This window comes from Oncorhynchus mykiss, chromosome 16 (genome assembly GCF_057628025.1).
Source record: "Oncorhynchus mykiss isolate SJ-2025 chromosome 16, ASM5762802v1, whole genome shotgun sequence".
NCBI lineage: Eukaryota > Metazoa > Chordata > Actinopteri > Salmoniformes > Salmonidae > Oncorhynchus > Oncorhynchus mykiss.
Window position 1 is genome coordinate 36,345,339 of NC_143037.1, and position 120,920 is coordinate 36,466,258.

Sequence of the window (120,920 nt, forward strand, 5' to 3'; positions counted from 1 at the left end):
TGGGAACAGAATAAAAGGAGCAGATTTCTGGGCGTGGTAGAACAGAGTCAGGGTATAATGTACAGACAAGGGTATGGTGGGTTGTGAGTACAGTGGAGGTAAACCTAGGCGTTGCGTGACGATGTTTTGTCTCTGGTGGGACCAGATAAGCAAGGTGAGGTCTCTGCATGTGTGGGAGGTGGGACAAAAGAGCTAAGGCAAGGTGGGCAAGGTGGGTGGGACTGAGGGCTCTACAGTGAAATAAAACAATATGGACTAGCTGAAATAGCAGTAGACACGGCATATTAACATTAGAGTGAGGCATAAAGCAGTCACAGGTGTTGATCAGGAGAGCTAAGACAACGGGTAAATGGCGATGAATGGGCAGAGCGGGTCAGTTTGGTACATAGAGGACCTGAGTTCGAGGCTGGGGCTGACAGATAAACAAAATGAGGTACCGTGTTATTGAAACAGTCCAGGGGCCATCAGCTGTGTAGCCGGGTGATCATAGGGTCCAAAGAACAGCAATAGGTGAGTCAGGGAGCCGTTCAGTAGTCAGTACTACGCTAGGTGAGTGGGAGACACGGCGCTTAGAAAGCTAGCAGGCCAGGGCAAGAAGATGGGTCTTCAGCGGCATCGCAACAGAAAAGCCTGCTGTGACCACATTGGGCGACCACGTCGGCAGACCAGTTGTGATGGATCGGCGGGGCTCCGTATGGACAATAAAGAGTCCAGGCCAATTGTAGCCCTAGAATTAGCTGAAATATGGGCCTAGCTCGTTGCTAGCTCAAGGTGGTCTTAACGACCATTCCACCGGTGCATGTTCATTAATTTTTTATGGTTCATTGAACAAGCATGGGAAACAGTGTTTAAACCCTTTACAATTAAGATCTGTGAAGTTATTTGGATTTTTACAAATTATATTTTTAAAGACAGGGTCCTGAAAAAGGGGCATTTCTTATTTTGCTGAATTTATAACCCCACTGTCACCATGGGCCACTCTGTTCACAACATTGACATCAGCAAACCGCTCTCCCATACAACGCTTACACGTGGTCTGAGGTTGTGAGGCTGGTTGGATGTACTGCCAAATTCTCTAAAACGACATTGGTCTCCAAGGGCATAGAAAGGAACAAATTCTCTGCCAACAGCTCTGGTGGACATTCCTACATTCCTGCCAATTGCATGCTCATCAACTTGAAACATGGCATTGTATTGTGTGACAAAACTGCACATTTTTGAGTGGCCTTGTGTCATGCTCACGCTGTTTAAATCAGCTTCTTGACATGCCACACCTGTCAGGTGGATGGATAATCTTGGCAAAGTGGAAATGCTCACCAACATGGATGTAAGCACATTTGTGCACCAAATCTGAAAGAAATATGCTTTTTGTGCATATGGAACATTTCTGGGATCTGTCACTTTACATGTTGCGTTTATTTGGTCAGTATTGTAAAGGCTAATTAATAGTTATGAGCTGTCCTACATAACTGCACTGAAAACAAAAAAGGATATCTAAGAAAAGTTTTAAACGATTTATTAGGGATGAAATATGTTTGTCTGATATGTTTGTCGCCTATCCTATGTCAATTTTATTTGATTCTCATCTCGACTCACCAGATTAAATTAGCTGTAATTCTAGTTATCAAATGAATAGTTATGCATTGGTAGCGTAATTGTATCGGATGAAGCACTTCCACGTGAGACACTGACAATTGATCGAACCATAGGCTCCGCGCACTGTACAGTTTGGTGCGTTCATCTCTCCAATTCCCAGAGAAGCCAACCCGTGAACATTGAGCAACAGCATGCGTTACTTATGCGACTATTCTCCTTGTGTTGCCATGATGAATGTGGTTGATACATATTAATTTGAGAAACGACAAGCAGTCCAGGGAGATAAGAGGCTCAACGTTGATACCTGTGTGAGCTATGAGTGGAGAGGTATCGAGAAGGATTCGAAAAAGACATGGATTAAACAACTTCACGCAGAGATGGAGTGAGTAGATGACATTAATTTATTGGCTAAAACGTTTTAAACATGTTCGCATTGAGAATGAATGACTGATTGTATGACAAGGTTTGTAAAAATGTAAGTGTACATTTACTGAAAAAGTGTCTTCAATCAAGTCGCTACTCGCGTTCCGGCGGTGCCAACAGCAGGCAGGTTTCCATTGACCTGTTTATTCGACAAAAGCAACGTCGCAACAAACAAATATTTGCGCCTTGTGTAATTGAAACCGCAGGTGAGACATTTTCTTTTAAGATCGACAACAATGTATCTTGTCTAACTTGTCTTTGCGACAAAAATGGAAACGTTGTTTTTTTTATTGAAGCTTTATTTAAGTAATAATTTACGGTACACGTGGATGGTGATGTCAACGTAACTATGAAGCGCCACTCCACCCACATGTAGAACTAATTCGAAATGTCTGCCTGCTGAATGTATTTCAACTATAAAAAATATTATTTGCAGGATCCTTGTCCTGATATTTAACAATGGCGGAATTACTTTGCTTGTGTGATTGGTTGGAAGCAAGTTTCACCATCTAATTATTTCAGATCTACAGGAGTGCAAGTTTCATAATGGCACTGCCCGTGGCGATATGTTGGCACATGGGAATTAGAATGTCAAATGTTAGTCAATTCTAACATTTTATCCATGAAGGCTTTTGAGGGCTACCTGATATATAGGTGGAAGGGCATGCAGGCCTGTCTTCAGTGTATTAATGCGCAATTTACCTAACTGGGTAATGGTAACGCTTCAACCACATTTACATTTTGACACTAGGTTTTCTGAAAGTGTTTATTTCCTACGACCTCGTTCCATCCACCGTTTTTACATGAGTTAAGTCATACCAGGAAACGGGACGTTTCGCTACAATTTTACAAATGCAGACAATTTCTTCAACATGGGGGAATCTTTTTGTTAAATTGCTAGAAATGGCAGTGAAAACGCGTTTATGCGCAAATATTGATATAATTATCATATAGAAGTAAACGTGGAGTCACGCTGTTGATTCTTTTGACGTTAGGAAGTGGAGATGAAATACGACCAAAGGTATGGAGACACCTGCTTGTCGAACATCATTCACTGATGTTGGGCGATTAAGCCCTGTCACAGTGGGTGTTCCAATTCATCCCAAAGGTGTTCGATGGGGTTGAAGTCAGGGCTCTGTGCAGGCCAGTCAACTTCTTTCACACCGTTCAACAAATAATTTCGGTATGGACCTCGCTTTTTGCACAGGGGCATTGTCATTCTGAAACAGGAAAGGGCCTTCCCCAAACCGTTGCCACAAAGTTGGAAGCACAGAATCGTCTAGAATGTCATTGTATGATGTAGCACTGGAACTAAGGGCCAAGCCTGAACCATGAAAACAGCCCCAGACCATTATTCATCCTCCGAACTTTAGTTGGCACTATGCAGTCGGGCAGGTAGCGTTCTCCTAGCATCCACCAAACCCAGATTTGTCCATCGGACTGACAGATTGTGAAGCATGATTCATCATATCGGGGGTTCCCGAGTTGCGCAGCGGTCTAAGGCACTGCATCTTAGTGCATGAGGCATCACTACAGTCCCTGGTTAAAATCCAGGCTGTTTCACATCTGACCATGATTGGAAGTCCCATAGGGTGGCCAGTGTCATCCGGGTTTGGCTGGGGTAGGCCGTCATTGTAAATAAGAATTTGTTCTTAACCTTTTTTATTTAAGGAGGCAAGTCAGTTAAATAAAATCATTCCAGAGAATGCGTTTCCACTGCTCCAGAGTTACACCACCCCAGCTGACGCTTGGCATTGCGCATGCGCATGGTGATCTTAAGCTTGTGTGCGGCTGCTCGGCCATGGAAACCCATTTCATGAAGCTCCCAACGAACAGTTCTTATGCTGACGTTACTATAGTGTTGCTTCAGCAGTCTGTGGTTACACTCAAATCCAATTTGATTTGTCACACACATGGTTAGAAGATGTTAATGCGAGTGTAGCGAAATGCTTGTGCTTCTAGTTCCGACAATGCAGTAATACCCAACGAGTAATCTAACCTAACAATTCCACAACTACTACCTTATACTCATTTGAATCTGTCCATTTCCTTCCGTTCACCAGTCCATTTTGAACGTGTTAAAACTTGTCATTTGACAAGGAATTTAGCTTGTGTATCCCATCAGGTAGATGCAGAAGTAAATGCCTATAAAAGCGTATGTGCACTCAGCATGCGTGTGTGGAGGGAGTGGTCTGAACGCAATTAAGTAAGACATGAAGGGGAAAGGAAATGTAGGGAGCAGAACTGTGATGCTTGGTTTCTTTTTTGTTGTGTCCCAAATGGAACAGTGGAGTCAACGCACATCAACGTTTTCTTCAAGACATCAATTACGAACAAATGGTTTTATAGTATTTGAACAAAATGTGATCTCTGGTTAAAGAGAGAATTTTGACGTCCTTCTCGATTACTCATGCCCATCCCTAGTGGGGGAGAATTCTTGACAAACACGGGATACTTGAGCGTGAATCCCAGCAGCGTTGCGTTTCACACACTTAAACCAGTGCACCAGGTACTTTTCAAAGGCACTTCATATTTTGCCTTGCCCCCCAGAATGGCACATACAATGTCTCAATTGTCTCGAGGCTTAAAGTCTTTAACCTGTCTTTTCCACTGAAAGTGATTTTACAGGTTACATCAATAATGGATCATAGCATTCACCTGCTGAGTCTCATGGAAAGAGCAGGTGTTCCTGTTTTGTACACTCGGTGTACGTATTTACATGAATGCTATGTGAATTTAGGCTTGTAAATAATGATTAGGATTTTGCATACTAGTGCATCAAACAAACGAACAACCGTCAAACAAATGAGCCCTTTAATTTGAGCTTTTTGTGGCCAACTTATGTTCAAAGTTTTGGGCTTCAGAACATGTTCACTCTTGATGTATTTGATCTTCAAAGGCTGTAACAAGTTCCTGTTATAGGTCCTAGGCCCATAACTGCTATGATTTGATAGTAACGGACTAACATACAGTGCCTTCAGAAAGTATTCAAACCCCTTGACTTTTCACATTTAGTTGTTTTACAGCCTTAATAAAAAAAACATATTTACATTGCCTGCCACACACACACACACACACACACACACACAATACCCCATAATGTCAAAGCGGAATTGTTTTTTTGAAAATGTTACTTATTCTTTATAAATCTGAAATGCTTTTTAATCAATAAGTATTCAACCCCTTTTATGCCAAGCCTAAATAATTCAGGAGTCAAGATTTGCTTATCACATGGACTCACTGTGTGCAATAGTGTTTAACATGATTTTTGAATGACTACCTCCTCTCCGTACCCCACACATACAATTATCTGTAAGGTCCCTGAGTCGAGCAGTGAATTATCGACACAGATTTAACCACAAAGACCAGGGAGGCTTGGAAAGAAGGCCCACCTATTGGTAGAAGGGTAATAAAAAAAAGCAGACCTTGTATATCCCTTTGAGAATGGTGAAGTTATTAATTGCACTTTGGATGGTGTATCAATACAACCAGTGACTACAAAGAAACCGGTGTCCTTCCTAACTCAGTTGCCAGAGAGGAAGGAAACCACTGAGGATGGACCAACTTCGTAGTTACTCAACAATACTCACCTAATTGGCAGAGTGAAATGAAGGAAGCCAGTGCAGAATATACAATTCCAAAACATGCTTCCTGTTTGCAACAAGGCAGTAATGTAATACTGCAAAAAAATTTGGTAAAGTAATTTGCTTTTTGTCCTGAATAAAGTGTTATGTTTGCAGCAGATACAAGACATTACTCAGTACCACTCAGTATTTAAGCATAGTGGTGGCTGCATCATGTTATTGGTATGCTTGTCATTGTTAAGGGCTAGGGACTTTCAGGATAAAAAAGAAAGAGCAAAGCACAGGCAAGTTCACTGAATTCACTTTTCAGCAGAACCTAAACCACAAGGCCAAATCTACATTAGTACCAAGAGGACAGTGAATGTTCCTGAGTGACCGAGTTAGTTATGACTTATCTATTTGAAAATCTATGGTAAGACCTGAAAATAGTTGTCTAGCAATGATCAACCAATTTGACAGAGCGTGAAGAATTTTGAAAGGAATGTGTAAATGTTGGTGGAAGCTCTTAGACTTAAGGTGTCAGCATTAATCGGCAAAAGCATGTCCGTTTGGTTACGCAATGGGAGGGGTATAGACAGAGTAAATTTATCATACATACATTTGGAAGCTATGCTCACCATAAACATAATACTTAGCACCCTAACAACCACTCATTCGGATTAGAAACACAATATATTTACAGGTAGATGTCTTTCTTTGTTCTCTCTGAAACCACTCGATCCCGGCTACGGGAGGTGGTTTGACACAAGTCTCTGGTTGTCCACCAGAGGTCACATTGTCCTTAGTTGTAGGCTTCTGTCTGGGAGTGTTCTTTTAGAATTGATACTTCAGGTGTACCACAGTGGTGAGGAATCTGTTCTTCCCTCTCGTCTTTGGTCACATGTCCTAGACTAATTTACATACACAGCTGCAGACTGAATGTTTGGAGTATTTACCTTCTTCACTCATTGAGAGTTTGAGGGTCCTACCATTCTCAGCTTGGTAGTCACTGCTCCACGCTGTCTGGTCTTGTAGTTTTAAAAATTTCAACGTGTAGGCCACTGCACGTTCTCTGGTCTGTATTTAAATGTTTATTTGTTCTCTGGTCTGTATTTAAATTCTCAGTGAGTCCTTTTAAGCACTCTGGCCTGAAAGGTGGTCCATCATGTTGACACAAACTCTGACCTCATTAGGGGTGTGGCTTAGTGTACATTACATTTTTTCACATAGTTTCATATTTAATCATTCAAGTTTTACAACATTTAAATGTACGTCTGATATACCGTGTGAAAGCTCTTAAAAGTTAATGTTTCCATTTATAACATCTTTCAGATTTTTAATGACATCACAAAATATACATTAATTTCCCATATTCAATTTCTCATCATTACCAACATTCGGAGGATGAAATATGTTGTCCATTGTTTGATGTTAAAGTTCTTGGGCGGTAAACTCTTCATAAGTCACCCAAACTAGGCCACAAAGGGTATCGTCTGCTGCCTATGGTTTACAATGGGTGAACTGTCACAAAACCCCCACATCCATCCCTCTCCCCCTCTGCGGGGGAGGGAGTGCGCTGATCCACTAACATGATCCTTTGGATCGTCATAGGATAGTCATGACTAGGGATGCACGATATATCGGTGAACATATCGGAATCGGCCGATATTAGCTAAAAATGCCAAAATCGGTGTCGGTCCAATGTCCAGTTTAACGCCGATGTCAAAGCTACCGTGCATACCTATATAGCGTAGGCACATGACGTAATAATGGCACGTACAATTTTGTGCAACACAACATTCCTAACCTAGCCCGCACATGGTGTGCTGTGTGGCTTGAGCAGTCATTTTGAAACAGTAAGACATTTTCAGCGAGACAACTTAGACAAAATCCATTAAAGCTAAGTTAATAGAATCGATTGCCCTTGGCAATCAACCGTTCTGCCGTAGGTGATGTTGGCTTTTGCCAACTGGGCGAGCACCGGTACACACTACCAAGTGCACTATTTTTCAGATGTTGTCCTACTGGAGTTGCACAGTAATCGCGTCACTGCGTTTAGCTTCACGACATGCATACTATGGGATGCTGTTTGGGTCTCCGAGTGTGAAAAAATAACCAGTGGCACTGTCAAATCTGTACAAAAAAAGTCTGCAAAGGCCAGCCACGAACGATGTGTTTACAATACCATTTGCGGTTTGCCTTCAAAAAAGTGTCATTGATGCAAATGATAAAATAATATGCCATACTTTTATTCTGAAGGCTAACCGCAAAGTCCACTTGTGGCTAATCCTTATTGTTGCTAACTTTACCAATGGATTCGACCACAATTAATCAAACAAGAACTGTCTTATAAATTAAGGTTATTTTAGATGACACCTAGCTATATAGTTAACTATAGCTACTGAAACAGTGTCTTGTTACACGTCCAATAGTGTTATTTGACATGCATCTTTTTTGACACGCAAAGACCCAAACGGCTTTCCATAGAAATCCTGGTTGAGAATGAAACGACTGAACAACAAAACAGCACAGAATCGAAGTTGAAGAAATCATTTTTGATTGTTTTACTGGTAATGGGGACATGCGTAAATGCCAACAAAATAACCTTTTGGATAGTGTGGTATGTGACCTTTTTATATTAACTAGGCAAGTCAGTTAAGAACAAATTCTTATTTACAATGACGTCCCGGACGACGCTGTGTCAACTGTGCGCCGCCCTATGGGACTCCCAATCACGGCCGGATGTGATACAGCCTGGATTCAAACCAGGGACTGTAGTGACGCCTCTTGCACTGAGATGCAGTGCCTTAGACCGCTACGTGTGCAACTACTTAACTGTACTAGAATGCTTCAAAGGCTGCAAAAATATAAAATATCGGTCTATTTTCTTTTTGGCAAGGAAAATATTGGATATCGGTATCGGCTAAAAATGTAATCGGTTCATCACAGTGCATTTCTGAAACCGCAGAACCTAAACCATGAATCACTGACTTTAGCGGTCTATCATGGTCATATTTCAAGTGCAATAATACTTTAGTACATTACATACAGATAAAGGTTTAGGGAGGAAGAGAGAGTGAGCGAGAACCTTGCCAGAATGAGAAGCTACCAATCCCTAATTGGATTGAGTTTAGGCTTGCTGGCTGTCAAGAGAAGATGTTGTAACATGTTATGTAACCTGAAGGACAGGCAGCACACCCTGTGATGGAGAATTAATTCTTTACACCTACGACGCAGTATGTAAGCCTGACTGTTCTCATGTTCTTCTAGCGGCCCTGCTGCGCTACAGCCATTGGGCATTGACATCAGCTATCAGCCATTAAATGAATGCTTCGTTTGAAATTAAAGCTGCTTTGCTGCCCACGTCCAATGGCAGCATCCAAGCTCAAGAATTGCTGATGCTCAATTCTTGATGGCTGATGCGTGCATTAATTCCGTATTGTGAATTCAAATAATGATAATTTAAGTTGATTTGTTGCATATACACCACTCGTTATTTTACAAAAATGTATGAAGTCGAATAGCTACTAGCGAGCAGAAACTCTTGCTAGCTACATTTGACTATTTTCGCAATGTAAACAAAAGCAACTTGTGTATTAGAGGATCATTTAGGTCAACCACTAGCTGGAAAAAAAAGCTATTGTACTTAATCAACGAAAATGCTATAGTCGAGGAAATTAAAGATGCTCTTCCCCTCTGCACCTCTCCCCTCAAAGCAAAGCGACACGTATAGTGGCGCTGAAGTGTAATGCAGAGTTTCCCAACCTTCCACTTATTATATAGGAAATTTCAGAATTAGCACACCTGATTCAAATAATGAAGAGCTTGGTGATTACTTGACTTATTGAGTCAGGTGTGAGATTTAGTCTGTAAACTAAAGGCAGTATTGAACGAACACATCCTTGGTAGTCCAAGTGTAGTGCTTGTGAATTAGTGGTAAATAAATATGTAGAAAAAGGAAGCACATCCAGTTGCTGGACAGAAAAAAAGATGATAATAAGTAATGTCCCAACTGTTGTTTCTCAGTGGTTTTATATAGACCAACAGATATCCAACAATGTGTCTTTGTCAGGCCCAAATTATGTGTCCAGTAAATGTGTCTGCAGTGCAGCTAGCAAGGGAGTCTAACAGTGAGAAGAGGCGTAAATTGGCGAGAAACGATCAGTGCTCTGGTGAGAATAAGTTGAGTAGGTATGTGGTAATGATTAGGTGACATTTAATCTCTTTTCAAACATTTTTGCTTTTGTGAACTCCATTTTACACACAGACAACACAATATAACCCAGGGATTGGCAACTTTGATGGGGGCCACAAAAAAAAAAACAGAAATCATCATGAGGGGCCGCAGTGGTCTTCATACCCACATCCACACATCCATTTAGCGGCCCCCCTCTTGACAGGGGAGAGAAGAAAAATACGTTATAATTTACTGCAGTTCTACATTTTAAACAGGGCGTGGAGAAAATATTGCAGGTTTGCTAGCTAATTTCCAGCAATTCTACACATTTTGCCGGAAATTAGCAGTTTTATAGCTAATTTCAAGAAATTCTACACATTTTGCCATAGGGAGGGGATAATTGTTTGCAGGTCGATACCAGAGTGAGAGTAACTAACAAAATCAATGGGGCCCCCCTAGTTGGTAATTCAACCATGATTACTAAAAGTTTAGACAACTGAATAAAGAGTCCAGGTATTCATTTGGTGGTTCTGTTGGAAAAGTAGCCTGAGTCGCTGACTAGGCAAATGCATAACTGGAGCTCTTTAGGTAGTTATATAGCTGAAATGAGGTATGGCATAACTCAGTTCTTGACTATTTTCACAACTTTTGGGGGATTTGAAAAGTATATGGACACCCCTTCAAATGAGTGGATTCGGTTATTTCAGCCACACCCATTGCTGACAGATGTATAGAGTTGAACACACAGCCATGCAATCGCCATAGACAAACTTTGGTAGTATAATGGCCTTACCGAAGAGCTCAGTGACTTTCAAAGTGGCACCCTCATAGGATGCCATCTTTCAAACAAGTCAGTTCGTCAAATTTCTGTCTTGCTAGAGGTGCCCTAGTCAACAGTAAGTGCTGTTATTGTGAAGTGGAAACATTTTGGAGCAACAACGGCTCAGCTGCGAAGTTGTAGGCCACACAAGCTCACAGAACAGGAGCACGTAGAGTGTCCTCAGTTGCAACACCCATTACTGAGTTCCAAACTGCCTCTGGAAGCAACGTCAGCACAAGAACTGTTCGTCGGGACCTTCATGAAATGGGTTCCCATGGCCGAGCAGCCGCACTCAAGCCTAAGACCACCATGCGCAATGCCAAGCGTCAGCTGGAGAGGTGTAAAGCTCTGGACTCTGGACTCTGGAGGGATAGCAGGGATTATAGAAAATTAACACAGGTCTCATAAACAATCTCTCAAACACAAGCCCACGTGCTAGTGAGTATCCAGCTAATATTTTTTATTTCAAGCTTAGCCAACTTGGATCTTATTTGCTAGCTAACAGAGCACATCAGTTGAATTATTATGAACACCATTCTGTCCGTCTCCAACTGTTTGAACAGCATGCTAGCCTGTCCACTTTGTTCAGATGTTGAAATCAAGGGCCCTACATTAGTTGAGAATTCTTTGTAACTGTTTTATGCTTTTGAATGTTTTATACTAGCTGTTTAGTATTTTATAATCTTTATTTAACAAAAATGCTGCTAGCGCTATGTGGTACCGCAGTGTGCGAGCGACAAACTGGACAGTACTTTTCCTGAATGAATGTTCATTGATACATCAATTTTTTTTTGTGGTGTTTGCTCTGCTAGAAATTGAACATGATTTTACTGTAATAATGTGTTTCGGTGTCCATATGACCTATTTATTTTTTTATTTATTCTGTTGGACCAAACCTCAAATGCAAATTGCGAGTTGAAACCGCTTGTCAGAGACTGAAGTGATCTCATGGCACGTGTGTTTCTGCTTCTGAGGAGATGGGAGAGGCAGGACTTGCACAGCGTTCACCGTCACAAATAGAACTGACTTCTATTTTAGCGCTTGGTAACGCAGACGCTTGTTGGAGCACGTGAGCCGTGTGGGTGCAATGATTGAATAACATTGCATGTGTAAATTTAATATGTGGATGCAAGCATTGTATGAGCATCTTGTCATTATATACTGATCTCTGGTGTAACTGGGAAGGTGCACAGCACAGGAAGAGCAAACGAGATGAAAAAGACATGAGAACAATCGGACAAACGCTCATCAAAATGAAAAATCCCCAAAACCTTGATTCTGCGTTACAGACATTTGGAATATAGTGCAAAAAAATATATTGAAATGAATCAAAATCGATATATTTCCCAGCCCTAGCTGAACTGTGCATGTTTTGTCCTTTTGTTTCCACAGTGCTGGTCTGTAAACCGTAATAGTGAGCATGGAAATAAAATTGGACACATGTTCAGTCATTTTGGTTGACTGCAACACTGTAGTGTCTGTTAATGGTTGAACTGTTACACACACACTAGGTAATGTCATTGGTGGACAATTTATCAACTGGCAAACCATGTGGTCATTTTGTCCATAAGCCAGCCTATGTATTGCTCTGGACAGTTTTGTTGGTTCAGTATGTTTCAATAAGGTGGAACCTCTGGCATTATGGGAACATTATGACAAACCAGTTTCACAGAATGACTTTCCCCTGAACAGGTGAGCAACCTCAAGGTGCTGCCAATGGGAAAGAGAAAGACGCCCCATCATGTGATCTCAGTGAGTAGTTACAGTAGGCCTTATTGGGCACAGTACACATTTTTCACTTTGACTCTACCTTTAGCTCTAGGAGTGTGTTCCATGGCTTTGTTTGGTCCAGGCGGCTTGTAACCATAAAAGCATACTGTTAACCAAATAAAGGTATCAAAAGTTTAAAGGGAAAATACACACATTAGAGATGTAATGATAACGCTCCACAGGTGCCTCCAGTGTTTTCTTGTTTGAGCGTAGATTAGTTTGCTGATGACTAACCTATGAGCAAGGTCAGAGCACAGAATTGCAATATTCTACTTAAGCTGTTTCCATTGTTGTACATTTTATGATTTCACATTGTTTGAAGTGGTCCATATTTTAGCACATCAGTCACAGGGTTCTTGTTTTACTCTGGTCAATCTGAAGGCAGATGAATGTGAGGTTTAGGTGCCAAAGCTCCAGTAACAGGGTAACGCATTGGTCATGTTCAATAGGGCACTCCAAATATAAATATATATATTTTTTTTACGTTTTGCAACAGAAAAATAAGTGTTTCTTATTAGACAAGTCCACCTAGTCCCTCCCGGTTTCAGTTAATTTTGTTCCGTTTGGTAACATGACCCTTGTGTAGGAGTTACTAATCATCTGTTGGTCCGGTGGTCCCTTCTAGGCACTGTCCAGCCTAGTGAGGATGAGGAGGTTGAGAGAGGTGCCCTCAAGAGGCTCAGCACAATGTGGTCTTCATTCCGGGCCAAGCTCAACAGAGATCGTGAGTATAAGGCCTTAAAACGCTCCATGGAAACGTCTCGTTACATTAAAAAACGTATTGTTTTCTATTAAGTACTTCCTATTTCTCACACACACACAATACTTTTCTGCGCAGCCAGAACCATGATTTGGTCAGTATCCTAATGATTCCTGTGATGCATGTGTCTGCCCAGGCCCTAGGCCCATTGCGGTGGGGCCTGCAGCTGTGATGAGTGAGCCACTCTCTCCCCTGATGTGCGCTCCGAAAAAAAAAGGCTTCTATAGTATAACGTTTCAAAATCCAATTGCGGCTAAAACACAGCTTTTGGAAGCAACTGTTGTTGAAACGACTTTCTGTGGGTATCTTTTGTTTTCCTCAACTCTTAATATTAAGTTCAATAGCAATTATCTTACAACATAAATATTTGATATGGCTTTGAGATACGACATGGGCATCAGCCACTGTGAGTGCATAGGGTAGTAGGCTACAACAAAACATTTTCAGGACATTCAATTTACTGTTAGATTAATACATAACTTTTTCAGTTGATGGAACCAGCACATGATTTGGTTGCGCAAATGTTTTGCCGCTGTACAGCAATAATGACCTGACCTGTGTCCCATAATGTACCTGTATTCCAAACAGAACCAGGCTAATAATGACTAGCCATCTTTTAAATTAGCAAGCCCTTGCAGAGCTTGACATTCAGGTAAATTTGCCAGTGGCACACCAGGCCAGTGCCAACAGAAAGCTACTGGCCCAGGAAAACAGGCAAATTATGTCTTTAATTTGTGAGCTGAACAAGTAGAGTATAATATATAACCTGGAATATAATATAGCTTATAGCCTACCATACACAAGTAATTACATTTTAAGTTGACAATATCGTATTTACATTGATTGAACGAATCTGCACAATCTCAAAGGTGTTATTGTTCGTGATTGTAAACATGTTGTGTTTTCAGGTTTTCACTCTCAAAATAACACTTAAAAAATACAAAAACCTCATGCTAAAACCACATTGAAGGAGATCCAGTTTGAGGTCTGGGAACAACAACAAGAAACAAGAAAGTTGCCCTTTACTTCAATTGCACTCTTAGCAAGAGATTGTTGTTTGGCTAGCAGTGTTTTTGTGCTGTGCAATGTACAGTAGGCTACATGTGATGGCAGAGTTTGCTAAATAAATGCCTTTGCGATTGATGCAAATCATGATATCATTACTACTTGGCAGTCAATATATAATTGGGAAGATTTTTGGGGGAAAGCCTTCAGAAATGTTAATTCAAACAGTGCATGATGACTGAATTGCGCATTGCAATGATTCAACCAAGACTTCGTACTAAACTTTTTGAATAAATAGTTTGCATACCCATTGTTGCATACCCATGGATGTTTGAATAAATCTTTTTTTTATTTTTTAAATGGCAGAAAGAATATGAACAGCTACATTTTTTTTCACTGGCACCCTAGTGACCAATTAAAATGGGTGTTTCACTGCCAAGTCAAAGGGTCATGCATACCATCCGGATGTGTGATCATGTTCTCTGTAGCCGACGTGAGGAAGACCTTTAAACAGGTCAACATTCAAGGCCAGACGGATTACCAGGATGTGTGCTCCGGGCATGTGCTGACCAACTGGCAGGTGTCTTCACTGACATTTTCAACATATCCCTGACTTGAGTCTGTAATGCCAACATGGTTCAAGCAGACCACCATAGTCCCTGTGCCCAAGAACCATAAGGTAACCTGCCTAAATGACTACCTACCCGTAGCACTCACATCTGTAGCCTTGAAGTGCTTTGAAAAGCTGGTCATGGGTCACATCACCATTATCCCAGAAACACTAGACCCACTCCAATTTGCATACTGCCCCAACAGATCCACAGATAATGCAATCTCTATTGCTCTCCACACTGTCCTTTCCCACCTGGACTAAAGGAACACCTACTTGAGAATGCTATTCATTCACTACAGCTCAGCGTTCAACACCATAGTGCCCCCAAAGCTCATCACTAAGCTAAGGATCCTGGGACTAAGCACCTCCCTCTGCAACTGGATCCTGGACATCCTGACGTCCCCCGCCAGGTGGTGAGGGTAGGTAGCAACACATCTGCCACGCTGATCCATGGCCAGGCACGACTCCAACACCATCATTAAGTTTGCTGACGACACAACAGTGGTGGGCCTGATCACTAACAACGACGAGACAGCCTATAAGGAGGAGGTCAGAGACAGGTCTGCAACCATCGGCACACCTCGCTGTCCCTGACATCTTCAGCCTCTCCAAAGAACACAGATTTAGATTTTTTTTGTGGCCTCCTTATGGATGCGGTAGGTACTGTAGCAAGTCCTTTGCATTACTGTGTAGCACCCACTTGGGAGATGCCACGGCAGCCGCTGGCGCCAGAATGCCTACCACACATCGGTAATCATCAAAGTAGTCCTGATATCTCCGCAATCCTCTCACTGCACTTCTCCACTGCCGTTGAAGCCGATGTCCGCATTCTAACCAAAACAGCTCCCAGTTCCAGCAAGCTAGCATACACTTTTCAACATCGCAGTGTTATAAAACCTGGACAGATCAGATTATTAATCAATTCTTATTTAACTATCAAAAACAAAGTGGATAAAGACACAACTAAATGTTATGTTACTATATAGTAAGCGTCTGCTTACACAACACAATGTTGTCGCTGCAGAGGTGAAGGAGCCATGTCAGGAGTCTCTGGATTCAGCCCCAGTGGGCACCACAGCCCGGGAGCAGCGCTACATGAGCGGGCACTACTTCTTTGAGTACCTGGTGGTGGTCAGCCTCAAGAAGTCCAAAGAGGGGGCCTACGAGCCGCAGATCACCTACCAGTTCCCCAAGGTGAGTCCGCTAGTTGGACACACTGCATGTCTCCTGAAAGGGATATGAAGGAAAAATGTGAAGAAATTAAAAGTGCATTGGAAGTCCTTGAAGATTAAAAGGGAGGTAGGATAAAATAGTTCAGGTAGGCCTTCAGCAAGGAAAGTAGGAGGGTTGCTAAACATCAGACAGGCATCCAGTAGTGGACTAAGTTGTGATTAAACGGCAGAGCACTCACAATAACACAGGCAGAGATCTAGTTGATCTTAGAATGCTCATTAGAGTGCATTCGGAAAGTATTCAGACCCCTTGACCATTTATACATTTTGTTACGTCACAGCCTTATTCTAAAATGGATTAAATCGTTCCCCCCCTAATCAATCTACACACAATACCCCATAATGACAAAGCAAAAACAGGTTTTGAGATGTATTAAATAGGTAAATGTATCACATTTACCTAAGTATTCAGACCCTTTACTCAGTCCTTTGTTGAAACACCTTTGGCAGCAATTACAGCATCAAGTCTTCTTGGGTATGACGCTACAAGCTTGGCATATGTATTTGGGGAGTTTCTCCCGTTCTTCACTGCAGAACCTCTCAAGCTTTGTCTGGTTTGGTGGGGATTGTCACTGCACAGCTATTTTCAGATATCTCCACAGGTGTTAGATCGGGTTCAAGTCCGGGCTCTGGCTGGGCCACTCAAGGACATTCGGAGACTTGTCCAGAAGCCACTCCTGTGTTGTCTTGGCTGTGTGCATAGGGTCGTTGTCCTGTTGGAAGGTGAGCCTTTGCCCCAGTCTGAGGTCCTGAGCAGTCTGGAACAGGTTTTCATCAAGGGTCTCTCTGTACTTTGCTCAGTCCATCTTTCCCTCTCCTGACGTGTCTCCCAGCCACTGAAAACTATCCCCACAGGATAATGCTGCCACCACCATGCTTCACCATAGGGATGGTGCCAGGTTTCCTCCAGACGTGACGCTTGGCATTCAGGCCAAAGAGTTCACTCTTGGTTTCATCAGACCAGAGAATTTGTTTTCCTTTAGGTGCCTTTCCATCTGGCCACTTGAACATAAATGCCTGATTTGGTGGTGTGCTGCAGAGATTGTTGTCCTTCTGGCAGGTTCTCCCATCTCCACAGAGGAATTCTGGAGCTCTGTCAGAGTGACTATCGGGTTCTTGGGCACCTCCCTGACAAAGGCCTTTCTCCCCCAATTTCTTAATTTGGCCAGTTCTTGGTGGTTCCAAACTTCTTCCATTTAAGAATGATGGTCACTGTGTTCTTGGAGACCTTTAATGCTGCAGACATTTTTTGGTACCCTTCCCCAGTTCTGTGGGAACTTAGACCGGTGTGTGCCTTTCCAAAAAAAGTCAAATTAATTGAATTTACCACAGGTGGACTCCAATCAAGTTGTAGAAACATCTCAAGGATGATCAATGGCAACAGGATTCACCTGAGCTCAATTTCTAGTCATAATAAAGGGTCTGAATACTTATGGAAATAAGGTAGTTAAAATAAAATAGATTTGTGAAAAATTCATTGTTTTCGCTTTTTCATTATGGAGTGTTGTGTGTAGATTGAGGAAAAGGCTGTAACACAGTGGAAAAAGGGAAGGGGTCTGAATACTTTCCAACTCTCGGTCGCTCTTTCTCTCACTCTCACTCAGAGGGATGGGATGGTGAGATTCCAAAGAGAGGAGGAAGAAAAGACCCTGAAGGCCATCACGCTCTTCTGTTTCCCTGAGGGGATCAGCTGGGCCCCCCTAACAGAGTACCACAGGTAACGCTGCACCTGATATGAATGTCCAGAATTTTTCCTAGTGGGAAAGCTGGGTGTGTTATTGATAATCAAATATAAATGCTTTCACACATTTCTCTAGTGAGACATTCTCCTTTGTCTTGACTGAGATCGATGGCAGTAGAAGGAATGGATACTGCAGAAGGTTACTGGTAAGTTTCACTTTGGTTTTTCACTTCAGATGCTCTACCTTAAGATTTATTATAGTGTGACAAATGTCTCCTTATTCCTCTGTCTGTTTCTCCATTGTTCTCGCCTAGCCCCACGGCAAGGGAGCGCGCCCCCCTGAGGCCTTCTGCATCATTAGCAGGCTGGCTTGTTTCGGACTCTTCTCCAAGGTAACCCGCTCAGGTTATTGGCTTTCGGCTGTCAACAATGAGTGTTTTGCACAGAGACTGCAGCATGGATGAGTTGAACTGGCAGAAACCTAGGTGTAACGATGGTTACTCAGATTTCACCATTAAAGAGATATAGGCCACTTTTTTTGTGTTTTTGAACTGATACAATCAATTTCCATACACTGCTACATGCTCCAAAAATGCTAGCCAGGAGATTCTGGTAAATAACCAACGAACAAACTTAAAAGCAGTTTGGACAAGATGACAACACTGTAGGTAAGTCTGTAAAATAAGTTAACTTAAAAAAAAAAGTTAACTATCCCTTTAAAGCTACTAAGACCAAGGTAATTCTCACCTTATCACAGTTCTGTGGAAATCCCTTGGAAATGCCAACAGCACCTAACCTCCCCTATCGGAAAAAATAAAAAGGTACGCTCTTCCACTTAAGTAGAACTGGATGTGATGGGCACCTCTCGCAATTCTGACAACTGTTCATACCTTTATTCAGTCGTGTGTGAAATTGGACTGCGTTTCTGTGTTTATGTAAAGATGTGTTATGGTACGAGAAAATTACTTTGATGTATGAGCCTATTAGACTGGTATGGGGGTTTTGAGATGTCCTAGTTTGTACGGTTCATATGTTCTCCCTCTTTGTGGCACTTTATCATTAGCCCCTGTCTGTGGTCAAAGTTGAAGTAGCTGATTTTTATAAATCATAATTCACTGCTTTTCAGTGGTGCCCCAAATCATTTGACATGAATATTGACACACACCACCGCTACACTATCACTTAGGCTAGTGGGAATACTAAGCCCCACAGTTTACTTCCTCGTATTCTGCTGCACCATTTCATTGCGGTTTCTGTTGGTTTTGTGAAGGGCTTGAAAGTTCACCCACTGAAATGTGTGTGTGTGTGTGTGTGGTAATTGTTATTATTCCAGTGGTGCACAATGACGATGTCTGAGTTGGAATATTCCTGTCGGTCTTCTGGTGCAGATCTTTGACGAGGTGGAGAAGCGACACCAGATTTCCATGGCGATGATTTACCCGTTCATGCAGAGCCTTAGGGAGGCAGCGTTCCCCGCCCCAGGCAACACTGTCAAGATCAAGAGCTTCGTTCCCGACAAGGGCACCGAGGTTAGCACCCTGACTTAGCCACATTACTAAGTTAGTATAGCACAAGACAATTTCGACACCCACCATCTCAGATTGTGTTGAAATAATTTCTTTAGTTAGAAACCGATGATTAGCATTCCTGAAACATTAGTTTGTTGAAATGTCATTTGATCTCTAGCATCCGATTCGGACCATAATTATTTCTAACAATGAGTATGAGGAATCCAATGATATGCTCAAAAGCCACCGGCGGAGCACCTACACGCCAATCCCACCCCAACAACCAGCCAGTATGCAGTATCATTTCCCTGTCTGAACATGGAGCTGAGGCTTGAACTATTGCTTCTTTATACTATGTAATGTTATTCCCTTTGAAAGTGAGGATTTCTTTTCATCTGATTCGCTTTCATTAGTTACCATAAATTAGTGTGAAAGTACCAGATTTTACCCGCTACATGTCGCTCTTCCTGCTACTGTCAAGGCCATTTATCAATTATTCTGGTCTCTTTATTCATTTTAATCACAACATTTTCTTTGCAACCTTGGGTAGAAAACCAATAGCTTTTGCTGATTATGAAAATAAATGTTTTGGTCATTCTCAAGCCAGTCCTCCATGAAAGCTATTCAGTTTGTCCTTCTCTTAGGTTTAATCTGTGTCCAGGAAACGGACACCCTGTGTGGTTTATTGTCTTCAAAAAAGGTCTGGATTAGTTAGACCATTCCTCGTTTAAAGCAAACCATTAGGCCACAGCAGTTCTAATGGCTTCAATGGTAAACATCCCGAACACACTGTCTGGTGTTGGGTTTAATGGTAAATATCACTAATCATACTACATATAAAGATGTTTTCTAGTAATTGTATTGAAAAGCATATGACTGCCATGCAATGGTTTAGAATTGTATTTTATTGTCACAACATTTTAGTCATAGCCCATTTCTCCATCAAAGTTTTGGGCATGTAGGAAAAGTCTTCATATGAGAATTGCACCATAGGGATAGCCCTCAGAGAGCTGCCATTTGTTGGACAATTCAAGTAGAGTTGGGTTGAAGCATTAGGTTTCTAAGAGAAGGACTTGCTTTTAGGATAATGTATAAAAGGGTGTGGCAGGAACAGCAGCATCTAGTGGGCAAAACCTGGGGGCGTATTCATTACACCGATTCTGTTGCAAAATGTTTCTTAAACGGAACAGGGAGGGACCTACCTGAATTTGTCCAATATTGTTGTTTTGCTCTGTTTACTTCCGTTTGGTTCTTAAACGGTGAACGTGTCCATAATGGATACACCCCTGGTACTTTCACACTAATTTATGGTAAATAATGCAAATGACATCAATGGCTAATTTCTCTGAACAGGGGAAAAAACACATCAGAATCACAGGGAATACATTGAATGGGTGAGTAAGCAAAACTCCAAGCCGCAGCCCCATACTACGTCTCGGATATAGAGAACGGATACTGGTTGTTGGGGTGGGATTGGCGTGGGGTTTAGGAGGTCCATGTGTGACTGACTATTTTATTGGATTCATCATGTCTACCCAATGGTAGGATGATGTTAGGTCCAAATTGTATGTTGTGTACTATATTTGTTGAATATTGTGAGAGTCCTATAAAAGGGCCAAATTGGGTGCAATCGATTTAGTTTCAAATGTTAATTTCAACAAAATGTTTTATGGCTTGCTGACATGGGACGACTCCATGGTCTTCCTTGAGACTTGGGTGGTATTCATTAGGGCACATCATAACAAAACATTAGGATGATGGGAATAATTGGTTGTAATGAAAACCAGAAACACAGTTCCAAAAGTTGAGAAATGTCCACATTGATTGGTGATGAGCAATATGGTGGAAACATACTCCGGCCCCGTCACCAATCTGATCATCCAGGCCAGGAGAAAAGAGATTCTGGATGAGGGGTACTCCTCTTCCAAGCTACAGGAAGTCAAACTAAAGCACACAGCTAGAGATCTAGGAGACACACTGCTAACAAGATGCACAAAGGCAGTTGGACGGACACACACACACAGCTAGTGAAAAAGGAGACCATGCCAGCAGGTGGAGATGCATTGACTGAAAAGAAAAGGAAATCCATTTAGCCTGGGATAATGCTGATAAGAAAAGAGATGCACTAGGGCAGAGGTGACACACACAGCCAACATGAAAATAGGAACGTCAATGCCTGCAAGAATAGTAGACATTTGTGTACACACATTCCACAGTGTGTATGTTTAGTCATTTGCATTCATTTTGGATAACCCCAAGTTACTGCTCTGGCACCATTGGGTAAAGTGTGGTGTATATGACTGGTTAAACATAACATCTGTGTGTCTACACACACACAGCACTATGTGTGTGTGTGGTGCTGTGTCTGAACTTGCCCTCTTACTCAATGTTTCCCCCAGGGCTAAAATCCCAGTAACACCAATCCCATCCTGCAACATTCCTTCTTTCAGGTCCTTTTTTCCACAATTAACCCCCACACACACTCTAGTTGTTGCTGTATTGTATCTGTACGTTTAGGTGTGATTACTTTAGTAAACTGCTATATATTTCAGCAAGTACACTCATTATGAAAAATTTAGGCTGAACTATGCCTCTGAAAAATCAACTGTGCCGCAGATGTGGCTGGGACATGCTTTCAATGGGACTATTGTAGTTAATTAGGAGGGTACCCCGACTAGGATTCAAACCCTGTCCCCGGTGACTGCCATTCCAAAATTTTTGCCATTATACCAAGAGTTAAGCCATGCTTATCAAGAGGCTGAACTATCTTGAGGTAAAGTTGTTCCCCGCTTGCTCGCATTACAAAAAAATAAAAATAAATCCACTTTTTTTAAAAATTGACTTTATTACCTTACTGTATGTAACATGTTGGTGACGGTGGGGACATTTACTGTATATAACAATAGGAATTGACTGTCTACAGATCATCAGTCTGACGCGTCCGTTGGACTCGTGGCTGGAGCATGTGGACTTCCGCACGCTCTTCCGTTGCTTGACCAATGAGGAGGTGGTGCTGGTGTTCGCTGCCGCCGCTATGGAGCGACGCATTGTCTTCATAGCCGTGGAGCTCAGGTACTGCGCACACACACACACCATTATTTTAGTCGTCTCAGACACGCATACATCAACTTCATCAATTGAGAGCTTAACTACTTCACACAGTGACACACACACACTGAATAAGTCTGACCCCTCCACAGCACCCTGTCCCAGGTGATCCACGCTGTGGCCGCCCTCCTCTATCCATTCACCTGGCAACACACCTTCATCTCCATAGTCCCTGAGATCCTCATCGACGTTGTTATGGCCCCCACCCCCTACCTGCTGGGAGTGCAGAAGCGGCTAATGGATCAGGTCACGGACCAGACCGACGTGAGTCCCCCTCCCCATTAGCCTCGGACACCCTGATCATGTACATTCCGAAAGCCATGGGAACCTGTCGGCAGGAAGACTCTAAACAGGGGTAAAGTACGGTAGAGACTTTGAATAATAGAAGGATGGCCCCCTGAGACTACAGCAGTGTTAGCACCAGAGAAACGTTAAGGATTAGAGCTGCTAATGTGGGCCTTTCAGAAGCAACCCATTACCCCTAAGCCCTTGGATAGGTATAAGCAATATGGCAAAGTCTGCTAGCCTCTCTGTTAAAGCTCAGGAACTTCCAAGGAGGTAGGGGCTAAGGGGTTGTTCCTGGATCAGAGCCACGGTCTATCTCAATTCATCTTTCCTTGCCACCTCAACGAATTGGAGGAGGTCAAAGGTCCCTCCCCTCAGGCCTTCTCCTCCAATGCATTCTGATGAGGTGAAGATGCGAAGAATCAAGGATAGATGATTTGAGAGATCCCCCTGAATGACTGGATGGAAAGTTTGGGAGTCTAGTTGTAATGGTGATGTATTGGTGTTGAAATAGTCATTCTAGGCTCTGTTCTCCCTAACACAGCTCCTTGTGGTGGACTTGTCAGAGGATCGGAAGGACACTTTCCTAGTTCAAGTAAGTGTCTGAAATACCTGTCCTGTGTTGTCTGAAGAGTGGAACGAATGGCCTACGTTTACAGACACAATTAAGTATCACATTTACTTGAACGCCTGCTTTTGAATTGAAATTCTTTGTTTCACTGTTTTGCACTTACATATGCACTATGCAAAAATCGCTCCACCATTTCCTGGTTGCTAAAATTCTAATAGTTTGCCTAATTTCAGTTTGACAAGACAAGCAAGTATAGTGTAGAGCAGGAATGGGCAACTGGCGGGGCCCCTCTTTTGAAGGCCCTCATATACAGTACCAGTCAAAAGTTTGACACCTACTCATTCCAGAGTTTCTTTATTTTTACTTTTTTCTACATTGTAGAATAATAGTGAAGACATCAAAACTATGAAATAACAAATGGAATCTTGTAGTAACCAAAAATGTGTTAAACAAATCCAAATATATTTTATATTTGAGATTCTTCAAAGGAGCCACCCTTTGACTTGATGACAGCTTTGCACACTCTTGGCATTCTCTCAACCAGCTTCATGAGGTAGTCACCTAGAATGTGTGTAATTTCTTCTTAGGGCTGCAATCCCGTTAACGGGATCAATATGACAACAGCCAGTGAAAGTACAGGGCGCCAAATCTCATAATTAAAATTCCTCAAACATACATCTTATACCGTTTTTAAAGGTAATCTTGTTGTTAATCCCACCACAGTGTCCGATTTCAAATAGGCTTTACAGCGAAAGCACCACAAACGATTGTTAGGTGACCAACTCGCAGAAAAACCCAGTCATTTTTCCAGCCAAAGAGAGGAGTCAAAAAAAGCACAAATAGAGATACAATTAATCACTAACCTTTGATGATCTTCATCAGATGACACTCATAGGACTTCATGTTACACAATACATGTATGGTTTGTTCAATAAAGTGCATATTTATATAAAAAAAACTCAGTTTACATTGGCGCTTTACGTTCACTAGTTCCAAAAACATCCGGTGATATTGCAGAGAGCCACATCATTTCACAGAAATACTTATTATAAATGTCGATGAAAATACAATTCTTAGACATGGAAATATAGATATACCTCTCCTTAATACAACCGCTGTGTCAGATTTCAAAAGAACTTTACGGAAAAAGCAAACCATGCAATAATCTGAGACGGTGCTCAGAAAAAAAAATATCCGCCGTGTTGATCAGAAATCACATTATAAATATTCCCTTACCTTTGATGATCTTCATCAGAATGCACTCCCAGGAATCGCGGTTCCACAATAAATGCTTATTTGTGCGATAATGTCCATTATTTATGTCCAAGTAGCTACTTTAGTTTAGTACACAAATCCAAACGCTTGTGCAGGTCCATCCGAACATCGGACAAAAACTTTTTGAAGTTATATTACAGGTCGAAGAAACTTGTCAAACTAAGTATAGAATTTATCTTTAGGATGTTATCATAAATCTTCAATAAAGTTCCAACCGGAGAATTCCTATGTCTGTCTGTAGGAAATCCATGGAACGCATGTCGCTATCATGTGAAATGCGCGTGACCAGGACCTGGCCAGACCAGGACCAGACCACTGACTCAAAGAGCTCCCATCCGGCTCCACTTTATTTGATTTTATTTTTTATTTCACCTTTATTTAACCAGGTAGGCTAGTTGAGAAGAAGTTCTCATTTGCAACTGCGACCTGGCCAAGATAAAGCATAGCAGTGTGAACAGACAACACAGAGTTACACATGGAGTAAACAATTAACAAGTCAATAACACAGTAGAAAAAAAGAGTCTATATACATTGTGTGCAAAAGGCATGAGGAGGTAGGCGAATAATTACAATTTTGCAGATTAACACACTAGAAGCCTCATTCAAGTTTCTAAAGACGGTTGACATCTAGTGGAAGCCCTAGGAAGTGCAACTTTATCCATATCCCACTGTGTATTTAATAGGGGCTGGGTTGAAAATCGACCAACCTCCGATTTCTCACTTCCTGTTTGGATTTCTTCTCAGGTTTTTGCCTGCCATATGAGTTCTGTTATACTCACAGACATCATTTAAACAGTTTTAGAAACGTCTAACTTCTAAACTTCTAGTGTTTACTCTGGGCACCTTTCATCCAAGCTACTCAATACTGCCCCTGCAGCCATAAGAAGTTAATGCGTTTGAGCCAGTCAGTTGTTGTGTTGTGACAAGGTAGGGGTATTAGCCCCATTTGGTAAAAGATCAAGTTCATATTATGGCAAGAATAATCAGAGAAATGACAGTCTGTTACCTTTTACATGAAGGTCAGTCAATCTGGAAAATTAAGAACTTTGAAAGTTTCAAGTGCAGTTGCAAAAACCATTAAGTGCAATGATGAAACTGGCTCTCATGAGGACTGCCACGGGAGAGGATAAGTTCATTAGAGTTACCATCCTCAGAATGGATGGTAAGTTCAAGTAACAGACATCTCAACATCAACTGTTCTGAGGAGACTGCATGAATCAGGCCTTCATGGTCGAATTGCAGCAAAGAAACCACCACTAAAGGACACCAATAAGAAGAAGATATTTGCTTGGGCCAAGAAACTCGAGCAATGGACCTTAGACCGGTGGAAATCTGTCCTTTGGTCGGAGTCTCATTTTGAGATATTTGGTTCCAACCGCCGTGTCTTTTTGAGATGTAGAGTAGATAAGCGGATCTCTGCATGTGTGGTTCCCACCATAAAGCATGGAGGGGGAGGTGTGATGGGGTGCTTTAATGGTGACACTGTCTGTGATTTATTTACAATTCAAGGCACACTTAACCAGCATTGTTACCACAGCATTTTGCAGCGATACACCATCCCATCTGGTTTTCAATTAGTCCCACTATCATTTCATTTTCAACAGGACAATGACACAAAACACACCTCCAGGCTGTGTAAGGGCTATTTGACCAAGTAGGAGAGTGATGGAATGCTGCATCAGATGACATGGCCTCCACAATCACCCAACTTCAACCCAAATTAGATGGTTTGGGATGAGTTGAGCCTACAAGTGCTCAGCATATGTGGGAACTCCAAGACTGTTGAAAAATCATTCCAGGTGAAGCTGGTTGAGAATGCCAAGAGTGTGCAAAGGGTTGCTACTTTGAAGAATCTCAAATTTAAAATGTATTTTGATTTAATAAATGTTTGATTAATACATGATTCCATGTGTTATTTCATAGTTTTGATGTCTTCACTATTATTTTACAATGTAGAAATAGTGAAAGAAGAACCTACTCATTCAAGGGTTTGAGTCAACACTTTACTGGTACTGTATATATATATATATTTTTTTAACTTGGTGGGGTCTTGACTGACTGTTGCAAGTTAGAATAGAATACACAGGGTGCAATTTTGAAACTTGGTTGTGCATCAGCAGTTTTTCACTTATGTCAGTCAGTCACTCAATTAGCCCATGTCAGCTAACATTGTTTTAATTGGCCTCTAGACTAACTTAACAATTATCTAAACTTAGTAATTTTGGTTGAATTACCGGCCGGGGGGTCCCCATTTGTTTTTGTTAGACAGTCTTACTCAGATTTCATATTCAAAACTGCAAACATTTCTCTCTACCCTTGGCAAAATGTGTTCAATGGTAGGAAATTTGCTGTAAAACAGCAAATTTTCTTCTCCGCCCCATGGCAAAATGTATAGAATTGTTGCAAACGTGCTTAGAAACTGTAACATTTTCTTTATGCCCCATGGCAAAATGTGTAGAATTGCATGATATTAACTCTAAAGCAAAAATAAATTATCCGCTTTCGAATATATTTTCAATGACCGAAAATATTGTATGTTCAGCTGTTTGAAGCTGGTGTACAAAACCGACAAGTAAAAGACACAAACAAAACTTAAGAACGGGAAGCATAGAAATAACACACACAGAACCGATTTACAGCTTCCTAGACTCCCTTTCAATGAGCGACAGATCTATATTTGGTCTGGTCGCCTAAAAAGTTACATACTGCAGCTTTAAAACTATGGGGAGGTCATGTATTTTTTGCTTTGACATACCATTGAATACGGTTCCTCTGTTTCATAGATCGGGGATGAGAAGTCTATTCTGCCCCCTAAGCTTCAAGATGAAATACTGCAGGCACTAAGAAACAGGAAAGAAAAATCCAGTGAGTAGTTTCATATATAAAAAAGCTGATTATCCAAAATGATGTGTTGCATGGGGTATTCTTTCACGAAGTGTCCAGAGATTATCACACTTTTGCACCTGCAGTACCACATCAGGTGTTCAGATAGACATACTTTGGCACAATTCAAATGTGATATGAATACATGCCTTTTATTAACTGTAACCTCTGAAAATACAGGTGCCTGACAAAATAAATGAAGAACTTGAGTAAATGAGGGATACAAAGTATATTGAAAGTAGGTGCTTCCACACAGGTGTGGTTCCTGAGTTATTTAAGCAATTAAAACATTCCATCATGCTTAGGGGTCATGTATAAAAATGTCCAGTTGCCCATCTGACTTTTTGAGAGGTCTCAAAGGAGCATAGGGGGTTTAAAGTTGGTTCCAGTCACTAGATCTCAACCCAATTGAACGCTTGTGGGAGATTCTAGAGTGGCGCCTGAGATGGCGTTTTCCACCACCATCAACAAAACATTAAATTCTGGAATTTCTCATGGACGAATGGAGTTCCAGACACGTGCAGAATCTATGCCAAGGTGCATTGAAGCTTTTCTGGTGGCTCGTGGTGCCCCAACGCCCTATTAAGACACTTTGTCTTTACGTTGGTATATCCTTTATTTTGGCAGTTGCCTTTAGATTGCTTTATGCTTTCTTTGATCTTTTCGAAGTAATGAGAGGTTAAGGAAAATTAGCATGTGTCATCATAGTAACACAAACTGGTGGAAGGTCAATGTGATGCCTTACTGTGGTACTGGAGAGCCAGAGTGTTATGGCTCATGAGCACTCCCAAATGACACCCCTCTGAGGAACCACCTGGACCGTGTGTGTACCATTTCCCCCTCAGCTGTGGAGGAGCTGAACAGCGTGGTCTTGGAAGCCTTCCTGCCCTTCTTCGTGAAGACTGTTGGCCATTTTGATTTGTACGTGACGCGGAACAGCAGGGGCCAGCCGGGGGTGTTCCAGAGCAGAGCCTTCTACAAGGCCATCAAGTCCAAGACCACGCGGCACTTTGTCAAGAAGTTCCTCCAGACCCAGATGTTTGACCTGTTTATCCAGGAGGTGGAGCAGCAGCCAGCGAGCCCCCAGCAAGGTGCGTGTGCGAGGGAGAGTTTATTTAAATTATACATACTTACATAACCGAACAGTATTTGAAAGATGCTACTTATGTGTTAGAAACCATTTCTGAAGTTGTTTACCATGGTAATGAAGCCAGCTTGTTCCTGGGGTATATGTTTGCTTATCATAAAGGAGTAAATTAATCATCTACTCCTTTTTTTTTTTTTTCAGGAATTTTCCACAAAAAGATTGTTGAATACCAGGAACAGAAGAAAAAAGAGAAGGCGAAGAAGAGACACTAAGTATGAATACACTGTAAACGAGGCCATGATATTACATTTACATGTGTCATTTAGCAGACGCTATTATCCAGAGCGACTTAGTTTGTGCATTCATCTTAAGATATATGTGGTTGTCCCACCTAGCCATCTCTGTCATAGTAAGTGCATTATAGTTGCCATCAGCCAAGTCAGTGGTAGTATGGGGGTGGGGGATCTTTGACTGGGCTTAAAAGGGAGGTGGTAGATAGGGGTGCTCGGGTTGGGGTGTAGGGTAGAGCATAGCCTAGTGGTAGGGAGGGGCAGTTCCTCTTGTTGCTCCATAGGCAAGTACCATGGTCTTGTAGTGGAGGCAAACTTCAACTGGAAGCCAGTGGCGTGTGCAGGGTGACATGGGTGAACTTGGGAAGGTTGTATATCATGCAGCGTTCGGGATAGGTTGCAGGTGTTTGATGCGGGGAACACAGCCCACAGTGCGTTGCAGTAGTCCAGACAGGAGATGACAAGTGCCTGGATTAGCACCTGCCCCCCTTCCTGCGTGAGGTAGGGTCGCACTCTACGGATGTCGAGTACGACCGAGACACTGCTTGGATGTTTGCAGAGAATGACAGGGTGTTGTCCAGGGTCACGCCAAGATTCTTTGCACTCCGGGCGGGGGACACCGTGGAGTTGTCAACCATGAAAGGAGAGGTCTTGGAGCGGGAAGGCCTTCCCTGGTAGGAAGAGTAGCTCTGTCTTGTTGAGGTTGAGCTCGAGGTGATTGTGTGTGTATATAAGGGATTTACTGTAGATGTGTGATAATATCTAGATTTTTAGATGTAGATGTAAATATTGGAAGTGAATAGTGTAGTTTATTGTATATAAAAAATACATGTTTTACTATTGTATTTTGTTTTTCCTATTTTTCTCACAAATTTCAATCTTCTCTCATCGATGCAACTTCAACGGGCTTGAGAGAGGCAAAGGTGGAGTCATGCGTCCTCTTAAACATGACCCGCCTAACCGCGCTCCTTAACACCCGCCAGCTTAACCCGGAAGCCAGCCGCAACAGGAGGAAACACCGCCCATCTGGCGACCGGGATCAGTCTGCTGGCACCCGGCCCGCCACAAGAAGTCACTAGAGCGCGATGGGCCAAGTAAAGCCCCCCCTGCCAAACCCTCCCCTAAACCTGACGACGCTGGGCCAATTGTGAGCCATCCTATGGGACTCTCGGCCACGGCCAGTTGTGGCACAGCCCCTCGGGAGGCCCAGTTTGATTTATTTATCTGTATGTGAGCAAGAGTTTGTGTGAGAGGGGTTGGGGTAACAGTGGGTATTTTTAATGTGCTGCTACTGTATAAAATGATACACTGAACAAAAATATAAACATAACATGTAAATTGTTGGTCCCATGTTTCATGAGCTGAAATAAATAAACCCTAGGAATGTTCCATACACACACAAAGTGTATTTCTGTCAAGTTTTGTGCACAAATATGTTTACATCCCTTTTAGTGAGCATTTCTCCTTTGCTAAGAAAATCCATCCACCTGACAGGTGTGGCATTTCAAGATGCTGTTTAAATATTTATTTTTATATGAACTGTAACTCAGTAAAATCTTTAGAAATTGTTTTATATTTTTGTTCAATATAGATGGTTGACAAGACTAGATTCAGAATTAGTGTTCGCTTCAGTCAGTTACCATCTGAACCTGCTACGATCAATTAGATGAAGCAAAATCAAGTTTTTTTATGACCCTTTACTACTGCTTTCCAGTTTTTCAGTTCTGTTCAAGAAATATGTTGCCAAGTAAAATATCAACAGGTTAACTGTGTGTGTGTGTGTGTACAAAAAAATCCCTCTGATTTATTTGTGGAAAAGTACAACAGCAGAAATTTGGTAGCATCAAAACTGTACATTACAGATATAAAAAAGGCAAACTGGACTTAAAAAGAAATAATGTTTTTACCACCAAATGGAAGAATACTGACTGAAGCAGGGACAGACTACCTGGACTGGTCCAATAAGGAAAAACAAATGTTACATTGCAGAGGGACATCTGGGAATGCTGTCTTTATTTTTACAGAAACGTGGCTGAAGGACAATACTCAACTGTGCTATTCAACCGTTCAATCCATTTTCCATTATGAATCGAACGGCGGCTTATGGTGAGAGTAAGGTAGAAGTGTATGCTTCCAGATCAACATTTCCTGGTGTACCGAAGTTGAAAACATCTCTAGCTCCTGTTCACATGACCTGGAGTTTCTGATGCTAAAATGTCTCCCTCTCAGATGAGCTTAACACATTCTATGCTTGCTTCGAGGCAGACAATGCCAAGCCTGTCCCAGGCTGTCGTCCCCACTTGCTTCAAGGAGACCACCATCATCCCAGTGCCCAAGAAAACCAAGGTGAGATGCCCAAATGACTATCCTGTCGTCGCACTCACCCCGGTCATCATGAAGTGCTTTGAGAGACTGGTCATGGCCCACAAGGCCAGCATGCCAGGCACACTGGAACCACTCGAATTTGACTACCACTCCAAAAGATCCATGGAAGATGCCATTTCCATCGCTATTCACACGGACCTAACTAGGGCTTTTGCAGTGACTGCATTACCGCCACACCGGCAGTCATGAGTCATGACCCGTTGAGCCACGGTAATCTCCTTTTATGCACGCTGGACATGTTAGTAGTACCCAACTCACTAATGATCATCAGGTCGCTAATGGCCTATTACTCGGGGCTCTATTGTCCCTCTAACCACTCTGACATAAATGTAAATGCATTTGAAAATCACATCAAAAACTTGTCATCAAAACATTGTGCTTTTAAAACTCACTGTGATTGATCAATTTGAAAAAGTTCAACACAGGGTTGAAACCGAGTGGTTAACATTGTGGATGTTGTTTCAAAGCTTAACACAAAGAAATGGATAGTGCCTTCTAAAGTGATGATTCATTCAAAACACCCATATGCATATTAGAACACACAGGCCGATATATTACCCCCCCCCCCCCCCTCCACAAAAATAAACAATTAAAATAATGATCTGCTTTTATACAATACATTGCCTACCGGCATGGCATATTACAGAAGGCAGAAAAATAAAAAGGATTTAATTGAGTTAGCCTACAGAACATTATAGTGAATTTGTATTTTGAAAAGCCTAGTAATAGGGCATTCTTTATATTTTCATAATTAATAGACTGACACATTAACTTTGGCTACAGAATATCTCACCACCGTGCGTATCTATCTCCTCCCCTCTTGCCTTCATTGCTTTCTACAGCGTGTCGAGAGAGGCTGTCAACAGTTTAATGAAAGATGTTTTGTTGATGTTCCCGAACAGATTTCACTGTTTCCCAAATTAAACACTGGGTAACTGCAGGAACAGGGCTGGAGAGCCCATGGCATACATAGTTTGGGGGGAATGTCACTTGTGCATGGCGAAATAACCTGAGTAGGAGGTGGGAAAGTGGCCTCCATTCCTATAGAGGGCCTATGGATGACATGTCTCTTGCCCCTGTTCCCGCCCATTATGGGCCATTCTAAATCTAAACAAAATGTACATATTAGTAAAGACGAGATTAAATTGAGAATATTCTGATGTGTGAAATAATGATCGCTGGAGAAAACCGAGCACAAGCTTATTTTGCAACTTTCTCAAATAATTGATAGCTTATAGTTGCATCAAGCAGCCCATAAGTATTTTGATTTCTAAGGTTTGTATCATGCACAACTAAAGTTGCCAAATAACAAAAAAAATAGCATATAGGACTTGTTTCAAATGCGAACTTTTTCGCTCAACAGCCAATTCATATGCGCACCAATGGCATTTTGAGCCCCACCTGTTTAGCTAAAAAATAAATATACAGTTCAAGTCGGAAGTTTACATACACCTTACAGGCTGACCACCGCTCGCTTGCGCTCGCATTGCAAAAATAAATGTTGATATCCATGTTATTCAATTATTGGACACACTGCTCGCGCGCGTCAACGAGCGTCTGCGTTGCCACGGCAAAATAGAAGTCATTCCTATTTCTGACACAGACCGCGCTGCAAGTCCTGCTTCTCCCATCTCCTCATTTGTTTATAGAAGCAGGTTCCCACGTGGCATCTCCTCATTGGTTATACCCAAGTGGGAAAGACTAAATGTTTTGCCGGTCATCGTGGTAATACTATGAAAGTTTAGATGCCAATCATCATATAAGTTCAAAGATGAAAAAGCCTGGGAGGAGGAGAGATGACTAGAAACGATGTGGTTGACCGTTTTATGTGTGGATTAATTGTCGGAGTAGAAGTCCTTGTGCATTTCCGGTAAAATAACTTGATGTTTATATCCCAGGACAAATTAGCTAGCAACAGCACGCTAGCTAAATAGAACAAATTAGCTAGCAAGTGCAAGCTAACTAGCTAAATTGCCTTAATATTTAATGCTTTTCGACCTGTCCCCAAATTAATGTAATTGGTTCAGAGTTAGTATTGATATTTTAACCTGTGTGTCGTGATCGCGTTTGGTGTAGGGGGACAAAATATATTTATGCACGATGGCGCGCGCAGACAGTTTGGGTTCCGTGTCAGCCAACTACATTTAAACTCAGTTTTTCACAATTCCTGACATTTAATCCTAGTAAAAATTACCTGTCTTAGGTCAGTTAGGATCACCACTTTATTTTAAGAATGTGAAATGTCAGAATAATAGCAGTGATTTATTTAAGCTTTTATTTCTTTAATCACATTCCCAGTGGGTAAGACGTTTACATATGCTCAATTAGTATTTGGTAGCATTGCCAATAATTGTTTAACTTGGGTCAAACTTTTCAGGTAGCCTTCCACAAGCTTCCCACAATAAGTTGGGTGAATTTTCATCCTTTTGTGATGGCCACTCCAATACCTTGACATTGTTGTCCTTAAGCCATTTTGCCACAACTTTGGAAGTATGCTTGGGGTCATTGTCCATTTGGAAGACCCATTTGCAACCAAGCTTTAACTTCCTGACGGATGTCTTGAGATGTTGCTTCTATGTATCCACATAATTTTCCCTACCTCATGATGCCATCTACAGTGCCTTGCGAAAGTTTTCGGCCCCCTTGAACTTTGCGACCTTTTGCCACATTTCAGGCTTCAAACATAAAGATATAAAACTGTATTTTTTTGTGAAGAATCAACAACAAGTGGGACACAATCATGAAGTGGAACGACATTTATTGGATATTTCAAACTTTTTTAACAAATCAAAAACTGAAAAATTGGGCGTGCAAAATTATTCAGCCCCTTTACTTTTAGTGCAGCAAACTCTCTCCAGAAGTTCAGTGAGGATCTCTGAATGATCCAATGTTGACCTAAATGACTAATGATGATAAATACAATCCACCTGTGTGTAATCAAGTCTCCGTATAAATGCACCTGCACTGTGATAGTCTCAGAGGTCCGTTAAAAGCGCAGAGAGCATCATGAAGAACAAGGAACACACCAGGCAGTTCCGAGATACTGTTGTGAAGAAGTTTAAAGCCGGATTTGGATACAAAAAGATTTCCCAAGCTTTAAACATCCCAAGGAGCACTGTACAAGCGATAATATTGAAATGGAAGGAGTATCAGGCCACCGCAAATCTACCAAGACCTGGCCGTCCCTCTAAACCTTCAGCTCATACAAGGAGAAGACTGATCAGAGATGCAGCCAAGAGGCCCATGATCACTCTGGATGAACTGCAGAGATCTACAGCTGAGGTGGGAGACTCTGTCCATAGGACAACAATCAGTTGTATAATGCACAAATCTGGCCTTTATGGAAGAGTGGCAAGAAGAAAGCCATTTCTTAAAGATATCCATAAAAAGTGTTGTTTAAAGTGTGCCACAAGCCACCTGGGAGACACACCAAACATGTGGAAGAAGGTGCTCTGGTCAGATGAAACCAAAATTGAACTTTTTGGCAACAATGCAAAATGTTATGTTTGGCGTAAAAGCAACACAGCTGAACACACCATCCCCACTGTCAAACATGGTGGTGGCAGCATCATGGTTTGGGTCTGCTTTTCTTCAGCAGGGACAGGGAAGATGGTTAAAATTGATGGGAAGATGGATGGAGCCAAATACAGGACCATTCTGGAAGAAAACCTGATGGAGTCTGCAAAAGACCTGAGACTGGGACGGAGATTTGTCTTCCAACAAGACAATGATCCAAAACATAAAGCAAAATCTACAATGGAATGGTTCAAAAATAAACATATCCAGGTGTTAGAATGGCCAAGTCAAAGTCCAGACCTGAATCCAATCGAGAATCTGTGGAAAGAACTGAAAACTGCTGTTCACAAATGCTCTCCATCCAACCTCACTGAGCTCGAGCTGTTTTGCAAGGAGGAATGGGAAAAAATGTCAGTCTCTCGATGTGCAAAACTGATAGAGACATACCCCAAGCGACTTACAGCTGTAATCGCAGCAAAAGGTGGCGCTACAAAGTATTAACTTAAGGGGGCTGAATAATTTTGCACGCCCAATTTTTCAGTTTTTGATTTGTTAAAAAAGTTTGAAATATCCAATAAATGTCGTTCCACTTCATGATTGAGTCCCACTTGTTGTTGATTCTTCACAAAAAAATACAGTTTTATATCTTTATGTTTGAAGCCTGAAATGTGGCAAAAGGTCGCAAAATTCAAGGGGGCCGAATACTTTTGTGAAGTGCACCAGTCCCTCCTGCAGCAAAGCACCCCCACAACATGATGCTGCCACCCCCGTGCTTCATGGTTTGGATGGTGTTCTTCAGGCTTGCATGCCTCCCCCTACGATCATTGTCCCCATGTGCAGTTGCAAACCGTAGTCTTGCTTTTTATGGCGGTTTTGGAGCAGTGGCTTCTTCCTTGCTGAGCGGCCTTTCAGGTTTTCGATATTGGACTCGTTTTACAGATACTTTTGTACCTGTTTCTTCCAGCATCTTCACAAGGTCCTTTGCTGCTGTTCTGGGATTGATTTTCACTTTTCACACCAAAGTACGTTCATCTCTAGGAGACAGAACGTGTCTCCTTACTGAGCGGTATGCCGGCTGCGTGGTCCCATGGTGTTTATACAGGGAGAGCTAGAAAGTTCAAGCGCCTTGGGTGCTGCCATAGATTTACAATAGAAGTGCCCATATAAGAAGGCTCAAGGTCATTGGCCGCAGATAAAATAACTTCAAATCACGTTATATCTACCTTAGTTTTGGACTGATCATGTCAACATCATACTTTCAAAATCTTAGCTAGAAAGCTATTATAGATAAAACGTATCAGTGTTCATCAGCCATTGGACATAAACATAACACAAAAAAATTGGGTGGTTTGGAAAGAGAATACGTATTCATTGACTACAGCTCAGCACCATAGTGTCCACAAAAATCATCACGAAGCTAAGGACCCTGGGACTTTACACCTCCCTCTGCAACTGGATCCTGGACTTCCTGATGGGCCGCCCACAGGTGGTAAGGGTAGGCAACAAAACATCTGCCATGCAGATGCCATCCTCAACATTGGGGCCACTCAGGGGTGCGTGCTGAGTCCTCAACATTGGGGCCGCTCAGGGGTGCGTGCTGAGTCCCCTCCATGTTCACCCACGACTGTGTGGCCAAGCATGACTTCAACACCAAGTTTGCTGATGACACAACCATGGTAGGCCTGATCACCGACAACGATGAGACTATAGGGAGGAGGTCAGAGACCTGGCAGTGTGGTTCCAGGACAACAACGTCTCTCTCAATGTGAGCAAGACAAAGGAGCTGATCTTGGACTATAGGAAAAGAAGGGCCGACCAGGCCCCCATTAACATCAACGGGACTGAAGTGGAAATGAGACTGAAAAGATTTGGCATGGGTCCCGAGAGCCTCAAAAGGTTCTACAGCTGCACCATCGAGAGCATCCTGACTGGTTCTATCAACGCCTGGTATGGCAACTGCTCTTGCATCTGACCGTAAGGCGCTACAGAGGGTAGTGCGTACGACCTAGTACATCACTGGGCCAAGTTTCCTGACATGACATCTAGGACCTATGTACTAGGTGGTGTTAGAGGAAGTCCCCAAAAATTGTCAAAGACTCCAGTCACCCAAGTCATAGACTGTTCTCTCTGCTACCGCAAGGCAAGCGGTACCGGAGCACCAAGACTTCGTCTCGGGCCGCCAAACCATGCCAATATATCCAATATAACTTATTTGAATAATGAGTGACATTTTCATAAAAAACGTTATTTTGATAAATATGTATATACTATTTCATCCTTCCACAAGATAGTCCCGAAACAAATCTAGGGTTGCTACCCAAGCCAGGTGGTCGTTCGTTCTATTGGTTCGGTTGCCAGAGACGCGACCCAGCCGTTCAATCTTTTTGTTCTGTTTCTATGGACGCGACCCAGTCATTGTCATACTGGCTGGCAACGTTCTTATCCCTTGTTGCTAGCTAGCCAACTACAGCTAACTTACAGTCACGTCAAACAGTGCAGACAGAATAACAAAAGTAGCTGCATTTGTTTAAGCTGTTTTCTAGTGACATTTATTTGGACACATCCATAACAATGCGCTAATGAGACATGATTTCCCCTGGCATAGAAAATGTGCTCTCTCTTCAGGACACTGTTGGTCAGAGGAGCTGGCCAACAACACAGCTAACACAATCCCTTCAAACTGAAGCTGGAAAGACTGCCAACTAGCTGCAATTCATTTAATTTGACCTTTTTTTTCAATCAACATTTCTTTGTATATATCCATAAAAATGATGCCAGCTGATTCATGATTTCAACTGGCTGAGAAACACTGCCTGCCTGTCTGTCTCGTCCTGACTCCCGACCCGTTCATCACCATGTGACAGCTGGAGATCGAATTTGAATATTGTTGCAAATGTCAGAGAGACAGACAGTAAGGTTTATACAAATCTCCGCTGTTGAAAACTAAATGTTAGTCTAAAAGAAATGTAAGATAATGTCTAGATGCTTTTTATAGTGGAGATCAAGTTCATAACTTCTCTGCCTGGGCTGATGAGACAGTGGTTTGGCAGGAAATAGGCATTTTAACGTCAAAGATTCATAGAGCCGGTGGTAACTTTAACCAATCAGAATTCAGGATTAGACCCACCCATTGTATAAAGCCATTTATAAACTGGGTGGTTTGAGCCCTGAATGCTGATTGGCTGACGGGTATGACGAAACATTTAACTGCTCTAATTACGGTGGTAACCAGTTTATAATAGCAATAAGGCACTGCGGGGGTTTGTGGTATATGGCCAATATACCACGGCTAAGGGCTGTGTCCAGGAGAGAGCACATTTTGTGTCCAGGCACTCCGCGTCAATACCCCATAATGATGAAGTGAAAACAGGTTTTCAGCAAATGTATTAAAAATTTAAACAAAAGTACCTTATTTACGTAGGTATTCAGACCCTTTGCCATGAGACTTGAAATTGAGCTCAGGTATATCCCGTTTCCATTGATCATCCTTTAGATGTTTCTACAACTTGAATTTTCCACAGGTGGACTCCAATCAATTGATTGGACATGATTTGGAAAGGCACACTCCGGTCTATATAAGGTCCGACATTTGACAGTGCATGTCAGAGACAAAACCAAGCCATGAGGTCGAAAGAATTGTCCGTAGTGCTCCGAGACAGAATTGTGTCGAGGCACAGATGTGGGGAAGGCTACCAAAAAATGTATTCAGCATTGAAGGTCCCCAAGACCACAGTGGCTTCCATCATTCTTAAATGGAAGAAATTTGGAACCACCAAGACTCTTCCTAGAGCTGGCCGCCCGGGCCAAACTGAGCAATCGGGGGAGAAGGGCCTTGGCCAGGGAGGTGACCAAGAACCCAATGGTTACTCCTTCCAGAAGGACAACCATTTCTGCAGCACTCCACCAATCAGGCCTTTATGGTAGAGTGTTTAGACGGAAGCCACTCCTCGGCAAAAGGCACATGACAGCCCGCTTGGAGTTTGCCAAAAGGCACCTAATGGACTCTGACCATGAGAAACAAGATTCTCTGGTCTGATGAAACCAAGATTAAACTCTTTGGCATGAATGCTAAGCATCACATCTGGGGGAAACCTGGCAACATTCCTACGGTGAAGCATGGTGGTGGCAGCATGATGCTGTGGGGATGTTTTTAAAGCGGCAGGGACTGGGAGACTAGTCAGGATCGAGGGAAAGATGAACGGAGCAAAGTACAGAGAGATCCTTGATTAAAACCTGCTCCAGAGCACTCGACCTCAGAATGGGGGCAAAAGTTCACCTTCAAACAGGACAACGACCCTAAGCACACGGCCAAGACGACGCAGGAGTGGATTTGGGACAAGTCTCTGAATGTCCTTGAGTGGCCCATCCAGAGCCGGACTTGAACCCAATCGAACATCTCTGGAGTGACCTGAAAATAACTGAGCAGCAACGCTCCCCATTCAACCTGACAGAGCTTGATAGGTTCTGCAGAGAAGAATGGGAGCAACTCTCCAAAAAAGGCTGTAATCGCTGCCAAAGGTGCTTCAACAAAGTACTAAATAAAGGTTCTGAATACTTATGTAAATGTAGTAGTGGAAAAAGTACCCGATTTTGTCATTCTTGAGTAAAAGTAATGATAACTTTTAATAAAAGATGACTCAAGAAAAAGTGAAAGTCACAGTAAAATACTACTTGAGTAAAAGTCTAAAAGTATTTGGTTCCAATTATACTTAAGTATCAAAAGTAAATGTAAATGTATGAATCATTTAAAATTTCTTATATTAAGCAAACCAGATGGCACCATTTTCTTTTTTTTTAACTAATTTACGGAAAGCCAGGGGCTATCTCCTAGACTCTGACATTATTTACAAATTAAGCTTGTGTGTTTTTGTGAGTCCGCCAGATCGGAGGCAGTAGGGTGGTTTTTTACACCACTGTATAAATGTGATATTTCAGTTGTTTTTTTATACATTTGCAAATATTTCTAAAAACCTGTTTTTGCTTTGTCATTAGGGGGTATGTTGTGTAGATTGATGGGGGGGGTGGGGGGGCGCGACGACGATGACGATGATTTAATCTATTTTAGAATAAGGCTATGATGTAACAAAATGTATAAATAATCAGGGGGTCTGAGAACTTTCCGAATGCACTCTAATGAGCATTCTAAGATCAACTAGATCTCTGCCTGTGTTGTTGTGAGTGCTCTGCTGTTTTATCACAACTTAGTCCACTACCAGATGCTTTTATTTTTTGGATGCCTGTCTTCAATGTTTAGCAGATTTAAAGTAGATTTTAAAACCAAATACTTTTAGACTTTTACTCAAGTAGTATTTTACTGGGTGTCATTTTTTGTTAAGATGCTGTATCTTTACTTCTATGACAATTTGGTACTTTTTCCACCACTGTTTCAATGTATATGTTCCAAAGGCGCACATCAGTAGCTTGTTCATGTTAATTAACGTCAATTACCGTGAGACCTGCAGTCTTTCGCATGACAATAACCAGCTAACAAAATGTAATGACAGCCTTAACCCTAACACATCTGGACAAGAGGAACTCCTATGTGAGAAGGCTGTTCATTGACTACAGTTCAGCATTCAACACTATTTATACCCTCCAAGCTCGACACCAAGCTTAGAGCCCTGGGTCTGAACATCACCCTCTGCAACTGGATCCTGGACTTCCTGACGGGCCAGGAGTAATTTAATTTGAGCCTGAGAAACTGTCCCTACAGGCAAGGAAAGTAAAATGTTTTTACATTCCTTGCCTACAAGTGGTACACGTGTTTCCAAAATGCAATGCTTTTCCATGGTCATTTAACAGATCCATTCAGTTCCCACTCTTGTGTCCCCTTCTAATGTGTCAATGTCTGCAGCTTCCCTGTGTGCGTGTGCATGTGTGTTTGTGAGCCCGCGCCTCCAGGATGTCCCGGCCCGTGGTACGACACCCCAATTTCAACCAGGATGTAGAGCGCCCTGCAGGTATACTGTCATGGTGGTGGTTTTCTGTGAAAGAGCAGAACAACACATCCATACCTGACCCAAGCTGTCACACATTCCAGATGGAAGAAATGGTATTTGCCTTGAGGTGAGAAAAAATAATAGGGAGCTGCAGCACCCCTACTTCGTGTGTGTGTGTGTGTGTGTGTTTCAAGTGACTCTTTCATGTCATATGACTAACAAAAGTACCCCCTGTAACTTAACTGTAGAGAAACAATGAAGCCACATAGATCATCAAACTAATTGCTCCCCAATCCCTGCTAGGTCTAACTGAACCAAACACATTCTACTGGGCACGCACATCAATTCAACTTCTAATCCACGTTAGTTCAACATATTTTTATTGAAATGGCGTGGAAACAACATTGATTCAACCAGTGTGCCCAGCGGGATACTTTTTGCTTCGTAAATAACATCCATGACACTAGATTTGTACTTCGCAGAGTAATTTCCTTGGCTGACATTCAAAGCCACACTCCACCATGACGAAGTTTTCAACCGGGAATAGAATCAAGTCTGTGTTCAAGCAGTGTGTTGAACTAGGTCACAGACTAAACAAACTATCAGTCCTGCAAACTGTCACCCACTTTAACACCACACTTCAGGCACTAAATTCTAGTAGTCTGATTGGGAGTATAGACCGCTTCATACTTTTAGTAAGACCACTCAATTATTATAACTGATATGGAGTGTGTGTGTGCCTGCTGCATGCGTGCGCCAGTTTTGTATTTTCTAAAAAGGAAGATATGCTCAGCAGTGTTTCCTGTTGTGTACTCAAATAACACTAAGCGTTTAACCACAGCCTTCTTAAATCTGTAGAAAGACCACTCGTGCTTGAGTGGAAAGCATTGAGATTACTGCATCTTGAAATGACTGCATATTACGGGTAGCAATTATGGTGCCTGTATAGCCTATTTAAAACAAGATGTTTTAGAATTTGATTCAAGTTATTTGCTCTCTTTTTAGGCTTTATCAGTTATGAATGTGGGGGCGGCAGGTAGCCTAGTGGTTAGAGCGTTGGGCCAGTATCCGAAAGGTGCTAGATCGAATCCCCGAGCTGACAAGGTAAAAATCTGTAGTTCTGCCCCTGAACAAGGTAGTTAACCCAATGTTCCCGTAATTGTAAATAAGAATTTGTTCTTAAAACTGACTTGCTTAGTTAAATAAAGGTGAAAAAAACATGTCTTGCTTATTGACAACATTTGGCATGTTCAGTCATAATGCAATTAAGAGCAGGCCTTGCCCCTATATCAGTGTGAATGATACACTACCTGACAAAAAGTATGTGGACACCTGCTCGTCGAACATCTCATTCCAAAATCATGGTCATTAACATGGAGTTGGACCCCCCATTTGCTGCTATAACAACCTTCACTGTTCTGGGAAGACTTTCCACTAGATGTTGGAACATTGCTGAGGGGACTTGCTTCCATTCAGCCACAATAGCATTAGTGAGGTTGGGCACTGATATTGGGCGATTAGGCCTGGCTCGTAGTTGGTGTTCCAATTCATCCCAAAGGAGTTTGTTGGTACTATGCATTGGGGCATGTAGCGTTTTCCTGGCATCTGCTAACTCCAGATTCCCAGACTGCCAGATGGTGAAGCGTGATTCATCATTCCAGAGAATTAATTTCCACTTATCCAGAGTCCAATTGTGGCGAGATTTACACCACTCCAGCTGACGATTGGCATTGCGCATGGTTAGCTGGAAACCCATTTTATGAAGCTCCCGACAAACAGTTACTGTGCTGACGTTGCTTCCAGAGACAGTTTGGAACTCAGTCGTGAGTGTTGCAACCGAGGAGAGATGATTTTTATGCGCTTCAGCACTAGGTGGTCCCGTTCTGTGAACTTGTGTGGCCTGCCACTTTGTTTCTGAGCCATTGTTGCTCCTAAACGTTTCCATTTCACAATAACAGCACTTACAGTTGACCCGGGACAGCTCTAGCAGGGTAGAACTTTGACTAGCTGACTTGTTGGAAAGGTGGCATCCTATGACGGTGCCTCATTGAAAGTCACTGACCTCTTCAGTAAGGCCATTCTACGGCCAATGTTTGTCACACGGCTATGGCACATAGCACACGGCTATGCTCGATTTTATACCCCAGTCAGGAACAGGTGTACCTGAAATAGCCGAATCCACTAAATTGAAGGAGTGTCCACATACTTTTGTATATATAGTATATGTGTGTATATATACTGAACAAAAATATAAACGCAACATGCAACAATTTCAACGGTTTTACTAAGTTACGGTTCATATATGGAAATCAGTCAATTTAAATATTTTCACTAGGCCCTAATCTATGGATTTCACAGCACTGGGCAGGGGCGCAGCCATGGGTGGGCCTCGGAGGGCATAGGCCTACCCACTTGGGACCTAGGCCCACCCACTGGGGAGGCAGGACCAGATTGAGTTTTTCCCCACAGAAGGGCTTTATTACAGACAGAAATACTTCTGAGTTTCATCAGCTGTCCGGGTGGGTGGTCTCAGATGATCCTGCAGGTGAAGAAGCCGGATATGGAGGTCCTGGGCTTGCGAGGTTACACAAGATCTGCTGTTGTGAGGCTGGTTGGACGTACTACCAAATTCTATAAAACAACGTTGGAGGCAGCTTATGGTAGAGAAATGAACATCAAATTATCTGGCAACAGCTCTGGTAGACATTCCTGCAGTCAGCATTCCAATTGTACGCTCCCTCAACTTGAGACATCTGTGGCTTTGTGTTGTGTGACAAAACTTCACATTTTAGTGGCCTTTTATTGTCCCCGGCACAAGGTGCACCTGTGTAATGATCATGCTGTTTAATACGCTTCATGATATGCCACCTGAGAGAAGCCCTGTTTATACAGTGCCTTGCGAAAGTATTCGGCCCCCTTGAACTTTGCGACCTTTTGCCACATTTCAGGCTTCAAACATAAAGATATAAAACTGTATTTTTTTGTGAAGAATCAACAACAAGTGGGACACAATCATGAAGTGGAACGACATTTATTGGATATTTCAAACTTTTTTAACAAATCAAAAACTGAAAGATTGGGCGTGCAAAATTATTCAGCCCCTTGACTTTCAGTGCAGCAAACTCTCTCCAGAAGTTCAGTGAGGATCTCTGAATGATCCAATGTTGACCTAATGACTAATGATGATAAATACAATCCACCTGTGTGTAATCAAGTCTCCATATAAATGCACCTGCACTGTGATAGTCTCAGAGGTCCGTTAAAAGCGCAGAGAGCATCACGAAGAACAAGGAACACACCAGGCAGGTCCGAGATACTGTTGTGAATAAGTTTAAAGCCAGATTTGGATACAAAAAGATTTCCCAAGCTTTAAACATCCCAAGGAGCACTGTGCAAGCGATAATATTGAAATGGAAGGAGTATCAGACCACTGCAAATCTACCAAGACCTGGCCGTCCCTCTAAACTTTCAGCTCATACAAGGAGAAGACTGATCAGAGATGCAGCTAAGAGGCCCATGATCACTCTGGATGAACTGCAGAGATCTACAGCTGAGGTGGGAGACTCTGTCCATAGGACAAAAATCAGTCGTATATTGCACAAATCTGGCCTTTATGGAAGAGTGGCAAGAAGAAAGCCATTTCTTAAAGATATCCATAAAAAGTGTTGTTTAAAGTGTGCCACAAGCCACCTGGGAGACACACCAAACATGTGGAAGAAGGTGCTCTGGTCAGATGAAACCAAAATTGAACTTTTTGGCAACAATGCAAAACGTTATGTTTGGCGTAAAAGCAACACAGCTGAACACACCATCCCCACTGTCAAACATGGTGGTGGCAGCATCATGGTTTGGGCCTGCTTTTCTTCAGCAGGGACAGGGAAGATGGTTAAAATTGATGGGAAGATGGATGGAGCCAAATACAGGACCATTCTGGAAGAAAACCTGATGGAGTCTGCAAAAGACCTGAGACTGGGACGGAGATTTGTCTTCCAACAAGACAATGATCCAAAACATAAAGCAAAATCTACAATGGAATGGTTCAAAAATAAACATATCCAGGTGTTAGAATGGCCAAGTCAAAGTCCAGACCTGAATCCAATCGAGAATCTGTGGAAAGAACTGAAAACTGCTGTTCACAAATGCTCTCCATCCAACCTCACTGAGCTCGAGCTGTTTTGCAAGGAGGAATGGGAAAAAATTTCAGTCTCTCGATGTGCAAAACTGATAGAGACATACCCCAAGCGACTTACAGCTGTAATCGCAGCAAAAGGTGGCGCTACAAAGTATTAACTTAAGGGGTCTGAATAATTTTGCACGCCCAATTTTTCAGTTTTTGATTTGTTAAAAAAGTTTTAAATATCCAATAAATGTCGTTCCACTTCATGATTGTGTCCCACTTGTTGTTGATTCTTCACAAAAAAATACAGTTTTATATCTTTATGTTTGAAGCCTGAAATGTGGCAAAAGGTCGCAAAGTTCAAGGGGGCCGAATACTTTCGCAAGGCACTGTACCTGGTTCTAACATGTCCTTTGTCCTGATCTTGTCCACATTCTTAGATGGGTGTGTAGACAAGACTCATTGTGATCCAATCTTAAAAATACGAACGGACATCAGGACAATATCCGCACGAAGGATGCATGTTAGAACTAGGAAAAATGGGGCTAGAGTGAACGTGTGTGTTTGTCCCTCTGAAACATCATTCTCTCCCCACTCTTGAGTTTTTTTTCTCCAATTATGCGGTCTTCCAATAGACTCTAGATCTTTTATAAATATAGCAAATCTTTATTTTACATAAGCTTGTTTATTCAAAAATGTATTTTCTTTGACAAAGTAACAATTTTGACCAAACAAAAAAAAAATGACAGAAGCATTTTTTTTTTAACGGCCAACGACTGATTCATCCTTCGCATTTTATTTTCAAAATCTCTGCATCAGAAATGACAAACAATCCAAGGGGGGGGAAAAAAATGTACGTTTGAATGGATGTTTCGATTGGTTGAACCCCATCAGTTACAGAGATATTGGCTGTGACCACTACAGTGGGTTGTAATGCCCATCCCATGCATATGATACACACGAGAACAATGACAAGTTCTACTCTTGTTATGAGACATTAGCTGCAGACATTTGAATACTCTGTGTGTCACTGTTTGATATAAGGTAAGAGGCATTCCTTAACTTTTGCAGAAAAAAAAAACATTCCTTATGTTTGAACATGGACGGGTACTGCGTCCATCCGTACGGATATAGTTCTAACGTTTAATACTTGGTTAATGACGAGACCTCAGAATGCAGTACACAGAACTACACCTTGAACAGAGGACTAATGTTTTCTCTGGAGTGGAACAAGTAGTTGTATGTAGAGGAGCTAAACTAGTACCAATACTGAAAGAACAGAGACATTTAAATTCAGTCCTACTGCTCTGACACATTAATAAACTGTAGGTGTTTTTCCTGTAGATAAATATAATATTATAATATTACTTGGTTAGGTATAACCTGCTCCTTCCCATGGATAACATTTATTTCAGTTTAAAAAATAGCTAATACACAGATAGTGGCAGCACGGTTATAGTAAGCAACATTAACCCCTATCCATAAAGTTTGGTTAGACAACTAATTCTCAATTAGTTTGTTACCAAATAACGGGGTGCTCTTTTACGACAAACTAACAAAACCCCTTTCTCTTCGGTTATGAACCTTTAACACCAAAACAACATCGGCAAAAACTGAGCATTATTGCACAACAAATAGATTGAAATAAATTATTTCCACCACCCTCAATGTATTCATAATTTCATTGGCTAATACATTCGTAGAGAGACCGCCTCCAATTTGTCTCATCCAATGGGAATCCTGTGGTGACAAGGGGGAGGCGGTAGAGGTACACCCACCAACTTCATCTCCGTACGGACAGTGTCACCAGACCAGGGACACAAGTGTCACCACACATCTTTGCCTGACTGGGAGGCAGCAACGGGCCGCAGGTTGGGGGGTTTGATCTTGAACACAAAGATGTGCAGGTGAGAGGCGATCTGGTTGCATACGCTGACGCAGTAGCGCACCAGGTCAAAGATGGACAGGAACTGGAGAGAAACAAGACAGAGGGTGGATGTCAAATAGTCAATTTAAGGCTCCCTATATACAAAACTGGTTGTGTTTATTATATGGTCAATCATCTTTTGAATAAATTCCCCTTGAAAAGGTATTTGATTAGGATCCCATTAGCTGCTGCCAAGGCAGGCGCTACTTCTCCTGGGGTCCAAAAAAAAATGGCACAAATCTAAGCTAGGCATCTACATTGTACTGCAAAATAAGTTAAAAGGGGAAATCCTAACTTTCAATTGGCTTGGTATGTGTACATGGATGAACCGATTGAGGTGTAGCCTTACTAGTGCCACCCAGAGGACCAAGTACTCGTCTATGATGCTGTTAAAATACTGGTCCAAGAAGAGCAGCCCTGGCCCCAGGTAAGCCAAGTCATGGAGAGACATCTCACTTTTGGTCATATGAGCCACCTGTAAAACAAATATATATAAATAAGATTGGGCAGTGTTAAGTTAAACAAGGAAAAACAAGACTAGAGTTGGTATGCTGAATAAGGAATCCCAGATTTGAGCTTTAACCCTAAGTTAACACAACTAAAACAGGGCACATTAGGCCAAAGTTCCAACATCCACACCAACATACTATTTAGAATGAAGCAAAAGATTGGACATGTATTCCAAGTGGTATACTAGTGTGGATTTGGAAAGTAACCAGGCCCTTTCAGTGTTTAATGTTTCAGACCATCTGCTTCCTCACCACTAGCTTGTTGGTGATCTTGGCCGACACAAACCCAAAGGCCAGGACGTACAGACAGGGGTGCTTCTCAAACAGCTGGGACGCAGACTTCTTGTAGATCATAATAGCCAGAGTGATAACTGACCCTATGTGGAAGAACGGTGACAGGACACTCGTTCCCTGAGGAAGACGACGGGACATGGATGTCACAATCACTGTACCTAGCTGAAAATTCCACCATTCTTGTCCTTCTCTAAAGTGATCAATAAACTGCACGGTAAAGGTCTGCAGAGCAGTCAGTGGCTTGGCTGAAACAAATGAAAAAAGTCCAGGCATGATAGGCATCCACTGTCACCATTTTATGGAGGCAAAGAAATGAAAAATGGTATTTAAAGAGCGACTGCCACTAGAAAGCTGGGTGGCAGGTAGCCTAGTGGTTAGAGCATTGGACTAGTAACTGGAAGGTTGCAAGATCGAATCCCCGCGCTGACGTAAAAATCTGTTGTTCTGCCCCTGAACAAGTTAACCCACTGTTCCTAGGCCGGCATTGAAAATAAGAATTTGTTCTTAACTGACTTGCCTAGTTAAATGAAAGGTAAAATCAAATAAAGCAACATCTTGTTTTGAAAATGCCCTATGCTGCATCGATATGAGTCAGACAAATGTATTCTAGTGTTAAAAATGACTACAAAAGTGTAAATAGAATAATTTTGATATAAGTCAATCATCCAAAATGATTTTTTATTTAGTATTTATTAGGATTCCCAAATACTCTTCCTGGGGTCCAAACAGGAAACAAAAAAATGTAAATACATAATATACACAGCGTGTACAAAACATTAGGAACACCTCTTTCCATGACAGACTGACCAGCTAAATCCAGGTGAAAGCTATTATCCCTTATTGATGTCACCAGTTAAATCCACACCAATATCCTGTTATTATTTGAGATATTCATATCATATCCCATTTACAACAACCGAAAAGGCTTGTATCCCAGTTATAAGAAACCCAGGTAAGATGCCTGGGATATGCTGATCTAAAATGGGATACTGTGGCATGTTAACATCTTATGCTGTTTACTGTTGTTTTTGCGGTCTGCGCAGGCAGTTGCTCATATCATGGGTGGTGTGTTTTCATACGATTGTCAAACAAATCCCTTCAAAAAGTATGCTACCTGCTCAGTTCGATACACCATAATACTTTATCTACGTAATCTCCTGTTTCTGCCTCACACTTTAGAAACAGGAGATGGCTCCTCACCTATGAGCCATTCTTGTCAGGCCACTTACTTACATAACACAATATGTCTGTCTCTTCACAGTCCCCGTTGTGGCATAAGGTGTTATTTCATCTGGTTTTTGAATCTGTTTTTATTGCTAGCTTGAGTTACCTGGAGTGGCAGCGAGTTCCATGTAGTCATGGCTCTGTCATGGAATGAAGGGAACCGTAATAGTTTTCCTTGGGTTGGGTTTATTTTAATCATATCCACATGCCCACAGCTGGCATCACCCAAGTAATCATCAATTAGGAACATAGCTGCAAGCAACCTGATCGTTATGCCCATGGTCAATTTGGTGTGACATTAGATATCCCAATGGGGCTAGTTAGGGACAATCAATAATGTACATGGGACAATATTTTAAAATGTCATTAGCTCAACATTTCAATGGCTTAACCTCAAAACTATGAAATGTATATACAAATATTGAAATAATTTAAATGTGCAACATGAAAACAATTTGTTTCATTTACATTGTGTAATTTATTTATGTTCCCCACGATCCCCAACCTTTCCATGGTCGCACACTAGTCAGCTAAAGCTAATTGGCGAAATCATTTGGCTAACTCTTCCCACCTGCGAACACACACACACACACACACACACACACACACACACACGACACCCACATCAAACCACACCCAGAAACCAACTCGCGTTTGAATTCAGCCATGGCCGCTAGCGTTTCTTTAAAAAACTAATCTAAAACGACGCCAAATCAGGAAGTGCAGTCGCCTTTTAAACATTAGAAAAGACTGGCTACAAAAAAAACTAATGCTGTTGATGTTTTTTTTAAATTAAGCCACTGTACGATATACACTACAGTTCAAAAGTTTGGAGTCACTTAGAAATGTCCTTGTTTTTGAAAGAAAAGCACAGATTTGGCCATTAAAATAACATCAAATTGATCAGAAATACAGTGTAGACATTGTTAATGTTGTAAGTGACTATTGTAGCTGGAAACGACTGATTTTTTAAATGGAATATCTACATAGGCGTACAGAGGCCTATTATCAGCAACCATTATTCCTGTGTTCCAATGGCACATTGTGTTAGCTAATCCAAGTTTATCATTTTAAAAGGCTAATTGATCATTAGGAAACTCTTTCCTTAGCACAGTTGAAAACTGTTGTTCTTATTAAAGAAGCAATACAACTGGCCTTCTTTAGACTAGTTGAGTATCTGGAGCATCAGCATTTGTGGGTTCGATTACAGGCTCAAAATGGCCAGAAACAAAGAACTTTCTCCTGAAACTCGTCAGTCTATTATTTTTCTGAGAAATGAAGGCTATTCCATACGAGAAATTGCCAAGAAACTGAAGATCTCGTACAACGCTGTGTACTACTCCCTTCACAGAACATTACTAACTGGCTCTAACCAGAATAGAAAAAGGAGTGGGAGGCCCCGGTGCACAACTGAGCAAAAGGACAAGTACATTAGAGTGTCTGGATTGAGAAACAGATGCCTCACAAGTCCTCAACTGGCAGCTTAATTAAATAGTACCCGCGAAACACCAGTCTCAATATCAACAGTGAAGAGGTGACTCCGGGATGCTGGCCTTCTAGGCAGAGTTGCAAAGAAAAAGCCATATCTCAGACTGGCCAATAAAAAGAAAAGATTAAGATGGGCAAAAGATGAAGATTGGAAAAAACTTATGGACAAAACTTATGGACCTCAGTTTGAGGTGTTCGGATCACAAAGACCATTCGTGAGACGCAGAAAAAATGAAAAGATGCTGGGGGAGTGCTTGATGTCATTTGTCAAGCATGTTGGAGGCAATGTGATAGTCTGGGGGTGCTTTGGTGGTGGTAAAGTGGGAGATTTGTACAGGGTAAATGGGATCTTAAAGAAGGAAGTCTATCACTCCATTTTGCAACGCCATACCCTGTGGACGGCGCTTGATTGGAGTCAAATTCCTCCTACAAGACAATGACCCAAAGCACAGCTCCAAACAATGCAATAACTATTTAGGGAAGAAGCAGCCAGCTGGTATTCTGTCTATAATGGAGTGGCCGGCACAGTCACCGGATCTCAACCCTATTGAGCTGTTGTGGGAGCGTAAGAAGTTCCCATGAAGCCAATCCATGGGCACATTTGGTGTGGGGGGGGGGGGGGGCCTTGCTCAAGGGTACAATAGTAGGCAATAACATCTAGGATTTGATACGTGCAACCCTCCATTTGCCAGCTCACTACCCACCAGATTTTTCCCATCAGACCTGGGATTTGCCTCTACCCGCTAGGCTACCTGCCGCCACAGGAGGCTGCCAAGGGGAGGATGGCTCATAAGAATGGCTGGAACCAAGCAAATGAAATGGCATCAAACACGTGTTTGATACCATTCCACATCTTCTGCTCCAGCCATTACAATGAGCCATGTCCTCCCAATTAAGGTACCACCAACCTTCTGTGAGTGTCACCCATATCATACCTGTTGAAATAACCAATACAATGAGCAGCAGGACTGTAAACCTTCCTTCCTAGACTGTAACTCAGCCATACAATTCAACTGGATCCTCATCAGCAAGGATGGATCACGTCTTACTTACCGCTATGGTGGATCCGTTCTTTCCTACACCTCCCGTGAATATGACCCGGAAGTAGTTGGTGCAGGAAAAGATGGCTCCTGCCACAGTGAGGATGGCTGGAATGATCTTAATCTGGATGTTCACCCCAGGGATCTGTGTGTGTTAGGGAGATTAGTAAGAGCCCTGTTCCAATACTTTTGAAATGCATCCTTCCTACCATCCTTTAAGTAAAGACAGATCAGAATGTGTTGGATTGGTGAAAGTAATAGGGTGGTAACCTGGCTTTCACCTATCCAATCACTTATTAGATGTGTGCTTACCTCCAGGAAAGAAGGAAAGGATGCATTTCTGAAGTATTCACACAATCATGAACCAGGACGTGAGTCTGAACACTTCAACCAACATGCCAGATCAAATGCATCAAACTACAATGCATGTAAATATTAGCATTTTAGCATTTTTCAAATCCAAGCAGTAGAAACAGGCCATAATTTGCTGAATCAAATGGGTTAAATGCATTACCAAGAACTGCCAAAAAGCTGATCCTCCGATGGCAGCCAGTAAATACATGATTATAATGAAGAACTGCACTTCAGTCACATCAATGCTGAACGGGCAGAGAGACAGAGGAATCATGAGCAACCATTAGTGATTTCACATGTCACTCATGAAAAACAACATGCACATAGCACCCCCTAGCAGGTCCTGCACAAACTGTACCCATTCCTCTTGGTTGTGAATTAGAGGTCAACCGATAATGATTTTTCAACGCCGATACCGATTATTGGAGTACCAAAAAAGCCGATACCGATTAATCGGCCGATTTTTACATTTGTAATAATGACAATTACAACGATACTGAATTAACACTTATTTTATCAATAAAAATCAATTTAGCCTCAAGTAAATAATGAAACATGTTCAATTTCGTTTAAATAATGCAAAAACAAAGTGCTGGAGAAGAAAGTAAAAGTGCAATATGTGCCATGTAAAAAAGCTAAAGTTTAAGTTCCTTGCTCAGAACATGAGAACATATGAAAGTTGGTGGTTCCTTTTAACATGAGACTTCTAAATTCCAAGGTAAGAGGTTTTAGGTTGTAGTTAATATAGTATTTATAGGACTATTTCTCTCTATACCATTTGTATTTCATATACCTTTGACTATTGGATGTTCTTATAGGCACTATAGTATTGCCAGTGTAACAGTATAGCTTCCGTCCCCCTCCTCGCCCCTACCTGGGCTCGAACCAGGAACACATCGACAACAGCCACACCCGAAGCATCATTACACATCACTTCACATAAGCCGCGGCCCTTGCAGAGCAAGGGGAATAACTACTCCAAGTCTCAGAGCGAGTGACATTTGAAACATTATTAGCACACACCCAGCTAACTAGCTAACCATTTCACATTGGTTACACCAGCTGATAGGCTTGAAGTCATAAACAGCGCTGTGCTTGCGAAGAGCTGCTGGCAAAACGCACGAAAGTGCTGTTTGAATGAATGATTACGGGCCTGCTGCTGCTCAGTCAGACTTAATTATAACATAATAACACACAGAAATACGAGCCTTTGGTCATTTAATATGATCGAATCCGGAAACTATCATTTCGAAAACAAAACGTTTATTATTTCAGTGAAATACGGAACCGTTCGGTATTTTATCCAACGGGTGGTATCCCTAAGTCTAAATATTCTTGTTACATTGCACAACCTTAAATGTATGTCATAATTACGTAAAATTCTGGCAAATTAGTTCGGAATGAGCCAGGCAGCCCAAACTGTTGCATATAACCCTGACTCTGCGTGCAATGAACGCAAGAGAAATGACACAATTTCACCTGGTTAATATTGCCTGCTAAACTGGATTAGTAGTTATAACTAGTGATTATGATTGATTGTTTTTTTATAAGATAAGTTTAATGCTAGTTAGCAATTTACCTTGGCTTCTACTGCATTCGCGTAACAGGCAGGCTACTCGTGGAGTGCAATGGTTAGAGCGTTGGACTAGTTAACTGTGCGGTTGCAAAATTGGAACCCCTGACAAGGTGAAAATCTGTCGTTCTGCCCCTGAACAAGGCAGTTAACCCACAGTTCCTAGGCAGGTATTGAAAATAAGAATGTGTTCTTAACTGACTTGCCTAGATAAATAAAAGGTATAAAAAATATATATATATTTTTAAATAATCGGAAATCGGCGCCCAACAATACCGATTTCCGATTGTTATGAAAACTTGAAATCGCCCCTAATTAATCGGCCATTCCGATTAATCGGTCGACCTCTATTGTGAATGTGTGTGTGTGTAGAGTGTGGAGAACATTTCCCTTGAAAGGCTGAGAGGAACCTGATCTGTTAAAGTTTTTTTTAGTTGTTCTGTCTGACAACCTACTTAGCGCTTACTTACTCTGTGAAGGGCTTACATCATATAAAATCAACCATACTCCAAGGACATTCATCGCTTGTCCTTGTGGTTGTTCCCGAAAGCCAATCGGATTAGCCAATGTTGATATGTGACGTTCCATCAAAATCTAAATCAGCTGCTAATGTCCTGGTGTCTACGTCAACACGGCTGCTGGTGCAGAAATGTACTGGGTGAACAAGCTGTCATGACAGACCTATCATTGTTAAAAACAATCAGAATAAACATGTTTAGTTTGAGGTCGAAATATAGCCATTGATCTTAAAGCTTTGCACCAATGGTGGTGGTGGTGGGCCCAAAATTTGTCGTAAATTATAAATCTTATAATTCAGGTTATGTGAATTCCATCATCTCTCTGCTTCCTAACATTATTCCAGTGGTCAACAGAGATTAACGTAATCTAGGATAGCTCACATCTAATCAAATTTAGCCACCTCTATCAAATACCAAATGACAGTATCAAAGCGATGTGAGAACGAATGAAACAGGGTCTATAAGAAAGTTGTCCAGGAATGGTTGGTGTTGGCGATGGGGGCAGTCTGTGCAGGAAGTGGGGCCTGATTGGACACAAAGGTTATCTTCAACAGGGAAGTCACACGGATTATGCTCTCGTTTTACCGTTAAGTTCCAGAACCCGGGCCCAAACGTGGCTGTGCACGTCTAACATAGCTACACGATCAGATACTCTGACATCAAATCTGCCCACCAGGAAAAAGACAAGGTAGCTCTGTGACATGGCTAGATAGCCAGGTTTTAAGCCCAGTGTCTATGAAAAACATCTCCCATCTCCCTACATGTAGGCCTATGACAAAACAGCATGTGGTTACTAAATGTTCCCATGGTTGCATACATACTAGACAAATATTAAAGAGTGCAATGACATAGCCATTTTATTCAAACTTTTCAGGACCCGTGTTCATAAAGCGTCTCAGAGTACTGATATAGGATCAGTTTTGCCTTTTTGTTCAGAAAGAATAAGAAGGGGGACCTGATCCTAGATCAACACTCCTACGCTGAGACGCTTTATGAACACGGCACCCTGGAACATCAGGCATGATGCTCTTGTCCTCCTGCCTTGTTTTTGCCTCCCCCACTCACTCACATGCCAAAGCGCAGGGTGCCTGATACGTAGGTCTGCCAGTGGGCACAGTAGAACATGAACATGCCGGCAAAGCAGCAGAAGAACATCCAGTCGGGGTTAGTGCCAAGCTGGACGGCGATACAGGTACCCAGGACCACAAACACTGAGGGAGGGGCAGAGAAGGAAGTCCGAGAGAGAAAATGAGTGAGTGACAGAAAAATTCCAAAGAGGCAGGTATCCTCCAGCCTGAGTGTCTGTTTGTGCCATCATGCCAACTCCTTCTCACTCATTGTAATGGCACAAGTTTGGCTTGACAATGACAGCAATCAATGGGGTTGGCAAGAGCACAAATATATCTGGCACCAGGCTATTATCCTTACTGTGCTTAATTGCGTGTGGAAATGAACATGGGTAAGAAAAATGTATTTTACTGTGGGTCAAGTACCAGTGACATCAATGGATGCAGAGAGGGAAAGAGAGAGTGACAGAGAGAGAGAAGTTCAATTACACAAGAAAAATATATAATACTACACTGAACAAAAATATAAATGCAGCATGTAGTGTTGGTCCCATGTTTCATGAGCTGAAATTTAAGATCCCAGAAATTTTGCAGATGCAAGGAAGTGTATTCTCTATAATTTTGTACACACATTTGTTTACATCCCTGTTTGTGAGCATTTCTTCTTTGCCAAGATAAATCATACACCTAATAGGTGTGGCATATCAAGAAGCTGATTAAACAGCATGATCATTACACAGGTGCACCTTATGCTGGGGACAATAAAAGTCCACTAAAATGTGCAGTTGTGTCACACAACACAATGCCACAGATGTCAGTCAAGTTGAGGGAGTGTGCAATTGGCATGCTGACTGCAGGAATGTCCACCACAGCTGTTGCCAGATAATTGAATGTTAATTTCTCTACCATACGCCACCTCTAACATCGTTTTAGAGAATTCCGTAGTACGTCCAACTGGCCTCACAGCAGTTTGCTGATGTCAATGTTGTGAACAGAGTGCCCCATGGTGGCGGTGGGGTTACGGTATGGGCAAACATAAGCTATGGACAATGAACACAACTGCATTTTATCATTGGCAATTTGAATGCCCAGAGATACCGTGACGAGATCCTGAGGCTAATTGTGAGGCTAATTTTTTTAAAGGTATATGTGACCAACAGATGCATATCTGTATTCCCAGTCATGTGAAATCCATAGATTAGGGTTTAGATTAGATTTAATTTCAATTGACTGATTTCCTTATATGAACTAACTAAATCTTTGAAATTGCTGCATGTTGCGTTTATACTTTAGTTCAGTATAATAATAAATGGGACTTATTTAAATTGGACTTTTGGGTCCCTTTTCAAGGACCCAAAAGTCACTTTACAATTGTAGAAATTAAACAACAAATAAACAGTAGTCAAAACAAAAACAAAGAGAGGGGTGGGCTCAAGGAAGGGAAAGAGTGTGATGTAACAGTGTATGGGGAGGGTAGGGGTTTGTATACAAACCCAGATAGGGTAAGGGGTAAGATACAAACATGTTTTAGGGTAATGGATAGGGTGAGGGTTTTTTGTTAGGTGGTGCTTAATATACTTTGCCTGTATGTGGTGGGGCTTTAGGAGGGACTGAAAAATGGTGATGGACTCGCCGAAGCTCTGGAGCTTCGACCTGAGGACGACAAGGTGAAATGCATGTGTGGGTTGCAGGGGAGAAGGTCTGAGAGGTGTTGGATTCTGGGTAAACTTTTAACATTGAGATATTAAAGACATGACAGATCAGACGCATTGTATATAAAGGAGTGAGATCTGTAGAAAGACAGAGTGGCTGTGGAATGTGCTGGGAGAGAGGGAGAGGGTCACGGGAGTGCGATAGGTGATACGATAGGACATCTGTGGATTAGGCGAAGGAGGGGTTGAGATCAGGAGGTCAGGTCAGATCCCTTGAAGGGAGCAATAATGGTTTTATTATCCTGTTACTCTCTTCCTGTCGAACCATAAGATGTAAGGATTGGAGAGATGGAGGGGTGTCTAAAGTAGAGTATATATACTGTACACACTTGTGATGGTGAGAACATGTTTTGCCTGAATTACAGCTGTAACAACCCTTTGGGAAGAATTAAACTTGGTTAAGCTTCTCTAGTGTCCATGAGTTATTTACTCCGAAAAATGAGAACCTAACAGAGGTGGTGAAGGGCTTTGTAGGTTACAAGGAGTATCTTGTAATCAATGCGTTGGGAGACAGGGAGACAGTGGAGTTCACGGATTACAAGGCTGATGTGCTGCACAGGACCCACGGTGTGGGTGAGAAGTCGGGTTGCAGAGTTTTGAACTATTTGGAGCTTATGGCGGGAGTTGAGTTGATGCCGGAGAGTAGTGAGTTGCAATAGTTAAGACTGGAAGAGATGCATGTATGAGGGTTTCAGCGGAGAGGACGGGAGAGATAGGACCTTAATCTGGCAATGTTGCGGAGGTGGAAGAATGAGGATTTGACCGTCTGTTTTATGTGGTGCTCAAAGGAGAGGGTGGATTCCAGAATGATGCAGAGTTTGTGGGAAAGACAGTAGTGTCGTCAATGGTGAGGATGCCAACTTTGGTAAGGGTGGGTTTGGTGCCTATGAAAAGGAGTTCTGTTTTATCACTGAGCTTGAGGGAGTTTTGTTGTATCCATGTTTTTATTGCAGAGAGGCAAGAATCAATAATATGGGTCAGAGGTGGGTTGAGGGATTTTGTGCCGAGGTAGATCTTTGTGTCATCAGCATAGCAGTGGAAGTCAAGGTTGAAGTGATGGAGGATCTGACCAAAGGGGAGGATGTAAATGTTGAATAGTAAGGGACCCAGCACAGAGCCCTTGGGGGACACCCTGTGTAACCACAGCTGAGTCTGAGGTGTGGCCACTGACGGGAGTTCTAGCGGGTAAGTGGGACAGCAATAGTAAGTAGTTCAGATAGTTCCGACAGGAATGATTCATTAGCTTTAAGAAGACGGTACACAAAGATAGTGGTCATGGAGAAGGATGATTTGTACCCCAATTAGTATACGGGTCAATTGTTTGGTCGCTAGGCTGTTGGTCAACCGAGATTGTTTTAGTCGAGCAGGAACAAATTATACACACACACGGTCAAAAGTCTTAGAATACCTACTCATTCAAGAGTTAATTTATTTTTACTAATTTCTACATTGTAGAATAATAGTGAAGACATCAAAACTATGAAATAACATATGGAATCATGTAGTAACCAAAAAGGTGTTAAACAAATCAAAATATATTTTATATTTGATATTCTTAAAATAGCCACCCTTTGCCTTGATTACAGCTTTGCACACTCTTGGCATTCTCTCAACCAGCTTCAGACACCTGGAATGCATTTCAATTAACAGGTGTGCCTTCTTAAAAGTCCATGTGTAATTTCTTTCCTTCTTAGTGTGTTTGCGCCAATCAGTTGTGTTGTGACAAGGTAGGGGGGTATACAGAAGATAGCCCTATTTGGTAAAAGACCAAGTCCATATTATGGCAAGAACAGCTCAAATGAGAAATGACAGTCCATCATTACTTTAAGACATGAAGGTCAGTCAACACAGAACATTTCAAGGACTTTGATAGTTTCTTCAAGTGCAGTCGCAAAAAACATTAAGCGCTATGATGAAACTGGCTCTCATGAAGACTGCCACAGGAATGGAAGACCTAGAGATATATCTGCTGCAGAGATAAGTTCATTAGTTACCAGCCTCAGAAATTGCAGCCCAAATAAATGCTAACGGACACATGCAGCCCAAATAAAAGTAAAACATCTTAACATTAACTATTCAGAGGAGACTGCGTGAATAAGTCCATGGTCGAATTTCTGCAAAGAAAAGGGTACTAAAGGACACCAATAAGAAGAAGATATTTACTTGGGCCAGGAAACATGAGCAATGGACATTAAACCGGTGGAAATGTGTCATTTGGTTTGGAGTCCAAATTGTAGATTTTTGGTTCCAACCGCCGTGTCTTTGTGAGACGTGGTGTGGGTGAACAGATGATCTCCGCATGTTTATTTCCAACCGTAAAGCATGGAGGAGGAGGTGTGATGTGGGGTGGGGGTGCTTTGCTGGTGACACGGTCTGTGATTTATTTAGAATTCAAGGCACACTTATCCAGCATGGCTATCATTACATTCTGCAGCGATAGGCCATCCCATCTGGTTTGTGCTTTGTCACACTATCATTTGTTTTTCAACAGGACAATGAAACCCCAACACACCTTCAGGCGGTGTAAGGGCTATTTTACCAAGAAGGAGAGTGATGGAGTGCTGCATCGGATGACCTGGCCTCCACAATCCCCGATCTCAATCAAATTGAGATGGCTGCTTCTGCGGTCCGACTTATTCCAAACCAACAAGTGCTCAGCATATGTGGGAACTCCTTCAAGACTGTTGGAAAAGCATTCCAGGTGAAGCTGGTTGAGAGAATACCAAGAGCATGCAAAGCTGTCATCAAGGCAAAGGGTGGCTATTTAAATATAAAATATATTTTGATTTGTTTAACACGTTTTTGGTTACTACAAGATTACATATGCGTTATTTCATAGTTTTGATGTCTTCACTATTATTCAACAATGAAGAAAATAGTAAAATGAAGAAAAACCCTTGAATGAGTATGTGTTCTAAAACTTTTGACCGGTAGTATGTAATGTAATATAACACCTACTTATTCAAGGGTTTTTCTTCATTTTTACTATATTCCACACACACACACACACACACACACACACTACACATTACCAGCCAAACATTTGGACACACTGTTTAAACACAAACTCACTTCCTTGACAACAGCTCTGCATTGCTCCGCGAAGCACAAGAAGTATGAATGCCCTGACATCTGCTGAGGCCATATCACCCGAAATGTTGTATGGACAACGCAGACGGCGGATTGACCATTCACCCAGAATGCGCTCTCTCCCACCAATTTGTGCACATTCATTGTGTCATAACTTCATTTTGTGAATTGTTTGCGTTTGATTGTTAGTGTATATCAATTCCCCATTACATTTCACCAGTAGTACATTTACCATCAATTCCTATCATTTCTGATCTACAATGTTTGTTACTTTGGTTACGGTCATTTATTTTAATGGATTCAATATTATTCCAGTCTTCCTGTTCTCACTGTCAGAGTGGACACATTGTTTGCAGAGTGCACAACCTATGCTACACTTTGAGAAAAAAAGTTATGGTTTATTTAATTCCATTTACGAGTTCTGTCAAATTTAGTCATTGTCTTTTGTTTTGAGCGCTCCTGTCGATGTTGAGTAAGGACGTAATAAATGTGCCCATTTGGGGATCTGATAGTATTTCTGATTGGCTTAATGCACCACCACTAATGACCCGTGGAGCATCTCAAAGTAATGTTGTTTTCTTCAAGCAAACAAAGTCTGTTTTTACATCCATTGAGAATCCCAATTGCTCCTCAATGTATTTGAAAAATCTTTCCATCTCTCTCACTTTCAATAACCACTCAGCGTGAAAGGGAAAATGAATGTCATGCTCCGATACAGTGGATATATAAAATAGGCTTCTTATCAGTGCTTGACTTGGACTGAAATAGGTTCCGGTCCTCATTTTGGGTGTTGGTACTGTTTATATGTAGGTGCAGGAGCTCCACAATACTTTTGAGCTAATATTCTATAAGAGGAACAGGAGCTCAAGCAGGAGAACATTTGAGGTGTTGGTAGTCAGCTCCGGTGAGCTCCTGTTCAAGTCAAGCACTGCTTCTTATCCCTTGCACAAATAGCATTACAGCTGTGTCTGTCCTGAGCTGGTGCAGGAAACTGAGGGCACAGAATATTCTATATAATGTTGCAAGTTTGCTAGCACAAGCTTTGGGCCAGATCCAAGTTGATACAATGTTTCAAGTTCAATGTAGACAGGCCATGTGTAGCCAATGTGATTTATAGGATATTTATATATATTTTTTAAATCTGGAAATGTTCTACCTGCAAGCTGCATTGTTTGTTGGCTTTATGTAGACTATTTTTACATAGTTGGCAATAAGTTACTTTTTACGTTTGTATAATTTTCTTTTAGATTTGGATATCAGTTGTATTAACCACAACAATGACTGAGATATGAAGACATTATTATGAATTAAATGAAACTGTTTCATGAAAATGTGCATATGAAAACTATAAAAGGGCATGCAGATTGGTAGAAATTGTAAGATAAATGGTCATTCCACATGAGAAAGTTTGACTCCTCGTGTAGCCTATTAACAACAACTTCAGGAGAGAAATGGCAGAACCTGTGAAAGCCAGCTGGAGGAGAATGGTTGGGTTAGGTTAAGGTTATCTTCTGGTTATCTAGATCTCTGGTGCCCTCGAGACATCAAATCGTAAGCTTAAAGCATCAAACAAGCTCATTGCACATAGTTGATTTTATTAAATCACATTAAATCTATATATGGAAAAATACACTTAAAGATTTAGCAAACATTTGGTCAAAAGACCATACGACTTTCGGTCTATCAATATTTTTTTCCGGGGACAGCCCTAATGCAAATTATTCCGTTTATGAACGTACAGTTGAAGTCGGAAGTTTTTACATTTAAACTCAGTTTTTCACAATTCCTGACATTTAATCCTAGTAAAAATTCCCTGTTTTAAGGTCAGTTAGGATCACCACTTTTTTTTAAGAATGTGAAATGTCAGAATAATAGTAGAGAGAATGATTTATTTCAGCTTTTATTTCTTTCGTCACGTTCCCAGTGAGTCAGAAGTCTACATACACTCAATTAGTATTTGGTAGCATTGCCTTTAAATTGTTTAACTTTGATCAAACGTTTCCGGTAGCCTTCCACAAGCTTCCCAAAATAAGTTGAGTGAATTTTGGCCCATTCCTCCTGACAGAGCTGGTGTAACTGAGTCAGGTTTGTAGGCCTCCTTGCTCACACACGCTTTTTCAGTTCTGCCCACAAATGTTTTATGGGATTGAGGTCAGGGCTTTGCGATGGCCACTCCAATACCTTGACTTTGTTGTCCTTAAGCCATTTTGCCACAACTTTGGAAGTATGCTTGGGGTCATTGTCCATTTGGAAGACCCATTTGCGACCAAGCTTTAACTTCCTGCCTGACTGATGTCTTTAGATGTTGCTTCAATATATCCACATAATTTTCTGTCATCATGATGCCATCTATTTTGTGAAGTCCACCAGTCCCTCCCGCAACAAAGCACCCCCACAACATGATGCTGCCACCCCCGTGCTTCCCGGTTGGGATGGTGTTCTTTGGATTGCAAGCGTTCCTCTTTTTCCTCCAAACATAAGGATGGTCATTACAGCCAAACAGTTCTATTTTTGTTTCATCATACCAGAGGACATTTCTCCAAAAAGTACGATCTTTGTCCCCATGTGCAGTTGCAAACCGTTGTCTGGCTTTTTATGGCGGTTTTGGAGCAGTGGCTTCTTCCTTGCTGAGCAGCCTTTCATTTTATGTCGATATAGGACTCGTTTTACTGTGGATATAGATACTTTTTTACCCGTTTCCTCCAGCATCTTCACAAGGTCCTTTGCTGTTGTTCTGGGATTGATTTGCACTTTTCGCACCAAAGTACGTTCATCTCTAGGAGACAGAACGCATCTCCTTCCTGAGCGGTATGACGGCTGCGTGGTCCCATGGTGTTTATACTTGCATTGTTGTTTGTACAGTTTGTATTGAACGTGGTACCTTCGGGCTTTTGGAAATTGCTCCCACGGATGAACCAGACTTGTGGAGGTCTACAATTTCTTTCTGAGGTCTTGGTTGATTTCTTTTGATTTTCCCCATGTCAAGCAAAGAGGCACTGAGTTTGAAGTTAGGCCCTGAAATTCATCCACAGGTACACCTCCAATTGACTCAAATGATGTCAATTAGCCTATCAGAAACTTCTAAAACCATGACATCATTTTCTGAAGTTTCCCAAGCTGTTTAAAGGCACAGTCAACTTAGTGTATGTAAAGTTCTGACCCACTGGAATTGTGATAGTGAATTATAAGTGAAATCTGTATGTAAACAATTGTTGGAAAAAAAATTACTTGTGTCATGCACAAAGTAGATGTCCTAACCAACTTGCCAAAACTATAGTTTGTTAACAAGAAATTTGTGGAGTGGTTGAAAAACTAGTTTTAATGACTCCAACCTAAGTGTATGTAAACTTCCGACTTCAACTGTAAGTGTATGTTGTTTATGTCTGCAAGTGTGTTATGTCTACATCTCCGTCTTAGAGCGCGTGTTTGTAGGTGTCTGAGAGCATTTTGTACTGTCCTTTTAGTCTGAGTGTGTTCTGTATGTTTGTTTGAGACTGTATACACACGCTCCAGCACACACACACACACACACACACACACACACACACACACACACACACACACACACACACCTGTCGAGAGGGAGTCACAACCATGGTCAAAGAGCTCTCCCAGTGGGGTGCTGTTATTGGTGCGCCGTGCCTGCTTCCCATCGATGGCGTCCAGTGATTGGTAGATGAAGAGACCCACTGCACAAGACAGGTATGCCCACAGAGGTGCCTGAAAGGGAAAGGGCACAAACATTCAACATCATAAATGAGGAAGCTCTCTATGGCATCAGAAACTTTCACAATAATATTATTAGTCTAGTGCTCGTCGACATTCACAGAAAAGCATGGGTTCAGCCTTCATGAATGTCATTTCCATATTGGAGTAATATGATTACATTTGGCACTTAGCAGATGCTCTTATCCAGAGTGACTTACATTCAATGCACTCAACTAAGGTTGGTAAGACAACCACATATCCCATTTATTGCAAGTAAAACACTTTAATTTAAAAAAAGCAGCTATCAGCAAAATCAGTGCTAGTGGGAAAAGACAAGTATGTGGGGTTGCTATGGGTTCAACCAAGGTGCTATTTGATGTCACTTAGTTGGGCTGTTTTCTTTAAAAAGAGCATGGTTGTGTTGTTGGTGCTGGGTTATTGAGATACTGTATTACCCAGCGGGTCAGATCAAAAGACTGGAGGGGTAGTTTAGTGGGCACGTGGCGTTCAGATAGTTATTTTTAACCACTCGTGAGAGTAAATGTCATTCCTGTTCATCTGTTCTGTTGTATAGTTATCACAAGTTAAGCTTGAACAATTTCATTTTTGTTGCTTCAAATGAGGCTTACAGTAGTGTGTGTTCTCAAAACGCCTATGCAAAGCCCATTGTTGGGATAGATACCACCATATTATACTACATAATAAATCTTAATATTCTAGAAGAATGTGTCAAATGCAAAACTTGCAGTATTTGGGTAACTCCAAGGTAACAAAATGACGCAGAAACTCTGATTTTTCACTTTAAAAGTATACCAAACAAAAAACATTGATTGTTAAGGTAAAACAAACCATACAATCAATGCACAAACACAACTTTTTTTAAATTTCCAATATAAATTTGACAAAAACCCATTTCAAACCAAAGAATATAAAGTTTGGTAACAGAATGATGTTAAAATTTCCCTCCGTTTATGTGACCATGTTTTCCAAAATATCTACTCTGAAATATTATTCAAATTGTCTGCAGAAAGAATGGGGTGTCAGCTATGATATGACACCTTGAGTTTGAAAACTACAGCAAGTGAAGTGGATTAACCTCTGGCAACAGAGTCATGGTAACAGAATGACATCATGGTCCCTGATCTGTACTCTACAGAAATGCATAAATATGAATGCAATTATCTTCATGGTGATGTATACTGAACAATAGACACATTTTATATGGCGCTTTTCATACAGAATCTCAGTCGCTTTAAAACAACAAAAATGTTGGGAGCTGCTCCCTCCGTCCACTCAGATTGACAATCAGATGCAGATCATCGGTCCAGTTAAAAAAAAGAAAGAACAAAAAAACCACATTATTATGCCCACTCAGCTGTGCCTCACAATAAAACAATTTACACTACATGATCAAAAGTATGTGAACACCTGCTCGTCGAGCATCTCATTCCAAAATCATGTGGGACCAACTCTATATATTAATGCCCCTTTGCTGCCATAACAGCCTCCATTCCTCTGGGAAGGCTTTCCACAAGATGTTGGAACATTGCTGTGGGGACATCAGCCACAAGAGCATTAGTTTGGTCGGGCAGTGATGTAGGGTGATTAGGCCTGGCTCGCAGTCGGCGTTCCAATTCATCCCAAAGGTGTTCGATGGGGTTGAGGTCAGGGCTCTGTGCAGGTCAGTCAATTTCTTCCACACCGATCTCGACAAACCATTTCTGTATGGACCTCGCTTTGTGCATGGGGTCATTGTCATATTGAAACAAGAAAGGGCTTTCCCCAAACTGTTGCCACAACGTAAGAAGCACAGAATCGTCTAGAATGTCATTGTATGCTGTAGCGTTACGATTTCCCTTCACTGGAACTAAAGGAGCCTAGCTCGAACTAGAGGTTGACCGATTAAATCGGAATGGCCGATTAATTAGGGCCGATTTCAAGTTTTCATAACAATCAGAAATAGTTTTTTTTGGACGCTGATTTTGCATTTATTTTTTTTACACCTTTTTTTAACTTGCCAAGTCAGTTAAGAACACATTCTTATTTTCAATGACGGCCTAGGAATGGTGGGTTAACTGCCTTGTTCAGGGGCAGAACGACAGATTAACCTTGTCAGCTCAGGGATTCAATCTTGCAACCTTATGGTTAACTAGTCCAACGCTCTTAACCACCTGCCTCACGAGGAGCCTGCCTGTTACGCGAATGCAGTAAGAAGCCAAGCTAAGTTGCTAGCTAGCATTAAACTTATCTTATAAAAAACAATCAATCAATCATAATCACTAGTTATAACTACACATGGTTGATGATATTACTAGTTTGTCTAGCGTGTCCTGCGTTGCATATAATCAATGCGGTGCGCATTCGCGAAAAAGGACTGTCGTTGCTCCAATGTGGACCTAACCATAAACATCAATGCCTTTCTTAAAATCAATACACAGAATTACATTTTTAAACCTGCATATTTAGCTAAAAGAAATCCAGGTTAGCAGGCAATATTAACCAGGTGAAATTGTGTCACTTCTCTTGCGTTCATTGCACGCAGAGTCAGGGTATTTGCAACAGTTTGGGCCGCCTGGCTCATTGTTAACTAATTTGCCAGAATTGTACGTAATTATGACATAACATTGAAGGTTGTGCAATGTAACAGCAATATTTAGACTTAGGGATGCCATCCGTTAGATAAAATACGGAACGGTTCCTGAAAGAATAAACTGAGACTTGGAGTAGTTGTTCTCCTTGCTCTGCATGGGTAACGCTGCTTCGATGGTGGCTGTTGTCGATGTGTTCCTGGTTCGAGCCCAGGGAGGAGCAAGTAGAGGGACGGAAGCTATACTGTTACTGGCAATACTAACGTGCCTATAAGAACATCCAATAGTCAAAGGTTAATGAAATACAAATCGTATAGAGAGAAATAGTCCTATAATTCCTATAATAACTACAACCTAAAACTTCTTACCTGGGAATGTTGAAGACTCATGTTAAAAGGAACCACCAGCTTTCATATGTTCTCATGCTCTGAGCAAGGAACTTAAACGTTAGCTTTCTTACATGGCACATATTGCACTTTCACTTTCTTCTCCAACACTTTTTGCATTATTTACACCAAATTGAACATGTTTCATTATTTATTTGAAGCAACATTTATTTTATTGATGTATTATATTAAATTAAAATAAGTGTTCATTCAGTATTGTTGTAATTATTACAAATAAATAAATCTAAATCTATTTAGGATTGACCAATGTAGATATTTTCAAATATACGTAATATTGATTTGAAATCTTTTGGACATCAAAGCAATCTTTAGGGAATCCTATTTGAGTCAGAAAATGATATTCATACGATAGGTAAGCTCAATTTTTCAGTTTTTGATTTGTTAAAAAAGTTTGAAATATCCAATAAATGTCGTTCCACTTCATGATTGTGTCCCACTTGTTGTTGATTCTTCACAAAAAAATACAGTTGTATATCTTTATGTTTGAAGCCTGAAATGTGGCAAAAGGTCGCAAAGTTCAAGGGGGCCGAATACTTTCGCAAGGCACTGTAGATAGATAGAATAGCCTGAACATGGGAAAGTTAATATGGTGTGTCTAGCTTTAACAGATCAAGAGTTAGTTTATGCAAATGTATGCAAATTGCTAGTTTATAAAGATTTTAAAAGACTTTGAAGTTAGGATAGTGTCACGACTTCCACCGAAGTTGTTCCCTCTCCTTGTTCGGGCGGAGTTCAACGTCACCGGCTTTCTAGCCACCACCGATCCATGTTTCATTTGTCCTTTTGTTTTGTCTGTTTACACACCTGGTTCCCATCTCATGATTATGTTCCTTATTTAACCCTCTGGTTTCCCTTTCTGTTTTGTGTGTGATTGTCTTTCGTGTGTTGGAGTTCTATCCTGTTTTGTCCTTGGTTGATAACGGGATTTTTGTTGCGTTCTTAGATTGAGTAAATACAGTGTTTTTTTTACTCTTACCTGTGTCCTGCGCCTGACTCCTTCGCTATCTTCTAGATAGCCTGAATATTTTAAAGTTAGTCTTGTAGCTTAATTGGCCAAGGAACAGGATTCTCAGTATTCCTATTGTTCTCATTCAAACCCATGTTCAATTATTCATATTTTAAATAGTTGTAGTTCAAAAAGTATACACAGCATCAAAAATCCTTTGACAAGCAATCTAAATTGGGGCAGTCTGAACGTTTCAACGTTGATTTGGAGTTGATAGCTTAAAAATGGTGACAGAGGGGATTGGTTGAATTTTGTGGTTTTACCAATCTCCTCCGTCACCATTTTTAAGCTATCAACTCCTAAACCAACGTCGAAACATTCAGACTGCCCCAACTTAGATTGGTAAAACCACCGATTTCAACCAAAGTTGGGGCAGTATGGGCATTTGAAAAGTTAGTTTTGTTTAAATAATTTAAATTGTTTAAGCTCTAGAGCGGGCGGAATAAATATAATAATACAAGTAGAAAAGTAAATTTCCTAAAGGAAATGTGGTACGCTTGCTTGCTTGTGAAATATCGATTGATAAGATGGGATAGTCTGAACATGTGAAAGTTGGTTTGGCAAACTCGAGCTTGAACAGTTCAAGAGTTACTGTTGGTGTCACGACTTCCGCCGAAGTTGGTGCCTCTCCTTGTTTGGTCGACGTTTGGAGGTCGTCGTCACCGGCTTTCTAGCTGCCACAGATCCACGTTTCTTCCTCCATTTATTATGTCTTGATTGTACACACCTGGTTCCGATTACGTTATTATTATTTCCCTATTTAACCCTCTGGTTCTCATTATGTTTTGTGCATGATTGTTCCTGGTTTTGTGTTAGTCTTTTGTGTTAGGGTTTGTTATTCCCTGCGTGGATTTATTTTGGCTGATTTATTTTTCCGAGTGAAGTACGTTGTTTTACTCAGTTCTGTGACCTGCGCCTGACTCCATCCTCACCTCTGCAGAACTGACACTTGACAGTTGGTGATTTATGCAAAAATGTATGCCAATTAAAAAATATATATATAGTTCATAAAGGTTTTAGAGAATTTTAAGTTAGGCTCGGCTGAACGTTTTAAAGTTGATGTTGTAGCTTAATTGACCAAGGAGCAGGACCATTTATACTGAACAAAGATATTTAAAAAATGCAACAATTAACAATTTCAAAGACATCAGACAATTTAAATAAATGAGGCCCTAATCTATGGATTTAACATGATTTGGCCAGGATGCAGCCATGGGTGGGCTTGTGGGGGCATAGACCCACCCACTTTGGAGCCAGGCCACCCACAGGGGAGGCAGGCCCAGCCAATCAGAATGAGTTTTTCCACACAAAAGAGCTTTATTACAGAAATACTCCTCAGTTTCATCAGCTGTCTGGATGGCTGGTCTCAGATGATCCCGCAGGTGAAAGAGCCGGATGTGGAGGCCCTGGGCTGGTGTGGTTACACATGGTCTGCGGTTGTGAAGCCGGTTGGACGTACTGCTAAATTCTCTAAAATGCTGTTGGAAGTGGCTTATGGTAGAGAAATGTACATTACATTTTCTGGTAACAGCTCTGGTGGACATTCCTGCAGTCAGAATGCCAATTGCACACTCCCTCAAAACTTGAGATATCTTTGGCATTGTGTTGTGACAAAACTGCACATTTTAGAGTGGCCTTTTATTGTCCTCAGCACAAGGTGCACCTGTGTAATGATCATTCTGTTTAATCAGCTTCATGATATGCCACACTTATCAGGATTATCTTGGCAAAGGAGAAATTATCACTAACAGGAATGTATACAAATTTGTACTCAAAATTTGAGAGAGGATTTTTGTGTATGGAACATTTCTGGGATCTTTTATTTCAGCTCATGAAACATGGGACCAACACTTTAGATGTTGAGTTTATAGTTTTGTTTAGTATAGCATAGCAACCACTGTATTCCTATTCTTCTCATTCAAACCCATGTTAGACCTGACTTCAGTTCGGGGTCGTAACCGACTTCAGTGGGCAAATGCTCACCTTCCATGGCCACTGGCACATTGGAGAAGTGTGCTCTTCACGGATGAATCAAAGTTTCAACTGTACCGGGCAGATGGCGTGCATGGCGTCGTGCAGGCGAGCGGTTTGCTGATGTCAACGTTGTGAACAAAGTGCCCTGTGGTGGTGGGGGTATGGTATGAGCAGGCATAAGCTACGGACAACAAACACAATTGCATTTTAACGATGGCAATTTGAATACATAGAAATTCCATGACCAGATCCTGAGACCCATTGTCGTGCCATTCATCCGCCACCATAACCTCATGTTTCAGCATAATGCACAGCCCCATGACGCATATTCTTGGAAATTGAAAATGTCCCAGTTCTTCCATGGCCTGCATACTCAGACATGTCACCCATCGACGTGTACAAACAGTGTGTTCCAGTTTCCACCAATATCCAGCATCTTTGCACAGCCATTGAAGAGGAGTGGCACAGAATTCCACAGGCCACAATCAACAGTCTGGTAAACTCTATGCTAAGGAGATGTCGTGCTGTATGAGGCGGTCTGGTGGTCACACCAGATACTGACTGGTTTTCAGATCCACGCCCCTACCTATTTTTGGGGGGGGTATTTGTATTACCAGTCATGTGAAATCCATAGATTAAGGCCTAATGAATTTATTTAAAAATGGACTGACTTCCTTATATGAACTTTGAAATTGTTCCATTTATGTTTTGTTCGGTATAGCTAGTGACAAATTTTACGAGCTAGTGTCCAATCCTTGCCTCGTTTCCTCAAATTCTTCTGAAATCGCATTGGAGTAGAGGATCTAAGGTCCCTTCCTTTGACCTCCTCCTCTAATGAGCTTTGAGAGAAATTGAGGAAACTAGAATGGAGGGAGGATTTGACAGCTAGTAACATTTTCAGACACAGCCAAGGGAGTGACATTTAAGTTGCGGGTTGTGACATTCTGGTGGTTTACCACAACAGTGTTCATCAAAGACTGCTACTGTAAACTGGTTTAGAATACAGTTCTCACATACAGACAATGTGGATAGTATTAGGCTATGTAGCATACTTATCTAGAAAAAAGTGCAGTAAACATTGGCAAAACAATCATATCTAGACTTTGGCTCCAAATGGGTAGGCTATATCTGACAATCAATACTTTTCAATCAAGAAATTCTGAAGGCTCTCGTATTTTCTCAATGTCCTGTCAGTAGTGTACATTAGTCGTACAGCTGTGACAACAAACATTGACCTACTATTCCATGGTTATTACTTAGTAGCAATAACTGTTCAATAATTAATATGTGGGTGCTCAGTAGGAGGGTGGGTCACGTGATAGACAGTGTGTGAAAGGGCCCCAACGTTAAATTCTCCCCCGTGGCCTAGAATTCCCAGCGGTGCCCCTGCACCTACCTGTTCAGTGGCAGTGGGGCAGTAGTACACCAACACCAATGTGGTGAGGATGTTTGTGGCCAAGCCCACGATAGTGATGAGGTTGGGGGCTATCCATGCCGGCACACGCGCCACTAGCCACTCCCAGTAGTGCTGCATGAAGGGCTCCAGAAGGGAGTGGCCTGCACTGCTATACCTGTGCTCCTCCAACTTCTTCAGCTGGTGACGCGACAGCGGTGGAGCCGGCAGCTGGATCAGCTTACTCAGGACACAGGAGCTCCCTCCACCACTGCATGTTGTGGTTGGGCCTGCAGTGGTGGTTGGCCTGTAGGATGGGTCCATTCTCTGGTCCTGAGGGATCCATGTCGTTGTCCCCCCTGCCCCCTGGGCTTCCTTCGCCGCCCGGGTCCGTGGAGCTCTTTGACCAGCGTTGTTACTCATGGAGGAAGCCGAAACCACACTTCACGTGGCACCCACTCTGCCTACGACTGCCTCCACCCTGGTACTATTCAGGGAATCCACAGTGGGGTAACAACAGTTTTCCTGGGCTTGGCCCTTATGAGGAGAGAGAGTTATTTTTACTCGACAGTATGTTTTGGTGAGCACAATTTGACTATGGCAACATGCTGGGCACAAGCTGCAGAGGGAGGGCTGGTAAAAAAACGAACTGCTAAACCATACATGCATATCACAATTTTCCTGATAGATTGTGCTGATATTGCAAACAGCAGTCAGTGAGACAGAGTAAATAAATGCAAGGCTTGCATTATAGCTAGGGCATTGAAGGGTATATATATACTTAAGGCAGACATGTTTAAGTCTACCTATAGTGAATAGTAACCAAATCATGTCTACAAAAAAGCCATTCAAAAGCAATGTTATATAGCTAGGAAGTTCATCTCATGTTGCCCTATGCAATCATAGTAGTTAGCAACAAAATCAACTGGTCAGCTAGCTAGCTAGCTAGCTAGCTATCAATATATGTAGCTAACTAAACATATAATAGATTGTCAACACCATACAATCATGATCATGAAAAGCTGAGACAAGTTGACAAACAGTCGTCCTTCGGAAATCTCTTACCTTGATGCTTGATTCTATGCGGAAGCGATGGCCTCTATCGTGGTCTGCCTGAGAGCTAGTGTGCTAATTTAACTATGCGGCAACCTCGGACTCTTTTGTCAGTTTATATGTAACTAACAAGTGTATGGACTAGCCGCAGGAGTCTAATCCCCGCACAAATGAGTCTAGTTCCCAACGAGCTATGAGCTGTTTTTGTGGTTATAGCGGAGAGATATTTAAGAAAAGCGGAGCGATATTTGACAGGGAATAGGGATATCCCACTTCCGTCGCACAATAGGCCTTTCACTTGGAAAACGTTTCACTAAGGGGAGTGGGAGGAATCTTAGCTACGGGTGCATCAAAAGCCTTATCCGGTCTAAATAAATAAATATAAAATCATATATATATATATATATATATATATCTAGAAAATAAACGTCAATAACCAACTTTTTATGCGAGTAATGTACATGTCGAATGTCTTATGCGAGTAAAGTACGTCAGATAAAAAATGTCATGCCATATTGGAATAGATCATGCTAAACGAGGTTGGAATGTTCTTATATAAATTCAACAGAAGACAATAATGTGTTAAAATCACCCTGGGTGTATTAGAATTGCATTGGAGCGTACTTATTTCACTGTACAGCCTTATGGATTGTGGATCAATGGCATGGGGTGTCAGACACACAGAGAACATCAGCATCGTAGCTCTAGGCAAGTTCGTATTCAGGGTTAACTGCCTTGTTCAGGGGCTGCCAGCTCGGGGATTCGATCTTGCAACCTTACAGTTACAAATCCAATATGGCATGACATTATAACCACTAGGCAACCTGCCGCCCCTCTTATTGCGGGACTCAGAAACCCCTGTGATTTGAGCCACATTTATTGTACCAGTCAGAACCAGTCAGAACACGTTCTGTAATAGAACTGTTATTTGACGTGTCAAATTAAGATCTTATTTAACGTGTCAAATAGTGTTATTTGAAGTGTATAGTTTTTTGACATGCAAAGACCCAAACAGCGTTCCATAGGATGGGATCTTTATGTCTTGATAAAATTAATAATCCGATAAATGTCGGTGGAAACGCTTTTATCCGCTAATATCGATATAACCATCTTTTAAAAAATGTATTAAGAACAATTATAATACAATATACAAACATAACTTACAAAACAAATCTACAAAATAACAAACTTTATACACTGGGGTATACTCATTAAACAAAAATGCACAAGGCTTCACTTTAAGCAGCATTTTCAAATAAAATTAGTCCTCACACTACGACTCATCAGGAAAGCATGCAGTTTATTAGGCTACAGATGACACAAAACCCGGCCGTCCTACAATCTAAGTTAGATGCCTTCAATCTCACACAAATTATCAATGAACCTACCAGGTACAACCCCAAATCCGTAAACACGGGCACCCTCATACATATCATTCTAACCAACCTGCCCTCCAAATACACCTCTGCTGTCTTCAACCAGGATCTCAGCGATCACTGCCTCATTGCCTGCATCCATAATGAGTCTGCAGTCAAACGACCACCCCTCATCACTGTCAAACACTCCCTAAAGCACTTCAGCGAGCAGGCCTTTCTAATCGACCTGGCCCGGGTATAATGAAAGGATATTGACCTTATTCCGTCAGTAGAGGATGCCTGGTTATTCTGTAAAAGTGCTTTCCTCACCATCTTAAATAAGCATGCCCCATTCAAAAAATGTAGAACCAGGAACAGATATAGCCCTTGGTTCACTCCCAACCTGACTGCCCTTGACCAGCACAAAAACATCCTGTGGCGTACTGCATTGAATAGCCCCCACGATATTAAACTTTTCAGGGAAGTTAGGAACCAACATACACAGGCAGTTAGGAAAGCAAAGGCTAGCTTCTTCAAACATAAATTTGCATCCTGTAGCACTAACTCCAAAACGTTTTGGGACACTAAAGTCCATGGAGAATAAGAACACCTCCTCCCAGCTGCCCACCACACTGAAGCTAGGAAACAGTGTCACCACCAATAAATCCATGATAATTGAGAATTTCAATAAGCATTTTTCTACGGCTGGCCATGCTTTCCACCTGGCTACCCCTACCCGGTCAACAGCCCTGCACCCCCCACAGCAACTTGCCCAAGCCTCCCCAATTTCTCCTTCACCCATATCCAGATAGCTGATGTTCAGAAAGCTGCAAAATCTGGACCCCAACAAATCATCCAGGCTAGACAATCTGGACCCTCTCTTTCTAAAATTATCCGTCGCAATAGTTGCAAACCCTGTTACTAGCCTGTTCAATGTCTCTTTCGTATCGTCTGAGATCCCCAAAGATTGGAAAGCTGCCGCGGTCATCCCCTCTTCAAAGAGGGAGACACTCCGGACCCAGACTTATATCTGTCCTACTCTGCCTTTCTAAGGTCTTCAAAAGCCAAGTTAACGAACACATCACCGACCATTTCGAATCCCACCGTATCTTCTCCGCTATGCAATCTGGTTTCCAAGCTGGTCATGGGTGCACCTCAGCCACGCTCAAGGTCCTAAACGATATCATAACACCATTGATAAGAGACATTACTGTTCAGCTGTATTCATCGACCTGGCCAAGTCTTTCGACTCTGTCAATCACCACATCCTTATCGGCAGACTCAACAGCCTTGGTTTCTCAAATGACTCCCTCGCCTGGTTCACCAACTACTTCTCAGACAGAGTTCAGTGTGTCAAATTGGAGGGCCTGTTGTCCGGACCTCTGGCAGTCTCTATGGAGGTGCCACAGGGTTCAAATCTCGGGCGGACTCTTTTCTCTGCATACATCAATGATGTCACTCTTGCTGCTGGTGATTCTCTGATCCATCTCTACGCAGACGACACCATTCTGTATACTTCTGACCCTTCTTTGGACACTGTGTTAACTAACCTCCAGATGAGCTTCAATGCCGTACAACTCTCCTTCTGTGGCCTCCAACTGCTCTTAAATGCAAGTAAAACTAAATACATGCTCTTCAACCGATCGCTGCCCACACCTGCCTGCCTGTCTATGTACTTTGGACATAGAATATGTGGACAACTACAAATACCTAAGTGTCTGGTTAGACTGTAAACTCTCCTTCCAGACTCACATTAAAGCATCTCCATTCCAAAATGTTGCAACAAAGCATCCTTCACTCATGCTGCCAAGCATACCCTCATAAAACTGACTATCCTACCGATCCTTGACTTCGGTGATGTCATTTTCAAAATAGCCTCCAACACTCTACTCAGCAAATTGGATGCAGTCTCTATCACAGTGCCATCCGTTTTGTCACCAAAGCCCCATGTACTACCCACCACTGCGACCTGTATGCTCTCGTTGGCTGGCCCTTGCTTCATATTCGTTGCCGAACCCACTGGCTCAAGGTCATCTATAAGTCTTTGCTAGGTAAAGCCCCACCTTATCTCAGCTCACTGGTCACCATAGCAGCACCCACCCGTATCACTCGCTCCAGCAGGTATATGTCACAGGTCACCCCCAAAGCCAATTCCTCCTTTGGCCGCCTTACCTTCCAGTTCTCTTTATCTTTATTTGCACATTCATATTCTGCACATCTACCATTCCAGTGTTTAATTGCTATATTGTAATTACATCGCCACCATGGCCTATTTATTGCCTTACCTCCATCCTACCTCATTTGCACATTGTCACGTTCATTATATCGAGGAGACCAAGGCGCAGCGTGATGTGAATACATACTTATTTAATGAAGAAAACACTAAACAAACAACAAAACCAACGTGACGCTATAATATAATAGTGCAGACACAGGCAACTAGACATAGACAATAACCCACAGAGAACCTAAGGAATATGGCTTCCTAAATATGGTTCCTTATCAGAGACAATGATAAACAGCTGCCTCTAATTGAGAACCAATCTATGCAACCATAGACATACATAACACCTAGACTAGTAAACAGCCCCATAAGCATACAAAACCCCTAGACAAGCCCAAAACACATAAATCACCCTTGTCACACCCTGACCTAACCAAAATAATAAAGAAAACAAAGAATACTAAGATCAGGGCGTGACAGTACCCCCCCCCCAAAGGTGCGGACTCCCGGCCGCACAACTAAGCCTATATGGGAGGGTCTGGGTGGGCATAACTCCGCGGTGGTGGTTCTGGTGAGGGACGTGGACCCCGCTCCACTTCTGACTCGGCCCACTTACGTGATGTCTCTGGAGCGGGAACCCTCACCGCCGACCCCGGACTAGAGGACGCCACTGTAGTGATGTTCGAGTCTGGAGTGAGTGGCGGATCCGGACTGGAGGGAGACTCTGGCGGATCCGGACTGGAGGGAGACTCTGGCGGATCCGGACTGTGACCCGTCATGGTAGGTTCCGGACTGTGACCCGTTGTGGTAGGTTCCGGACTGTGACCCGTCGTGGTAGGTTCCGGACTGTGGCCCGTCGTGGTAGGTCTCGGTCAGCGGCACGTCGTAGGAGGTTCCGGTCTGCGACACGTCGTAGGAGGTTCCGGTCTGCGGCCCGTCGTAGGAGGTTCCGGTCTGCGGCCCGTCGTAGGAGGTTCCGGTCTGCGGCTTGTCGTAGGAGGTTCCGGCCTGTAGACTATCGCCGGACGCTCTGGACTGGTACTGTTGCCGGACGCTCTGGACTGGGTACTGTTGCCGGACGCACTGGACTGGGTACTGTTGCCGGACGTTCTGGACTGGCGAGGTGCACTGTAGATCTGGTGTGTGGTGCTGGTGGTACCGGGCTGGGGACCACCAGGTGTGTAGGGGTTTCTGTTGGTGCTACTACGGTGGAAAGTCCAGACCAGGTCTCCACCGTGCGCATTCCCCCAGAATATGCCGATTTGGCTCTTGCCTTCTGTAAAAAGAAGGCGACTCAATTACCACCCCATCGACGGAGGGGATTGTGCGATAGATCTCCTGGTAGACGCTGCACTTCCCAGGAGTCACATGTGTCCCCTGTCGCAAGTGGAGACGGTGGCTATGGAGACATATGTCTCTGAATCCCTGCGTCAGGGGTACATTCAGCCCTCCATTTCACCCGTCTCCTCAAGTTTCTTTTTTGTGAAGAAGAAGGATGGCGGTTTGCGCCCGTGCATTGATTATCGAGGTCTCAATAAAATCACGGTAGGGCCTCCCGGGTGGCGCAGTGGTTAAGGGCGCTGTACTGCAGCGCCAGCTGTGCCACCAGAGACTCTGGGTTCGCGCCCAGGCTCTGTCGTAACCGGCTGCGACCTGGAGGTCCGTGGGGCGACGTACAATTGGCCTAGCGTCGTCCGGGTTAGGGACGGTTTGGCCGGTAGGGAAATCCTTGTCTCATCGCACACCAGCAACTGTGGCGGGCCGGGCGCAGTGCGCGCTAACCAAGGTTGCCAGGTGCACAGTGTTTCCTCCGACACATTGGTGCGGGTTGGATGGCGCTGTGTTAAGAAGCAGTGCGGCTTGGTTGGGTTCTTTATCGGAGGACGCATGACTTTCTACCTTTGTCTCTCCCGAGCCCATACGGGAGTTGTAGCGATGAGACAAGATAGTAGCTACTAAACAATTGGATACCACGAAATTGGGGAGAAAAAGGGCTAAAATTTAAAATAAATAAAAAATCACGGTGAGGTATAGTTACCTCTTATCACTACGACGATTGAATCAATGCACGGGGCGCGCTTCTTCACTAAACTGGATCTCAGGAGTGCGTACAATCTGGTGCGTATTAGGAAGGGAGACGAGTGGAAGACGGCATTTAGCACCACCTCAGGGCATTATGGGTATCGCGTCATGCCATATGGGTTGATGAATGCTCCATCAGTTTTCCAATCATTTGTAGACGAGATTTTCAGAGACCTGCACGGGCAGGGGTGTATATCGATGACATCCTGATATACCGCTACACGCGCCGAGCATGTGTCCCTGGTGCACAAAGTGCTTGGTCGCCTGTTGGAGCATGATCTATATGTCAAGGCTGAGAAATGCTTGTTCTTCCAACAGTCCGTCTCCTTCCTAGGGCATCGGATTTCCACATCAGGAGTGGAGATGGAGAGCGACCGCATTGCAGCCGTGTGTAATTGGCCTACTCCCGCCACGGTAAAGGAGGCGCAGCGATTCTTAGGGTTTGCCAACTACTACCGGAGGTTTATACAGGGTTTTGGTCAGGTCGCTGCTCCCATTACCTCACTGCTAAAGGGGGGCCCGGTGCACTTGCAGTGGTCAGCTAAGGCGAACAGGGCTTTTAGGCACCTGAAGGCTCTGTTTACCTCGGTTCCTGTGTTGGCTCATCCGGATCCCTCTTTACCGTTCATAGTGGAAGTGGACGCATCCGAAGCTGGGATAGGAGCAGTGCTCTCTCAGCGCTCGGGTACGCCACTGAAGCTACGCCCCTGTGCCTTCTTTTCAAAGAAGCTCAGCCCGGCGGAGCGAAACTATGATGTGGGGGACCAGGAGCTGTTGGCTGTCGTAAAAGCCTTAAAGGCGTAGAGACATTAACTTGAGGGGGTTAAACACCCTTTTCTCATCTGGACTGACCATCACAATCTGGAGTACATCCGGGCGGCGAGGAGACTAAATCCTCGTCAGGCAAGATGGGCCAAGTTTTTCACCCATTTTGTGTTTAGCATCTCTTACAGACCAGGCTCCCAGAACGTTAAGGCAGACGCACTGTCCCGGCTGTATGACACAGAGGAGCGGTCCATGGATCCCACTCTCATACTCCCAGCTTCTTGTTTGGTGGCGCCAGTAGTGTGGAAGCTGGACGTGGACATTAAGCGGGCGTCACGTGCAGAGCCCTCTCCCTCCCAGTGTCTAGCTGGGCTGTCCGCGACCGACTGATCTATTGGGCCCACACATCACCCTCCTCTGGTCATCCTGGGATAGGTCGGAGGGTGCGCTGTCTTGATGGGAGGTACCTGGTGGCCCACTTTAGCTAAGGACGTGAGGATTTATGTTTCCTCCTGCTCAGTGTGTGCCCAGTGCAATGCTCCTAGACACCTGCCCAGAGGTAAGTTACAACCCTTACCCGTTCCACAATGGCCGTGGTCGCACCTTTTTTAACTGATCTTCCACCTTCACAGGGTAACACCACGATCCTGGTCATTGTGGATCGTTTTTCTAAGTCCTGTCGTCTCCTCCCTTTGCCCGGTCTCCCTACGGCCTTACAAACTGCGGAGGCCCTGTTTACACACGTTTTCTGGCACTATGGGGTGCCTGAAGATATAGTGTCTGATCGAAGTTCGTACCCTGGGCAGAGATGGCCCAAAACTCACTACGCCACTCCTCAACTAACCTTTCTCCCTACAGAAGTGATACCTCCTAGCCGTTGAGTTACAAACAGCAGATGCAAACGAGGGTTAGGAAGGAACAGACAGAGTATCCCGTCTACCACACAACGACTTTACTACAACGTATCCAATTGACCACCAGAGACATTCTTCAAAGGACTCGGTTGGGCAACACGGCCTTCCATCTATCACCAACCTACCGAAGTGCAGCTCAGAGTAAATATTTATTGCATTTTCCTTTTCCAAATGGGCAGTAATTTAGAATGCATAAGATACTGTATTTACGATAGCACAGCTTCTTCCCTTTGTTCCTCAGTCTTCCCGCTCTTTCACTCAAACCCAGCCCCTTGTAACGACTCCTACCGAAGGTGGCTTCCCTTCCGGTTCGGGTGGCGCTCCGGCGGTCTACTAGCTGCCACTGATTCTTTCCTCCCCCTCCTTGTCTGTTTATTGGTTACACCTGTTATGTATTGTGGTGATTAGTTGGGCTTTATTAGCCAGCCGGCCCGCCTGTTCTTTGTGCTGGATTGTTTGTGTGACATTTGTGCATGTTTGAGACGAACGTGTTTTTTCCTGTTCGTGGGTTTTGCAGGACTGTTTTAGTCCCCGTGTTTGGGCATTTGTTTTTGTGAGCGTCCAGTGTTTCGTGGGGTGGCCTATGTTCGCCATGTGTGCATTAAAAAGCACTACCTTGAACTCTCTGTTTCCTGCGCCTGACTTTGCACCCACTACACCCAGATCGTTACACCCCTTTTCTTTTGTGAAACAAGCTGTCATATCTGTTCCGCCCGCTAGGGACATTTTCCTTTATGACGTAATTTGTAATCAAGTTATGATTTAATTATGTGTGATTAGTTAGGTGTTTAGTAAATAAATAATTAAACCCAATTTGGTATTGCTGATTCAACTTGTGAGCCAGGCTTCGTGAAGATAACCAAGAATGTACAACTTTCAGGTGAGACTCTCTAGTTAATTATATTGACATGATTAGCTCAATCAGGTAATATTAATTACGGAGAAATTATAGAACCCAGAGGGCTCTCTATGGTCAGGGCGTGACAGACCTCCTCTATATAACATTTCAGCCAGAGTGACCAGCCAGCCCGAGCTGCTTGCATGCCCGACCCTCACCGGTCTAGTATATAACTCAACGCTCTCCTAACACAATATCTTTCCCAGTTCCCACCTTTATTGTTTTTATTCCCAAGGGGAAAGGTTTGGAAACCAAAACCCCCCACAAAATAAACCACATACACCTCAAATATACATTATCACACAGAAACAGCAAATCCTCTATATAATTAATCTCATAGGCCTAATAGTACTGTATTGCTCTTTTTACTTTCCCACAATATAGCTGGGTTGCCCCGTCCTGTCCCTAGGGGTCCACCACCCCGTAGCTCCCCAACACACCCCACTCAGCTTTAGGATCTTAGTGAAACAGTCATTTATTGGTTTAGGGTGTGTTAGGCCAAGGCCAGAGTTACAACCCACAGGACAGCAGACCCCCCAGGGCCAGCCTAGCAGCTAGGGATTGCCTAAATAGGTGTCTTCCGTGATGTATGCATGTTTTCAATACCTTTATTCCTACTGTATTCCATATAAGGAATCCAGACCTTATGAAAGTAGCCCAGTATACTCTTAATCTTGTAATAAATCAAATATAATGTATCATAACTTGACATTGTGGGACTATAACCAACCAAATAACAGCAAAGCATTTCTTAGCCACTATAAATGCTTGTTTACAAAGTTTCTTAAGATAACAGTCTCCAGTATCAATATTTCCAAGCAAACGAAAACAGGGAGAAGGGAGAATCTGTAGACATACTGAGATAAAAGAACATACACTTTTCCAGAATTCAGGCAGACTTCACAAGACCATAACATTTGTCCCCGTTTGTGTTTTTACAACTCCAGCAGAGGAAGACATTTCTGAGTGCATGTATTTCAATTTCAATGGCAAATAGTATGTTCTATGAATGGACATAAACTGCAGTAATTTATGTCTGAGATTATATGAACATGACTGGGCATTCAAACACACCTGTATCCATTCATCATCATCATCAATAGCTTCTCCCAGGTCTTCCTCACATTTAGTCATCGGGAAAAGCCTCTATCAACCCTTGATACAGTTTGGAAATCAACTTTCGAAGTTTGTCAGACTGCCTTAAAATAGCATCTGGCTTGTTCAGTGTTTACTGCACAGAGAGAATAAAGTGTTGTATCTGCAATAATTCACCTCAACTCTGTCACAGACTGGTCTTCCCTGGCTGTCTGACCCTGCTGAGGCCACTGTCACCATCTGATCCTCCTAAAATGAGGCATGACAAAGAATTACCTTGGTGTACATTTATACATTAGATTATTCAAGAAAATAATCAATGGTTCAATAATTTAAATTACCATTATTCCCAGATTCAAGACTCGCTTTAAGCTGCCCTGTAGCTACATAAATATGAAATTAACTTACATATGATTAGACTGTAGTTTACTACAGTGTCTGCAAATAAACAGCCTAATGGAAAAAAGTAGAGCGGTCTCTACACTGGCTTCATGTTAAGGCTAGGGCTGATTTCAAGGTTTTACTTCTAACCTACAAAGCATTACATGGGCTTGCTACCTGTCTCTCAGATTTGGTCCTACCGTACATACCTACACGTACGCTACGGTCGCGAGGTAGGCCTCCTTATTGTTCCTAGAATTTCTACGCCAACTGCTGGAGGCAAGGCTTTCTTCTATAGAGATTCATTTTTATGGAACGGTCTGCCAATCCATGTGAGAGATGCAGACTCGGTCTCGACATTTAAGTCTTTATTGAAGACTCATCTCTTTACTAGGTCCTATGACTGAGTGTAGTCTGGCCCAGAGGTGCAAGGGTGAACGGCAAGACAATGGCGTGAGGAACCACCCTTGCTGTCTCTGGCCGGCTCCCCTCTCTCCACTGCGATTCTCTGCGTCTGACCATATTACGGGGTCTGAGTCACTGGCTTAGTAGTGCTCTTCCATGCCATCCCTAGGAGGGGTGCATCGCTTGAGTCAATGACGTGATCTTCCTGTCCGGTTTTGTGCCCCCTCAGGCTTGTGCTGTGGAGATCTTTGTGGGCTATACTCAGCCTTGTCTCAGAGTAGTAAGTTGGTGGTCTGTTGATATCCCTCTAGTGGTGTGGGGCCTGTGCTTTGGCAGGTGGGTGGGGTTATATCCTGCCTGGTTGGCCCTCTCCGGGGGTATCGTCAGACGGGGCCACAGTGTCCCCCGACCCTCCCTGTCTCAGCTTCCAGTACCTATGCTGCAGTAGTTTATGTGCCCAGGGAGCTGTGGTCAGTCTGTTATATCTGGTGTATTTCTCCTGTCTTATCTGGTGTCCTGTGTGAATTTAAGTATATTCCCTCTAATTCTCTCTCTCTCGTCCTCCCCTCCCAGAGGACCTGAGCGCTAGGGCTATGCCTCAGGACTACCTGGCCTGATGACTCCTGGCTGTCCCCAGTCCACCTGGTCATGCTGCTGCTCCAGTTTCAACAGTTCTGCCTGCGGCTATGGAACCCTGACCTGTTTACCGGATGCGATACCTTGTCCAGCACCTGCTGTCTCGACCTCTCAGTGCCAACTGACATTTACTCCATATGTACTGACCTGTTGCACACTCTGCAACCACTGTGATTACTATTTGACCATGCTGGTCATCTATGAACATTTGAACATCTTGAAGAACAATCTTGAATCAATGGCCATGTACTCTTATAATCTCCAACTGGCACAGCCGACTGGCCACCCCTCAGAGCCTGGCAACTCTCACTTTTTTCCTAGGTTCCTACCTTTCTAGGGAGTTTTTCCTACCCACTGCGCTTCTACATCTGTTTTGCTTGCTGTTAAGGGTTTTAGGCTGAGATTCTGTATAAGCACTTTGTGATAAATTTGATTGGATTTTGATTTGAGTGTATGGATCTGTGCAAACTGCTACAGTAAGTGATATTTTTTATTTGAACGATTATTTCTTGCTGATATGAAAGATGGGGCATATCAGCATATGTTTCTAAAACAGTTTTGCAAGCGATGATTATTGAAGTTTCTAAACGTTAAAACCCAGCTTCAGAATTGTAGTTCACATGCAGCCAACCGTCTGCTAACCGCTGAAAACCCTAGGAGCCTCAAACTCAACTCTGGACATCAAAGCCAGTTCCACTGCATGTTTTCATTGTTTCCCTCTAATCAGGGATTGATTTAGACCTGGGACACCAGGTGTGTGCAATTAATTATCAGGTAGAACAGAAAACCAGAAGGCTCCGGACCTTGTAGTGTAAGAGTTGAGTACCCATGTCCTAGGATAATGTGCTTTCAAAACAACGTAGAACTAGGAACTCTCAGATATCTGACTTTAGTGCTTGGGAACTCGGGAAACCTAGCTCAGACTGGGAAAAATCGTTTTGAATGGTCATCCAACTCAGAATCCCATGTTGAAACTCAGGAATCTCTCCAAACAAACAAACTGCTGCCTAGCACGCCCACAAGCAAGCCACTCAAATCACTAGTCAGAGTGAGGGTTTTGGATCAATGCTACTTCAAAAATCAGTTTAACGTCTCAAAGAAAATCTGGAATGTCTTGGAGGAAAGAAGCATGTTTTAAGACTAAAAAATATATCGAAGTGGAACATTTCCTGTATGGATTTTCGTAGCCAGGCACCAATCAAGTGGGTTATTTCTGGGGTGGCGCAAGAAAGAAAGACTGAGGATATTACTGAAGACATCAATGGAGTGGTTGGTGCATGCTGACTGACCTGTATGGTGGACGGAGGAAAGAAATTCACTTCATCCATGCTACTGTTCTTTGATGAAGAGTCTCTCCCTTCTCATATAAAGTTAGGATTAATGAGATACCCTGTAAGAGCTTTCATGCACAAGCCCCTTCAGTGCCATGCAGTAAATGTAGAAGATTTTGTCAAGTGTGTGCAGAAGGGAAGAGTGTCGTATGCCAGATGAAGTGAACTGTTGCAACTGTGGAGGTGAACATGCACCTGAATTCCTAGACTGCCCTGTTAGGGTGAAGGAGAATTAGTTGGCAAGGGTAAGAAGTGTCCAGTGTTTCTCCTATCTGGAGTCAGTGAGAAGATGGGATGGAACGAGTGGCGGGGAAGAAGCAATGGTAGTAGAGCCACCACGACCAGTGAAGGGATCAGCTGAGGGATAGTGAAATACTACATGTTAAAAAGGTGGACTTTGTATGATTTTTTGCAATGGTCATAAACTGTACAGCACAAGCAGAGAAGAAGTCTAAGAAAATTGGAATCATTAATGAATGCCGCTAAACGTTTTTTGGGCCTTCGTGATTTCACAGCCGAGGCCATGCAAGAATTATTGTCGGTGAATGTACCGCCATCACAGGCCCCTGAGCCTGTGTAGGGATATATTTTGTATTATAAACTGGGTGGTTGGAGCCCTAAATGTTGACTGGCTGACAGCCATTATATATCAGACCGTATACCACAGGTATGACAAAACATGTATTTTTACTGCTCTAATTACGTTAATAACCAGTTTATAATAGCAATAAGGCACCTCTGGGGTTTATGGTATATGGCCAATATACCACGGCTAAGGGCTGTGTCCAGTCACTCCGCAATTTTAATTTAATTTTATTTCCCCTTTATTTAACCAGGTAGGCTACTTGAGAGCAAGTTCTCATTTGCAACTGCGACCTGGCTAAGATAAAGCATAGCAATTCGACACATACAACAACACAGAGTTACACATGGAATAAACAAAACATAGTCAATAATACAGTAGAACAAAATAAAACAAAGAGTCTATATACAGTGAGTGTAAATGAGGTAAGATAAGGGAGTTAAGGCAATAAATAGGCCATAGTTGTGAAGTAATTACAATATAGGAATTAAAACACTGGAATTTAACCCTGTGGCACCCCCAGAGACTGCCAGAGGTCCGGACAACAGGCCCTCCGATTTGACACACTGAACTCTATCAGAGAAGTAGTTGGTAAACCAGGCGAGGCAACCATTTGAGAAACCAAGGCTGTCGAGTCTGATAATAAGAATGTGGTGATTGACAGAGTCGAAAGCCTTGGCCAGGTCGATGAAGACAGCTGCACAGTAATGTCTCTTATCGAATGCGGTTATGATGTAATTTAGGACCTTGAGCGTGGCTGAGGTGCACCCATGACCAGCTCTGAAACCAGATTGCATAGCGGAGAAGGTACAGTGGGGTTCAAAATGGTCGGTAATCTGTTTAACTTGGCTTTCGAAGACCTTAGAAAGACAGGGTAGGATAGATATAGGTCTGTAGCAGTTTGGGTCTAGAGTGTCTCCCCCTTTGAAGAGGGGGATGACCGCGACAGCTTTCCAATCTTTGGGAATCTCAGACGATAAGAAAGAGAGGTTGAACAGGCTAGTAATAGGGGTTGCAACAATTTCGGCAGATAATTTTAGAAAGAGAGGGTCCAGATTGTCTAGCCCGGCTGATTTGTAGGGGTCCAGATTTTGCAGCTCTTTCAGAACATCAGCTATCTGGATTTGAGTAAATGAGAAATGGTGGGGGCTTTAGCGGGTTGCTGTGGAGGGTGCCGGCAGTTGACCGGGGAAGGCAGGTGTAAAGCATGGCCAGCCGTAGAGAAATGCTTATTGAAATTCTCAATTATAGTGAATTTATCAGAGGTGACAGTGTTTCCGAGCAGTGGGCAGCTGGGAGGAGGTGCTCTTATTCTCCATGGACTTCACAGTGTCCCCCCAGAACTTTTTTGAGTTAGTACTACAGGATGCAAATTTCTGTTTGAAAAAGCTAGCCTTAGCTTTCCTAACTGCCTGTGTATATTTGTTCGTAACTTCCCTGAAAAGTTGCATATCACGGGGGCTGTGCGATGCTAATGCAGAACGTCACAGGATGCATTGTGCATAAGAACAGCCCTTAGCCGTGGTTTATTATCCATATACCACACTCCCTCGCGCCGTATTGCTTAATTAAGTGGACATTGATTGCAGAAGCACGATGGGTTTTCTTAGTTGACGTGTTTTATTTTCAAGGATGAAGTTTTCCCCCAGTTCCCGCAATGTTTTTTTTTATTCTTATTCAATACCCCGTCCAGCTGGTGGCGGTAATGCACCGTTAACGTTGGATGCCAACCGCCGTTAAACCCGATCGAAGAAGAGCCACAAACAGCAGAGCAGGGAGAGAGGTCGTTCCTGCGGAGGTAGTTATAACGAAATGCTTATTTATTTAAGACTATTACACGTACCTACCTAGTTTAGTGAAATAATATGTTATGGTTAACATGTTCCCCACCATCTTCTAGTTGTCTCATGGTATCGTGCCAGCCAAGCATCGTTGGTTGGTTAGCTAACGTTTCACGTTTAGCACAGCATGAGCAAGCTAAGCTAACTCGGCTAAACCAAGTTGGCTAGCTATCTACTTTGTTGAAGCTATGTGGCTAGATATTTTTTTAACCGTTTATTTGGTCCATAATTGAGTATATTTGAAAGTTAACATCAGCATTAACATCAGCTAGCTAAGGTACTGAAGAGAGCTAGTTGTGTTTTCCGAATTAACGTCATTTTACCCGACAGGTAACAACTAGGCAAGCTAAGGTTAGTTAAGCTAGCGAACAAGCTCTCTTGACTTTACCACAAGTAACACAGGCTACACAGCTAACGCTAGTCCCAGTATCTTACCCGATAGTAAACAACTAGGCTAGCAAAGGTTAGTTAAGCTAGCGAACAAGCTCTCTTGATTTTATCACAAGCTGTGTAGCCTGTGTTACTAACGTTAGCTAGTTCGATACAAACGTGTGCAAATATATTATTTGATGTGATGGTGCACTGGATGGACTCTTGATAAGTTAGCTAACTAGTTTGACACGCTTGTGTGAACACGTTTAAATTAGGTTGGCTAACGTTAGCTACTTGGCATTTTACTTTATAGTCATATTTGATTTAGCTATCTACGGGAAGGGGTTGGAACCGAAATTATTTTCCCATCGTTTCGTTCCGACCAGCAAAATAAAGTTCTTTACCGGTTCGATCCCCCGAAAGTACCCGTGTATATCGTTATTTGTTTAACCTGTGAAATGAACAGTTCTAGCTCATTAAAGTACTAAAGCGAATAGAGCAGGCAAGCTAGTTGTTTACATGCCTGATGGACAAAGAAGTGTACCCTATGGCGCAAGATGCGACTGGAATTTTGCGGGTGGAGAGATGTCGAGAGAGGGATAAGGAGGCTTGAAGTGCTGGACATCTTGTTATGACATGATTATCTGAATAATTTCCACAGAATTATACCTAGGAGGAGCGACTTCTATGAAGGAACTTGGAATGTCTTTTGAGCTAGCTAACAAGCGTGTGTGCAAAGCGACACCAGAAATGACCCTCCTGTTGTGTTCCTTTCACGTCAATTCATTCTGTGTTCCCAGTCCAAAATGACCGCTCCATTATAGCTGACTATAAATCCACATATTATCACCTAATGTTGTGTTAGATCTTTTTATCAACTTAAGTTCTTGTGAACATTCATTCGTTTTGAACTTCCATTTATGGCCTGTAGGCCTCATTGACCTGAACTCATACAACTAGTTTTTGAGTAAAACAAATGCGTTTATGTATTAATTATTTGGACTATAACAAATACTCAGATGAAATATATATATATATATATATATATATACCCCTTTTTCTCCCCAATTTCGTGGTATCCAATTGTTGTAGTAGCTACTATCTTGTCTCATTGCTACAACTCCCGTACGGGCTCGGGAGAGACGAAGGCTGAATGTCATGCGTCCTCCGATACACAACCCAACCAGCCGTACTGCTTCTTAACACAGCGCGCATCCAACCCGGAAGCCAGCCGCACCAATGTGTCGGAGGCTACACAAAAGTTCCATATATTATTGAAACAATGTTGCGATTGTTTGTGAGAATGCCAACAGGTGTGGTTCCCATTGGGGAAAGGTTTCAGTGGGGGTTGCCATGGAAGCCATAAAGGGGAGTGAGGTGTGTGCTCAAGACACATGCATGTGGGGGTCTGGGAGAGGAAGTGTGTCCATCTGATGAATGGGCATGTGCCTGAACTCAATTTTATACACTCATTTGTAGTCTCACCCATTATTTTCTAATGACCAGTAATTTTTGACCGGGAACACCACAGGTGTACAAAGTTAAATAAAACACCCAAAAATGTAATGAAAATCATCAATGTATTTTGTTTGTTCAGATGCCCTGTGTGGACAAAGTCATGGAACCTAAATGAACAACATTTTTCAGAGAGAACTTGTAAATCGGTCCAATTTGACCAGAACACAGCAGGAGGGTTAAAAATACAGTTTTGTAGTTAATAAATACAATGTGAAACATGATAACTAGGCCTACAGTATCCTTGCCATGCAGTAGCAGAGAGAACAGTCCATGGCTAGGGTGGCTGGAGTTTGACAATTTTTAGGGCCTTCTCTGACAAGCTTCCTCTGGATGGCAGGATGCTTGGCCCCAGTGATGTACTGGACCGTACACACTACCCTCTGTAGTGCCTTGCGGTCGGAGGCCGAGCAGTTGCCATACCAGGCAGGGATGCAACCAGTCAGGGTGCTCTCTGGTGCAGCTGTCAAACCTTTTGAGGATCTGAGGACCCATGCCAAATCTTCTCTGTTTCCTGAGGAGGAATAGGCTTTGTCGTGCCCTTTTCATGACTGTCTTAGTGTGTTTCGACCATGATCGCTTGTTGGGGATCTGCACACCAAGGAACTGGAAGCTCTAAACAAATGCTTTGCCGTTTTTCTGGCTGCACTTTTTGACATGACTAATTTAGCCGTAGTTGGCTAGCTAGCAAGCAAAGGATAAGAACGTTGCCAGCCAGTATGGCAATGGAACATTTAGAACGAACGACTGGGAATAGATACAGAACAAAAAGACTGAACGACTGGGTCGCGTCTCTGGCAACAATTGATAGAACGATCAGCCGGGCTGGGGAGCAACCCTAGACTTGTCGGGACTACATCTTGTGGAAGGATGAAATAGTATGAATAAATTAATTAAAATAATGTTTATCTAAATCATTATTTGGTTATGTTGGTGTATAAAAGTGATAATGCCCTCGAAGCCGGTGAAGATATATTGTTTCTGAGTGACAGTGAAGACTTTGAATAGGTGTTTTTATGTGGGACTAGAAAAAAATGCCTGGAACGTAATATAAAGTTACCATGCGCAATGCCAAGCGTCGGCTGGAGTGGTGTAAAACTCGCCGCCATTTGACTCTGGAGCAGTGGAAACGTTCTCTGGAGTGATGAGTCATGCTTCACCATTTGACAGCCTGAGAGACATCTGGATTTGGCGGATGCCAGGAGAATGCTACCTGCCCGACTGCATAGTGCCAAATGTAAAGTTTGGTAGCGTAGGAATAATGGTCTTTGGCTGTTTTCCATGGTTCGGGCTAGGCCCCTTAGTTCCAGTGAAGGGAAATCGTAACGCTACAGCATACAATGACACTCTAGACGATTCTGTGCTTCCATCTTTGTGGCTGGCAACAGTTTGGGGAAAGCTCTTTCCTGTCTCAGAATGATAATTCCCCCGTACACAAAGCAAGGTCCATACTAAAATGGTTTGTCGAGATTGGTGTGGAAGAACTTGACTGGCCTGCACAGAGCCTCAACCTCATGGAACACCTTTGGGATTAATTGGAACGCAGACTGCGAGCCAGGCCTAATCGCTCAACATCAGTGCCCGACCTCACTAATACTCTTGTGACTGAATGGAAGCAAGTCCCCGCAGCAATGTTCCAACATGTAGTGGAAGGCCTTCCCAGAAGAATGGAGGCTGTTATAGCAGCAAAGGGGCGACCAGCTCCATATTAATGCCCATTATTTTGGAATGAGATGTTCGACGAGCATGTATCCATGTACTTTTGGCCATGTAGTGTATCTAGCAACTTCAGAAAACCTCTTTACTTATGCAAAAAAAAAATGTAAAGTGGTTTTTGGGACTCCCAAGTGGTGCAGTGGTCTAAGGCACTGCTTCTCAGTGGTCACTACCGACCCTGGTTCGATTCCAGGCTGTGTCACAACAGGCCGTGAATGGGAGTCCAATAGGGCAGCGTGCAATTATCCCAGCATCGTCAGGGTTTGGCTGGGGTAGGCCGTTTTTTGTCAATTAGAATTTGTTCTTAACTGACTTGCCTAGTTAAATAAATAAAGGTATACATTGTGAGAAGGTGTGCTTGAAGTGTTTGCATGTCTTGGACATTAGAGGTGATGTATTTGTCTGCACAGTTTATGATGATGCACACACTACCCCTCTCTGGTTCAGAGTAATGCTCCCATCAGCATTGGGTGCACAAAATTGATTTCCACGCCATTTAACTGCTCTGTCACAGTATTATTGACCAGCCTCTATCATAGCACTGCAAACACGGCGGCTTCCATGACTCATTGAGCACCAGCCTTTCCTTTTAACGACCTCCTTATTCATTGCCCATCTGAATGTCCGGCGGATAATTGAATTACCCTGACCTAGCATCGGCAATACAAAAATCAAGGGCCTTGTCGGTGCTTGGAGCTCTTAGCCAAACGGTAGACTCTTTCCACTTGCCTCCCTCCTCCTGCCACCTCAAGGGTCCCTGTTGCTCAGCCATGCAAAATGTGCTGAGGCTGACTGGACATTGAGTTACTGTACTGTGACTGAAAGAGGACAATTGTCTTTAACCCCTCTTCTCTTGCCCCCTTATTTTAGAAAGAGAGCGGTTCAGCACTTGGAAAAGGTTGTAGGGAAAGTTAAAAGCAAATAAAAGAAGAGTCTGTGAAAGTGTTTGCAAGGGTATAGGCCTCTGTGAAAACAGCACAATTACAAGACGGGTGAAAAGTTGAATACATCTGCATTTGGTTTGGACTTGACGTTAATTATGATAGTGTAGGCCTATAGTTCTTTCAAGAGGATATACAGGTTGCTTAATTGCACCCTCCCCCTTTCAATGCATCTCTCAGGTAACCATGGCAATGACGGGCCAGAGTTCCTGCTCCTCGATGAGTAATCACACCAAGGAACGTGTGACCATGGCCAAGGTGACCCTGGAGAACTTCTACAGCAACCTCATCGCTCAACATGAGGAGAGAGAGATGAGGTAGGGCCTCCTACTACACACGCACGCATCCGTCTGGGCTCAGCCAACTGCCTTCCACTGACACATTGTTTACAACTCCTCTGTTCTCTATTGCTACATTCTTATGCGTTATGTCATTCAAGGTGGGTGTTGCAAACTTTGGTATTTGTGCCTAACATTGCCTTGTAAAAGTATTGATCCCCATTGGTGTTTTTTCCTATTTTGTTGCATTACAACCTGTAATTTAAATAGATTTTTATTTGGATTTCATGTAATAGACAAACACACAATAGTCCAAATTCATTCATTATTCCACAATGTAATAAAGCGTAGTGATACTGAAAACAAAAACAAGCATTCTTATTGGAGTAAAGACTGTCCCTCACTGTTTCAAATCAAACTTTATTTGTCACGTGCTGAATACAACCTTACCGTTACATTCTTACTTACAAGCCCTTAACCTTTCTGAGATCCCCATCCCGGATCCGGGATCGTGAATACAGACTCAAGCTCATTACCATAACGCAACGTTAACTATTTATGAAAATCGCAAATGAAATGAAATAAATATGCCATCTCTCAAGCTTAGCCTTTTGTAAACAACACTGTCATCTCAGATTTTCAAAATATGCTTCTCAACCATAGGAAAACAATCATTTGTGTAAAAGTAGCTAGCTAGCGTAGCATTTAGCGTTAGCATCCAGCACGCAACATTTCAACAAAAACATAAAAGCCTTCAAATAAAATCATTTACCTTTGAAGAACTTCTGATGTTTTCAATGAGGAGACTCTCAGTTAGATAGCAGATGCTCAGTTCTTCCAAAAAGATTCTTTGTGTATTAGAAATAGCTCCGTTTTGTACATCACATTTGGCTACCAAAAAAACCCGAAAATTCAGTCCTCAAAACGCGAACTTTTTTCCAAATTAACTCCATAATATCGACTGAAAACATGGCAAACGTTGTTTAGAATCAATCCTCAAGGTGTTTTTCACATATCTCTTCGATGATATATCGTTCGTGGAAGTGTGCTTTCTCTCCTGAATCTCAGGAGAAAATGCCCGCACCTGAAGATTACGCACAAATTTAGACAAAGGACACCGGGCGGACCCCTGGAAAATGTAGTCTCTTATGGCCAATCTTCCAATGATATGCCTACAAATACGTCACAATGCTGCCGACATCTTGGGGAAACGGCAGAAGGTCTAAGCTTATTCCTGTCGCATTCACAGCCATATAAGGAGACATTAGAAAACAGAGCTTCAGAAATTCTGCTAATTTCCTGTTTGACGTATCATCTTGGTTTCGCCTGTAGAATGAGTTCTGGGGCACTTACAGATAAAATCTTTGCAGATTCTGAAACTTCAGAGTTTTCTTTCCAAAACTGTCAAGAATATGCATAGTCGAGTATCTTTTCGTGACAAAATATCACGCTTAAAACGGGAAAGTTTTTTATCCAAAAATGAAATAGCGCCGCTAGAGATGCAACTCCAACAATGCAGTTCAAGAAAGAGTTAAGAAAATATTTACCACATTAACTAAAGTAAAGAGAAATCAAAAAGTAACAATAAAATAACAATAACGAGGCTATATACAGGGGGTACCGGTATCGAGTAAATGTGCAGGGGTACAGGTTAGTCGAGGTAATTTGTACATGTAGGTTGGGGTAAAGTGACTGCATAGATAAAAACAGCCAGTAGCAGCAGTGTGAAAACAAATGGGGGGTTTATGTAAGTTGTCCGGGTGGCCATTTGATTAATTGTCAGCAGTCTTATGGCTTGGGGGTAGAAGCTGTTAAGGAGCCTTTTGAGCTTAGATTTGGCACTCTGGTACCGCTTGCAGTGCGGTGCGGTAGCAGAGAGAAGTCTATGACTTGGGTAACTGGAGTCTGTGACAGTTTTTTGTGCTTTCCTCTGACACCGCCAAGTATATAGGTCCTGGATTGCAGGATGCTTGGCCCCAGTGATGTACTGGGCCATTCGCACTACCTTCTGTGGCGTCTTACGGTCAGATGCAAAGTAGTTGCCATACCAGGCGGTGATGCAACCGGTCAGGATGCTCTCGATGGTGCAGCTGTAGACCCTTTTGAGTATCTGAGGACCCATGCTAAATCTTTTCAGTCTCCTGAGGGGGGAAAAGGTGTTGTCATGCACTCTTCACAACTGTCTTGGTGTGTTTGGACATGATAGTTTGTTGGTGATGTGGACACCTTTTATCCACCTTTCATCCACACGTTATGGCCTTATTCTAAAATGGATTCAAAAAATATATTTAACAAACTCAATCCACACACTTTAAAAACAGGTTTTTAGAAATGTTTGCAAATGTATTAAATACAGTACCAGTCAAGTTTGGACACACATACTCATTCCAGGGTTTTTCTTTATTTTTCCTATTTTCTACATTGTTGAATAATAGTGAAGACATAAACTATGAAATCATGTAGTAACCAAAAAAGTGTTTAACAAATCAAAATATATTTTATATATGAGATTCTTCAAAGTAGCCACCCTTTGCCTTGATGACAACTTTGCACACTCTTGGCATTCTCTCAACCAGCTTCAGTTGGAATGCTTTTCCAATAGTCTTGAAGAAATTCCTGCATATGCTTAGCACTTGTTGTCTGCTTTTCCTTCACTCTGCAGTCCAACTCATCCCAAACCATCTCAATTGAGTTGAGATTGGGTGATTTGTGGGGGCCAGGTCATCTGATGTAGCACTCATCACTCTCCTTGGTCAAAGAGCCCTTACACAGCCTTGAGGTGTGTTTGGTCATTGTCCTGTTGAAAATCAAATGACTGTCCCTCTTAGAGCAAACCAAATGGGATGGCGTATCGTTGCAGAATGCTGTGATAGTCATGCTGGTTAAGTGTGCCTGGAATTCTAAATCAGACAGTGTCACCAGCAAAGCACCATCACACTTTCCCCATGCTTCACGGTGGGAGCCACACATGCGGAGATCATATTTTCACCAACTCTGCGGGTGTTGGAACCAGAAATCTCAAAATTGGATTCCTCAGACCAATGGACAGATTTCCCCCGGTCCAATGTCCATTGCTCGTGTTTCTTGGCCCAAGCAAGTCTCTTCTTATTGGTGTCCTTTAGTAGTGGTTTCTTTGCAGTAATTCGACCATGAAGGCCTAATTCACACAGTCTCCTCTGAACAGTTGTTGAGATGTCTGTTACTTGAACTCTGAAGCATTTATTTGGGCTGCAATATCTGAGGCTGGTAACTAACGAACTTATCCTGCAGCAGACGTAACTCTGGGTCTTCCTTTCCTGTGGCGGTCCTCATGAGCGCCAGTTTCATCATAGCGCTTCATGCTTTTTGCGACTGGATTTGAAGAAACGCTGAAAGTTATTGAAGTTTTCTGGATTAATCTCTCTTTGCTTATTTGAGATGTTCTTGCCATAATATTTTTTATGTTACCTTTAACTAAAGTCAGTTAAGAACAAATTCTTATTTACGATGACGGCCTAACCCGGACGATGGCCGGTTGTGGTACAGCCTGGAATCGAACCAGCGTCTGTAGTGACACCTCTAGCACTGAGATGCAGTGCCTTAGACCGCAGCGCCACGCGGGAGCCCATAAAAATATGCACTTGGTCTTTAACCAACCCTACCTTGTCACAACACAACTGATTGGCTCTAACACATTAAGAAGGAAATAAATTCTACAATTGAACTTTTTTATCAGCAGATGTCAAAGTGCTGTACAGAAACCCAGCCTAAAACCCCAAGCAACAAGCAATGAATGTGTAGAAGCACGGTGGCTAGGAAAAACTCACTAGAAAGGCCAGAACCTAGGAAGAAACTAGAGAGGAACCAGGCTATGAGGGGTGGCCAGTCCTCTTCTGGCTGTGCCGGGTGGAGATTATAACAGAACATGGCCAAGATGTTCAAATATTCATAGATGACCAGCAGGGTCAAATAATAATAATAATAATAATAATAATCAGTGGTTGTAGTGGGTGCAACAGGCACCTCAGGAGTAAATGTCAGTTGGCTTTTCATAGCCGATCATTGAGTATCTGTATCTCTACCGCTCCTGCTGTCTCTAGAGAGTTGAAAACAGCAGGTCTGGGGGCAGGTAGCACCTGTCCTGTGAACAGATCAGGGTACCATAGTCGCAGGCAGAACATTTGAAACTGTAGCAGCAGCACGACCAGGTGGACTGGGGGCAGCAAGGAGTCATCAGGCTAGGTAGTCCTGAGGCGTGGTCCTAGGGCACAGGTCCTCCAAAAGAGAGAATTAGAGAGTGCATACTTAAATTCACACAGGACACCAGATAAGATAGGAGAAATACTCCAGATATAACAGACTAACCCTAGCCCCCCGACACAAACTATTGCAGCATGAATAGTAGAGGCTGAGACAGAAGGGGTCGGGAGATACTGTGACCCCATCCGACGATACCCCTGGACAGGGCCAAACAGGCAGGATATAACCCTTTCACTCCATTGTCATGATCAGTGGTTTCAAGGTTGTATCCATAATTTATTTTGGCAACCTGATCATAGCGAAACAGAAAATACTTCTGCATTTCCTGCAGAAGCCATCAGGTCGAAGTAATTGTCCGTAGAGCTCCGAAGCACAGATCTGTGGAAGGGTACCAAAACATTTCTGCAGCATTGAAGGTCCCCAAGAACACAGTGGCCTCCATCATTCTTAAATGGAAGACGTTTGGAACCACCAAGACTCTTGCTGGAGCTGGACGCCCTGCCAAACTGAGCAATCGGGGGAGAAGGGCCTTGGTCAGGGAGGTGACCAGGAATCCAATGGTCACTCTGACAGCTCCAGAGTTCCTCTGTGGTGGGAGAACCATCCAGAAGGACAACCATCTCTGCAGCACTCCACCAATCAAGTGTTTATGGTAGTGGCCAGACAGAAGCCACTCCTCTGTAAAAGGCACATGACAGCTCGCTTGAAGTTTGTCAAAAGGCACGTAAATGTATTTTTATTTCACCTTTATTTAACCAGGTAGGCAAGTTGAGAACAAGTTCTCATTTACAATTGCGACCTGGCCAAGATAAAGCAAAGCACAGAGTTACACATGGAGTAAAACAAACATACAGTCAATAATACAGTATAAACAAGTCTATATACGATGTGAGCAAATGAGGTGAGATAAGAGAGGTAAAGGCAAAAAAAAGGCCATGGTGGCAAAGTAAATACAATATAACAAGTAAAACACTGGAATGGTAGATTAGCAGTGGAAGAATGTGCAAGTAAAAATAATGGGGTGCAAAGGAGCAAAATAAATAAATAAAATAAATACAGTAGGGAAAGAGGTAGTTGTTTGGGCTAAATTATAGGCGGGCTATGTACAGGTGCAGTAATCTGTGAGCTGCTCTGACAGTTGGTGCTTAAAGCTAGTGAGGGAGAAGTGTTTCCAGTTTCAGAGATTTTTGTAGTTCGTTCCAGTCATTGGCAGCAGAGAACTGGAAGGAGAGGCGACCAAAGAAATAATTAGTTTTGGGGGTGACCAGAGAGATGTACCTGCTGGAGCGCGTGCTACAGGTGGGTGATGCTATGGTGACCAGCGAGCTGAGATAACTTTACCTAGCAGGGTCTTGTAGATGACATGGAGCCAGTGGGTTTGGCGACGAATATGAAGCGAGGGCCAGCCAGCGAGAGCGTACATGTCGCAATGGTGGGTAGTATATGGGGCTTTTGTGACAAAACTGATTGCACTGTGATAGACTGCATCCAATTTGTTGAGTAAGGTATTGGAGGCTATTTTGTAAATGACATCGCCGTAGTCGAGGATTGGTAGGATGGTCAGTTTTACAAGGGTATGTTTGGCAGCATGCTTTGTTGCGAAATAGGAAGCCAATTCTAGATTTAACTTTGGATTGGAGATGTTTGATGTGGGTCTGGAAGAAGAGTTTACAGTCTAACCAGACACCTAGGTATTTGTAGTTGTCCACGTATTCTAAGTCAGAGCCGTCCAGAGTAGTGATGTTGGACAGGCGGGCAGGTGCAGGCAGCGATCGGTTGAAGAGCATGCATTTAGTTTTACTTGTATTTAAGAGCAATTGGAGGCCACGGAAGGAGAGTTGTACGGCATTGAAGCTTGCCTGGAGGGTTGTTAACACAGTGTCCAAAGAAGGGCCAGAAGTATACAGAATGGTGTCGTCTGCGTAGAGGTGGATCAGAGACTCTGACCTTGAGAAACAAGATTCTCTGGTCTGATGAAACCAAGATTGAACTCTTTAGCCAGAGTGTCAAGTGTGGTGGAAACCTGGCACCATCCCTACTGTGAAGCATGGTGGTGGTATCATGCTGTGGGGATGTTTTTCAACGGCAGGGACTGGGAGACTAGTCAGGGTCGAGGGAAAGATGAACGGAGCAATATTTTCTACCTGCAGGCTACAATGTTATTTAATTGCTTTATGTAGGCAATTTTTACATAGTTGGCAATAGAAGTTACCTCTTTCTTCTTTTTAGGTTTTATTTTAATTTCGATTAACCACATGAGAATGATTTTGAGATTCAAAGATGTTATGATAAACAAAATGAATCTGTTTCACAAAAATGTGCATATGAAAACTATAAAAGGACATGCAGATTGGTAGAAATTGTAAGATAAATGGTCATTCCACATGAAAAAGTTTGACTCCTCGTGTAGCCTATTAACAGCAACTTCAGGAGAGTAATGTCAATCTGAGAAAGCCAGCTGGAGGAGAATGGTTGAGTTAGGTTAACCAGAAGAAAAAAAACGTATCTAGATCTCTGGTGCCCTCGAGACATCAAACCGTAAGCTTAAAGCAGGAGGAATGTGATCAGGTTTTTTTGTATTTCTTCTGCTCTGGCTCTTTCGAGTCATTTGCGTCCTATTTCATCCAACGGTGCGCTTAAAGCATCAGACAAGCTCAATGCATATAGTTCATTTTATTAAAACAGGTGTGTCTATATTTGGAAATATTACACGTTTTAAAAAATGTTGAACAATCAACTGGTTGAAAATAGAAATTAATTTTGGTCGACAAATCTTTAATCGGGGACAGCCATAATTTAATATTTTTCTCCATTTCTGTTGCAGGCAGCAGAAGTTGGAAAAGGTGATGGATCAAGAGGGCTTGGCTGATGAAGAGGTGACATTGAAGACTAACACACACAACCTTTTTGACACGTGCAGTTGTGCGCACTAACCATTGCCTCCTCTACCTGTGCAGAAGCGTATCCGGCGCTCCCAGCACGCCAGGAAAGAGACTGAGTTCCTGCGTCTCAAACGAACCCGCCTGGGGCTGGAGGACTTCGAGTCCCTCAAGGTGATTGGCCGAGGAGCTTTCGGAGAGGTAGGCATCACCCCTTTTCTTAAACACCTCTCTTACATAGCCTTGCAGACTTTCAACTTATTATTCAATAAATTATTGACACATTTTGGTCCCAAGGTGCGTCTGGTGCAGAAGAAGGACACAGGTCACGTGTACGCTATGAAGATCCTCCGCAAGGCCGACATGCTGGAGAAGGAGCAGGTGAGGAGGAGGGAAGGGTAGGAGGGTATGTTTGCCAGTACATAATGGCCAGTCATGTTCATTCTCACAAATCCAAAGCAGTGTCTTGGATACAAAAGTAGTACCTGCCATGCAATCTATAAATGTAAACTCAGCAAAAAGAAGAAACGTCCTCTCGCTGTCAACTGCGATTATTTTCAGCAAACTTAACATGTGTTAATATTTCTATGAACACAACTGAGACATAAACGGAACAAGTTCCACAGACGTGACTAACAGAAATGGAATAATGTGTCCCTGAACAAAGGGGGATAAAAAAATCTAAATTAACAGTCAGTATCTGGTGTGGCCACCAGCTGCATTAAGTACTGCAGTGCATCTCCTCCTCATGGACTGCACCAGATTTGCCAGTTCTTGCTGTGAGATGTTACCCCACTCTTCCACCAAGGCACCTACAAGTTCCCGGACATTTCTGGGGGGAATGGCCCTAGCCCTCACCCTCCGATCCAACAGGTCCCAGACGTGCTCAATGGGATTGAGATCCGGGCTCTTTGCTGGCCATGGCAGAACACTGACATTGCTGTCTTGCAGGAAATCACACACAGAACGACCAGTATGGCTGGTGGCATTGTCGTGCTGGAGGGTCATGTCAGGATGAGCCTGCAGGAAGGGTACCACATGAGGGAGGAGGACGTCTTCCCTGTAACGCACAGCGTTGAGATTGCCTGCAATGACAACCAGCTCAGTCCGATGATGCTGTGACACACCGTCCCTGACCATGACGTACCATCCACCTCCAAATCAATCCCACTCCAGATTACAGGCCTCGGTGTAACGCTCATTCCTTCGACAATAAACGCAAATCCGACCATTACCCCTGGTGAGACAAAACCCCGATTCGTCAGTTAAGAGCACCTTTTTTGCCTGTCCTGTCTGGTCCAGTGACGGTGGGTTTGTGCCCATAGGCGACGATGTTGCCGGTGATGTCTGGTGAGGACCTGCCTTACAACAGGCCTACAAGCCCTCAGTCCAGCCTCTCTCAGCCTATTGTGGGCAGTCTGAGCACTGATGGAGGGATTGTGCGTTCCTGTTGTAGCTCGGGCAGTTGTTGTTGCCATCTTGTATTTGTCCGGTAGGTGTGATGTTCGGATGTAACGATCCTGTGCAGGTGTTGTTAGACGTGGTCTGCCACTGCGAGGACGATCAGCTGTCCGTCCTGTCTCCCTGTAGCTCTGTCTTAGGTGTCTCACAGTACGGACATTGCAATTCACGCAGATGAGCAAGGACCCTGGGCATATTTCTTTTGGGGTTTTTAGAGTCAGTAGAAAGGCCTCTTTAGTGTCTTCAGTTTTCATAACTGTGACCTTAATTGCCTACCGTCTGTAAGCTGTTAGTGTCTTAATGGCCGTTCTACAGGTGCATGTTCATTAATTGTTTATGGTTCATTGAACAAGCAAGGGAAACAGTGTTTAACCCCTTTACAATGAAGATCTGTAAAGTTATTTAGATTTTTACTAATTATCTTTGAATGACAGGGTCCTGAAAAGGGGACGTTTTTTTTTTTTGCTGAGTTCATGTATCATGCCATATGTGTATATTTCTAGGTGGGCCACATCCGTGCTGAGAGGGACATCTTGGTAGAGGCTGACAGTCTGTGGGTGGTTAAGATGTTCTACAGCTTCCAGGACAAGATGAACCTCTACCTCATCATGGAGTTCCTGCCTGGCGGTATTACACCCATGCTTCTACACCTGCATTGCTTGCTGTTTGGAGTTTTAGGCTGGGTTTCTGTACAGCACTTTGAGATATCAGCTGATGTACGAAGGGCTATATAAATAAATTTGATTTGATTACACCCCCCTCACCCTAAGCTGAACCCCAAACACTCTCCTACACTACAGGGACAGTCATTGTCCAGTTGGAAGCTAGATCAGCTACTCTTCCAAGTGAATGTAGACAGAGAGTAAGTGCTGATCTAGGATTGGGTCCCTCCTGTAAATAGTATCATGTTCATTAGGGTCTAAAAGGCTAAATTGATCCTAGATTAGTACTTCTACTCTGAGATGCTTGATACAGCCATCAGAACATTGCAGAAAAACATAAATGTGCTGCATAATGATTGTTTATTCTCAATGTTCTCTCTGCAAAGCCACCGAACGAACAACTTCTGTCCCGCTGAATATGCCTCAAAGTCCAGTGGGACTGTACATGTTGTAACCCGACACTGCCCCCTACAGGTGACATGATGACCCTGCTAATGAAGAAGGATACTCTGACAGAGGAAGCCAGTCAGTTCTACATCGCTGAGACAGTGCTAGCCATCGACTCCATCCACCAGTTGGGCTTCATTCACAGAGACATCAAACCTGACAACCTGCTACTGGACTCCAGGGTGAGTTTGAGCACGTACGCAAGAGACGCAAACATGAGCTCAGACTGGTGGTTTGGATATGTTATTCTGTTTGAATTTACAAGGCACCAAAATGAATAAAACGAGCTAAACTTTTCCAATACACAGCACTAATGAATATAAGCCTGTACTGAATGTGTTTTTGCTTGATTGTTTCAGGGCCATGTGAAGCTGTCTGACTTTGGTCTTTGCACAGGTCTGAAGAGGGCGCATCGTACCGAGTTCTACAAGAACCTGAATCATAGCCTCCCCAGTGACTTCAGTAAGCAAAGTCAGGCATCCCCAATCAATCCATTACTTTACATACTAACACCCTGTATTGATGATAAAGCCACAATTTGGAGTTTCTCAGACCTTGTAGTCCTTGAGATTTGGAAGCATATTTTGGATATATTGTTTACAAAAACCCAAATGACAACCAAAAGATAAACAATGGAGTCATGTTTGGGTTATGGTGGAGGTAAAACTGATGTACAAAGCTCATAAGCTTATATACTATTAATTAGAAATACCATTGAACAGTTGGAAATGTCCCAGATATTGTGCCTTTAATGTTTCTCTACTAACTAGGTAATGATTTGAAATGTGCTTGTACAAAAATAAAATTAATAACTTAAAATGGTTTGTTTTTAGGATTGCTTCATGTTTTGAGTTGTTGCATGTACCAATCTTCAAATTCCCTAAATAGGGATTATTTTTTAAATGTAGAATCTCTCTGTGTTGGTGCGACTAAAATGTCAATCAACAGATCTTAAATGGCTATTTGTTTCATAACGGAGAGTCTGAAAGGGTTTCAGATGCTTAACCTGCGCGGTTATGGGGTTTAACAAGTATTACATTCTCGTGTAATTTTCTAAAACTGTTTATTTTTCTGTACAGCATTCAATAACATGAACTCAAAGAGGAAAGCAGAGACGTGGAAGAGGAACCGGAGACAGCTGGTGAGAAAATGAAGCTAGATGGGAGGGCAACATACAGTGTATTCTACAAGTAGGCGTGGGCCGTGTTCGAGAGCATCCATTTTGGGCAGACTAATCCACATATACAATGTAGTTATTTAGGGTGCCGGGTGATTTGTAGATCTGTCCCTCTGCAGTCACCGACTGGAATGCAGTCGATCTCAAACACGACCACATTTGTATTGGTGTAGTCTTGTAGTCACATTGCATGATCTTTCTCTCGCGCCCCCCCCCCCAGGCCTTCTCTACTGTGGGCACCCCTGACTACATCGCCCCTGAAGTCTTCATGCAGAACGGATACAACAAGCTCTGTGATTGGTGGAGCCTTGGAGTCATCATGTATGAGATGCTGATAGGTGAGATCCTGTCAACAACTTCTGCTTGGGGCCTCTGAAGAAGCATTGATTGGCTTTCAATCATCTTGCATCAATGTCACAGAATGGTGCCATTACTACGTATTTGTCCATGTCTGGCTTGTTGATCCCATGTGTGTTGTTTTCCAGGCTATCCCCCGTTCTGCTCAGAGACCCCCCAGGAGACCTACAGGAAGGTGATGAACTGGCAAGAAACACTGACTTTTCCCCCTGAAGTGCCCATTTCGGAGAAAGCTAAGGACCTCATCCTCAGGTTCTGCTGTGAGGAGGAGCACAGGATCGGAGCCACTGGAGTGGAGGACATTAAGGGCAACGCCTTCTTCGAGGGGGTGGACTACGACCACATCAGGTACGAGGGCTTAAAAGAATAGTTCACTTTTCTGACGTTTTAAAAAAATAATATTTTCCCTTAATTGCTGGTTATTTGTCAATATCCCAAATCTCCTGGCTAGCATTTTTTTGAGGATGTAGCTGATTGTATCAGTTAATGGTGCATTCAGAAATGGGAACAGTGACATTGTAAAAACAGGGTTTCATTTTTATTACAGAGAGCGACCCGCTGCCATTCCCATTGAGATCAAAAGCATCGACGACACATCCAACTTTGACGAGTTCCCAGACTCTGATATCCTCCAGCCAACAGGTACGTTTCTCATTGTCACCAACATTAGTGGTCTAGTAGTCATAATTCAACAGGGTAGTAGTGTTCATTAGGGCACACAATGAAAAACAAAGACGTTTCATATTACACCAGTTAGTCACTCCCAGGTTAAGTCTGTTTTCTTCTATTTGGTGCCAATTAAACATGGCCCTGGTCAACTAATGCCACCTTGAAACAGGATTCTCACATTTGGGCTCCTTTGTTTACCTCTATTGCCCTGTGTGAAATAATCCCTGTCTTTTTCTGCCTCAGCTGCCCCTGCGGTGTCCAACCATTCTGAGGCAGACCTCAAGAACAAGGACTGGGTCTTCATCAACTACACCTACAAGCGCTTTGAAGGCCTCACAGCCCGAGGGGCTATCCCCTCCTACATGAAGACGGGGAAGAGATGAATCCTTCCTTTGTTTCCTCACTCACTCTACCTGCCCCTCAGACTGGCATTCAAATGGGATTCCCCATGGATCCCAACGTCCACTCCTCTCCCAAACTCCATTTTGGAGGTAGAAACTAAATGACCCTATTCAAGCTTGTTGAAGAGGTCCATCATAATTGAGACTATCCCATGTGTCTGATCCTGCTGAAGGGACCTTTCTCCTTCCTTTGCAGGGGACCTGTAGGGCTCTGTGTACTGTGTAGAGAAGTGTGACCTACTCCAACTCGAGTTTGTCTATCTAAAAAAGCCATAGCGTTGTGCTGGAAGGTAAGGACAGTGATTGTTTTCTATGTGAAAACTCACATGCCATTCCACCCCTGGATTAAAGTTCCCAGTGTAGCAGTCTTGAAGGTGTTGATATGACCTTAGTTTGGGGACCATCTCTCGTAGATCTCCACTAGCATCGGTCCAACTCGGCCAAGACTAATTCTCTATCCTTTAGTATCCCAAGGGACTGAACCAAGATACCAGCATAACCGGTCACCTTAGGGGCCAGAGCCCATTTTCACATCAGAAGAACACACTTGACTGGCTATACCAGCCTTCTTCACTTCTTCCTCCACAAACAGACATTGAAGTCTTAACGTTTAGCTGGGTGACCACCAGCATGGGACTAGGATCCAATATGCCTCACTTTTCTGTCAAAAGGCTAGCTTTTCTCTCTTCAGTTTCTTTTTTTCCACACACAATAGAATTCCATCTTTTTAGAAATGCGTTCCGCCGTTAAAAACATTAGAAATAGTGTAATTTGATAAACTAATGATGCTTTTCAGGGAATATATGTCAATGTTTTTCATGTGTTTTTAGAGAGCTCTCTACTGAAGCATCTTGGATGATGGTGTTTCGGACCGGTTGCCTGTTGCAACAAGGCAACTCATAACCAAAAACAATGAGAGCTGAGAGTAATTGTTGTAACTATTCAGTCTAATTTGAGGGTTTCAATGGAATTGCTTTGTCTCCATTTAATTGTCACTTCCCTACTGCCAATGGTGGAGCTGTTACATGGACTTTGGCAAGTGTTCATAGCAATAGAATCGCCTCTCTTGAATATGATTCTATTTGAAATGGAACTACCCCTTCCAGAAGCCCACCTTTTTAGGTTCTTAGTTTGACAATCATCCACTGTTAATATTAGCAACTTCATGCTCTCCTTCAACTCATTTGATTTACCAATACTCGTGGATATGCATGTCCTTTAGCTAGAGAGCAAAATCAAATACAAAAATATGTTGAATGTACTGATTGAATGCTAAAATTTGGAGCATGTACCAACCATTATTTATGGTACTTTTCCATGGACCTTTGGGGTAGGGGAGCTATAAGTAAGGCCAAGATATTGATACTCTTATCTTTCCTTCTCTTTTTTTGTCCTGACCACTGGTCGTTAAGGGCTTGGTAGGTGAGGTGGCAGAGCAAGTTTGTTCAGCGGATATGTAAGTAACAGAATAGAAAAGGAGCAGCATTTAGAGTATTGAGACACACTCAGGCTCTGTGACCCTAGGTTAGGGTCATTAACACACCCTTTCCACTTCCTGTCGTATCTATAGTTCTGTCTCTTCCTGTTGCTTGACTATTTCTTAGCAAGAATACTTTAAACATTACATTTGTCTGACGTTTTGTGTCAAGGATATGCCACCTGGTATGTCCTTACTTTTCAAGAGGCTAAGAGGTGTGAGTGAGAAACTCGACCTTAACTCTGTAAACAGGGCTATATGTGACTCACTGTTCTTAACACAATCCCAAATGCTGTCATTTGAATCGAATGTAATCCCAAGGTGTAGTTGAAGATGAATTTAATGCCATGTTGATTCCAAAATGCTGTAATTTGAATGGAATGTAGCCTAAACCACAGGAGTGGTAGGTTTGTCACACGTTGAAGATGTCTGGTATTTTGTTAAATATCTGTACGGTGTTCTGGGTAGTTCAGACTACTTGCTGAGATTTAATATCCAGACTTTTTTTTGTAGTTTTTACGACTGAGCGACAGAACTGATTTTGAGACTGGTCTCACCTTTTACTGATGCTTGGTGCCCGAATGATCCTGTTGTAATGCCGGGTTGAAAAAGTATTGGGCGGATGACTTGGCAAAGTGCGAATAACGTTTTGGAATATTTGTATTTTAAATGTATGCTGCTTGGTGTGTGAGATTTGCATGTCTTTAGAGGATTGGGTGATGTGCTCAGTAAAAATAAGATGCTGGAATATGTAGTGCTCGATTAACCAACACTGATAAGGTGGGTGCTCTTTTGTAGATGTCATCCAACTGTGTGTGTCTGCTGTTATTTCCCCCAGGCACACAAGGTGTGGGAAACAGGATGTACAAACCTTTTTATAGGGAACATTCAATCAAAAGTAGGGGGAGTTGTATTTAATCCACTGTGGTGTGGGGTTTCTATTGTATATTTTCTGCCATTTCACATTGAATAACTGCACTTAATGTCTGTGGTGTTTCCGTTTGTACAGCAAAATAATGGGCCGCTCTGAAATCTCTTTGTTTTGATGGGTGAGGGAATGTCATTTCACTGGTTGAATGGGCAAGCTAGCCATGTGCAGGAGTTACATTTTCTTCTGGAAATGGTTTTATCTGACAAACTAAATGAGGTGGAATAATGTAAATGGTGAAGAAAGGTCTTAATTAAATATTCAAACATCCCTTGCTCCTCAAGACTCATTAACATCCCTTCGCCAAGAGCAATGTTTTCATCCAAACGGTGAGGTTGTCATTTTTTGGGGAATTTGACCAAAGCGAACCCTACACCACAAACGGGGCTAAGAGTAAAGTTAGCAGGACCCACCAGTTTCTCAAGCCCCATCATGTAAAGTCACCCAGTCATTGCTCTGTCATCTCTCAATAGTGCAAAGCAGTTCTTACAGGGCTGTTGTCATGCATGCAACCATTTAAACAGCGTAAACTAGTCTTTGTGTAATAGATGGCACATTCCACCTGTGAAAACTAACATGGTTTTCAGAGAATTGTTCAGTGTTCCTCAAAGATGCTACTAGGCAGCATCTCTGGTTAGATTTGGAAGCTAGTAGCCTACTACCATAGAGGTTTAGAAACTACATGGTTGAGATGTGCATTTCACCATGTATCATTTCAGTATGTTAACCCACTGTTAAGGCAGAAAGTGGCTAAGTTGTGTGGGTATTGTTTCTCCAGTTAGTTCAAAAGGCACATTTATTTTGCCAGTCAATGGCAGACCGCTTGTTTCACTTCTGGTAGAAATACTCTCCTCCGCTATTATGGTGGTAGACTTTTAACAGCATTAAATAAAACACCTAGGACTATGTTGAACCAGTGTCTGTCTTTTTCATTCCTTGTCTGTGTAGAATAGGTCAGCTAGGGCAGCTCTGCCTCCAGGGAAGAAACAAGTTATTATAAGGCAAGAACTGTGATGCAAAAGTTATCACAGTTGCCTAGGGTAACGGGTTGGGATGCTCAAAACATATCCTACTGCGGAAGATGTTTTGATTTCAGCCTCACCCTCAAACAGGTTTTCTCTTTAAAAACGTGATGCTACTTATCCTTTTACCTATATAATGTCTAGCACAACTAGCTATGTTAAAAAAAAAACTACATACAGGGCCTTGCAAAAGTATACATCCCCCTTGGCGTATTTCCTATTTTGTTGCATTACAACCTGTCATTTAAATTGATTTTTATTTGGATTTCATGTCATCGACGTACACAAAATAGTCCCAACTTGGTGAAGGGGAAAAAAAACTTGTTTACATTTTTTGCTTTTTTTAAGATGGAAAAGTGGTATGTGCATATGTATTCACCCCCTTTGCTAGAAAGCCCCTAAATAAGATCTGGTGCAACCAATTACCTTCAGTCACATAATTAGAATGCACACAGGTGGACTTTATTTAACTGTCATATGATCTGAGTATACATTCACCTGTTCTGAAAGGCCCCAGAGTCTGCAACACCACTAAGCAAGGGGCACCATGAGGACCAAGTAGCTCTCCAAACAGGTCCGCCACAAATTTGTGGAGAAGTTCAGATCAGGGTTGGGTTATAAAAAAATATCTGAAATTTAGAAAATCCCACAGAGCCCCATTTTAAATCCATTATTAAAAAAATAGGACCACTTTAAGCTGTACACTCCACAGAGCTGGGCTATACAGAAGAGTGGCCAGAAAAAAGCCATTGCTTAAAGAAAAAAATAAGCAAACAGATTTGGTGTTTGCCAAAAGGCATGTGGGAGACTCCACAAACATATGGAAGATGGTACTCTGGTCAGATGAAACTAAAATTGAGCTTGTTGGCCATCAAGGAAAAATGCTATTTCTGGTGCAAACCCAACACCTCTCATCACCCCAAGAACACCATTCCCACAGTGAAGCATGGTGGTGCTGTGGGTACGTTTTTCACCGGCAGGGACTGGGAAACTGGGCAGAATTGAAGGAATGATGGATGGTGCTAAATACAGGGAAATTCTTGAAGGAAACCTGTTTCAGTCTTCCAGAGATTTGAGACTGGGACAGAGGTTCATTTTCCAGCAAGACAATGACCCTAAGCATACAGATTGCTGTACAGCAGCAGAACCCATCCAACTTGTAGGAGCTGGAGCAGTTTTGCCTTGAAGAATGGGCAAAAATCCCAGTGGCTAGATGTGCCAAGCTTATATAGACATACCCCAAGAGACTTGTAGCTGTAATTGCTGCAAAAGGGTGAATAGTTATGCACGCTCAAGTTTTCTGTTTTTTTTTGTCTGTTTCTTTGTCTTATTTCTTGTTTGTTTTGCAAAATATTTTTTCTTGTATCTTCAAAGTGTGTAAATGTTGTGCAAATCAAATGATACAACCCCCCCAAAAAATCGATTTAAATTCCAGGTTGTAAGGCAACAACATAGGAAAAATGCCAAGGGGGTGAACACTTTTGCAAGCCACTACAGTACCAGTCAAAGCCACTCTCAGGCTACCTGGATAAAGCACTAAATTAACTTCAGTTAGTGCTAAACGCAGCCGCTAGAATCTTGACTAGAAGCAAAATGTTTTATCATATTACTCCAGTCCTAGCCTCTCTACACTGGCTTCATGTTAAGGCTAGGGCTGATTTCAAGGTTTTATTGCTAACTAAAAAAGCATTACATGGGCTTGATCCAACCTATCTCTCCGATTTTGATCCTGCCGTACATACCTACACATACGCTACGGTCACAAGACGCAGGGCTTTCTCCTATAGAGCTAAATTTTTATGGAATGATCTGCATATCCACGTGAGAGACGCAGACTCGGTCTTGACGTCTTTACCGAAGACTCCTCTCTTCAGTAGGTCCTATGATTGAGTGTAGTCTGGCCCAAGGGTGCGAAGGTGAAAGGCAAGGCACTGGAGCGAAGAACCGCCCTTGCTGTCTCTGCCTAGCCGGCTCCTCTCTCCACTGGGATTCTCTGTCTCAGACCCTATTACGGGGGTGAGTCACTGGCTTTCTGGTGCTCTTCCATGCCGTCCCTAGGAGGGTTGCATCACTTGAGTGGGATGAGTCACAGACGGGATCTTCCTGTCCAGTTTTCTGCCCACTCGGGCTTGTGCGGTGGTGGAGATCTTCGTGGGCTATTTTGCTTTGCTTATTTGAGCTGTTCTTGCCATATTATGGACTTCGTCTTTTACCAATATCTTCTGTATACCACCCCTCGTCAAACACAACTGTTTGGATCAAATGCATTAAGAAGGAAATAAATTCAAAATGAACTTTTAACACACCTGGTAATTGAAATGCATTCCAGCGGACTTCCTGATGAAGCTGGTTGAGAGAATACCTAGAGTGTGCAAAGCTGTCTTTCAGGCAAAGGGTGGCTGCTTTAAGACCAAATTCTTATTTACAATGACGGCTTACCAAAAGGCAAAAGGCCTCCTGCTGGGACGGGGGCTGGGAGTAAAAGTAAATATTTAGGATAAAACACACCATGACAATAGAATAACCACAACACTACATAAAGAGAGACCTAAGACAACAACATGGCTGCAACACATGACAACACAACATGACAACACGGTAGCGACACATTGCAGCAGCACAACATGGTGGTAGTACAAAGGGGTGTAAAGTACCCTTGCCTAACGAGTACAAAGTACAATATCCAGCAACTTCTCACAGCCATCGAACAGGAGTGGGACAACATTCCACAGGTCCCAAGCAACAGCCCAATAAACTCTATCTGAAGATGTCACCCTGCATAAGGCAAATAGTGGTCACACCAGATTTTCTGATCCACGCCCCTGGTTTTCTGATCCACGACGCCCCTACCTTATTTTTTAGGGATCTGTGACCAACAAATGCATATCTATATTCCTAGTCATGTGAAATCCATAGATTAGGGCCTAATGAATTTATTTCCTTATATGAACTGCAACTCAGTAAATATCTTAGAAATTGTTGCGTGTTGCGTTTGTATTTTGATTCAGGGTACATGGATCTGGTTATCACACTTCCGCGTTGTCAGGCTGCGGTTTGTTGTGACTTGGCTACCTGCCATACTTCGTTTTTTACTTTTAATAGCCGTTTAATCAAAACTCTGCATTTAACACATTTACCAACGTCTTCGTTTTTTCCCTAGAATTGAACTGAATAAGGATTCCATGAGACTATCGATATCTTTAAATGCTTCCTATCAAAACATCCAAGAGGCTCATAATGGGACCTTCCTTCCTTAGCAATGGATGTTATTCTTCAATAACACAAACTCCAAAGCAGATCAGGGGGAGAGAAATAGGTTTATTTGAAAAGGACAAATCAATATGTTATGCTGGGAGGTAGAAGTTCAGTCTCCTCAGCTTTTCTCCACTGAACAAAGGAACAGGATGCCATTTAGAACCTCCTACCCTAGCCTGGGGTTGACCAATCAGAAGTCCTTGCAGTACAACTGGCCAATGGCCAAATAAACAGTATCCTGCCCCAGACTCAATATACAGAACGTAGCACGTCGCTCTGAGATCAGGAGTGACATTCCACAGATTCTAAACAGATGTTGAACTGAAACCCAACTCCTATTTACAATTCCCTATTGACCATTAGTACTCACGTCCTCTCATCCTCTGCGTTGTGTATTTATCTTCAAAATATTCTTATTACTATGATCAAATTGCGCCACTGCACCCCTCTACTAGCTTGAACCAGAAAATGTCTGCTCATTGGTCGACTCCAGGTGAACACAAATGGATGCGTGTCAGAACCAGATCGAAGAATTGTTCTCGGCGCGCCTGCCTTCTTCCCCCGCGTCGGGACTTAAGACTTCCAAATCGCTTTGAGCCCCTGTACCAGCTGTCATCTGCCGGAGACTTGGGTGTTCCCTCCATGGCTGTGGATGTCACTCCAGCTACCTCTCCCTGTCCTAGTCAATAAACTGCCTGGGCACAGCCTGGACCAGAGCTCTGTCCCTTTGGCTGTTGTGGTCTGCACACAGCTGGCGTCTCAGCCAGCCCTCAGCCAGGTGAGATCTGTGGCTCTGGCCTCGCAATCAGCTTCGAGATACGGCAGAGGCCGGATCATTCCGGCGAATGTGATAGGGAGTAAGATAGTGAGGCATATATCTATACCTGGGGCAAATACTTTGTTTTCCTCTGGCAAATGTTCAGGGTATCACCAGGTGGCTTCCCGAGGCTGTGTGTCAGTGACTGGGGGCTGATACTGTCATGGTTCATGTGGGGTCAAATTACATAATGGGCAGCTCAGAACAGCTGAAGATGGATTTTAAAGAACTGATTGGGTCACTACTTGACACCAACAAATGCCCCATAATATCTGGATATGACTATGAACCGGAGTTATACTGTTAGCATTGAGGTGGTGTGCCCTAGCAGGAAGTCCACTGTGTGCAGCTCACCCTGCACTAACATAAATAACATGAGCACGTCTACCTCTGCTAAGCTTCCCAGTAAAGCAAGAAAAACAAAAATCCCAGAAAAGTGTTAAATAGCCCGCGTTAACATATGTAGCTTAAGAAACAAGGTTCATGAAATCAATAATTAATAATACTTTGCTAGTAAGCGATGACATTGTCAGAATATCAATCTCTGAAACTAACCTTTGATACAGTGGTAGCGATACATTGTTATAACAACTACCAAAATGTCAAAGGTGGAGGTGTGGATGTTTATATTCAGAACCACATTCCTGTAAAGCTTAGAGGATCTCATGTTAAATACTGTTGAAGTAATATGGCTACAGGTTCATCTGCCTCACCTAAAGTCCATTCTGGTGGGAAGCTACTATAGACCACCAACTGCTAACAGTCAGTATCTGGATAACGTGTGAAATGCTTGATAATGTATGTGATATTAATATAGATATTTTCTGGGTGATTTGACTGGCTTTCATCAGGCTGCCCACTCAAGAGAAAGCTTCAAACTGTAACTAGTGCCTGCAATCTGGTTCAGGTTATCAATCAACCTACCAGGGTAATTAAACAGCACAGGAATGAAATTATCAACATGTATTGATCACATCTTTACTAATGCTGCAGAAATTTGTTTGAAAGCAGTATCCAGATTCATTGGATGTAGTGATCACAATATAGTAACCATATCTAGGAAACCCAAAGTTCAAAAGGCTGGGCCTAATAGAGTGGATAAGAGGTCACATACAGTTGAAGTCAGAAATCTACATACACCTGAGCCAAATACATTTAAAAGTTTTTCACAATTCCTGACATTTAATCCTAATAAAAATTCCCTCTCTTAGGTCAGTTAGGATCACCACTTTTTTTAAAGAATGTGACATGTCAGAATAATAGTAGAGAAAATGATTTATTTAAGCTTTTATTTCTTTCATCACATTCCCAGTGGGTCAGAAGTTTACATACACTCAATGAGTATTTGGTAGCATTGCCATGAAATTGTTTAACTTGGGTCAAACGTTTTGGGTAGCCTTCCACAAGCTTCCCACAATAAGTTGGGTGAATTTTGGCCCATTCCTCCTGACAGAGCTGGTGTAACTGAGTCAGGTTTGTAGGCCTCCTTCCTCACACAGGCTTTTTCAGTTCTGCCCACACATTTGATATAGGATTGAGGTCAGGGCTTTATGATGGCCACTCCAATACCTTGAGTTTGTTGTCCAGAAGCCATTTTGCCACAACTTTGGAAGTATGCTTGGGGTCATTGTCCATTTGGAAGACCCATTTGTGATCAAGCTTTAACTTCCTAACTGATGTCTTGAGATGTTGCTTCAATATATCCACGTAATTTTCCGTCCTCATGATGCCATCTATTTTGTGAAGTGCACCAGTCCCTCCTGCAGCAAAGCACCTCCACAACATGATGCTGCCACCCCCGTGCTTCACGGTTGGGATGGTGTTCTTCGGTTTGCAAGCCTCCCCCTTTTTCCTCCAAGCATAACGATGGTCATTATGGCCAAACAGTTCTATTTTTGTTTCATCAGACCAGAGGACATTTCTCCAAAAAGTATGATCTTTGTCCCCATGTGCAGTTGCAAACCGTAGTCTGGCTTTTTTATGGCAGTTTTGGAGCAGTGGCTTCTTTGCTGAGCGGCCTTTCAGGTTATGTCGATATAGGACTCGTTTTACTGTGGAAATAGCTAATTTTGTACCCGTTTCCTCCTCCTCCTTCCTCTTCACAAGGTCCTTTGCTGTTGTTCTGGGAATGATTTGCACTTTTTGGACCTAAGCACATCTCTAGGAGACAGAATGCGTCTCCTTCCTGAGCGGTATGACGACTGCGTGTTCCCATGGTGTTTATACTTGCGTACTATTGTTTGTACAGATGAACGTGGTACCTTCAGGCGTTTGGAAAATTCTCCCAAGGATGAACTAGACTTGTGGAGGTCTATACTTTTTTTCTGAGGTCTTGGCTGATTTCTTTTGATTTTCCCATGATGTCAAGCAAAGAGGCACTGAGTTTGAAGGTAGGCCTTGAAATACCTACACAGATACACCTCCAATTGACTCAAATGATGTCAATTCGCCCACCAGAAGCTTCTAAAGCCATGACATCATTTTCTGGAATTTTCCAAGCTGTTTAAAGGCACAGTCAACTTAGTGTATGTAAAGTTCTGACCCACTGGAATTGTGACACAGTGAATTATAAGTGAAATAATCTGTCTGTAAACAATTGTTGAAAAATTACTTGTAGATGTCCTAACCGACTTGCTAAAACTATAGTTTGTTAACAAGAAATTTGTGGTGTGGTTGAAAAATTAGTTTTGTTGACTCCAACCTAAGTGTATGTAAACTTCAGACTTCAACTGTAAGTTTTGTAGCTACTCCTATGTTGTTGATGTAAAGAATGTTTTTTTGGTCCGTGGTATGTAGTGAGGAGCAACCCAATGCTGCACTAGACACATTTATGAAATTGCTTATCCCATTTACTAATAAGCATGCACACTAAGAAAATTACTGTAAAAATGGTTAAATCCCAGTGGATCGATGAGGAATTGAAAAACTGTATGGTTGAGAGGGATGAGGCAAAATAAATGGCAAGTAGGTCTGGCTGTACAACCGATTTGGCGAATGTACAGCAAATTGAGAAATCAATTTTGACTAAACTGAATTTAAAATTTAAAAAAAACACTATGAAACAAAGATGAATGATAGTAAAAGCACCTTCATTAAATAACATTTTAGGCAAAAAGGCAAACAAATGAACCAGATGGCTCATTCATCACAAAACCCACTGATACTGCCAACTACTTTAATGATTTTTTTCATTGGCAAGATTAGCTAATTTAGGCATGACATGCCAGGAACTAACGCTGACACTACACATCCAAATATATCTGACCAAATTATGAAAGACAAGCATTGTAATTTTGAATTCTGTAAAGTAAGTGTGGAAGAGGTAAAAAAAATGTATCCACAATGCCAAGCCACCAGGGTCTGACAAATTGGATAGGAAATTACTGAGCATAATAGCGGATGATATTGCCACTCCTATTTGCCACATCTTCAATTTAAGCCTACTAGAAAGTGTTTGCCCTCAGGCCTGGAGGGAAGTTAAAGTTATTCCCCTGCCTAAATCCCCCTTTACTGGCTCAAATAGCTGACCAATCAGACTGTTACTAACCCTTTGTAAACTTTTGTAAAAAATGGTGTTTGACCAGATACAGTACAGTGCTATTTTACATTAAACAAATTGACAACTGACTTTCACCACGCTTATAGGGAAGGACATTCAACAAGCACAGCACTTACACAAGTGACTGATTGGCTGAGAGAAATTGATTGTGGGGGCTGTTTTGTTAGACTTCAGTGCGGCTTTTGACATTATCGATCATAGTCTGTTGCTGGAAAGACGTATGTATTATAGATTTACACCCGCTGCTATATTGTGGATAACGAGTTACCTGTCTAACAGAACACAGAGGGTGTTCATAAAGAGTTACCTGTCTAACACTGAGGGCTTTCTTTAATGGAAGTCTCCAACATAATCCAGGTAGAATCAGGAGTTCTCCAGGGCAGCTGTCTAGGCCCTTTGCTTTTTTCAATCTTTACCAACGACATGCCACTGGCTTTGAGTAAAGCCCGTGTGTCTTTGTATGAGGATGACTCAATACTATACATGTCAGCTACCACATGAAATGAATGCAACATTGAAATGAATGCAACACTTAAAGAGCTCCAGTTAGTTTCAGAGTGGGTGGCAAGGAATAAGTTAGTCCTAAATATTTCTAAAACTAAAAGCATTTGGGACAGATCATTCACTAAACCCTAAACCTCAACTAAATCTTGTAATGAATAATGTGGTAATTGAGCAAGTTGAGGAGACTAAACTGCTTGGAGTAACCCTGGATTGTACTGTCATGGTGAAAACATATTGATACAACAGTAGCTAGGATGGGGAGAAGTCTGACCATAATAAAGTGTTGTTCTGCATTCTTAACGGCACTATCAACAAGGCTGGTCCTACAGTAGTCCAGGTCACACCTGGACTACTGTTCAGTCGTGTGGTCAGGTGCCACAAAGAGGGACTGGTTCAGAACAGGGCAGCATGGCTGGCCCTTGGATGTAGACAGAGAGCTAATATTAATAATATGCATGTCAATCTCTCCTGGCTGAAAGTGGAAGAGAGATTGACTTCATCGCTACTTTTATTTGTGAGAGGTATTGACATGTTGAATGCACGAGCTGTCTGTCTAAACTACTGGCACACAGCTCAGACACCCATGCATACGCCACAAGACATGCCACCAGAGGTCTCTTCACAGTCCCCAAGTCCAGAACAGACTATGGGAGGCACACAGTACTACATAGAGCCATGCGAACTTTGCGACCTTTTGCCACATTTCAGACTTCAAACATAAAGATATAAAACTGATTTTTTTTGTGAAGAATCAACAACAAGTGGGACACAATCATGAAGTGGAACGACATTTATTTGATATTTCAAACTTTTTTAACAAATCAAAAACTGAAAAATTGGGCGTGCAAAATTATTCAGCCCCTTTACTTTCAGTGCAGCAAACTCTCTCCAGAAGTTCAGTGAGGATCTCTGAATGATCCAATGTTGACCTAAATGACTAATGATGATAAATACAATCCACCTGTGTGTAATCAAGTCTCCGTATAAATGCACCTGCACTGTGATAGTCTCAGAGGTCCGTTAAAAGCGCAGAGAGCATCATGAAGAACAAGGAACACACCAGGCAGGTCCGAGATACTGTTGTGAAGAAGTTTAAAGCCGGATTTGGATAGAAAAAGATTTCCCAAGCTTTAAACATCCCAAGGAGCACTGTGCAAGCGATAATATTGAAATGGAAGGAGTATCAGACCACTGCAAATCTACCAAGACCTGGCCGTCCCTCTAAACTTTCAGCTCATACAAGGAGAAGACTGATCAGAGATGCAGCCAAGAGGCCCATGATCACTCTGGATGAACTGCAGAGATCTACAGCTGAGGTGGGAGACTCTGTCCATAGGACAACAATCAGTCGTATATTGCACAAATCTGGCCTTTATGGAAGAGTGGCAAGAAGAAAGCCATTTTTTAAAGATGTCCATAAAAAGTGTCGTTTAAAGTTTGCCACAAGCCACCTGGGAGACACACCAAACATGTGGAAGAAGGTGCTCTGGTCAGATGAAACCAAAATTGAACTTTTTGGCAACAATGCAAAACGTTATGTTTGGCGTAAAAGCAACACAGCTCATCACCCTGAACACACCATCCCCACTGTCAAACATGGTGGTGGCAGCATCATGGTTTAGGCCTGCTTTTCTTCAGCGGGGACAGGGAAGATGGTTAAAATTGATGGGAAGATGGATGGAGCCAAATACAGGACCATTCTGGAAGAACCTGATGGAGTCTGCAAAAGACCTGAGACTGGGACGGAGATTTGTCTTCCAACAAGACAATGATCCAAAACATAAAGCAAAATCTACAATGGAATGGTTCAAAAATAAACATATCCAGGTGTTAGAATGGCCAAGTCAAAGTCCAGACCTGAATCCAATCGAGAATCTGTGGAAAGAACTGAAAACTGCTGTTCACAAATGCTCTCCATCCAACCTCACTGAGCTCAAGCTGTTTTGCAAGGAGGAATGGGAAAAAATGTCAGTCTCTCGATGTGCAAAACTGATAGAGACATACCCCAAGCGACTTACAGCTGTAATCGCAGCAAAAGGTGGCGCTACAAAGTATTAACTTAAGGGGGCTGAATAATTTTGCACGCCCAATTTTTCAGTTTTTGATTTGTTAAAAAAGTTTTAAATATCCAATAAATGTCGTTCCACTTCATGATTGTGTCCCACTTGTTGTTGATTCTTCACAAAAAAATACAGTTTTATATCTTTATGTTTGAAGCCTGAAATGTGGCAAAAGGTCGCAAAGTTCAAGGGGGCCGAATACTTTCGCAAGGCACTGTATATATTTGCCTTAATTTAGCTGGACCCCAGGAAGAGTAGCTTCTGCCTTGTATTTCTCTATAATAAATACAAATCCAAAAATGGCATACTGTGCCATTATCTCTTTGTATGTAAATGCTTGTGTAATATTTGTAAAACGGATTTCTAACAATTCCAGTTTGCCAGATTATCTGTGCCATTACTTTTAGCTACCAAGTGTGAAGTCTTCGTGTCAACAGTAAATCTATTTTAGTTTTATGAAAACATTCTCGATTATGCAAATGTTTCTCATATCACTCAATTTACCTCTGCTCATCGATCCAAGCACAGACCTCACTACAGTGTGTAAAAAAAACCTGGCTTTTACAAAGAACGTACCAAGACAAAAAAACTTCCATCTCTGTTTTCATAATTTTACTTCAATTTGCAAGTGGTTGCATGCATCTCAACGGAGAAAGCATTCGAGCAAACGAAACAGCACTCCTCATGTCTCAATATGTGTAGGACATCTATCTGATGCTGTCTGGTCAAAAAGACTATGACAATGTTAGCGATCATAGCATTGAATGCAAGGGAAGCCCGAGAGCATTTGTCTTCCCTTGATAAAAATAAATAAAAATAATAGCCAATCAGTTAACTCTAACTGTGAATGGTCCTGGTGCACCAAAAAAAAGTGTAAAGGGAAGCCAGTTTGGATTTGGCTTCACCCCAACCACATCAAAATCACACGTAATTTACAGAAAACTTTAATTGTTGCATTTTGTTTTTGTCCTCCGGTGGGTAGCTAGCTAGCTAAAATCGTCCCTTTCATAAATTAGCCATGGATGGAGATCTGTCATTCAGGGTAGGTGGGGCAGAAAAATAATAATTGAGGTACTAAAGCGGCATTCAAACTTGGTCTGTTTTTTTGACTAAGTCAGCTCCAAAATGCAGGTGATTCAGCCTAACCCTGTGCTTTCTGTGGTGGTGGGGCAGCCAGTGGAAAATACGGAGCGTAGGGGTTGGTAATGTTCTCTAGTTGCGCCGTGATTGGCTCAGTGTTCTGTCACTCGTGTTCCAAGATGGTGTAGCAGTAAGACGTGACTAGCATCACCACCCTGGATGGGTGGGTGACTAGCATCACCACCCTGGATGGTTCCGACCTAGAATATGTGGACATCTATAAGTACCTAGGTGTCTGGCTAGACTGTAAACTCTCCTTCCAGACACATATCAAAAATCTTCAATCCAAAATCAAATCTAGAGTCGGCTTTCTATTCCGCAACAAAGCCTCCTTCACTCACGCCGCCAAACTTACCCTAGTAAAACTGACTATCCTACCGATCCTCGACTTCGGCGATGTCATCTACAAAATAGCTTCCAATACTCTACTCAGCAAACTGGATGCAGTTTATCACAGTGCCATCCGTTTTGTTACTAAAGCACCTTATACCACCCACCACTGCGACCTGTATGCTCTAGTCGGCTGGCCCTCGCTACATATTCGTCGCCAGACCCACTGGCTCCAGGTCATCTACAAGTCCATGCTAGGTAAAGCTCCGCCTTATCTCAGTTCACTGGTCACGATGGCAACACCCACCCGTAGCACACGCTCCAGCAGGTGTATCTCACTGATCATCCCTAAAGCCAACACCTCATTTGGCTGCCTTTCGTTCCAGTTCTCTGCTGCCTGTGACTGGAACGAATTGCAAAAATCACTGAAGTTGTACAGTGCCTTGCGAAAGTATTCGGCCCCCTTGAACTTTGCGACCTTTTGCCACATTTCAGGCTTCAAACATAAAGATATAAAACTGTTTTTTTTTTGTGAAGAATCAACAACAAGTGGGACACAATCATGAAGTGGAACGACATTTATTGGATATTTCAAACTTTTTTAACAAATCAAAAACTGAAAAATTGGGCGTGCAAAATTATTCAGCCCCTTTACTTTCAGTGCAGCAAACTCTCTCCAGAAGTTCAGTGAGGATCTCTGAATGATCCAATATTGACCTAAATGACTAATGATGATAAATACAATCCACCTGTGTGTAATCAAGTCTCCGTATAAATGCACCTGCACTGTGATAGTCTCAGAGGTCCGTTAAAAGCGCAGAGAGCATCATGAAGAACAAGGAACACACCAGGCAGGTCCGAGATACTGTTGTGAAGAAGTTTAAAGCCGGATTTGGATACAAAACGATTTCCCAAGCTTTAAACATCCCAAGGATAATATTGAAATGGAAGGATTATCAGACCACTGCAAATCTACCAAGACCTTGCCATCCCTCTAAACTTTCAGCTCATACAAGGAGAAGACTGATCAGAGATGCAGCCAATAGGCCCATGATCACTCTGGATGAACTGCAGAGATCTACAGCTGAGGTGGGAGACTCTGTCCATAGGACAACAATCAGTCGTATATTGCACAAATCTGGCCTTTATGGAAGAGTGGCAAGAAGAAAGCCATTTCTTAAAGATATCCATAAAAAGTGTTGTTTAAAGTGTGCCACAAGCCACCTGGGAGACACACCAAACATGTGGAAGAAGGTGCTCTGGTCAGATGAAACCAAAATTGAACTTTTTGGCAACAATGCAAAACGTTATGTTTGGCGTAAAAGCAACACAGCTGAACACACCATCCCCACTGTCAAACATGGTGGTGGCAGCATCATGGTTTGGGCCTGCTTTTCTTCAGCGGGGACAGGGAAGATGGTTAAAATTGATGGGAAGATGGATGGAGCCAAATACAGGACCATTCTGGAAGAAAACCTGATGGAGTCTGCAAAAGACCTGAGACTGGGACGGAGATTTGTCTTCCAACAAGACAATGATCCAAAACATAAAGCAAAATCTACAATGGAATGGTTCAAAAATAAACATATCCAGGTGTTAGAATGGCCAAGTCAAAGTCCAGACCTGAATCCAATCGAGAATCTGTGGAAAGAACTGAACTGCTGTTCACAAATGCTCTCCATCCAACCACACTGAGCTCGAGCTGTTTTGCAAGGAGGAATGGGAAAAAATGTCAGTCTCTCGATGTGCAAAACTGATAGAGACATACCCCAAGCGACTTACAGCTGTAATCGCAGCAAAAGGTGGCGCTACAAAGTATTAACTTAAGGGGGCAAAATAATTTTGCACGCCCAATTTTTCAGTTTTTGATTTGTTAAAAAAGTTTGAAATATCCAATAAATGTCGTTCCACTTCATGATTGTGTCCCACTTGTTGTTGATTCTTCACAAAAAAATACAGTTTTATATCTTTATGTTTGAAGCCTGAAATGTGGCAAAAGGTCGCAAAGTTCAAGGGGGCCGAATACTTTCGCAAGGCACTGTAGATCTATATCTCCTCCACTAACTTTAAGCTTCAGCTGTCAAAGCAGCTTACCGATCGCGGAAGCTGTACACAGCCCATATGTAAATAGCCCATCCAACTACTTACCTCATCCCCATATTTATTTTTGTTTTTCTGCTCTTTTGAACAACAGTATTTCTACTTGCACATCCTCATCTGCACATTCTATCGCTCCAGTGTTAATTGCTAAATTGTAATTACTTCGCCACTATGGCCTATTTATTGCCTTACCTCCTTACTTAATTTGCACACACTGTATACAGATTTTTCTATTGTGTTATTGACCGTATGTTTGTTTATCCCATGTGTAACTCTGTTGTTTTTGTCGCACTGCTATGCTTTATCTAGGCCAGGCTGCAGTTGTAAATGAGAACTTGTTTTCAACTAGCCTACCTGGTTAAATAAAGGTGAACCAAAAATAAAAACTCACGGGGACATTACGTCACCGCAAAATCTACGGGGAGAGCTCGAAAATTAAAGCTCCTTAGGTGCTGCCATAGTTACATTAGAAGTGCCCATCCAAGAAGGCTCAAGGTCATTGGCTGCAGATAAAATGTCAATTTTGTTATTTTAAATGTAACCTTTATTTAACTAATTGTGCACCCCCCTATGGG

At 42.5% G+C, this 120,920-nt stretch overlaps 3 protein-coding genes across 11 annotated transcripts; 2 read left to right on the forward strand and 1 right to left on the reverse strand.

Annotated features, from left to right (window-relative positions):
• Positions 1–1,235: 1,235 nt before the first annotated feature.
• LOC110491855 (DENN domain-containing protein 2D) lies at positions 1,236–30,050 on the forward strand. Of its 6 annotated transcripts, XM_090202589.1 has the most exons (16): positions 1,672–1,978; positions 12,272–12,331; positions 12,975–13,073; positions 15,752–15,921; positions 17,564–17,676; positions 17,777–17,846; positions 17,955–18,032; positions 18,398–18,461; positions 19,029–19,169; positions 22,072–22,220; positions 22,349–22,520; positions 23,086–23,136; positions 27,171–27,252; positions 28,116–28,361; positions 28,559–28,629; positions 29,561–30,050. In XM_090202589.1, the coding sequence occupies exons 6-15, from the start codon at positions 17,809–17,811 to the stop codon at positions 28,627–28,629; spliced, it is 1,092 nt and encodes a 363-aa protein (XP_090058715.1). In that variant the 5' UTR covers positions 1,672–1,978; positions 12,272–12,331; positions 12,975–13,073; positions 15,752–15,921; positions 17,564–17,676; positions 17,777–17,808; the 3' UTR covers positions 29,561–30,050. The 6 variants fall into 6 exon arrangements, 4 of the variants coding, with proteins under 4 accessions (XP_090058713.1, XP_090058715.1, XP_021421343.3 ...); XM_090202587.1 differs by lacking the exon at positions 18,398–18,461 and having other exon boundaries at positions 1,236–1,978; XM_090202590.1 differs by lacking the exon at positions 12,272–12,331 and having other exon boundaries at positions 1,896–1,978.
• A 15,219-nt stretch (positions 30,051–45,269) lies between these two features.
• LOC110491856 (choline/ethanolaminephosphotransferase 1) lies at positions 45,270–71,898 on the reverse strand. Of its 3 annotated transcripts, none has more exons than XM_021565669.3 (9): positions 71,542–71,898; positions 70,480–71,013; positions 62,973–63,120; positions 54,601–54,742; positions 51,601–51,685; positions 51,100–51,231; positions 47,293–47,451; positions 46,881–47,006; positions 45,270–46,574 (listed from the first exon to the last, which is right to left on the reverse strand). In XM_021565669.3, exons 2-9 carry the CDS (start codon positions 70,897–70,899, stop codon positions 46,431–46,433), a joined length of 1,356 nt encoding a protein of 451 aa, XP_021421344.1. In that variant the 5' UTR covers positions 70,900–71,013; positions 71,542–71,898; the 3' UTR covers positions 45,270–46,430. The 3 variants fall into 3 exon arrangements, with proteins under 3 accessions (XP_021421344.1, XP_090058718.1, XP_090058717.1); XM_090202592.1 differs by having other exon boundaries at positions 70,655–71,013; positions 71,542–71,829; XM_090202591.1 differs by lacking the exons at positions 51,601–51,685; positions 54,601–54,742 and having other exon boundaries at positions 70,655–71,013; positions 71,542–71,844.
• A 13,864-nt stretch (positions 71,899–85,762) lies between these two features.
• LOC110491857 (serine/threonine-protein kinase 38) lies at positions 85,763–106,471 on the forward strand. Of its 2 annotated transcripts, none has more exons than XM_036946750.2 (13): positions 85,763–85,996; positions 90,764–90,900; positions 97,925–97,976; positions 98,058–98,180; positions 98,277–98,360; positions 99,944–100,067; positions 100,577–100,731; positions 100,909–101,020; positions 101,629–101,690; positions 101,947–102,064; positions 102,212–102,431; positions 102,631–102,725; positions 102,996–106,471. In XM_036946750.2, exons 1-13 carry the CDS (start codon positions 85,922–85,924, stop codon positions 103,133–103,135), a joined length of 1,497 nt encoding a protein of 498 aa, XP_036802645.2. In that variant the 5' UTR covers positions 85,763–85,921; the 3' UTR covers positions 103,136–106,471. The 2 variants fall into 2 exon arrangements, with proteins under 2 accessions (XP_036802645.2, XP_036802646.2); XM_036946751.2 differs by having other exon boundaries at positions 85,903–85,996; positions 100,909–101,011.
• Positions 106,472–120,920: the final 14,449 nt, after the last annotated feature.

Coding starts and splice junctions, on each gene's coding strand:
- LOC110491855 (XM_090202587.1), top strand. CDS start 1,912: ATGAGTGGAGAGGTATCGAGAAGGATTCGAAAAAGACATGGATTAAAC. Junction 23,137..27,170: donor AGGACACTTTCCTAGTTCAA/GTAAGTGTCTGA, acceptor TCTGTTTCATAG/ATCGGGGATGAGAAGTCTAT. Junction 28,362..28,558: donor GCCAGCGAGCCCCCAGCAAG/GTGCGTGTGCGA, acceptor TTTTTTTTTCAG/GAATTTTCCACAAAAAGATT.
- LOC110491856 (XM_021565669.3), bottom strand. CDS start 70,899: ATGAGTAACAACGCTGGTCAAAGAGCTCCACGGACCCGGGCGGCGAAG. Junction 51,686..54,600: donor GGCACCCTGCGCTTTGGCAT/GTGAGTGAGTGG, acceptor CTGCCCGTTCAG/CATTGATGTGACTGAAGTGC. Junction 47,007..47,292: donor AGATCACCAACAAGCTAGTG/GTGAGGAAGCAG, acceptor TTTGTTTTACAG/GTGGCTCATATGACCAAAAG.
- LOC110491857 (XM_036946750.2), top strand. CDS start 85,922: ATGCCAACCGCCGTTAAACCCGATCGAAGAAGAGCCACAAACAGCAGA. Junction 98,181..98,276: donor GCCGAGGAGCTTTCGGAGAG/GTAGGCATCACC, acceptor TTTGGTCCCAAG/GTGCGTCTGGTGCAGAAGAA. Junction 100,732..100,908: donor ACCTGCTACTGGACTCCAGG/GTGAGTTTGAGC, acceptor TGATTGTTTCAG/GGCCATGTGAAGCTGTCTGA.